Below are 144179 nucleotides of genomic sequence, written 5' to 3' on the forward strand. Positions count from 1 at the left end.
GCACTCGCCACGCAGCAAGCAAGTTGCACCACATTGTATGCGCCGTAGGTGCCGCGATTATGGACTCGCGTTATTTGCAATTTGTGCATGCTGCGAACTTTCCCTGCAAAGAAACTCATCCACCCCGCCTAGTACCTAATTAGTAAAATGCTTTCACCTAATTTTAGGCCAGTTAATGTCATAAATAAACCGGCCAAGTGCGAGTCGGACTCGCGCACCGAGGGTTCCGTACAAATCCCAGTTTCAGGTATTTTCGAAACTGCCTGACGACTTGTAACTGTCGAATTGTAACAACGACTGCTAGAGTGTAGGATTCGGGGCTGCTGGCTTTACGTTTCTAGAGCCTTGACAAAAGTGTAATTCTGTCCTTTTCGTTGTTTTATAAAGTCGGCTTTATTTTATTTTGTAGCATTTTACAAACAAATCCAACTTCAAACATATAAAAAAGCAACAAGAAAACAAAAGCAAGAAAGAAATTAAAAAGATGATTGGTGCATCGGTCTAAAAGTCGGTGTCTAGAGAATGCATCTATATTTATTTAACCACCGAGATCTAGACCGACGCATATAAACAGTTTTCTTGTTGTTTTTAGAAGTTGTTTTTTTTTTTTTGTAAAAAGTTTTTATTTTTAACTTTTGTGAAAGTTCTCGTCAATACGAATAATATAAGCCCAAACACGACGTTACTAAAACATACCGTTGAGGAGTTCTCTCGACTTTCTCACGTCTCCATCATCAGGTAAGCTCTAAACCTTCACTGTTTGATAGTATCACCAGACATACATCTGAGAATCAAGTTTTAATCCTATGCATGCCTACAATTTCTGGTAGTTGCCCTCGATTTCTCAGGATTTCCATCATCAGATCCTGACCTGATGACAATGAAAATAAACGGCGAGTATACTCTTTTACTAAAAAAAAATGTTTTCTCAAATCCGTCAAACTTGGTCGTTTAAATTCCCCATTGAGATGAGGAAAATATTTGATTTGATTTGATAATATTTTAATATTTTATGTAACTTCAAATTTATCATTTTCGCAATTTTTCCTTTATCTGTACTATATAACGGTGCTTCTTGCCGAATTTCAAGATTCTGAGTTCACGGGAAGTACCTTGTAGGTTTTGATTCCCTAGCGTGTGACGGAAATTCGTCTAAGGTGTCGGTATAAGTACTGTATCTTTTGATCGCGTTAACTTAGAAGTTTGATTTTTTCACTGCCTGAAGGGACAATAGACCTAGGTATTTGGTATAAAGAAGATGGATCAAAATTGCCCCACGTCCTATAACAATGTGACGTATCTCAAAAAAAAGATAAAAATGTTTAAAAAAATATGACATACTCTCTAATTCATTTTTTTTACACCTTCATACGAAAAAAATGCTTTAAAAATTGTTCAGGCGCTGTTATGAAAACATCGTTCATAGAACTATTTATGGACTATTTTATTACATTATTTTTTTGTTTGATAGGGTATACCTCACAGGTGGTCCCATAATCATCAGGTCAGGATCTGATGATGGAAACCCTGAGAAATCCAGGGCAACTTTTGAAAGTTGTAGGCATGCGCAGGATAAAAACTTGACTATAAGGTGTATGTCTTATAACAATATGCAACAGTGAAAGTTTGGAGCTGACCTGATGATGGAGACGAAAGAAGGTCGAGGGAACTCGACAACCGAATATGTAAACTACCTCGTGTTTGGGCTCATATTATTTGTATTGAATAGACCTTTGCAACAGTGAAGGTTTGCAGCTGACTTGATGATGGAGACCAGAGAAGGGCGAGGGAACTCGACAACTAAATATGTGAACTGCCTCGTGTTTGGGCTTATATTATTCGTATTGATAAGAACTTTCCACTTATGCGGATAGTGACAACTGTGCTTGTCACTGAAAAGCCAAAAATAAAAATAAAAACTTTTTACAATAAAAAAACTTCCAAAAACACTGAAAAGCAAAAAAAAAAAATAGTCTTAGGATCATCGGCCTAGAAGTCGGTGGGGAAATAAACTTAGGTACATCCTTTAGACACCGACTTCTGAGGTAGTTTAAATATTTTCTTGTCGAGTTCCCTCGCCCTTCTCTGGTCTCCATCATCAAGTCAGCTTCAAACCTTCACTGTTGCAAAGGTCTATTCAATACAAATAATATGAGCCCAAACACGAGGTAGTTTACATATTCGGTTGTCGAGTTCCCTCGACCTTCTTTCGTCTCCATCATCAGGTCAGCTCCAAACCTTTACTGTTGCATATTGTTGTAAGACATACACCTTATAGTCAATTTTTTTCCTGCGCATGCCTACAACTTTCAAAAGTTGCCCTGGATTTCTCAGGGTTTCCATCATGAGATCCTGGCCTGATGATTATGGGACCACCTGTGAGGTATACCCTATCAAACAAAAAAATATTTTAATAAAATAGTCCATAAATAGTCCTATGAACGATGTTTTCATAACAGCGCCTGAACAATTTTTAAAGCATTTTTTTCGTATGAAGGTGTAAAAAAAATGAATTAGAGAGTATGCCATATTTTTTTAAACATTTTCATCTTTTTTTTGAGATACGTCACATTGTTATAGGACGTGGGGCAATTTTGTATGGATTGTGATCCGTCTTCTTTCAATTTGATACCTTTATTCGTTTGTGAGAAATAAGATAGTAAGTTTCATTTTATTAAAATATTTTTTTTTTACATTATAAAACTAAAAAAATGAGATTTTCGTAATTTTTCCTATATTTGCATTATATGACAATGCTTCATGCCAAATTTCAAGACTCTGAGTTTACATGAAGTATCCTGGAGGTTTTGATTCCTTTGCGAGTATCGAAAATTTGTTGAAAACATCGACATAATCGGCTGTATCTTTTGATTGGCTTGGCTTAGAAGTTTGATATTTTCACAGCTTAAAGGGACAATAGACCTGAGTATTTCATGTGAATTTCAGCTTGATTCGTCCACGCGTTCTTGAGATAAAGGGTCTTGACAGACAGACAGACAGACAGACAGACAGACAGACAGACAGACAGACAGACAGACAGACAGACAGACGGACAACAAAGTGATCCTATAAGGGTTCCGTTTTTTTCCTTTTGAGGTACGGAACCCTAAAAATGCAGTAATGAGAATAATGTGTGGCCACAAACGTAAGCTTTTACACAAATATTTTTTTTTGTAGCACCGAGTGTGAGATGCTTGAGTGCATGGCCCTTGTAACTGCACACAAACAGAAGCTCAGCCAAGTAGGCGAGCATTCGCGCGGAGTGCGAGCGCTCGGAGCGGACGGCGCGAGCGGGGCGCTCCGCACGCGAGGGTCGAGAGGCGCCTGGCGGGATGTGCGGGATGTGCCGCCTCAAAGGAAATCACAATTGAAGCGGAGCACGCAATTACGTGGATTAAGTGCGCGGAACAATTTGAATTATCTACTTTATACAAGTCGCTGAGCAATTTTAATCACGTGTATGCGCTAGACTGCATGTCGGCTAAGTGCACTCTTTTACTTATTACTTAATCGCCCTTTAAATGACTTTCTACGGGCATAGGACTTGAGTTTAGATTTTCGTACTTAGGAAGCTTTTACTATTTAAGAAAAATATGGAGTGTGGGTTCTGAGCAAGGAATACGTCGCAATTCTGCGTAGTTGGTAATTAGATCTGGTGGTGTGTGTGACGCACTCCGGCATTCATAAAGGGCGCGTTTCACACGCGAGTGGACGCGCGACTCACAGACGCACGCTGCGGCCGCGTCAGCCGCGCGCAACAAGCGATATATATCGCAGCGAGTCGCCCGTGAGCGCAGTCTGTCGGGTGCTCCGCTATTCATAAAGGCTCATTTTGCAGACGAGACGAATTGCTCCGGATTAGTGCGCACTATCGAGCCCGTTTGTGCGATACCAAACCAAACTTCATACGTGGAAATTCCGACAAGCGTATGGCTATGTTCTAAATTCTAGGCAATCTCATATACCGACCAACGTTTCCAAACCAAACAGTGTTTTGTGGAATTGTAGGTTCATCTACGATATTGTTCATGTCGTAATTTGATATTTAGAAACTTTACCACTGATTTGGTGTTTGTCAGAAACAAGAACTATTGTTAGCGAAGTGACACACTCATTCTCAGAGCAGGTCAGTGTCATGTAGCTATGTATCCGCGGGGATCACCACGCTCTGGGCTGACAGGTTATCTGACATTTTTAGAACAATTTTTTTTTATTTTAATGTAAATAACGACCTGTAAACACAATCATACCATCTGTATGTGTAAGTAAAGAGCTCATAATCCCGAGTAGTAAAGATAACGCTTTACGAGTGCAGTTCACTTGAAGTGCTCGCGCAATATTGCACACAACTTTGTTGTTTTAGATAAAGCTACGGTCACACCGGGCAACATCGGCCCAGCGAAGCGTTCTGGAATATTCATAGAAAAGTATTATGTTGTACTATATGTAGGAATAGCCACGCTACTACGAAACTGAAACAGCCCCATCTACTTAGAAGGGATTCGGTTTCTTGTACAAAGTGAACAAGGTAAAAGTGTAATATCAAATTGGGTTCTGACAGTCTCTTTGTATTCTCAATACTGTGAGTGATAGCACTACCTCGGTGCCTGCGAAAAGGCACAGATATTTCTCTGCGCGACGTGTTTTTATTGATTCCAGTGTAAAGTTGTGGCAGCATAAATAATGCTCGAATTAATCACATGGTCCATAACATAGATATAGATAGTACAGAGGGCGCGTCTACACCATATTCGCAATAAAACAAAATGTACCTACTAACAACTACCATGCATGAAACAAAACTAGACACTGGTCTGATCATTTCTGCGCCCCTCCAGGGTCTGCGCCCTGTGCCTGGGCACCGCTGGCACCGCCCTAGTTACGGCACTGGTGGCAGCAACGCTCGCGAGACGCCAGTACACACGCCTGTCGGATCACTTCCACTTCATACTGTTAGTATATATCTTCATAAATTACGAAACGTGAGATGAGCGGTATCGATGTCGAGATCCGGCGCCGTATCAATTGTAATCCAATCTACTCGTATTTATCCTGCTCGCTCGTGTACACCTCACATCACTCATTTGAAATGCTGATCGCTAGTTCCTGTAATGAGAGTACGTTACATACATACAAATATGCCCGGAAACGCAAACATTGAAACCTGTTAACCAAATTCAATGTTTTCGTTTCTAAAATTACTATATTAATACGTCAGGGCTGCGGCAGCAGACAGTTTCATAAAAGCCATAGAGTTTTATGCAGCCCACATAAACATCTATTATACTCCGGCCGACGATTACTTTAGACATAAAATTGTCACATCTTACGATTTCGGAACACCATGGACAATTTTATTTCCGCTACAAAGTGCGGCGCTATAAATCTGCGGGACTATTTCCCGGGCAGGGACGGGCAGGGACGGGCAGGGACGATAGGGACGGGCAGGGATGACAGGGGCGGGAGCGACGGGGATAGGTAAATGTCTGTATCGAGATATTAGTTCCAGCTGGCGGGGACTGCGAGGTGAGAGATGACGACCGAGTAATGGATCTGATGTGGAGATGGATAAACCATGACTGATGCTGCGGCGGTCGGTGCTCGTAGACGTATTGAATTCGATTTTATGCGTATCGTATTCGAAGATCGTTTGCCGAATTGAATTGAAAATATTCTACCTATGTTTTTAGACCTTTGAGAGAACATTGGACCTTACGTATATTTCCGTAATGTGCTATGTGATCTATCTACCTACTTACTGCTCATTTTTAGGGTTCCGTACCTCAAAAGGAAAAAAACGGAACCCTTATAGGATCACTTTGTTGTCCGTCTGTCTGTCTGTCTGTCTGTCTGTCTGTCTGTCTGTCTGTCAAGACCCTTTATCTCAAGAAGGCGTGGACGAATCAAGCTGAAATTCACATGAAATACTCAGGTCTATTGTCCCTTTAAGCTGTGAAAATATCAAACTTCTAAGCCAAGCCAATCAAAAGATACAGCCGATTATGTCGATGTTTTCAACAAATTTTCGATACTCGCAAAGGAATCAAAACCTCCAGGATACTTCCCGTAAACTCAGAGTCTTGAAATTTGGCATGAAGCATTGTCATATAATGCAAATATAGGAAAAATTACGAAAATCTCATTTTTTTAGTTTTATAATGTAAAAAAAAAATATTTTAATAAAATGAAACTTACTACCTTATTTCTCACAAACGAATAAAGGTATCAAATTGAAATTTATACCAAATACCTAGGTCTATTGTCCCTTCAGGCAGTGAAAAAATCAAACTTCTAAGTTAACGCGATCAAAAGATACAGTACTTATACCGACACCTTAGACGAATTTCCGTCACACGCTAGGGAATCAAAACCTACAAGGTACTTCCCGTGAACTCAGAATCTTGAAATTCGGCAAGAAGCACCGTTATATAGTACAGATAAAGGAAAAATTGCGAAAATGATAAATTTGAAGTTACATAAAATATTAAAATATTATCAAATCAAATCAAATATTTTCCTCATCTCAATGGGGAATTTAAACGACCAAGTTTGACGGATTTGAGAAAACATTTTTTTTTTGTAAAAGAGTATACTCGCCGTTTATTTTCATTGTCATCAGGTCAGGATCTGATGATGGAAATCCTGAGAAATCGAGGGCAACTACCAGAAATTGTAGGCATGCATAGGATTAAAACTTGATTCTCAGATGTATGTCTGGTGATACTATCAAACAGTGAAGGTTTAGAGCTTACCTGATGATGGAGACGTGAGAAAGTCGAGAGAACTCCTCAACGGTATGTTTTAGTAACGTCGTGTTTGGGCTTATATTATTCGTATTGACGAGAACTTTCACAAAAGTTAAAAATAAAAACTTTTTACAAAAAAAAAAACAACTTCTAAAAACAACAAGAAAACTGTTTATATGCGTCGGTCTAGATCTCGGTGGTTAAATAAATATAGATGCATTCTCTAGACACCGACTTTTAGACCGATGCACCAATCATCTTTTTAATTTCTTTCTTGCTTTTGTTTTCTTGTTGCTTTTTTATATGTTTGAAGTTGGATTTGTTTGTAAAATGCTACAAAATAAAATAAAGCCGACTTTATAAAACAACGAAAAGGACAGAATTACACTTTTGTCAAGGCTCTAGAAACGTAAAGCCAGCAGCCCCGAATCCTACACTCTAGCAGTCGTTGTTACAATTCGACAGTTACAAGTCGTCAGGCAGTTTCGAAAATACCTGAAACTGGGATTTGTACGGAACCCTCGGTGCGCGAGTCCGACTCGCACTTGGCCGGTTTATTATAATCTATTTTAATTGAATCAATTTGTTTGCAAATGACAGATTGTAATGCACCAGTTGACAGTGGAGTACAGGAGGTAATAGAGAGTAAGAGGCGGCACACGTCGCGCACACGCGGGCGACGCGTCGGTGGCGCGGAGAGCTCGCCCGCTATTACTTTATGCAAATGGCCGGACGGAGGCGACGCGCCGAGGCGCCGCTAAGGAATGCTGCGGACGACCGAACCTCTCCACACTTTTCCTAATAAATTTTCCTATCGAGTTGAGCTTGCCGTTCAACACATTTTTCTTCTTTCTAAACGCATGAATACTTCTTTTTTAATTGGAAAAGATTCTACAAACTTATCGAAGTAAATTGCGTTAAAATGTGGATCTATCTACAAGTCAACTTACATAAGTACTCATATACATACCGTTCTGCTATTACTGTGTAATTTTGATTTTAGGCATAGGAGGAAGTAATTAATATAAGCTCAATTCAACATTCTACAATACTTGAAACTATGTATGTGCCTTTATCTAAGTAGCCCTGCCTTAAATCATACATAAACCATCATAAATTGGGCTCTCGTTGTGAGCTTACTAATGTTGTGTGTGTCGCGCCTTACAGCAGGCACTCGGCCGCAGCTGTGTGCGCACGAGGACCGCACGAGGGTCGCACGAGGGCACACGAGGGCCGCAGGAGGGCCGCACTAGTGTCCGCACATTTTTATGTAACGCGGCGTGACGTGCGCCTGCGTCCGATTGCTTTATGGTGACAGGTCCGGACATCGTAATCTGTGCGCATGCATTATCTCCGGCCGCGCCGCTGCTCACCGACAAACTCACTGCGACAGTTTGAAACCCAGTCCGAAGCACGCTCGCACTCATGACACTGTACACTGATTACTTTAATATTCCAGCTCAAAGAAGTCTCATTTCCATCGTATATTAGAAAATAATGTTAAAATTAAATGTTTATTTCGAAACGCGGACTGTTTGGCTGACTAAGATTGATGAGTTCTACTACAAAATACTTTTTTTTAGCTATATTACATTTTTATATTGCTTTTGTTCTAGTCTGACATGATTGAATTAAACGTTCCCGAAATATATTTAGAGGATGATCTGTCTCATTTTACTCGGCTTTTTATAGCGAGTCTTAAATCCATCACATATCTAATTACTGTCTGATTGGCTTAGCAGGGATCTACAGCTCCATTAGAATATTTTTCCACAGTAATAAAGCCATCAATTATTATTAGTATAGCATACTAACAGGATATTAGGCAGGTAATCAGGCTGGGTTGTGGTGTAGCACGTCGCTCCACCGCACCGTTACCTATCAGTTAGTGCTCAGGGTAACTGCTTATGTGTCCGTAATGACGAGCGCGATGGCGCAGGATAATTGTTACGATAGGGTTCGGTTAGGCAGGTAATCAGGCTGGGTTGTGGTGTAGCACGTCGCTCCACCGCACCGTTACCTATCAGTTAGTGCTCAGGGTAACTGCTTATGTGTCCGTAATGACGAGCGCGATGGCGCAGGATAATTGTTACGATAGGGTTCGGCTCCGCACACATCTCTCTTACATAGTAGAGCCCTTACAGTAACACTAATATTTGTACCTTGACTGTCACCTTACCGGCAAAGCATATCAAATACTCAATAGCGGATAGTAAATATTCACTAGTAATGTTTACAACAAAAAAAACCTTAAATATTTAGTCAATTACACTTAAATAAATTATTTACATCGTCGAGTCGACTGGTGGCAATATTAATTAACGTGGCACTCCACCGATAACGCGGCCCGATATGGTCACAGTTAATTGCAGTATTGAATACATTTAGACAGTCCTAGGCAAACGAGCGTGATCACAAAGCTGTTCACAGTTTAGTTACTGTGACCGCTGCGCTGTGGTCGCGGCGCGTGAATTATTTACATGAGCTATGTTCTACATGTGTACACGTCCGCAGATACTCGCAGTGGTCACCCGCCCTTATACATGTGTTACTCGTGACTAATTATAATTATCTCTGTACCGATATGTGTGCTCATTCTTTACAACCCACAAAAATTGGAGCCAGGAACATCAGGCTTGAAATAAAATATATACCAGCTATAAATGTGGATTTACCAGTCAATTGGTGTTGTTATGCATAATTGTGCGTGATACATGTTATCCTCATCAATTTGCTCTGTGAAGTATTTTCCTCGTTTCATCTGCGGATTGTAAATATTGTAAGCGATTACAGCGTCCTTGTAAACATGGCGATAATGTCTGTTGTGCCACCTTGTCGGTGTTAATGTAATTGTGTCGAGTAGTGACAGCGACGCGCGCCCCTAATGCCGTTACCATCGACCTGCTGCTTCTCGTTTGTTACAAATATTTTACAAATATACTCAATAAACCGGCCAAGTGCGAGTCGGACTCGCGCACCGAGGGTTCCGTACAAATCCCAGTTTCAGGTATTTTCGAAACTGCCTGACGACTTGTAACTGTCGAATTGTAACAACGACTGCTAGAGTGTAGGATTCGGGGCTGCTGGCTTTACGTTTCTAGAGCCTTGACAAAAGTGTAATTCTGTCCTTTTCGTTGTTTTATAAAGTCGGCTTTATTTTATTTTGTAGCATTTTACAAACAAATCCAACTTCAAACATATAAAAAAGCAACAAGAAAACAAAAGCAAGAAAGAAATTAAAAAGATGATTGGTGCATCGGTCTAAAAGTCGGTGTCTAGAGAATGCATCTATATTTATTTAACCACCGAGATCTAGACCGACGCATATAAACAGTTTTCTTGTTGTTTTTAGAAGTTGTTTTTTTTTTTGTAAAAAGTTTTTATTTTTAACTTTTGTGAAAGTTCTCGTCAATACGAATAATATAAGCCCAAACACGACGTTACTAAAACATACCGTTGAGGAGTTCTCTCGACTTTCTCACGTCTCCATCATCAGGTAAGCTCTAAACCTTCACTGTTTGATAGTATCACCAGACATACATCTGAGAATCAAGTTTTAATCCTATGCATGCCTACAATTTCTGGTAGTTGCCCTCGATTTCTCAGGATTTCCATCATCAGATCCTGACCTGATGACAATGAAAATAAACGGCGAGTATACTCTTTTACTAAAAAAAAATGTTTTCTCAAATCCGTCAAACTTGGTCGTTTAAATTCCCCATTGAGATGAGGAAAATATTTGATTTGATTTGATAATATTTTAATATTTTATGTAACTTCAAATTTATCATTTTCGCAATTTTTCCTTTATCTGTACTATATAACGGTGCTTCTTGCCGAATTTCAAGATTCTGAGTTCACGGGAAGTACCTTGTAGGTTTTGATTCCCTAGCGTGTGACGGAAATTCGTCTAAGGTGTCGGTATAAGTACTGTATCTTTTGATCGCGTTAACTTAGAAGTTTGATTTTTTCACTGCCTGAAGGGACAATAGACCTAGGTATTTGGTATAAATTTCAATTTGATACCTTTATTCGTTTGTGAGAAATAAGGTAGTAAGTTTCATTTTATTAAAATATTTTTTTTTTACATTATAAAACTAAAAAAATGAGATTTTCGTAATTTTTCCTATATTTGCATTATATGACAATGCTTCATGCCAAATTTCAAGACTCTGAGTTTACGGGAAGTATCCTGGAGGTTTTGATTCCTTTGCGAGTATCGAAAATTTGTTGAAAACATCGACATAATCGGCTGTATCTTTTGATTGGCTTGGCTTAGAAGTTTGATATTTTCACAGCTTAAAGGGACAATAGACCTGAGTATTTCATGAATTTCAGCTTGATTCGTCCACGCGTTCTTGAGATAAAGGGTCTTGACAGACAGACAGACAGACAGACAGACAGACAGACAGACAGACAGACAGACGGACAACAAAGTGATCCTATAAGGGTTCCGTTTTTTTCCTTTTGAGGTACGGAACCTTCACTCAACCTTTTTTCATTTTCATTGTCTTCAACCTAAACTCGTGTACCCTCCAGCGATCCTGCAATGTTAGGACCTGCCATTCGGTGCATAATATAGCTAAGCCGTAGTCGGTACGTGCGGCTTAAGCGGAGCCGTCGCGTCGCTCGGCCGCAAACGTGTCGCCCAGCCGATATTAATTTACGAGCGCGATAAGCGACGCCCGCCGTTCTGAACTCGCCCCAATATTAATCATATTCGGATGACTTAGACTGCCACTTGAATCGGGGTTTGCTTTTTGCCTAAGACCTTAATTTATTGACTTTTGCGATGTACTTAGGTACTTACCTACCAGCCATGTTGGCTGGATTACCCACAATTTTTTCCAGCTAGGGATATAAGTAGCTGGCAGCTATTTATTTAGTATTTCAACATAAAAGCGACCCGCTATAAATCGTTACTCTGATCAAAAGTTAATTTTTTGTTATGTAATAGGAGTTATTCCTGTCTATCCTAAGCCAATCAGACTGCGGCATGTTAGCCTAGTCCGTTCGGTAAATAAGCCAAATGTACGCTCCAGAACGCGGGGCGACCGACACGACTGACACGACCGACACGACCGGACGGCTGCACGCGGCGGTTGCATTTTACTGTTATAGCGGTGCCACCGGGAATACTACATAATTTGCACGGACGCGCACACTTGTGCGGATTTGCGGAATATTTTGCTTTCTATTATAATCATAGTCATAAAATAAACATGGCCTTAAAATTTATATAAATAAAGTGACCCTTGGCCTGGCCTTTGGCCACAGCAAAACGAGTATAGCCTACCTGAATAGCGTGAACAAATGTAAAGTGTAGTCAACACTGAGTCAGCAGTGCTCGGCGCGCGCTGGAGGGCTCCGCGCGACACTATCGCGGCGCGACACTGTTGATTTAGGCGCGTTTGTGCCGCACCTGATACATCGCCCTAAACACATCAATTGTGTTCGCCACTTTATGAGCCACCCAGCCCGCCCAGTGTGCCCAGTCCGCCTGACCGGTGCTACACGCGACCAATGAGGACGGAGGCACATTATGTATCAACATATTGTACATTGTCCTGTTATCTAGTGAAATGTTTTGTAACCCTGTCGTCGAGCCCACGCTGCTGTTTCGACAGAAACATTTTCCTCATTTCAATCGAAGTGGCTGTGCTCTTATTTTAAAACGCAACCCATGTAATCTAGAGGAAGGGTTAGAGAAAATGGCGAATCTCTCTCAAATAATAAACAAACAAGTGTGGACAACCGGAGCGCGCATACACGCGCAGTGTGCACGCGGGGCCGGTGCGCGTGGCGGACAGCATTAGGGCTGGCCCGCGCCGCCCGTGTTGCTTTATAATTTATTGTCAACAGCGCGAGCTGCCAGCCCTGCCAGATGCAAGCGATAGACGCCTTTCCTTTCCTACTGTCAAATGGAAAATTTGAATAAAAGAAAATTATTCTAAAACACCTAGTTCGAACGCGGAAGCTGCAAACTTCTTTTGATGTCGGACAAAGGACAGTAATGCCATCGTGCAATTCGCAATTCAAATGGCGCAGCTCACGAACTTATCTAATGCGATCCATTGCAAGAGCAATTCCTTTCAGAAAACGAGTAATAACTCCAACTCGATGAGATTGACTTTAAAGAGCAATTGGCGGCACGTAACAGCGGCACGGCGTGCGTGCGGCAGCGGTGCGGCGCGGCGGCACATCAGTTACTATAGTTCGGCCATTCAGAGAATGCGTTCCTGACACGTCGCGATTGAACTGACGACGTAACTTTGCAATGGCGTTGCAGTTACGATAAAAATATTTTTGCTGGTTGTTTACCGTTTTAACAATTGAGGAGCATTAAAACAACATTATTATATCAATAATCAATGAATGTTATTACGTCGTCAGTTCAATCGCGACGTGTCAGGAACGCATTCTCTGAATGGCCGAACTATACAATGAGTTAGCAAAGAATAATAAAACACTTTAAAGGTGAAAGTTTGCCGGCTAACGAGTTTCCTCTTGCCATTACCGCGGTCCTACCTGCCTCCTGCCTCTTTCGCTGAATAAATTGTGCTGCAAGTAGATACGTACCTATAGCTACTCATTTCACTAACTCCTTGCACTGTTATTCTTTCTACTTATATAGGTATTTGGAATCCAAAAGCTTTCATGAAAAAATACCATTTAACCATTCTTAACATTCTACGAACGCAAAAGCACTCTACATTTGGTCAATCACAGGTTCACTGATTAGGCACCTATCTACATAGAGTTGCATCGAGAGTTGAGATGAACATTTGGCATGCTAATGTATTCCGTTACACATCGCGAGCTAATCCTTGACGAATGCTAAATACATTAACTCGTGGCCGTGTTCAGGAGCCGGGAGAAAAACCGTGTGGGCCGGCGGGGCGGGCCGCGCGGGCGTGCCTCGCGGCAGTCGCGCGGCACTCGCCGCACCGCACGCACGCCGCCGCGCTCCCGCCGCTCCGACCGCGCGCCGTGATCGAGCACCTGTGACGTGATAGTGTTATGGTGAATGTTTGCGGAATGCTAGTGTCAAGTGAATAATAGATCGAGGCTACCTCGGAGAGCCGGCACCGCGCGAGGTGGGTCACATGTATTATTTAGGAAATCGCTCTGCTGTCACCGTTCTGCGAGTTATTAAGACAGGCTGCGACGAGTCGCGTGAATGTTTAATGTTAAGTTTATCTGCGAGTGGGACCGGGCGGCGGGGCTAGTGTATCTCCGTCAGAGGGGCAGCGATGCGTGCTGTCCGCAGGAGATAAGTGCGGCTATGTGTCCCCTCACGTCCATCACAGGCTCGCAACAGTCGGACCCGCTTGTAATCGCTTTTCAGTAAAACTTGCACTCTACTTCTTTATTTGACCAACGTACTTTTGCTCAGAGGAGAGATGCCTGAGTTCAGAAACAGTAATCATGACTTAACATCTAATTTATTTCGCACAGTATGCACAGTTTCGGAAACTAAAGTGTAAGCTCGTAACCACGGACGAGTCAAAAAGCTCTTAATTCATTAATTTACTGCGTGATCTTAATTTTTCAGTAAACACGTAAGTTCTTGATGGGAAACAGATTAGAGCATTAGCTTCAATAAATTTATTGTAACTACCTATGAGGAGTGAATTTGAGTAATTGAAAATTGTTGTAGAGTAGGTACCGAAAAATTTGGAAAATTGATTTTAGCTGTAAAAAATATATGTAATTTAGCGGTAGGAAGATTAGTTAGTGAAGTACCTGCTGGAACCGATGTAGCACAACACTGTGAGCCACACAGTCTTAAAATATTTGGCATTTGCCCAGAATGAGGGTAGTTACGTTTTTGCTTACTAAGCGCTACGCCTTCTACGTCTTACATAAACGGCAGTAAAGGATACGACCTATTTAATAGGTCGGACGCGACTCCGCGCAGTCGGTATATTGCCAGCAATTACACCGTTCTCCGACTACAGTCTCTGCTTACCCGCTTCCCAATTAACATTGGGATTAATGACGGCGAATCAGAGCAAGTAATTAATGCCAAGCCCATGTTAATTGTTATTAATTATTGTCGCACGGCATTGTTCATAGTTCATATCGGATAATAGCTTGTTGTGTAATATTAACGTCATCGCCAGCAACCACTAATGGTTGTTTGGCTCTTGATAACGTTTCACATATCATACGTGTCAGATAAGTAAGTGGAGACCGAACATTAACGACTTTAATTAGGAATGAAGAACTTGCACAGTTACCTACAGACGACAACTAATTGTTGAAGCCAACGAGCCGGTTAAACTGTCGTTAGTGCTCCGCTCAGCCGGCCGCTGCTGACATGCAGCTTCAATTACACAGCTTACGAGATCTAGCTCTAGTGCCTAAACTTTTGAGAAAATAATGCATTCACTGAGAACCACAATTGAAAGCATATTTATATTGGGATGATACTTTGAATATTCTAAATAGCAAACAACGAGCTTAACCAAGCTTTAGATATTGATTCTACAATTCCATGGGTTTACCTCGATGGACTTACAAAACTAAAGATAGCTAATAAATGTTATTGCTGAGTACTTAGGAGAGCAGAAACTTAGTAGATAGTGGAGGTCACGGAGGCAGTCGCCATCCACCAGCAGAAGGCAAGATTTGATGTTCGCAGTGATGGCACTAAACTAACTTTATGTTGTCAATAAAACTGCCGAGAGATTTCAGGCGGTGCGAGAGAAGTGCACTTACCGACACCCTTGCTAAGGAGTTTAGCTCACGGCTTCTTCTAAACTACACATTGTTGTAGGAATAGAAAATTAAGATTAACATTACCTGACGTACACACTAATGGGCCAATATGCTTAAAGTGGCAAAATTACAGTATATAATTTTTGACTGCCTGGCAATAATATTTGGCAGTCGTGTCCAGCAGTGGCTACTGTGGCTAGTGGCTCAGTAGTGCGATGGACATGCAATTTGTCGCATCATTGCATCGCAGTCTTACTCACATGACGCTGCGAGTCACGTACCGCAATTTCGCATCGGATTTAAAGATGGCCGCAAACGTGATGGCTTGTGTATCGCACGACACGACCCACTTCACAAGCTTTGATTTAACTCGTCAACGTTAGCACATTGTGCCAAAACTTTACTAGCTACCCAAATATACACAGTATTATAGTTGGCGTTGTTGTGAATACTGGGTCCACTGGGACCTACTTTTTATGTAAATAAAATCATTGTATCACTGTTTTCACGCTTTTTATTTCTACGCAGCAAGTTAATATTTGAACAGATTCTGAGCGCTGAGTAACATTGCTGGAAAACATTGCTTCTAAAGTCATTTCGTGTGCTCATGCCTTTTCCCACAGAGGTCGTCACTAACATTCATTTAATCTTTTTGCTTTTTTCATATTCAGATATAATATAATATACGACATGAGCAGTCTTATGTGTTTTATGAAATGTGTTTGAATCAATTTCTGTACTCACTGCTCCTTTAGTGTCTGCTATTATCAGAGATTTTATGTATGTGTATTTATATTCTTGTATATTATAGCTATTTACGGTATAGCTGAATTTCATACACACATAATCATACGCTTCGTAACTAAAAACTATTCGGTAATGAAGCTATAAGGCAGTAAGCCAGCGGCGGGTGTTTGCGTATGATAAACTTGTGCGCTAATGCCGTGTAGTGTGTACTGCCATAATATTATCTCGTAATTACCACACTCTTGTTGCTTTACCTCTGTTGTGTTAGGCTCTAGAGCACGCCCTTGTTAAACTCATACTTATTAATAGCCGTTTTCCCGCGGTTTCACCAGCGTCCCATGGAAACTACTGCCTGTAGCGGGATTCAATATGCCCAACGTTACTCGAGAAGAGTGTAGGTTTCCTACAGGGTAAAAATTTAAAAAGTCGGTCTAGTCGTTTTTGAGTTTATCCATTACAATAGAAAAAAAAACTAATAAAAATATTTTTACTATTTTACTTTTTTTAAACAACGTAGGTAAAGTAGTTACCTACTGCTTATTTACTTACTTAGCGAGCATAATTTCAAAGACGTATTTTAAAACGATTAATTGGACGCGGCTCGTGGCACGATATTAAAGCTGAAAGCCAGACGTATTCACCCGGGCTCCAGGGCTCCACGCGCCTTTGTCCCTCGCCCCATTCACTAGCTTCCATTCAAACTTAACGCAATAAACTTTTCATGAAAAACGAATAAAAATATTCAATTATAACTCACTTAAATACTTATACAACATTTTATTTTCATCAAATGTATGTATTTCAAGCAATCTAAGCTTGGAAGCAACATGTCAATCTGTTGTAGTCGCACTGGGATCAGAATTTTAAATCTAAAGCCATTTTGGTTTTGAAATAAACTTGTATAGAAAAAGATCAATATTATCAAAGTAATAAAACTTGAGTAAACTTGGAAGGAATTTTGAAAGGTAATCTGACATCGTAATTAGTATCCGAAGCCTGAGAGCTGACGGGTACGATAATACTTTACTTTAAGTTTATGATAAAAATGATGACTGCGTCTGTAGTACACGAGAAACGTTTCAACCAGCGAGCGCGCCAGTACCAACGCGTACCGGCTACGCAGATATACTGTCACATCTACACTGGAGAGTATTCAGGTGGAAATTATAATGGCTTCTATTATCAGCCAGTTATATTTTGCTGTTGGCATAGGCCACGTGGTTTATCTGTAGGTTTCATGTCCAATAAGATCTGCGAAATACCAAAACAAGAAACCACAGCGCATAGTATCCACGTATCTTTGTACCACTAATAGAGTGGAACTGGTGTCCGCAAGGTTCGGCGTACACAAACGCACGGTTTGCGGCATTCCTTATTCAGCGAGCTGATTGACTCGCGCGGGTCGCACTCCCGACTCACATAGTGAGCGAGTGTGCGCACAGCTTTCAACCAGCATTAATTTGTTTCACATTCGCTTACAAAAGTTGATAGTGTTACACTAGTGTGGGTTACATACACGCTATTGAAGTGTAATTTACTCATCAATATTTCTACAGGAAAATCTGCATTAGCACGCCATCTATTGAACTTGGCTAATTTCCAAGTGAAAGAGGTATAAAGATGCTAAAGTAATAAGCACTTTAAAGTCATAATTCAATAAGATTTATAAAACTTTCAAAAGTAGGTAAAATTAACGATTTGGAATTTCACGAGTAATTTTATGTGCAAAGTTTGTATTACCCGCAGGACTAGTGGTCGCGAGGAAATTGCACTAAGGATTTATTGAACGCCGAGTGCTGAAATAAATAGCTTCAGATCGAAGCTATCTGTGCAGATAAGTGCTCAATTAACGACCAAAACCCACTAAATGGATTAACTACCAACGTTAAATATAATAGTGCGGCGGAATAATGAAAAATATCGCTCGCCATTCATATTATTTGTTCTGACAAATTGGAATTGTCAGCTTATGATATGAACTGGTCGACCGTTCATTATTAGCTGCGCGAGTTTCAATGATCATATAATTTGCCCACAAACATGTTTGTAGAAAAAAGTAATAAACAACATTCACATCCAATTGATCAACAGTTTTCCTTAAGCACCAGATTACCGTGAATACGGTGTGTAACATGCATCATGATCCCAGTGTTGCGATGATAACCCGAGCAGTTGCCGACGCGCTACTACATGACGACGCAACAACTCACTCTAATAAAGTAACAAGACGAATGATGGAAATGAGAAATACGAGAAAAACTAAAGTGAATCGACCATTCCTCGCTAACAATATTACTTAGGAGAAAAACTGGAATTTTCTAGAACACCGCCCTTGATGCAAAAGGTCAATTTAGAAAAAGTGAAGAACGCTTAATCACAAAGCAAGCTGTAGTCAGGAGCGCCTTTATTTGACGAACGAATAAAGGCGAGTTCAGACCTGCGACATTATTACCACTCCTACTTACAATGAACAGAAAAATGCGTTCAACATAATGCAATGAGAGTCCTTTTCTTTGTAATAGTTTATGAAACGGTCTGACTTTCACGTAGCTGTACCTACACGTTTCGGGCGTAAACCTGCTGACATTTCGTTAAAAATTCACTCACACTCGGCAGGCTTTATTGATATTTTCACTATCTGAGCTTTATGTTACCTTAGTAGTTTTTAAAGAGCATATCTAACGCAAAATACAATGCATTTGAGATATTGACATTATACCAAGCGAGTTTTAAGCAGTACCTTTTGTAAAGTAGCGATTTTTAGGGAGAAAATCAGCCCGTATGACTTATACGTATTATCCCAAAGCTTTACAATTTGGCATGAAATTACATAAATGATATGTTTACACTTGAAAGTTACTAAGTACTTAGTATTTCCAAAAGATTTCATATATAGCGTAAACGTTGGCTACACGACGAGTTTGAAGCCACTCCTAACTTGTAGTTAAGAACACTTAAGTTTAAAGAAAACAGCGAAGTTGTAGTGCGCGACAGTTTAAATTAAAAACGTGTCAGTAACGCGCGCAATTTGAGCCAAGCTCTAACTTTCACTAACTAGTTCAGCTAACTACACTAATTATTATTTTAATGAACATTACGCCACGCTCGTCTCTACGTCACACACACACACGTGAGCATTGTGTCTGTGTGCGCGATCCGCGACTTGACAACACAAACCTCTGCTAGGTACTTGACGTTTTGTCAAATACAATGTGATACGAGTGGGTCGACTCCAATATTCTATTTTGTACGTACATGATTTGACGATGAACGTAACGACCTTAAATACATTTGTGAAATAAAACCGCCACGATCCACACAACTGTAATAACAGCAGAAAGACGATTAAGTGAAGCGTCGGAAGCAATGAATATCTTAGTTTATCTTTTATCTAACAGCCCTATTTAATTAACGTGAAATCGTTTTAGGAAGACACTGCTGCTTTAATGGCCTGCTTAAATAATCGCATAATGTTGCCATTTGAATAACTCATAAAAACTTCGTAGAATTAGGAACATTTCGCAATTAGATTGATTTTTGACGGGAGTAGGGGAATCTACTTTCATACTCTTTGTATGTACCTAGGCCAATAGACTCGCTTTCCATATTCACAAATTAAAGTCAATAAGTCACTAATGCTAATTAAATGAAGTCAGTCACTTATCGCCATCGAGGTAAATACAGAACACATATCAAAATGAAATGTAAAGTAAGCGCTACTTTCGTAGTGGTTTGTATATTTTTCTATTAATTATAATAAAAAATATATAGATTTCTAAGAAACTGGCCTGGGTATAACGGTTTACTCCTTACTGTTTTATCACAACTGGCAAGGTAAATTAGTCCTGCTGTTTGTTGCCAAAACTATCAGCTTGGAAGATACGTATATCATTACTTTGTCAAACATACGAGACATAATATTAACTGGAACATGGAATTTATTTATTCGTAGCAAATCGTAGTTCCTGAGTAACGTAGTTGACGGTATTCGTGAGATCGACGGTATATTGCTTCCTGCGCCAATATCTTCCAATAACGGCCAACTTGGAATATTTGCAACTCGTCAAACGACAGACAGCCCCAAATTCAAATATCTTCCTCACAGAGTAGGTTTTATTGCAATGGGGTGTCGGCTGCACTCGAGTGGTTCCTTACAGCGGTGAATTATTCGCATCACGCGGCAGATATGACGGCTCGCCGGCTGTAGCGCGTCCCACGCGCGGCGAGATCCCGGCGATACCGCGGCTATAAACTCGCTTTATGCGCACAATAAAACGCGATGGGCGTTCCACCGGCCGCAGCGCGCTCCGCGGCTCCGCGCGGTCCCGCGGGACGCTCTTGTTTTATGCTCTATTGTGATATTAGTGGGCGGAGTGTGCCAAGTTTAGTATTCACGAGGTGCTCCAGCTAGATACTCAAGTTTGGGCATTATGCAAACTTTAATATTGCTTACCTTGTGTGAATAATACAAGAGTTCATGTGTGCACAGCTTCACGGTGACGTGCTACCTAATATGTTATCAATATTACACTCGTTGTGGGAACTTTTAGGAAAACGGTTAACGTAACTTGTCTGAGGCTTACCAAAAATTCTGTGTTAAACTTATTCAATGCGGTACATGTGTGACTTTGTATTTTATAATAATTTCTGGCAAAACACGTGTTGTTTCAGCGAAATGCTTGTTGTATATCTGTTGTCAGATTGAGTATTGTATGACATCGCGCACTAACGCCAGTGTCAAATGATCTAATTGTGCAGTTTCATACAATTTCCCGTTTTCAATTTGTTTGCAATCTGCATGTATAGTGGGCGCGCAAGCCCGCGTTTCCATTAGACTAGTGTTGACCTGGTGCCTCCTGGCCAATTTGTGCAACAATAGCAAGCACTAGTGCTGCACTGACCACTATATTCCAATTGTGTACTCGTAACATCAACTAGGTATAACTGTTATCAGTTAACGTGTGATTCAAATTAACATTTTTGTCATTGACAGGGTAAGTAGTCAAAACTACGAAAACTTATGCGGTTTGAGCAACTACTGAAACATGATCTTGTTAATTCGTGTGATACTACTGACTTATGTTTTCTTAAAATAATTGCATCAATTGAGCTTGCATAACATTCCGGATATAACATGATCTCATATAACGTTGAAGCGATTGTGTGAGTAAAGTAATTAGGAACATTTCCCGATAAGGCCGGTTATCGAGAGGCAGGTGTCTCTGCAGTTGTGTAACGTATTGCGGTAATGAGCTTCTGAGGTCGCGCCGACACCCAGCACGAGCTGCCAACTTTACCACTGTCAAGATATAGGTACTGAATGCTACTTGCCCAGAGCTACAGGCTTTGTACCTATGTGAAGCTAACATAAGGAACGAGGATTCTAATTTCTGGGATATAATCGTTGACTGGAAAATAACTTACAAATAGCATCCATATAAACACGATTTCGATTCATTTGTGTGTTTAGGTATTGTGAGCGAGGTTTGATGTTAACTTTAGAACAGCTTTTGATACACTATCTCTACACAAACAATTAAAGTTATGTACGTAAATATATATCCCTTTGTATTCAACATTAATTAGCCGTTATGTACGAAGACAAAGGCTATGGACCTCCACGTAATGACCTCAGATAGCCAAAAATAGTGGAGCGGCCACAACATTGTTAGCGGTGCTTTTAAACACTCGTAACTGGATTGGTGGAGTGTTTGATCCTCGCTAATAAGTAGAGTGAGAGTTTGGGATCAGTTATAAGGTTTGGTGTGAGGAGGTCGCCTCTGCCTCAGTCCTCTCTGATGTATTTCGACAGATGAGCTCGAAGGCTCGGCGTGACGCGACACACATTAGCATGAAGCTACTTACTAATTATGTGTGCAGTTAATTGTGTGTTTGCTCATTTGCGGAGGTCAAAGGTTATACTGCGATATATGTCTGACGCGCTATTTACTAGTTATTACATACATAATTTATGATACTACATAATTTATTATTAATTGGAATTAATTAATTCAATATTCTCAATATTCAATGTTTTTTTTTTGTTTATTACGGAAGATTTTATATAATGTACACACTATACATATATACAAACTTGAACTACTTATCTTTATACAAAACTAAAAATAAAATACTATATACAAAATATATATAAAAATAAAACATAATATATAGCATCAAAAAATTGCTCCTCATCGCTGTCACCGGGTAATGTACCCAGAAGGCTGGCAGCATTGCCACGTTGGATGGCAATGCTCAACCTCTGTGCGAAATAAAAGCCAGCCCTTGGGTCACGAGAAGTGTCAACAAGGCGCTTAGAAATTTCCTTTGCAAGCGCGTGAGCACTCGGACCCCACGGCCCGAGAGTTTCAACCCCAAACGGCTCAAACATGTAATTCCCGATAAGGCTACTATATTTGCGCCGTTTGAGGTCTTCTGCTTGTGAAGCGGCGGAGCCGACACAACACGCAGTTCTAGGAAGATGGGATGGCGCAAGAGTGTCGACGCAGGTCGCGTCCCACACTAAAGTCCTACCCATCTTCCACGGAAATAGCGACATGCCGTCTGGTCTCTTGCCATCGTCGCGTGCCAAACCATTTGGTTCAAGTACGGCTGGCACGCCGACGGCAACAAGAGCCCGACGGATCACGTCGTTGATATTCGCATGTCGTGGTATGCGGCCCGCACTCCGGCTGCACGACAGGCCGTGGTGACCGAGGCTGTTGACAGCTTCCCCGCAGTGGCAGCGGTGAGGAGTGCAGCATGAAGCACCCAGACGCAGGCAGACAGCGAGTCTGAAAGTGGTGTCGTCAAACATGGTGCCTATGTTTGCCGACGGAAATGCGTGAAGCCAAAGACCTGACTCCCATTCACCCACAGCCAGTAGGCGTGCTCGCTCCGCAGAAGTAATTGACGTATCAATGAGATTTTTCCGTATTACTCTGCAGAGCGGCTCATCCCACTGTCTCTGGGAGGATGGGTTGGCGGGTAGATCGGTATTCGGGCATGTGACTTTCCAGGCATTAATAGCCTCCGCCAGGCATGGCACCTCAAAATTGATCAGTGTAATAGGTAGGATTTTCCTGATCAATTTGTCAGTGCCATGGACGGAGGAAATAAATGCCGGTAAACTAATACTGGAAATTTTGCGGACGCCAAGCCCTCCCATACGGATGGGAAGTGTAGCTTGAGACCAAGCTTTGTCGTCCAAGGCCACATTTAAAATTGATGAAAGTGTGTGTCGAATTATTTTATCAATTTGATCCAAAAGGTTGATGTGCTTCCATAAATGAGAAGCACGCAAGATGTAGGTTAATTTGGGGCCAAAGCAGCAGTATCGTAGGATGGTGATGGCTGAATGTATATTAATTTTGAATAACCTTTCCGAAATATCATTGAAATTTTGAATTTTGTTCTCAATAAAATCCGAAAATGACTCTTCTAGTACTGGTGACCCCAGGAGGCAAAGAGAACTTTTGTCTATTATTTTTATGCCATCGGCTACTGCGTTAAAATTTTGGAGTGTCGTCTGTCTGTCGGTTGTGTCAGATATAAATAGTTCGCATTTGGAAATGTTTAGGTCAAGGCCAATGTTATGGAGTTTGTCTCTTAGGAAAATGAAATCATTAAGTACGGTATCTCTGTTGCCTCCCAGGGTCCCATCGTCGAGATACCAGACGTTAAATTCAGAATTTAGTTGCCGAATTATTGGGTTAATTGCCAAACTAAAGATCACAGGCCCGAGGGGATCACCTTGTTGACAGCCAACAGCGGATTCTAATAGGTTGTCCCGATAAAGTAATTTGGTTGGATGTCTGTAGCACTGCCAGAGGAAACTAAAAATTTGGGGTATTTCTTTTTTGGCTTCTGCCAGCAAGGTGTCCCTGTTCACCGAGTTGAATGCGTTCTTAATGTCAACCTTCAAGATGACATCTCCGTTCCCATAATTTAGGTAGGTCGACAGGGCGTGTACGGCAGCCTCGCAGCCCCCTTTCGAGCCATAACCTAGCTGCAGGGGCTGAAATTTTTCCGAAACGTCCTCACTATAAAATTTACAGCAGATTTTGGCTGCCATACGACGATAAGTGGTCCCCACGGCAATTGGACGAATACCGCCATCCTTCTTGCGCAAAGCACAGAGGTTTGCTCCATACAAAACGTCTATGACGGTTTCGTCCACCTTGCCGGAGAGCATAAGGTTGGTCAGGGCCGTAAGCTCCTTCAAGAGCGACTCACCTGCTTCCCCGGCGCTTGGGCAGGTGAGATCCTTCAGGTGTTGCGGACTCAAGCCGTCGAGGCCGCCTGCGGAGCCGCTCCTGAAGGAGCCTATGGCTGTGACCAGGTGTCGACCTGAAATTGTGAGGGTATGTGCGTCTGAATCAGGAGGGTCGGGAAAAGAGAGGCCATCTGCTGGGGCTGGGTGTTTACTCTCCAGAGCGGAGAGCGTGTCTGGAGAACACGGAGCCACCACATCACTGCTAAAGAGAATTCTAGCAGCCCCCCGAATGTCACCCTCGCCTAGCTTTGATTCCACTAGGCGGGGTATATTAGAAATTCTTTGGGTCGGTAATTTGGTATCGAAATCTTCTTGGCCTAAACTTACGCAGTTGTCTTTAATTTGTTTTGTCAAGGACTTTTTGTTTGCCAAATTTTTCTGAACGTGTAAAACTCTATATGGGAAGGTGAGCAATTGCTCCCAAGCACGTTGCGAGTTCTCCCGTGCAGCCAGGCGAACACAACCTGCCAAGTGTTGAGCAACCAGGGGCCTGGCTCCACGGGGAACCCGCTTTAATACCGGAGTTGAGTTTTTTAATTTAGATAATTTTTGCCAGAAAGGATCGGTGGTTGGTGTCGGGTTTGTAGCGGTCGCATTAGCCGAGCCTGCACATTGGGATTTGTGGATCTTCCCAATGTGCACGCTCAAGCCTCGCTTACCTCTGAAGAAACGAGCTTGGGGGCACAGGGGGCATCTCTCTAGGGCATCCAGTGATCCAGAAGATTGACATGCACTATAATCCATATCATTCCCGCTGCGCATCTGCGTGCTGCGGCTCGTTTTATTTACACTTATAGGCTAAAAACACTAAAAACACTAATATTACAAGAAAAATAAATCCAAAATCACACAAAAAAAGTCAAATTGACGGCGTCGCTTTGGCGCTGTCAGGGGCCGCGCCGCCGCACCGCGTCACCGCGTAACAGCGGCATCTCGGCACAGGCCTCGCCGGCCAGTATACAGCAGCTTGGAGCTGTCCAGCTCGCCGTGGAGTTTATAAAATATTTTACATCGGAAATCCAGATGTAATTTTGTTAGATTGTAAAACTATGTTACGATGTCTTCGTATTTTTTCACCAAATATTACTCATAGGTTTTCTTTCCTTTTTATATTTGTACACCAGTAATGGTAAAACATGTTGGTTCAAACCTAAATATTTTTAATTATATTATAATTATAATTTTAATTTGTTTAAAGAGACATTTGTTCTTCAATCTTTGAAATATGAGGAGCAATTTTTTGATGCTATGTATTAGTTTTAAGTTGTATATATAAGTTTATTTTTAATTTTTAAAATTAATGTAAATATTATGTAAATATTTGAATAAATTTTCTGAATAAAAAAAAAAACATAATATAAAAGAGCATCGATCAGGCGTCGAAGTATTCCTCCGCATCACTGTCCTCCGGAAACGTGGCCAGAAGACTGGCTGCATTGCCACGTTGAATGGCAATGCTAATTCTATGTCCAAAGAATAAGCCAGCCCTCTGGTCACGCGAAGCGTCGACAAGCCTTTTCGCGATGTCCTTGTAAAGTAACCGCGAACTCGGGCCCCATGGTCCGGGTCAACTCTATGGAATCATTATAATTATGTTAACTTCACAAAAAATCGGTTAACAGTTTTGATTTTCACATAAATCAACCTGTAATTGAAACTTTATGAATATTCGCATTGATAAATTATACACACCTTATGTTTCTCCGCTTGTGTACATAGACTGCATGTGAAATTCGTGTAGTTCGCGGAATCGTCACGGCGTTACAGCTGACGATAAAAGTTTAAGCAGCTGTCTCCGGCTGCTGCGAGTACAAATCGATCGCAAGTCGCTCTGAAAGCTTTGCTGTGTTCCATAAAACGATTACCGGTAAGCTAATAATGTTGTTTTGTTTATAATCCCGGAGCACTCGGATTTGTTTACTGTTTATCTGCTCACAGCTCGTGATATGTCGTTACTTTCATACAGAGGCAGAAATCTGTTTGAACTTGTTGCATCGGCATGTGGCCTAATGTACACTAATCGCTCACAAGGACGTTACCGTGCCGCTCATTTCTGTCAGGTTTCCGTTTTACATCGTCTTTGTTTCTCATTTGTGAGGACAACAGTCCGGTGCGAACAAAGTTGCTTGTTAAGTATTCCTTCGAGTTGAACAGCTAAATCTAACTGAAACAACTGTTCAACAAAGTATCAACAAATACTAGAACAGATTCAATCTCCAAGTTGCGTCCAGCCCCGTCTTGTGCGATTTTTTCAATTTTAATTGAAAACGCTTCAACTTTTTAATGAAGGGAAATAAAGAAAAGTTGTAAATTAAGCGCGGCCCCGCCAGACTTGCCTCTTGTCTTAATTAAGCCTGAAAGAGGAACTATTCAGTTGTTGTATTGTTTGTGCAAGGTTTCCGTGTAGGCGGCGCCGTGAGATATCGTCCGATAGCGCGGCGGCTGCTGGCTCCCCACTGTTGCTCATCTCACACAGATCGTATCGACGGCTCCATTTAGGCGCGCTTTACTTTTTATCTTGTAACTATATTGTCATTATTTTATTTCAATCTAGATAATAAATAAATAAATAAATATTTCACAGATAAACGCAGATGGCAGCTCTGAAGTGGAACAAAAGTGCTTTATTTTATTTTGTATTATTCGGTGTTTTAAATTAATAATAAATAAAATTGAATTGTATAACTGTAAAATAAATTAATAATAATTAAATTGTAATAGACAGCTGTGTTGCTGGGAAGTTTGTTCTTCACCGCTTCTTCTTTCCAGCCATAACACTAGGAAGTGGTGAAAGGGGGGCGTTTTGGGGGTGCTGTCATTCTTGTAAAATTTTGACGTTAAAAAGTGCTAATCGTATTAGCCTATTTTAATAAATGATTTTGACTTTGACTATAAGCTCAAGAACAGACTGAATCTATAGTGTCAACTTGTCGACGACGATTGTAATAATATTACTCCATTTATAAGTGAATTAACTTCATCAAAAGTAAATAAGCTTCCCTCGGGGACCGGGAAAGGGCAAATAAAAGTCCGAAAAGATTACTAACAATTGAGATTGAAGATATTTTTATTCAAGTATTCAAGTGACTGGTGTTTGCAATGTAGATTCCACGGAGCAGCAGGAACCACTCTTTTAAATTTAAACAAAAAACAAGGAAAAGATTTCTTTTGAGAAGTTCGTTGTATTATTCGCTATAGTAATACGTATCTCTACAGAAGTTCTGCTTAAATATTTTCATTTGTTACAAGAGATAGAGTGACTTCGTGTCTTCCTAGATAAGTTTTTGAGTTCGGAGAAGCTGCTGAAACTAATATTTCAACATTATTCTCCTACTTGTTATACTTTGAAACAATAGCTTACAGCTAGAAATACTCTTTACTATAAACGTAAAAACCAATGTGCAATGCCTAAGTAGAAAATTGTTGTTAACTATCCACGTATTAGAAGTGATATGTATGTGTGTGTGTGCACTAGGTGTCGGCGTGGGGCGGCGTGTGATTGTGTTTGCGCAACTATTAGCGCGGTGTGCTCGCCACCGCCACTACTGCGCCGCGCCACGGACACACGTGACCGACTCGCAGGGGACCCACACACACTCCTTATTTAACTTACCCGCTCATACGTGTGATCGCTAATTAATGATTCCTAAAGGACCCACTTAGATGTCACCTGCAATACCAGCTTATTCATTTAACGAAAGAAATCAAACCACAAAATCAAATTAACAATGCTAAATTACAAACTAGAAGAAAATGACTTGTCTTCCCTTGTTATCAACATGATTATTCAGTTTATCGTTATCTCGTGGCCGCGGGGATCTAGGAGGGCCGTCTCCTGATGAAAAATAAAAACAATTAACTTTATGAAAGCGTACAATGTGACCGCCGGGAGACGTGATCACAGAACAATGTCGTCGCCATGTTTAATTTAGTAGTTTGTTTATATAGATGATATATTTGTTGATACTGCGTCTTTGTGGCAATTTTATTTGTGTTTGCCTTTAATTTCCGGCCGGTCGAGCAAGCGCCCGCGCCCCCTGGTGGACGATGCGAGCACTAGCGTAACGTTACTCTGTGACTTATCGTAAACGATTTTCATGAAAGGAAGCCACAAGAATTTCCAATTATTTTCTTTGCAGAAATCTTGTATGGCGCATGACTGCGGTCCGCCACTGAACAAAGTAAAATATTTGAACATTTGTAGGGAATCGAGCTGGTTCTCATTAATGCTAATACAATTTCAATCATTAGAAGCAATACTGCGGGAGCAACAAATACTGCAGCGCAATACAATAGCATCGAGTCGATACTACTTGTGATTCTGTGCGCGAACAAACAGAACAAATATAAAAGATCCGAAACATCTCCCAGCTCGTCGTCTTAGCGTTGTTCCGGAACATTGCAGTTCCGTCCGTCTGTCTGTGTGTCTGTGTACTACAGGCGGCAATTAATACAATAGGCATGATGACAGTAATCAAAAATCATTAAAATAATATATTTATTAAATTAAACTTGAAGCTTGGAATATAAAACGCGCATTGTTTTCTTTATTAATAATGTGATTAATATGTATTTTTATAAAATAAAATTACGAAATAAGGCAATCCGCCATGATATCTTGAACACCAATCAGAGGTCGTGACGTCATTTCTCAAAACAACTCGCGCGAAAGCGCGCGAACGTCACATTTCGTTATTGTGAACTTCCACTGCGATCTTTGTTTTTAATTAATTAATTGTGTATAACACGAGTTATGGAGCCCGGATTTATCTCATAATGCAATGCTATGTATGAATTGATATCATAATGCTGGGAGAGTTTTTGGCATCAAATAAAGATTTTTGTTCAGCTGAATTTAGAAATGTTAAAACTTCCATGTAAGTATACTAGTTTAATTAAAAAAAAACTTTCATGTAAGTGTATTAGTTTAATTAAAAAAATGTTAGAATTCTTCTATGTTAGAATCTAGAGAACTATGTAATAACTTACATCAAAGTGATCTTCACAAAAATAAAGTTGTACCCTGGGCAATATTGCTTTTGAATCTCGCCTTGCAAGTTTAAGCCACTTGTTTCGTATTTTTTTATTGTGAGGAACGTACACAAATAACTTATCAGGAGTTGTTTTGGATGTGTTCTTACACTGGGGGACCCCACAACACCTATGCACTTTCGAATTCATATTTAATAACACAAAAAACTTAATTATTGCACGAGCGTTGTTTACTTGCGTCTTGTAATTTCAGTCGTGACGTCACAAGTGACGACATGACACTGACAAGCGTTTTCGCGGCGGATTCAAAGTGGACAGAGAAAAATGCAATTATTTGATAAAAAAACTTCGCATTTTCTTAAAATTATTAATTTTTCATATAAAATAGACGTATACCTACATCATACAAAGGTATTTAAAAATTTGTCATCATGCCTATTGTGAGGACATGACGGTCGCGCCACCAAGAATCGCTAAACCCTTAAGACGAGCTAACTCAATAGTTGTCTAATTGATCTGTCAAGCAATTAGCAGGGAGTGAGCGGTGCTGTATTGTTCATTATTCAACAGTCCATTACAGCGGCCCAGCCTTATTGCTGACCAGAGAATTAATTCCCGATAAGCTATGTAACGGGAACAGTTCATTTATTTAGTATCGGTTTAGGAGTGGTCGCCGCGGATTAACTCGCCGCCGACGCTAATATTCTACATCCAGTTTTAAAATACTTTTCAGTTTATTTTGAATAACGCTCCGTTTATTAGGGCTTGATGGAATAATTTATACTTTATGGATTAATTTGTAATTCTATTTGTGTTAATGTAACTACACAGAATTGATTGTAACGTGCAGGTACACAGGTAACACGGTCTGAAGCTGAATTTCATAAATGCAATTTACAGAGCATAAGCGTAGCACTTCCCGATGGAGGGATAAATTGAATGTTACCAACAATGTAGAATTTATGAGCGGTATGCGAATGGCTTCATGGATTTTGTGTTCCCGGTATATCGGCTCCCGTATATTCCCCATTCACTTATACACTTCGTAATTTAAAGTGAGATTTCTTGAGAGGTGCTTTGTTTATAGCATCTATGAATATTAATATATTATTACAAAGCTGAAGGGTTTGTAAGTTTGAACCCGCAAATCTCAGGAACTTCTAGGCAGAGGAAGGGTATAGACTCCTTTTTATCTTTGTGCTAAGTACCTCTATAGTGTACCTAGTTAGTTAAACTACTAGCTACTTAGCGACATGATATTAGTCAAGTCACGAAATATGTAAGTAGTTTTGATTTGCATCAGTTGTGCAACTAACAACAATACGTTGTCTCGTCTCCGGAGCACTCAGTCTGGCAACTTTACAATTTATAGCCGACCTGCGAGTGCATACTCGTGCAGCCGCGCGGTTCTGTCTGCGGCGGGGTGCGGGGGCTGCGGGGTGCGGGGTGCGGGTAATGGACGTGTTTTTGCCAAACTCTCATACATACTGCGGTTATGTGGTTTATTGTACGTAAGCGTTGTAATATCAAGTTAATTCGAGTTAAATATTAGCCTTTACATAAAACAAAACAGCAACAAAAACGCTTAAAAATACTTGTGACTAATAACATTACAAGAGTAGCGAAAGATTCTGAGTAAAAAGCTTTTAACAATTTCATCGTTTGGGCAATTTTGTGTAATCTTGATAAAGTATTTACACCCTTAAGTGATCATCAAAGCTGAGTTAATGCTCATAGAATTAATTTATATTGTATCCATAGTGTCGTTTGATGAAATTTCACAATTTTACCGTTGACTGGGATTCCGTTAGCGAGGAATGAATTTTCTTAAATTGTTGTTATGATCGCACTTTGAACGCTTGAGGGCTGAAATGTGCGGGGGTTGGAGTAGGTCAACAAATGTTGTTACCGTAATATTTATATGTTAAAAATGTCTTACTAGACCGCTTGTGTGGTTTGACATAGTTTCGTTACATGAGTGACAGTACTACAGTACCTGACGTTTGCATACGACTGGTATTTGTACATACATAACAAATATGTATTTTAGACGTTTCTTAAGACGTAAGACGGGGGCTGGCATAGTTTTATACGCTTATTGCCGTCGTAATAATCGCGCAGTCAGCACGCGCTTCGCGACGTGCGTCGGCCGCGTCGCATCGGTCGCACCGGGCAAGCGTCCAAGTGGCTCTCGCGGCCGCTTGGGCAATAACATGTCGCGGCTGACGCATGGCGGCCAATAAACACGCGGCTCCTTACTGCGTGCCGGGACATGTGCCACGCATTCACAACTAACTCCACTATCTAGATAAGTACCTGAATACACACAATTTGTCATTTCAATAACAAAAACAACCGTAAACATGGACTTTTGTTAGAACAGAATCTGAATAACAAAACTATTCCAAAATTAATCCCATGGTCCGTTACAACTCATTACTCGCAATATTTGTGTTCCATTGATATTAATGTGTAACATGGGAATAGCTTAGAAGGCAGTTTCGAATCAGGAACTATATGAGTATATAGGAGTATCCGTATTAATGAGTGTTTTCCGATATTAGCTCGAGTTTCAACAAACAATACTTAGCCATACATACAGAGCCTCATCTAGTCGACATTTGTACAGTCTGTTATGTGAGTGTGTGTGTGTGTGTAACGGTAGACGGCTCGTATCACTGTATTTAGGAACACATTATGTTTGACGAGGCGATCAAAGAAGAATTTCTCGACGTTTTTACATTAATATTTGGAATTGTACCTACAATAAAGTACGTAATATTTGTAAGGTATATATAAGTGTATCGGTTCGGCTTAGAAGCTGTTATATTCTTTGGGGCAGTGGGCTGGAAGCTGCGAGGTCAAGATGTCCACTTACGTTGGTCCTGTGTGGGCTTATCAGCGTGAGTTATGTCTCCTCCCGGCACATCAGTATGCTGGTCGCGCCGCCGATACATCAAGCACAGGCTTCGGCTCCTCGCGATATAATGCCCCCGAGGGGTCCACTCGCTCCCGTAATCCCTCTACTTTTAAATATACCTTTGTTCGTTGTCTGAGTTACGGTTTTTATTTTATTCTCATATAATATCTACTAAGCGACTTCAAACATAAGTTTAACTGATTTGTAAGTAAAAATAACTTTATGCTGATACGAATTCAAATTGATTGTGCTTTGACAGAAATATTTAAAAAAATATACAAGATGAAAGCAGAACCTTAAAGAAAATCGATCGCATTGCACAGAAATTGGTTATTTGCTGTAGCTCCGTAGCGCGTAGCAACCAATCGCTACAAAGGCCGCTACGGCGTAGCAACGGCGTAGTCCTATTTGAAATAGCGGAGTATTAAATTCCAAACATTACTTTCGTTTATTTGAACTTTGAACTATAAAATATAAGGATTCAATTCCGATACCTTACGATTTCTAAGAAATATGATATTATTAGTTCCAAATCTTCTTATTCCTTAACAGGGTTAAGATAAAATAAAGAATATTGCCTCCGCTAAGGGTTCTCCGAGGTATTGTTTCACAAAGAATTTATATTACCCACTGATCTTTTAGGTAACACTAGATCTATAAGAAGTATACAATTACGAGAGACACTTGGTATACAAATCACGGAGGCTTTATGTGTTAGATATTCATGCGATGTCTAGACACTATAAACTATGTGATATCGAAGAGAAAACAAACTCGGTCATGTCGCTCTGGGAGTCACGAGTTGAACACAAATAACTAGGATATATCCTCGTACGATGCACATATCCTAACTGTTACATTATTATTTCCAAATTTTTTAAATTATTTAATTAAAAACTTATATTATGTCACAATTGGCTAGTTAAGAAGATCAGCACAAGCATGTAACTTCTACTGTTAATGTTGACAAAATAGTTCGACGTAAAGTTTTAATTCTTAAACAATGAAGAAGTACAAAGTTGTGGGGATTGTTTGCGCACTGATCGCGTCTGAATGGACCGGGTCCCAGTGAGTACCGTGGGAGCTGCGCCCGCGGCGGCGCGACTGTCTGCCGACACGAGTCATTAATTCCTACTCGCCGGAACACTCGAGCCTCTTTGTTTTCTCAACTGTTCAATTATTAAACCTCTCAACAACTTATATTAACAGAAACAATAACGAGCAATAATAATTACTCATATTTTCTACTCGTATTTATTAAACGGTAATATTTCTGATTCTTGTTAGTCTGGTTTCATTTACTAGGTAAACATTATTTCTAATGCTACTGCTCCATCTGTGTTAGCGTTAAAGTTAATGTCAATGGCCAACTACACGTTACTTAGGGCATTAAAAAAGCGCGTTGGCTACACTTACGCAAAGAGTTAATCCCTCATGAAGTAACGCGTTATCACACATTAAAGAGGTTAATTTTAGACACACAAAATAATTCTAGAAACGAAAGCTTTCTCATTTGACCATTCCATTATCGTGCTCGTAAAATGCAGTTACCCCTTAAACAAAGTATCTACACTCGTCCCTGCATGCGTGCAATGAGATGGCATTAATGTAGTCAACATCACTTAGCGCGTTAAGCTACGTACTAAAACCCTTTGATGTGTCCAAAAAACCGACACCCGAGTATCGCTTAACGTTTAATGCTATTAATAATGCCATTTGTATAAAATGCCATTAAAACGTTGGCCACATCTGCGTAACGCCAAAATTTTACGCGTTAAGACGCAGGTGGAGCAGGAGCATAAGAAATACAAATGTTTATGAGTTTTCTTAACGCGTTCATGTGTAAAGCTTGTTTAGTGATGATGAAGCGTACGATTGCTTTTAGTTTAATTTGGGTGATTATCCCTTGATCCCTTCTTGTGTCGGGTGAAGACAGTCGGTATGACATTACACCAACATTGCCCTGTGAGCGCAAGGTTCAGGAGCCGCGCACAGATTTGTCCCGCGGGGGACTGCGATCAATCAGGCCGCGACCGGAGCCCCGGAGCCCCGGGCGCCGCCTCCACCTGCACCCCACTGTAACTACCACCTGTCTCACATGAATATACAACGAGCTAACCACTAGCTGTTCCAAAACGCTTTGTATTACTGATGTCTACTTATTTAATTATGTGCCACTTAAATTGAGGAAAGTTTTAATAACAGTTGATTCGTGTGGTGGGGTAGTGGGGCTGAAAGTATCAATTAGACCACCACAACGTTTAAATAATTTCGTTTTTATGTACTTACTGCGTAAGCAAGTTCTTCATATTTTTTTAAACAATAGTGTGTCCGATCCGCAATGATAACTTTACTAACTTGTACTAAGATATTCATTGCCTGGAGCTATAACATGAAAGTTAATACGAAAATACCTTCAAAAAGAAAAAGATATAATCTATGATCGCAGAATTTCGGAGTCTTTTTTTGCAGACTTTTGAAAATACATTTACTGAAACCTTTGTACAATTCTTGGGTCTTTCAAGGGATTCTCGTACATAATGTAGCTTTACACTTTGTTGGGAATGAAATACAGGCGGAGCGCGGCGCGGCGCGGCGGCTACACGATCAATTATTTGAATGACCGCTCTCGCGCCGCACCGCACCGCACCGCGCGGAGCCGAGCCGCGCCGCCCCGACATCACGGCGATTTATGTGTGCCACGCACTTGTACATGTGTAGCAGTTTTCCCTCCCGTGTGGTACACCTTTGTGCTCAAATACTGACAACTGACGACCTTATTCAGGGGAGCATTCTTTTTCTGCCGCCTTTCTTTATCTCATTTGTAAAGTCAACCTTCCTGTGGTATTATTGTAATGACTCGGCCGGGGTCACGCCGATGACCTGCTCAAACCCTCATCGGAAGGTAATAGCAGTGTGATGTTATCAGTGAGGACACCTGCCCATACATAATTCATTTTGTGTCGTTGACACTTTTATCTAAGCCCGTTTATTTAAATGGAATGCTCCGTGTGACGTGTGTTACGTGTGGCGTATTACCGCGAATGAGCGCCACTGTGACATTGAGTGATATGATCGCTCCACAAAATATAAAAGTGGGTACAAATCATTTGGTTTTCAAGGCTTCGGGGACACGTAATAAATCTGAATGAGAACGCAGTCGGATCACACAGAAGACATTTTATTTTATTAAACCAGTTCATCGAACCAGCGCCGACAGATATTCCATTCGTATTTCGCCATTTATCTCTCAGCTATTGTTTGCAATTTCATTGATTTTGGACAGTCCGTTTGTATATCTGTTAGCTATATATCACTATTCATAACACATCTATGACAGTCTGCGAAAATAAATAAAACAAAAAAATGTAACGATAAATAAACTAAAATAAGTAGATAATACTCTCAGTTTCCCACAAACGGTAAAATGCGTACGCTCACAGATGCAAAAACAACGCCATTAGTCGTCAATATTGCAGCGACGAAGTTCCTCTGCGCGACATCGGCCGATATTTGCCAGCAGCCATCAGCCGTCAGCCGCAAGTTATCGGCCGAAGAGTTGCCAGCGTTGATTTATGGCGTTTGTCCGGTAAACACAAGCCCGGCTTTGCTCGCGGGGTCACAAAAAGTTGACGAATGGCTTCGATACGAGAACTATGCAATCTGTTGTTCTTTATGATGAAATACTTCACAACTTTAGCACTTTCCGTAGCGTTTCATATTTTTCATTTTGTTTCGTGAAACTAATACCTGTCTAAAGTTTTGAATGTCTTTTTCTCTCTGAATTTCGAGATTGAATCTACGGTGATATATATTTTTTAATCTTTTGTTGTTCTGAGTAACTTTAAATTATTTAAATACAACATTTTCAAGACCTCACTTTAATGTCATGTAATTTACGACAGTGATAAAACAGTTACAAAACATGATCGAGTTAATGTTTATTCAGAGCACAAGCAGGAACAGCTCACGGCAATGTTAACAGAGTAACAAAGTCGCATCTGCTGTAATCTCAGCGGAGTGCGACTTGCGAACAAACTGCATAAATCTCAAGTTTGTTATTGTTGTCAGCCGCTGCGACCGCGCTCGTCCGAGCCGCGCCTGTCCGACTCGAGCCGTCCGCGTCACACCCCACTGAGGAACTTAGCCATGCCGACCGACTCTACAGCTTGTCAGATATTGTCAATGTAAAGATTCAATCAGGAAGAAAAATGTCAATACATAAACAGATTCGCATGTGAATCCGACCAAAATAACAAATGGACTCACCAAACTACTTTTGTCCCAGAATACAGCGTAGTAAAAGGGATACTACGTTATACGCACGGCGCGCGGAACATGGTAACGTGCTCAATAAGTCATGTTCGTGAGGAGTGCGAGCGTCTGCAGGTACCGGCAGTTCATCATGATGTAACGCGACACGAACAAATCCCGCGCCATCCCGGGACGAATAGAAATTGCTTTCTCACTTGTCAGCCACTGATCAAGGTATATGTAACCCGGGAATAATATCACGTTTCGTGTGTCGCGCGATGGGAACTGTGTCAGCTATGTAACGCAGAACTCGGAGCTGATGCGTAGGCTTTGTGTGATGAGGACTTGATGCCGAGCATGTAAGTTTTTCTTATCTCGCAAATGTTCCTCGTTGATTTCTGTCGTGGCTTGACTTAACAGAGAAAAAGTTTTAAGGAAATACCTATTAATACCAGGTCTTAGAATGAATCGGTAAAAGTGCCATCAAACTTAAATGAACTGTTAAGTTAATTCAGGTTTAGCCTGCCATGTTAGTGCGCGGCGCGTTGTACGCATGGGGCGCGTGCATAAAGTAAATAACCACTAGAGAGCGCACTCGCCAATTTCTTCTAAGAACACGACTCACCACTGCGGGCCGGGGGACGCGGCATAATCCACGGCTACTATTGGTCAGTTCAAGGTCGAGTTGCATGAGTACGCTCAGCAAGGGATTGCTCTCTTTCAATTAAAAAATATCGATAAAATGTATTTCATCGTAGTAATTAATACTCAATAAAAATCGTATAAGAATATTTAATAAAAATCAGTCTATTACAAAAAAGAACTCCGTACAAGAAAATTATTGATTCTTAAAATGTATTAATTAAGTATAAGTTTTTCGAATGAATGTTTTAGGGTCCTGATTGTTTTTGGTAAAAATATTTATTTGTTGGGGACCAATTTTCCCCATTGATAGTATATATCCACTTCACTTTTATTTCTGGAATCTTCAAAAATCTTCTTTCGATTACATTAAAAGTAATTTGTGGAGGCACCAGGAACAGCGGCCTCTAACGTTGCTATGGTCAGTTAATTAACTCATTAGCCAAAATAAAACATATTTTTTAATTAATGTAAATGTACTATTATCGATATCCACTTCATCCTTAAAGGTGACAGCCCAAATTTCATCGATAGGAATACAAAGGGCAAGAAAGAGATGGACATATTAGAATTTCTTAACGAAAGAAAGGGACTTTCCCAAAAGACATCAACGAGCGTGAGCGCGGTTCACCAAACACCAATGTAAATAGACCCCTGTGGTATTTCGTAATATAATTAAATCAACGCCAAATTTTGGTATTGATACTTGCCAATGCCATCCTTTTCGTAACTAGATGTCCTGGATTGTTTCCCGCACCATTTCATCGCGCATGTAGGCATTTTTTTATTTTTTACTAAATAAAATCGGGTATAATTTAGGCGGTCACCAAAAATATTTTTAAGACTCTAAGCTGAAGCACCAAATAAAATAAACAACTCCAAAAAAAATAAATTGACTTTATTAAAAGGGCACTAAAGTATATAATATTATGATCCAAAAAAAATAAAATAACATCAGAAAAATCGCAAATCTCGCACTCATATTATTTTTGGTTCCCAAAATGGATTAATGGTCACCAAATTCTATCCAACTAAAAGATTAATATTACCACCAAAAATCAAAGTTAGTGACGAAAACGAATCGCTGCAAAACCGACTCCACGTAGTCTTGTCTGCCCTACCCCTAGAGTGCAATTCGAAACCGCGTAGGCGCGGAGGGGCGAGGCGGCCTGCGAGCTGAGGCGCAGGTAGTTTTAAGGCTCGCCACTGCGGCTGAGGCTGGCCGGCGGAGCCGGCCAGCAAGCCGAAGCTGCGGTGGTGAGCGTGAAAACCATCTGCGACGATAAGCTCGCATGGGACCGCCGGAGCCCTGCAGCGCCGGAGCCGTGACAGAAGCCATGCTTGCTGCATGTTGCGTGCTTACATTTTAAACGCACTGAGTTACACACAAATTCATATAACAATAAATAAGCGACGTACATTTGGGAACCCTAGTATATTATATAATCGGTATTTGGGAAATATTCTAGCGATCGTTAGCTTTTTTAGTCTAACAAAAATGACCAAATTAGGAGTCATGGTATTACATAATTGGTAACATCTAAGTAGTGACAATATATAATATTTGGTCTAAAGTGTATTTTAAAGGCGTCCATATATTTTTTTAGTAGTCAATAATATGAAAAAATGGTTTTATCTAATAATATTTTTGGAAACGTTATTTGGTGACCATTTATCCATTTTGGTAACCGTTTAGATTTTTTTTGGTTGTAAAATAGGTACTTTTTTGGGTGGTGTTTAAACACAAGCCAATAAAATCCTTAATAATTTAGCGTGTTCGCAGGTCATAGACTTGGTCGCTACTAAAGGATCGTACTGATCGTAGCCTTATAGTACGCGCAAAATCGCTAACGTTTGGCGAGCGTCGGGGCACTGTATGCGCAGTCAAGTGGTTTTATAGTCTTTGGGCGCGTGTGTCCGTTGTACCGTGTCGCACATACGATACATACATATGTGTTTAACGTTTGTTTTTGTAATATTCATGTAGTTTGCGGTTTGATACGAACTTGATGTAGGAAAGACACGTTTTGTTCTACCAGTATGGCAACCTTAAACTTTTGAATATGAAATCTTATATTTTCATGTCTCTGTTGTCGTCTATAACGATTTTCTTTAGCGAGCACTTTTATTGTACTTACGGAAACATCCTGTGAGAACTAATATCCAATTCTGTTATTAAAGAAGTTTCTTTATAATTCACAAAGCAATAACAGTGAGTAGTAAGTCGCTTCAACAAAATGAAGCAATTTAATAGAAGTCGCGCGTCTGGGCAAACTTCCCGCAGCTGAGTACTGCACCGACTGCACCGCGCGATGCACTCTGTTTCCTGGGATTTGTAACTTCTGTGTTAGTTGCAATACACTCCGCCAGACAATAGCACTTCTTAGAAACTCTTAACCTCTGTACTCAGCATCCAAGTGCTGCCTCGCAGTTAACAACTTGCTCTCGAATCATTATTTACGAAAACGTGGAACATTTACAAAGCTCCAACACATTGTAAGTGAACACAGAAGAGCCAATTCTTGATGATGAACCTCCCAATAAAAAAGAGTTCAATAAAGAAAAAAATAAGTATATATTGAGAAAGTTACAGAGAATGATTGATGACGCCAGAGAGGAATGACACCCGCCGAATGATATTAAAAGGAATTCTGTCAGAGAGGGCACGACGTAATGCGAATCAAATAAATTCACACAGCCATGAAATTTAATATAGACTCGTTGGAAATAAACGAAATGGTACAACAAGAGCTCAACCTTTGTGCTGAACACGAGTAAATATGACGTGATGGCGGAAATTGACGAAAATTACCGAACATTGTCGAGCCGGGCGTTTGCCGGAATGTAAACGGAACTACACATTACATATGCATGGATATTGTTCGCCGGCGTGCGCCTCGTGACGTGTCAGATTGCAATACTGTCGTGACCTGATAGCCCACCGTCACTACAGGACACAACCCACTCAACAATAAATTATTGCATGAATATAATGTGTACATGCAGGGTATACTATGTACTAGATGAAGATATCAGACTTAATTAATTCTTCAACTTTAAAACAAAATGTAAATCAAGAAATGATACATTTTTAGAACCTCAATTAATTTGAAAACCAAATTCTTTTTTTAGTCAATAAGTACCTCCGCAGCCTCGTGAAACCGATAAGAAAGCAAGCGGCTTCATCTCCATCTCTGATAGGTAAGTAAATTACCATTTTATTGATTCAGATATCGTTTCGTCAGTTGGTATTATGTTCGGAGAGGACCACTTATTATATTACACTAAAACTCTCAGACGTTATTAGATCATTTTTGTGAGCCTGGCGAAAATATTCCCTCAAATAGAATTCATAAGTACGTCAAACGCTAGGCAGTGAAAAGACCAGGAGAATAATTATAAATATCAGGCAGCATTCGCGACGGTTTGATCCCCTAAACGGAATTTTTTATCAGATCTCATTGAAACGTAGATTACGTTTGTTGCTTTGTATTAAAACTGATGGGAATTTATCTCAACATTCCGTTTTAAAGGAGAAAAGTGACGTTATCAAAAACCAATATCGTGAGGGACTCCAGCGCCGGCGAACGAGAAAAATATTTGGAGTGATCATTTATAACGCGGCTGTATTAGGCGACGCTTTGACGACGTCTCACGCTCGCACACAAACAAACGTCATTTCTGAGGTTCTGCTCGCGATGTATCAAAATCCTTTATGGAAATGAGCGTTCACTGTTTGTGTTCCTTTGTCTCGCATGCACAGATACAATCATTGCGAATAACAATTTGCTTACAATTGTTACTCAAATGTTCAACACAAATATTGTTCTGTTATGCTGAATTCTGTTTCCTTAAAAGAGATGGTGTCTATTATTTTTGTAAGGCCGGAAGGCAGCCCTGTCATGTGTCCGCCACTATCAATGCGATCCTGGTCTCGGCTCGTGAGACCACATCGCGAGCTGCTCGTATTTATGTCAACACATAAAAGTCAGACGTAAGGATATTGTGACGTCATCATTTTCCTAAATCATCATCAGTCCCTTCCGGCCCTTAATGTGGAAACGAAGAATTAAATTCGTTTTACGAGGGGACTGTTTTACGGGCCGCCGACTTCGCTGACGTGTCTCCAATACTGCCATCGTGATAGGCTTTTATTTGTGCGTCCGCCTCGAGCTTATTATGAAAATCATCTTGTTTATAGACGTCACGGTAAATACTTGTATTTGCATTTTTCTTCCCAGAAACACCGAGCAAGTAAACACAAGCCATGAATTTAATATCTTACACTATTTATCTTCATGCTCTGAATAAATCTATTCAAATCCCAGTGGTGGTGTACAACGCGCAAATGATTACCGCAGAAAATAAATTAGCTTTGCCTCGGTGTATTCGCAATTGCGGATAAAAATGTAGCGACGTCCGCGGATGATGGATGACCACCCGCCGCCGACACCCGCCATTACGCAGTCGCCTCTAGATCAACTCACCCGGCTTCACCCGCCTTCACCCGGCATACGAACAACAAACGATTACTTTATACACGGAATTACTAACGTTATTGTCTTCGACGTGATCCTGTTATTGGATTTTATTAGCAGAAACCAGATTAGAAAAATTGCCAACAGCCAGCGTCGGCCGGGGGGAGCCGACCTACGAAAATATCATAATAGCGAGCCTTATCATTAGACGACATTGTTTTTATGGAGAGGAAGTAACGTATGATATTGTTCGGAAGCGAGTAGACATAGTCGTAAAACTTGGCGAGATAAAACGATCCAATGTTGGTCAAGTCGAAGCCAAAATAAACAGACGAGACCTTCGTGTTAAAATACGAGCGGATAACAGACGGACTAGATCATTTAGATTAGCGTTTGTAATAATAAAAGAGGAGCGACCACGTCGAGGATTTAAAAGGGCGGGCCCTACTTTTACGAAGGTTTTCTCTCCAAACTCAATTTGGTTCAACGAATTACATATAACTGCGGACAGTGGTGTTTATTCGCGAGGATCCGCACTCACTTTGACCGTAACATTTTCCACACAAATGCTCCGCAACCGTCTAATGGCCTCAGTTCGATCTGGCGCTAAATTTCTATCGTTATTGCGTCTGAGGAGATGCCGAGATAAAAGGGTGTGGAGCGGTAATGTGAACACGACAGCTCTCGTAGTGTCGCGAGCGCCGCGAGGAGCGCGCGATCATACTTTAAACTGTTGACAAGCGTCGGCTCGTGCTGCGGAACTTTGCTCGACGACGCTACGAAGTATGCGCCGCAAGGTCATCGTACAGATTAAGCGAGCTCGTAAATCTTGATACTAAAAGTTTTGCACCCTGCGGTATAACTATAACCCCGCTGGCTTATTTATACGTCGCGCGAACAAAAGCCTTTGTCTCTGAACTTATCGGGAGCCTGAAAGAAGAGAAATTCATTACGACGGCTAATAACGACCAGATTTAAACAAGGCACATTTCGGGGCGGGACATCAACCTCCGCCGGAGTGCCTCCTCCAGCCACGAGCTCGTACTCATTGAATTATACTTAATTATGTTTAAACTTGTAAATCAAACTAGGCTCAAAGTTGTCATAATGACGTTTGCACAGTTGGGAGCAGTTGAGACGCGCCCCTCACTGCGGCTGCCGGGGCGCCCGGGCGGGCCGCGGCAATACCTCATAAAACTGTCACAAGAAAGTTCAAAGGCAATGGAACGATTACTGCCAATAATAATTCGTTTTTTGCAGACAGAAACGTTTCGCGTGACATCAAAGGGCGCTCGCATGTCGCGCTGTACTCCACAGCTTACTCGCGGGATGTGTATGTTAAATGGTGCGTTCTGACGCCGCGTCGTGCGCAATGCTTTGCTCAATTTATTGATTGATTGGCTGTTATATTAAAAACATACATTTGGTGATAAAAAAGATACCTACATTGAATTATTTGGATGTTATTATAATTTCTCATAATTTTCGTTTAGTATATTTTTAATACTTAACATTGACAATAAGCATGTGATCTACAAAGTGATCATTCGAAGATGTTCAAAGAAGTTTACCGTAATCGTCTGAGTGTTGTAGTGAGCGTCTCGTGCCAGCTACAATGTACAGCTTGGCTTTAATCCGGCGATCGTTAGGATATGGGTCATTCTAAGTTAAGAGGTAATTCGTTGTATGAAATGGCGGCACGAGTTTTTTTTATATATTTTTACTTAAGTATACATTTTTAAATGTAAACGGCTACGTTGAAAACGTTTACAAAGGGGCCAGTCAATTTTTTGGGTTTATCTCGTTTTATAAGTGACCAGGGGAAATACACAATACAGGGGAGAGACAAGGTGTACAGGGGAAGATACTTCATGAACAGGGAAGAGATAAAAAATATAACAAGGTTAATTTTAAGAATCATCTTTATTTATTTTAATTATGAATTATTTATAATCAGACTTTTCATTTCTTAGCAGTCTTATGTGCTAGGTACAAAACATGAAAAACAATAATAAAAAGAAACAAAAACAAAAAATTCTCTTTTGAATAACAGTAACTTGAAATATGGAGAGAAAAAGCAAAAATTCGTAGAAGACGTTTAGCACTCCAAGATATAAGTAATGCTTTTGTAACACCACCATGTTCAGATAATGAAGGCCCACCGCCTCCTCAAAATATAAACAGGCGAACGCAGGCAGCACAGCAAAAGTCAACTTTTTTTTTAACGACGTCAAAAAGCATCAAAAGTCGCAGGCCTTTTATGTGCCAGGGCCGCGGTATCTCTTTTGAACAACCCGCAGCCCTGGCAGGCCTTGGCCCTACTGGGCCCCGCTGGGGATGCTGACATCCCTTTGAGGAGCGCGTGGAACAACGCGCGCCGCCGACACGGGTCTGTTGTCTAAAAATAGACATGAGCGATGAGCCACCCGAACTCACCGCTCACAGACCTACGCCTACGGTGGCCGGGAGTCGTCTCGCGACACCCGGCGCCCGTGGTGTTTACCTGCTCCAGCGCGGCGGCCGGGATGAGAGGTGCGAAACAGTCATGCTCGAGAAGGAGGCGACGGCATCCCATTCCCTCTCGCCCCGGACCATGGCCTGAACCAGGGCCGGACGCGAGAGGTCGCCGCCGCCTAAAGCCTCGACGAGGACCCGGCGGTGCCCTTCCCACGCAGGGCACTCCTGGACTGTATGGTCCACCGTGTCCTCGGAGCTGTCCGCACAGTGGTGACACCCAGGCGCCTCCTCACGACCGATTCGATGCAGGTACCTCTCGAAACAACCGTGTCCAGTGAGGACCTGCGTCATGCGGTACGTGAGGGCGCCGTGACTCCTCCCGAGCCACTCCTCAAAGAGGGGACTTACCGCCACTATGGTGGCGTGCCCTGCACTGGGTTGCGACAGTCGTTCCCTCCAGGCCACCATGAGATCGCGCCGGAGCTCCGCCCGCTGCTCGACAACTTGCCGCGGCAACGGAGTTCCCTCCCGGCCCTCCTGAGCCTCCTCGCGCCAGTAGTACAGGCGCAAGAAGACTCTCGCCTCCAGATCCCACGGTGGCAGTCTGGCAGTAGGCCAGCTGCTTCGCGGGAGATCGTGCAGCAAAAGTCCACTCGAGCAAGAAAAGCAAGAAACCTGAAAATAAAAAAAACAAGCGGAAGAAATAGATCCACTTAAATCTGTGCAGTCCAACGCTACAAAAAAAAAATAAGTACAACGATGAAATACTTATCCGGGTCATTTTTAATTCTTTGATATCGTAATCGTTTGCTATCCTCTTCTTTTCAAGCCATTTTTCTGTAAATAAAACGTAATATTGTATTGTAAAGCTAAAATAAGCATAACGCCAAGTAAAGGATTAGAGAAAACTAGAAGTATTAATAGAAACGCGTAAAAATGTATCTCCCCTGGACATTAAGTATCTCCCCTGCCATCAAAAGAGCCAGGGGAAATACGCCAGGGGAGATACATTTTCGATAGAAATCTAAAATAGCCGTAAAAGTATTTCGCGCACGTCATTCACACACAAACATAACAATGTACACACTATTCATAGTAAATATTGAAGTATATGTTAGTATTTTAACAAAAAATTGCAATGTAAAACTTACCAGAGGCAAGACTGCATTCACATAACTCTTCTGCACCCAGCGAGTAGCGTGAACGAAATGGCCGACAATAAAGGCGGCGCAGTTGCTTATGCGCCGTTTGCTGCTAACTTCACGTTACACACTATGCATTCAAGGTCACAACTTCTACAGACTAGGAGAGCAAAACTGATTTTTGAACGAAAACAAAAGACCAGGGGACGAGACACGAAACTCGGTGGACAAATTTCGGTGTTCATATTTTTTTTAAAGAATTGAAATAAAAGCACTTTTACTTGTAAGATACTATTACTAAGTTTACTGTCCCTATAAAATTAAAGAGTTTATAATAATTATTGAATTTTAATACATTCATAATTACTGATTTACAAATAAAGTCGGTTGGGGGACAGACCAGGGGAGAGACATTTTTCATATATTAGAGCTTATTGTGACTTAATTACGTACATTTCTGCAATAAATTTGAGTGACCACATAGGAAACATTTAGTTTTAAGTGATAAATAGGTTATTTGTAAAGTTTATTGAAAAAAAAATGTATTTTTTTGTTGTTGCCGTCGAAAGTACTTCTTAACTTAGAATGACCCATATGCACTCGAGGAGAGTGGGGCCGAGTGACCATCTATCAAAGTAAGCCTCGTTAACTTAGAGAGTGCTCAGTTTTAATCGTACTCACTTCTGTTTCTGAAAATCAGCAACCCGGGATGACAAATGTGCGCCCCGGACGAGATGTTCTCCCTGAGGGTGCGCCAGAGGGCGCCATCGGTGGAGTTACAGTGAATGCGCGAAGTGAACAGATTATGTTGTGTCATGTGTCTGTATCGGGAGTATACCTGTGTCGGTACACAATCACGTGAAATATATCGCGGATACGTTCCCTCTGAACATATTGTTTAAATATTCTATTTACCTACCTGCTCCTTCACCCCGTATTTCGGTAAAAATGTTACGATGAATTAGGCAGGCGCTTATCCGTACCAAGTAGGATTATCGATGAATATTGAAATCTTAAAAGTTCGTCGATTGAAGATTGATTGAGAAAAATATTTGTCGATACGAGGATGAAAAGTAGTACGCTAGCATTTGCATTGCAGAACCTATTTGAGTAAACATAAACCGTCTTACCACAAAAACTTTTAAACGTCAGTTTATGCCTTGTCTAAAAAAATGTCAAATTATGACGTTGACATATGGTTCATTTTGCAGCCAAAATTTTATTAGACAAGTGTAAAACAGGGTTTAAAGTTTTTGTAGTAAGGCCCTAGATGTTTTAGAAATTGAAGAAGAGATGTATCTCTGATTGTAGCACGGTTTCGTCAGTGTGTCTGGGGGCGCGGGATGTGTAGATTTTTTCCAATGCGGTACAATATTGCCGTCACCGACAGATCAACCGACGGAATTTCTATTCTCGCATTCCAAGGAGCGGATGTGTGCCAGCACCCGCTCGTCAAAGGCTCGTGTGCCTCCCGCGTCCGGCACGCGTCTGCCGTGTCCGACACACGCGGCATTCTAGTCACGACATGTGTTTTATTGAATAACTCTAGGAAATAAGGTTAGCCAAATGCTTTTCGCTGCTTGTATTGTAATATGCCAAGCCACGTTGAAAGCGGGTATGCATGGCTTAGAAGCTTCTCGCTGTGTAGAATGTAGTGCTCGCGTATAATATCCGATAAGCATTCATCTAATAAGCTGACAGCTGTACGCGTCACGCCTGCAGCCCCGCCGGGGTTCACAGCAGCTCGGCCGAGTTCCCTCACTAACAGTATTGGTGCACGCAAGAGGGCGCGAACTTATCGACATTTATCGGGCACGGTTCCAACTTCGGATTTCGCCTGAGATTTTCACGGATCTAAAAACCTTAATGCACTTTGCTTATATGTAGATCGAATACTCGTGAAGAGTGCCAAAGCTTTGAAGCCGGTGGTTTCATTCCGTCATGTATGTTTCATCTATACTAATTTTGATTCTTTATAAATCATCGGGTCGGTACAAATAAAGACGATGCAGAAACAGTTGTTGTTGCACAACTAAAGATGTAAAAGAACAAAACGTGAAGTTTCGTAGCAACAGTTAAGAGTATGAGACTGGCGGAGATTGCGTTGTGTAACAGTGGCCGCGCCGGAATGTGCAACATTAACATGATGTCTGTAAAAAGGTTAGCCTTAATAGTACGGTACCAAGGCGATGCATGTTTTCGATGTAACAAATCATGAATAAGTTAACCGCACACTGACTTCAGTGTAATGAATGTCCCGACCCGCAGTAACTCCCTGTCCACCGGCGCGGTATGTGCGACTGCACACATACACACACGTACATACATGTGTGTGGAATGCTGGTGTTCGTATGGATAACAAATCTCCAAATTATGTTTTTATTTGTTTTGTGTTAAATTGATTGAGATATCGCCTAAACTTGTCGTATTTAAAGATTGACAAAGTGAAGGCGGCAGGAAGTACTTACCTAGTTGCAGAGATCTGAAACAAACACAGAATATGCATTACATATATTGTTAATATAAGTACTAATATTATAAAGAGGAACTATTTTGTTTGTTTGAAATGGATAAACTCGGAAACTACTGAACCTATTTAAAAAATTCTAAAAATTCATTAGAATGCTACATTAGATAAGATTGACGTAGGCTATACCTTATCGATCGATATATCAATAGATGATCGATGAGGGCTGAAGTTTCCACGGGACGCGGGTGAAACCGTGGGAAAACGGCTAGTTAATAATATAAAACAGGAGCCACAGAATCGAGATCCGGTGCCGATAGCAAACAAACTGTTGACGAGTATTTTCGTCGGACTGCAGGCTCCGAGGATGTGTCGCTCCGAGCAACAACTAGACGCCTGAACCAATAGCAATTATACGCAGAGCCGCCATGTTTGCCAAACGTGCTGCCCATTAACCTTATGTAGGCAACCACCAGACAATTGTCACAAGACAAGACCAGACAATTGTGACAAGGATTTATATCCTTTTTAAATGTCCTCATCTGAATTTATTTATTTGTAAAAATATGCCATTCTATCTTCAGGCAACATTTCATGGCCCGCAGTCCAAATAAAATGTAATTTTAATATAACACTGAATACATCAAATAGCAGCTGTTACAATTTATGGGCACGCCAGCGTCGCGACGAGCTCTCTGCGTTTTTTTAAGCTTTATGCAATATGGCTGCCATTAACAAACTGTTTGGAGGCAAACCATAAATTCGTGAACACGCAAAAACAAAAAACGCTCGACCTAAAATTACAAGAACACTTATTCATTGCTTGGCAGAATTTTAGCACGAAATGCCTGCCTAGGCTGGGTTTAAAGAATTTAGCGGGCTAACGAAATTATGTGAGCTAGTTCTACTGTAAAATTTTGCGACGTCGGCTGTTTTATTTTAATATACCATGCAGTCAAGAACAAAATATATGAGTGGCGTTGTGCATTCCTCACCAAATAATTCATTAAAAAGTCTGATACTTGTACACGAACCGGCCTCATAAAGTTCCAATGCTTAGAAAATAATTCTTTGTAGTGACATCTGCAACAGAAACCCTTTGCTACGCTGGGATTTTCACAACTTTATGCGTATCTTTGTTTTTCGTTTAGCAGGATTAAAGCTTAAGAGAATTCAATTAAATAAAATACGAGAGTGGAAGTTGACGGTTAATATTTAAATGGCGGAGAAGTTTAAATGACTGTCCATTATTCATATCGTCCGTTAATGAGGAAGTGGAGCGAGCCGGAGCTGGCATCAGCCGCCGGCAAACAGCCGCGGGCGAGTGCAGCGCTCATTAACAGCCGTTTTAAATATTGAATAGCGAACAGTTTTCAGTTTCGTCAATGTGATATCCATTCCTAATTGAATTAATAAACCGCCGGCTAATGGGCGCCGGGTCGCCGGGTCGCCGGTGGCCGGGCGCCGGGCCGCGTGGCTCGGTCGCCCGCGGCGCTGCGTCCGCCGCACTCGCACTTATTTGCATATTAATCTATTACTCGTTCCAAGTTTCACTCTCAGGGATTTGAAAGCGATCCCGCTCGTTCAAGTTTTGTTCCTATTCATTGTGTTTCCGAACATTCTCTTTTTTGTTTAAATTTACTTAATGGATTAACAAAAGAAACGTTTTTACGGAGCTTTTGTTTGCCGCTTGTGTGGACTTCATTTAAATATCTGAATGTCCGCGGAGGAAGCCGCTGGGGTCGCTAAGTGACAATTGTTGTCACAAAGTGCTGTGAAGGGACGCAAAAGTGGGATTAAAAACGACAAAAAAGGTCGGACCCTTTCACCAGTACATTACATAATTATTAATCTGCAGTGAGCTACAGACAGCAATCACTTCACAAAATTGATGTTTATGAAGCTGCAAGATTTTCCTAAGATCGTCGTAAAGTCCATTACGTCATAAGTTTAGCACTTCATAGACACCTAACGATATAAGTTGAGTCTAAGCTTGATAAATGACCTCCCTCCGAGGAGATGACTCTCTGCATACATATACATAGTAGGGCGATGGATGTTAAATAATGTATATTTGGAGAAGGTTATTAGATTGAAGATGTCACGGGCACTCCGGGAGTAGGGTAGCTCGAGAGGCTTAGAGGGCGCGGAGGTTGCCGGCCGGCCCTTGCCCACGGAAATGTTATATAAATTTGAATAATTTATTTGCATTATTATGCGACACAATACACCGTCAAATTGTTTGTTGTCATGTCAGAAATCACGGTCGCTCTACCTGTGGCTCCTCACAAATATTAATGTGACAACCAGTGATTTAGCTGCTTTTCATTTATGTTTGGCACAATTAACCGATAAATCAATTATTTATCGGGACAGTGGATATTATTCTGACTTCATTTCTAGGTAGGTATTTAATAAGGCTGAAGCAAGTAGGTAACGTTGTAATTAACACAAAATGTAAAGTGCCAAATATATAAATGTTAGACAAATACTAAGTAGCACACAAATACATACATATGTAGATACTATGTGCAACACACGTGCGTACTCATATTTCTGTAATCCAACACTGTCGGACGGACAGACGGACACCTGTGTATAAAAGAATACCCGCGCTGCGGACGGAGGCATGCAAATATACTGGGGAGTTGCTCCATTCATAATTTATATATGGAATAATTACATCAAGAATTTTGGCCGCGTAATAATAAAATATTTGTGTTGGACATTGTGAGTGGTATTAAAGTATTAAGTTACTCATGTCCTTTATTATGTAAAGTAATTAAACTCATTAAAGATAATGACGCTCACATGCACTTTCCTCACATCTATTTGTATACTCTGTACAGCTCTCGTACTTTTAGTACATGAAAAGTGTGTAAAATGAAGCGATGTCGTGACAGATCTGTTTGCGAGCACGCGTGTAGCGCCGGTGCCGCGGGGGGCGCTCCGCCACTAAAGTTCCTGACCGAGTCGGCTTCTCAATTTACTAGAAAGCCGTCTTGGAATATTTTATTGGGCTCCACTTCGGGGATGTGATCACGAGAGCGCTGCGGATACTCGCAATTCCTTTGCCTTCAAACTTATCTCGTATTTGAGCGCTGACAGCTCCTCTTTGCTACCGACTGTGACCACTTTACCGATACTGTTTTGATGATAATCGGTTTTACTTGGAATCGTTCGATCCCACTCCAAGCTTTGAAAGATGTAACAAGTAGCAATAGTGTGTTCCAATAAGCAACTCACTCGCGGTAGATTACATGCTTGTGATGTGCGGTTGTCTCGGGAATCCTTCGGACACACACTTATATTTCGGCAGCGGAAAGGAAAACTAGTAAAAGAATTATCTAGCTGTGTGCGCACACAGGCGGTCCCCTGTGACGTCACCCGCGAGAACATCACTCAAGCCTTTATATCAATTGGATAAGCACTTCTATCCGATAAAACTTTTCTTTGTAAAGATAACAATGTTTAGAAGCATAACTCTTGAGTACCTTCAAATTTAGCGTATAAGCCGAAAGAAGTAACGGGATAAAAGAACATGTATTTGGACTTATTCGCATTTAAGAAAATATTCTTAAACAAATAAAACGTATAGGCTACCTACTTAATTATGAATGATGTAGTTTGTGTAGTTAGTTACATTATAGTTTTTATCAACAAGCTGAAAAAAGAGAAAAATCAACCTGAAAACGCAAATAGTTCATAATTAGCGTCGGGCCCTACTTAGTTTTCTTTTTAAATCTCTCAATTCTCAAATCGAGCTGCATCGTTTATTTGGGAGCGTCGGAGGGATCGGTAGCAGCGATGTTATTTGTGCGAGCTAATGACTGGTTTATTTAGTTGCGCAGCGGGTCCGCAAGGCACCAGGCTAGCTGGCTTCCGCACCGCAGCACACCACGCCTCACCGAGTACCACTACGTGACGCTGCACTGCCAGCGGGGGTCGGATTCACACGCCTAGAAAATGCTCTCTCTAAACGAACACTGACGAAGAAAATTGTGTGATGTACAAACTTTCAAGGTATAGGTAGATCAAGCAAATTAAAGAAAAGGTGAAGGTTGTGGGTGTTAAGGTGTTATAAGGAAGTTCAGGAGTTGGCGCTAGATAGGCGTCAATGGAAGGAGCTGCACCGATGATGAGAAACGTTCACAAGAATAAAAAATACCGCAACGGTGTCGTGATTTTGGTGAATAAAATTGGCACTGTTAATTAGTGAATACAGTTTTGTATCTGTGTGGGTATGTCCGCCGTCAGTGCGCCCCGCCCCGCGCGGTGTATGCAGCGAGGTGAATAATTGAAGCCCAGCGCTGGGCAAGGCTGGGCAACGCTCGGGGCTAGTGAATGTTGCCCAGCATCTGAACATTTCCTGAATTAATAGCCGCTGTGTACGTGAGCTCAGTGCTCTACGATACTCACATCACATATAAAAGGTATACACTATGAGAGAGGTATTTGGTTTTATAAATAAGGTAAGTTAATTTTTGTTTGTAATTGGTACCGTACCGCTACCGAATGTCCAATTTTCAGAATTTCGACCTGAAATGTCTCGCTAACTCCATAAACATTGGCAAACGTAAACAAAACATTGAAAATTGGAAAAAATGCTTTGTGACATGTTAATTTGAATCCGTCGAAAAATTCGATATTGGAAAATGAAACATTTTACGCAAGTTATAATTACACGAGTGCCGCGCGGCCTCCCCCCCACCCGCCACCCCGCCTCGCATCACATTCAAACTTAATTACTAACTATGATGGTAATTTAAATTTTAAAAATACCTCCTCTAGTGCGTTGTGGAAATCACTACTTTCGGATTGTAGGATTTAATTTAACACAAATGTGTATCTGTATTATGCTTTAATCATTCATGTTACTGGTATGGTATAACACAACATTATGCTCGTGTCCAACAACGTGATAGACAAAGGTACCTTGCTATAGATTATTCACATTTTGACAGACGCGTTTGTGTAGCTTTGTGTTGCTTTAATCAACTAATAACCTGAACATTGAGGGCTCGTGACACGCCGGGGAATATTCCAGAAGCCACGAGTATGTGCCAAGACAACAGTCCCATCGGCTCAAAGAGAAGTCTTACAAACAGTGAGAAACTACTTCCTAGAAACATCGACCCAGGTGCAACAACGTTCAATAGCTGACTGTTGTTATTATTACAATGAATCCGAATGCGGGTTTTGTCTCAGCAACGGCTTACGTTACCCATCTAAACCCATAAACTATTATCAAAGTACTTTTCAATGGATTTATTAAACCACATTCACAATAACACACAATACGAGAGCACTATAATATATCGCTTACTATTTATACTACATGACTAATTCACCATTACTTAATTACTTATTAGTAACCACTTTAACATAATTACAGAGCAGATACCTACTCTGTTTAATTACCGATTAGCATAATATGTATATATACCTGTACTCTGACATAAACACGTATTATCTGTGACAAATCAAGCAGAGAGTGATCAGTAATCTGCGCATTCAATTAACTGGTGACAATGTATGGCGAGCCGCGCCGGGGCTCCGGCCTGTATTACCCTACTATTGTTCACGACAGGGTCAAGTGGGGGGCGGGGTATGTGACAAATGATGAGAGAAGTACCATCCTTAATTCGGGGAGTGATAACATGCACGAGACAAGACCAAGTTATTGTAGGAAACATTTGGGTCTTAGTGTACAGAAACCCCAGACACAGATACAATCTATTCCTGCAGCGATTGTAACCAAAAACTTGAATCTGTAAACACTAATAATGTCCAATTAAAACTTCAATGTTCATTCAGAAGCACCTCCAGGGAGACGTATTCGGTTGTAGCAATTATGTCGACTGCTCGACCATAAAAGGGTTTCCGTAATATTTATATTGGGGCATAAAGTCATATTCCATTTTTATTGCTACTCGAAGGATCAATAAAATAACATTGTAGCGTACAGTATGTCGTGATGAAGCTTCTGCGTTGTTTACTATGTGGCAGTAAGTAGGAAGCGATTAATTGCTAGATATTAATAATCGTATTGTTTCGTGCTCGTCGTAAACTGCCCCGGGTTTATGACTGCTCCGAGTTTTATTGGTAATCGCTAGCAAATGCTATGTTTGCCTTAGTTTGACCTTACTGTGTTTTCGTTACATATTTGCTCGGCAAAAAAAACTTAGCTATGAATATTTTTACTATACGCTGTTATCGTGAAATGATAAGCGTTTATGGATGTGTAATCTGATGTACTACAGTTTGGAAGCCTTCATAACTAAAATAATAACAACGTAAACTGACTTGATCAACATGAACAAGTCCGAATAACAAAAAATAAGTCGGAGTGAACATTTTATACACTGTGCAACAGGCTTAATACTAAATCTAGACTTCAACAAGGCCTGGCAAAAAAATATAGCCAAATTAAAATAATATTTCAGCAACCTTTGACGCGGGACCCCTGTGTAATAGGCTTAAATTTTATGAGGTAATGAATTAGTTCGTTGTTCCGCCACATAATAGAGGAGAGGTAATAAATCTCCGCTTTGTTCCTCCCGGTGCACGCGACTGTATATTGCATCGCAATCGATACAGCCTGTGACGCAATAACTTGGGAAGCCGCCATACCTTTGTACTGGATGTGACAAATTGCCAACCTGATAATTTATTGACTTATTTGTTTAGTTAGTTCTGTCTTGGCAAACAAGTAAACAAATTACAATTGTGAAAAATTAAGATTTACCGTGTGTGCGTATATATGTACTACGCAACATATAGACGAGCATTACTTTTATTTAGAAATCCCGCTATGTAATTCAGTTTAAATAACATCTCATTCGTTGCCGTGTTTGTTTAAAAATAAAGTGGCAAGTATATATGAGAACATCTTGTCTACATTATGTGTAATGTATGTAACAAGGGCACAGGTTCCTCCGAACTAACCCTAACTAAGTTTCGGACCCTATTAGAGGGCAAAAGTCTTCATGATTAAGTTTCGTTTTTTGTCACACCAAAACAACACTGTGGTTCGGAAATAATTGGATGTTTTACATATTATGTCCCTCGCCATGTATATGAGATACGTAAAATATTCCTGTCAGCTATTGATTTTTAGCAATGTTTTACAAAGCGAGGTTCTGCCATAATGATAATAAAATTATCAATCAGCATTTTGTGATTATAATAAGCTTGTTAGCTGCTGATTAGGTAGAGATTACAGAGACCTCATTGGGATCCAATCACAATTTACAAATCACAGTTGATACGCAGTAACAAGTGCAGAGCAGTGCGCTGTAGTGATGGCCGCAATCATTCCGCCGGACATTATCGATATCGAGTTAGCGCAATCAGCGCGCATTGAGCCAGGCCCGGCGCAGGCCAGCGCAGGCCTGCCTGTGGCCTGAATCCCTAATAGCGGGGCTCGTTACGTGGCCGCGCCAAATTGCCCTTTTTGTCCTGTTTGTCTTTATTGGCGCCGTTTGACGGCCACGGTGCCTTCTCATTTGTTGTTGTAGTTAGGAGCGGCTCGTATGTACCCGCTTCAGATAAGTTCAGCTGATTTATCTGAGCGGACGCGAGTGGACGGGGTCAGGCTCCGCGTGTAAGTAAATAGCAGTGGTTTGTACAACTTGTTAGTTTAGTCAGAGCACGGGATGTGTTGCATATCTAGCGTTCTACTGCATTTTATAAAACTGTACAAAATCACGAAATCACATTCAGTATTCATTTATTGTAGATATATTATATTGAACTGTAACAATAAGCAGGTAGAAACACAATGTAATAAAGTAAATATGTTTCAGCACCGCTGTCCACAAAACCACACAAAGAAATATAAAATAATCGTATCGCCTGGGAGATATTATATCCTAGTAACACAATGTAATATCGTGCGGAACCTATGTTTACTTATATACCGAATGGTTTTATTACTTTCGCAACTTTGTGATAGAGATTTGAACATGCTCGCGATATTGGCCCGACTGTCAGTCAAAATATAGTTTCCATTGAAAATAGCTTTCACAAAAATAACGAAAAAATATCGTGAGCGACATTGTAATCCCCCGCACTGTGCACAGACTGCGGAACATAATACGACTTCCAGAATCTATGACTGAATAACGCGGCCCCCGAAATATTCCCAAATCTTAATCAAGCTCTAATCTCTTGGAAAAAGGTATCTGCCCATGGAGAAAAATCTCGGACCGATCTCATATCGAATAGAAAAGTATTGAAGGCGGGTAACAATTGGGGGTTACCTGGACCTCCGAATATATTTTTATACGAGCTCAGACCCTTTCCCTTTTCAATGATACGTCGGGGAATATTTTGACAAACTAATATTAGCGGAGATTACCTCGACGGATAGTTATGCAAACAGCGACCCGCCCCAGAACCTATTACGGATTGCTTTTACTTAACTAGGGGAAAGGTAAAGAAGGAACACATTTGTATGCATGTGCCATTATTTATTATTCTTTAGTTATCATTGACGTCCACGTACCCGGCAGCGGGTCCTATGAAAACATCGGTGAAGCAATGTGAGTGGCGGCCGGACCCGGACGAGGTTTACGACAATACCGCATCGTTACTGGTCAATGTTAATAGCTATTTGTAGCTATGCCACTCGATATTGGAACTGCGTAATCGACTGAAAAGATTGCACACGAATGTAATCAAATTATATCGTACGAATAAATGTATCAGTTACTTAGTTTACTACGATACAAGGACTTTTTCAATACAATCATACATTTATAAAAGTAACGAACGTCCAGTAATAATGATCACTTCCAACATTTCTAGTTGTAAGCATGAATGTTTTTGTGTATCTAGTGTCGGCACTGTTTCTGTAATGTGGCTCTTGTACAAAGACTGCTATAAATAACAGTGAAAGTTGGGTTCAATAAAGTTAAACACGTCGGGTTGTATGTTCGTCTGTGGCAGGTAACTAGCGTCCTGTACAAACACCCGACTGACCCACTTGCAGTATCTAAGGCTCTTGATTCCGCGGTCGTCATCAGTTTTGGCTAAAGTGTATGTACAAAATATTTAAATAAATTAATACATAATCCTAACCAATATTATAAATATAAAAGTCACTCTGCTGCTTTTTGTCTGGCTGCCTTAAGTATCTTTCCCGGGACGCGAGTGGAACCGCAGGGAATAACTAGTCTTTTATTATTCATATAATATAAATGTTAAGCACTTAGAAAAAAATATCAGATTGTACCTATCGTTGTCGAAGGACGACTCGAAGCTCCGGAAAGCTCCTTGAAAATTATCAGCCAAGCGTAAACTTCTGTTTGAATTAACTACCTACATACAGGCTTGATAAATCTTATCAATTTGCTCAATCGAAACGGTACGGTTTGCCTGTTGCCTAGGTGGCTAGTCGCTACAAAGCAATAGATTTATTTATAAAGCTTTTGAAAAAACCGATGTGAAATGAACAAGGTTGTAGTATAATAATTCAAAAGCGTGGAGAAATATAGTGTTTTAGTGACGGAGGATGGAGTGGGCGGCCATTAATCGGCACACGCGGTCCATCCATCAAGTTTTTACGGACGCGCGGTGGCCACTCTTTGCCGTTTTATTGCTATACGACATATCGACATACATATTCTATGTTACGATGTGTGTGTTTCATCCTTTTTTTGTGTGTGGAAAACGTTGGACGAGTTAAGAATGTGTTTTGTTAGAAAGTAGTACATACAAAAATAGTTTTCAAAGCTACGATAAAAAATCGTTAACCAAATTTAATGAAATGCTCTAAAAACAACAATATTTAGGTTCTTGCTTCTTATTTCAACCGCATGAATCCTGTATACAATTACAAGCTCCCAGAGGAATTGTTCATTGTTCACCCGCTGGAGTTCCGCTTTCACTAGTGAGCATTGCCGGATATTATAACAATACAGCAATAAAAATACTACATACTCCATACATTTTCAGTATCTGATATTATTCGGGATAAGAGAAACTTGCTGACAAAGGCAGGGAAAGCCTCGGGCAGGGATAACAAATAAATAATACTGGTATTTGTATTATTCGGTGCACAGAGCACCGATGCTATCAACTTGATCGGTCACTATTATTTGTAGTTTGAGCAACTAGACAAGTCTTTGTGCGAACCTAGCGTGTGCATTCGTTTTATGAAAACTGTTTTATTTTAATTTAAAAATGTAAAATCATTTCACAAACAAATTTCTATTTTTAAGGGTTAAGAAAGGATTTTTGCGAAGTTATTGTTAAAATACAAGTACATTTCCATTTTTATAAACAACATTTACATTCATAGCTCTGTATCGAAAATTAAAAAGTTTTTTTTTTTTGCCTTAACCATTTCTCTATCTCTCGTTGTTTTTGTATACATATATTTCCCCACTTTATTGTTTAAAATCAAAAACCTGTAGTATGACCTTAGCTGTCCCGACATCACCAAAAACTAATTTTGCTCGTCTGCTGTAAGTTGTTCCCGGTTGTCTCACGACGTGATTCAGTTCTTCTTGAAAAGCAATTAGTGATCATGTCGGGGCGGCGGCGACAAGCGCGGACAGCCCCTGTTTAATTATGGACTTGTAAATGTTGATTTATTTCCACAGCACTCATACCAACTACCATTACTCGTTGGATTTTTAATTTATAGTGGACTTTACATTTTGTGCCGTAAATAACGAACTACGACCATTCATATAATAGACATTATTAACTTAAATAGAAGATATTTAAGGAGTCCGTCCATGGGTACCGTTTCTATCTCCAATCATAATCGAATGATAGGCAATCAATAGCATTGTTATCTATAACAAAACGTCCCTTCATGAATTGTGAACCGATTGTGACTCATACCAAAATGAAGGTAAAATTAATTTTCCTGAAGCAGGACCGAAGTTTAAGTACCACCTAGTTATATGGAGTATAATCGCCGAGAGGAAGCAGATATCAGCCCTCTTAACTACGTCCAAATTAATATTATTGTGTTAATTGAGAGCAGCCGAACATTCAGCGATGTCAGGGAGACATTTGATATTTGTTCAATTCTGAAATAGTATCAGTAGATCAAAGGGTGGTGTAATTTGCTTTGTTTGTCATTTATCGAATCTCGTTAATAGCAGCTTTGATTGGTTGTTAATTGTTTGTTATTATTGTTACAGATAAATGCAGACATGCACCACATCACGCTTGTGCTCCCTGACGGGGTGAGTTACTCGTCTACATTACATCTCGTCTCTCTGCAGGGTCGGTGAGTACCTGCGGAGCTACTGTTACAATAACATAAACTTCAGTACGTGAAAACTGCACAATTCTCTCGGCAGCACAATACAGTTTCCTGTGTATTGTGTTCGTGTTTCACCCGGTGTAGAAACACCTTATATTTCCCGTTTCTTTCCTCGTAAGGCTATTAATTTAGCTAGTCTCCTTATCTACCCAGTTAAACCTTTAAGCGCGGCCTATAAAACCTTCCAATTTAATTCCGTTGCTATACAAAGAGGCGATCCTATGAATTTTCATTAGAACTTATTTTTTCCATTAGTGCGTCTCAGAAAGCCTTCTTTTTATCCGTTAACGTCGTTCACTTAATTCCTGTCTTAATGATCTCTCCAGCCATCATCACGGTTTAGTGCACTTATGGAATTTATCCATGACCAGAAAGGGCAAAAAATCCAACCACATAATGTAATGTATTGAATGTTTCTAATTATGGTATCTTTTAAAAAGCATTTCCGGTCCACACAAGATCCTCATAGGTACTACTATTTCTAAATTCAGTTGACCGAAATACAAATAAATAGATAACATACCTCTGTAACAAATTGTCACTCCTCCCGTACCTCTCTCTGGGGCAGTGAGCCGCGCTCTACGTTTTTCTTTTCATTCAAAACAATTGCGGAAGATTTTAATCTGTTAAGCGATCACTTGGCGCCCTGAATCGTTCGGAAATGAAATTATATCGTGAAGTGTGCTCATAGATTAGGATTTGCCTTTACACAGGTATCAGTGGAATTAGCTCTCGATTGGATTTCTCTAATGAAACGCGTGTTAGTGTCCGAGGGAAATTCTTTGTTATATGCTAATGAAGTGGTCACGGCACCCCTAATGGAATTACAATGTTAAGTATTATCTTAGTCTACATGGGTATAGAATAATGTTAAACGCAGATTTAAGATAACTGCCAAAGTGCTGACAAGATCGTTAGAAATATACTTCTAGACCCATTATACATAGGCAGTGTTTATTGCTTCTTGAGTACAAAAATACTGAACCGCAATCAATCATATAAACGAGCATTAAATTACACAAATAAATATATTTAGAAAGTCGACAAAACTTTATGTTTTCGGAGTTGAGCTATAAGTCAGGTCCCCGCAGCAATAAGTCTGTCTGTCTGTTTATGCGGGGATGTTGGCAACAAGCACGAGGTAATCTAAAATTGAAGTGCGGCGCAAATCTGGCAAACGATCAGTTTTGAACGGTTTACGAACAAATCAACATAAAATATACGACTTAAACTCTGTATTCCGCGAAAGTTGCTTCTATGTAGTTATACTTTTATGTCATGATATATTTCATGAGAAGATTCTTCAGTTAAGTATAAAAACAAAATATGTTCCTGTAAAAACAAACAGCATCCCTTCTAAGAGAGACATAGGAGATGCGGTTTAACTATAACAGTAAATCTGAAGTCACTGAGAACCCACAAAAATGGTCTAGCGTAAATCTAGTCAGCGCCACAGAAGATGTATAGGAGTATATGGTAGGAACATGCGCGGTGTGTGATTGCGAGGCATGCATTATTGAGCCGAGCGCCATCACGAGCCCTGAATTATTCGCAGCTACCCTCTTATTTAGTGCGGCCCTGTGGAGCGCCCCTCCCGGCACCGGCAGCTCACCGCACGCCGGATGGTACTAAACATCACTAACGCGTGTTCAATCTGCGGCCGATACCACTCGCTTCCCGAAACAATGAACGAACCACGATAGCTTCGACTGTTTACTGGAGAGCCTCTATACAGTCTTGTGTCGTGCAAACACGTCTCAACCTTTACTTCAACAATTGAGTATGCTTTGACCGAGCTCTCTTTGTTCTCAATGAAGTAATTATTTCAAAGCCGAGCCTGCCGAGTTTCCGACGAAAATAATTATAAGTACGTAAGTACTGTGTATGTAAAGTTGTACAAGGAACCCGTATAATTCGAGTCTTTGGTCTGAGCCGGCACGTCTTAACCTTCATTTGAGGAACTCATTTTAATTAACACGTGAGCCCTCAAACAACTCTTCAAACAGAACTTGCGATCAATGTACTCTTACTGAGTATTCTGCAAACACAGCAGCGGATCTGTCATAAATTGCGTCATTAAAATGATTCCGGTAATTTCCATAATGGCCACAGTATTGCGGGCTTGTCGGCGGAATGACGCCCTGTAGCAATTAAGTTCCGAGACGCATCCACGAGCTCCCAATTAACTGCGGTCCTATCGATACCAAAAGACATTGATTGCTTGTGCGTCTGCCGAGATTATTTGAGAGCTCTCGAACACAAGAGGCAGTCAGGGCGCCAATAAACTCACTTAACGCTTGTGTTCCAATGAAACTCAAGCGGAAAAATGACAAACAGAATAAAGAGTTACTCATTCACGATTCTCGTTTTGTTCTATCGCACTTATTTGTCAGCTGTCGATGGGTAAACAAGAACAACAGAAGGTGGAGCGAAAAGAGTGCCTTTGTGTAAGAAAATTAAAAATAAATAGCGCGTCTGCTGAGTGGGAGTATAATAACGATAATAAATGTACAATATAAATCAGTGGGGCCTGGGTTCGATGCGCTGACGCTAATGACGTTTTCACATCAATTAAGTGAGGCTGGTGAGCGCCACTTGTCAACGTCATCGGCTGTGAGCAGACGTCGGCACGCGTTACACGGGCGGAGGTAGTGCCTTCTCTCTGGATTATATCCCGAGCGAGTTGCTGCTGTAATTAATTGTGAAGTAGAATATGTCTAAGCAGAATATGATGTAAGAGTCTGCGTCACTTGCCGGCGAAGTTGCAACTATGTCGGTAGTACTCGGGAGGCAGTTCAAGTTTACAGTAGTTTTATGGGTGTTTGTTGGAAGCAAATATGACGCGTCACTGTAAAGCTTAAAGAACTTGTTATCTGTATGGATAGTAGGCATTATGTTACCAGTATGTTTTGTAGTATATAATTTGGCTTTAGTTAAATGTCTGTATAAATAAACTATAGAATAACCTTTTTTTTTTTTTTAGCGACGTAAAATCATCAAATGACCCCTCCCGCTGTGGGTTAGCAGCGGTGAGGGAGTGTCAGACTCTTACTGACTAAAATCGTCGTGTTCCGTCATAGGCCTTTTATGTACCAGGGCCGCGGTATCTCTTTCGAACAACCCGCAGCCCCGGCAGGCCTTGGCCCTGCTGGGCCCCGCTGGGGTTGCTGACATCTCTTTGAGGAGCGCGTGGAACAACGCGCGCCGTCGACACGGGTCTGTCGTCTAGAAAGACAGAGGGACGATGAGCCACCCGAACTCACCGCCCACAGACCCACGCCTACGGTGGCCGGGAGTCATCTCGCGACACCCGGCGCCCATGGTGTCTACCTGGTCCAGCGCGGCGGCCGGGATGAGAGGTGCGAACTCTCTGGCGTTCCGCCTCCTCCTTCTCGAGCATGACCGCTTCGCAGAAGGAGGCGACGGCATCCCATTCCCTCTCGCCCCGGACCATGGCCTGAACCAGGGCCGGACGCGAGAGGTCGCCGCCGCCCAAAGCCTCGACGAGGACCCGGCGGTGCCCTTCCCATGCGGGGCACACCTGGACTGTGTGGTCCACCGTGTCCTCGGGGCTGTCCGCACAATGGTGACACCCGGGCGCCTCCTCACGACCGATGCGGTGCAGGTACCTCCTGAAACAACCGTGTCCGGTGAGGACCTGCGTCATGCGGTACGTGAGGGCGCCGTGACTCCTCCCGAGCCACTCCTCAAAGAGGGGACTTACCGCCACGATGGTGGCGTGCCCTGCACTGGGTTGCGACAGTCGCTCCCTCCAGGCCACCATGAGATCGCGCCGGAGCTCCGCCCGCTGCGCGACAACTTGCCGCGGCAACGGGGTTTCTCCCCGGCGCTGAGCCTCCTCGCGCCAGTCGTACAGGCGCAAGAAGACCCTCGCCTCCAGATCCCACGGTGGCAGTCCAGCAAGTAGGCCAGCTGCTTCGCGGGAAATCGTGCGGTACCCCCGGATTAGCCTAATGGCTATCACCCTTTGGGGCACGTTCAGGTAGTGTACAGCCCGCGGCCGTACCGAACGTGCCCATACCGGGGCCCCGTAAAGGTCCATGGACCGCATGACCCCCGCGTAGACTATAGAATAACCTGGCAATTAAAGACAAAGGACTCATTGCCACGTAGGTGTGTCTACTACCCACGTACTTCCTCACTACCAGACGTTTATTTTAGGCCTCTCTAGAATCTATAATGGTTCACCCCAAATTCGAAAGGTTGACTTATTTTTGTATCAAGTTACGAGGATTCATATTTCCTGTATAAACTAAGTCATATCACCTATCTATACAACACGTTAAAATTCTCCCGACGATAAATGACCAATGAACATAAATATGTTTGATATATTTGTTTTTAGTGCAACAGGGTTATTATTGCTACCGGTAATTACCACGCCATAATGATCAGCTGATTCTCCGGATAAATTTTTTTCTACCATCTTTTTTACGTAGGTATAAGGCGGCCAACTTTCCGAAAACTGAATGCGGGACTTAACCTTTCGTGAAAAGGGGGGGGGGCAGGGGGGCATTGAAAAATGATCGGACGGAACTGATAAAATAAAAACCGTAAGCAAAAAGCTATAATTTCATCCTCCGAGCCTTTTCCCAAACTATGTTGGGGTCGGCTTCCAGTCTAACCGGATTCAGCTGAGTACCAGTGCTTTACAAGAAGCGACTGCCTATCTGACCTCCTCAACCCAGTTACCCGGGCAACCCGATACCCCTTGGTTAGACTGGTGTCAGACTTACTGGCTTCTGACTACCCGTAACGACTGCCAAGCAAAAAGCAATAATTTAACCTATCAATATCGTGTCACAGCGTGCACTAATGTCTTCAAAATCATTAGGCCTCACGAGTTCAGTAGAAATAAAGAGAACGAGATTATATTATAGGTAATCTGTGTTCCTGCACTGTTGAGCGTGCGCGCAGGTGGGTGTTGTGTAGAAGTGTGGTAGAAAAATAGGGATGCGGGACATGCGGGACGCATACAACGTTTTGCGGGACTATTTTACTAATAATTTCAAAACGGGATTTCGTCAAGCGTTGCGGGACGGTCCCGCAGAATGCGGAACGGTTGGCCGCCTTACGTAGGTAACCTCCAAATATATCGTAACAAACTAACCAGATAAGATTGCTTATAATTTGAGGTGTCGGTTAAGCCTCCTAGGGTTCATGTGAGCGGCCGTGTCACCGCTTTATAATTCAGAACATTTTCTTAATTAGCTGCACCAACCTCCCCGCTTTGATACGGTTAGGTTTGATGTTAGCTTTCATATTAATTAGAATTTTAATTTAACTAACGAAATATATTACATGTTCAAGTTTGGGAGCGAAACATTCTTTCGTTAGGAATGCTTTCGTGAACTCGGAGAGAACGTGAAGGAGTCATTTTATATTCTAGTCTCTATAATATACCTGAATTAATCCAACATACCCGCATCGTGGGGCTTTGAAGACTTTCTTCAAAGTGAAAATGTTCTCAAAAATGCTTCTGTACCTGTGTCGCTCGAGGCGAAGCCTTTCAAATGTGTTATCGGCTGCTTAGCACATTATTCTGAACTCGTGACAAACTTTGATTTAGGGCGTTGTATAAACGCGGCGGTTTTTTCGCGAAACGGTCGGGCGTGACTGGCGCGCGCGGCTCTGCGGGCAATTTGTGTCAAACTCGCGCCAACTTGTGATAATTTATTTCACGCTCACGTTCACCTTCAATGAAAGATAGTTATTTAATTTTGAACACGGTAATGTTTAGCCTGAATAACTGTGAGCTGAATGATTACACGTACGCGAAGGAAATTGTTTATTCAAGCTGTTCGTATCAGGTAGTAGAGGAAGGACGTTCAGGGAACACGGCGGTGTATTGTCGTAATATTAAATTATAACAATGTTGGAAGACTTAGGCAAGTCTGCTGAACTCCGACATGCGTGTAAATTGACATTAAACTTCCACCATCTGTCCCCCGCCCCCGCGCCCCGCACGCCGCCCCCCCGCGCCCCGCACGGCTCACGCGCCGCAGGTTGCCAAACGTTTGCCGATTCATAATGCATGAAGTGTTAAACTTTCGGCCGCTCAACTATTCTCCCCTTTCCCTTTGAGTTACAACTTTTGCAGGCGTCAATATAATACATTCATATTATCACGGCTGAGGGAAATCTACTCAAACTGAGGAATCTTTTGCAGAAAAACAATCTGAAAAAAGAAAGAACTTTTAGAAACATTTATTATGTTTTACCGCTCAGGCACAATGACTTGATTTTGTAATCTAAATGTTATTTGATTTAAAGTTTTTTTTTTGTTATTTTGTTTACACTGTGTATAGGGGTGGTTTCAGCCCTTTAAATAGTCTGTGGGCACGTACATCACATACATTCACATTTACCTTTTAAATTCAGGTACAAGGTTGAGTGCATAGAGGCTCTATCTACAGTGCGCACTTTGCCAGATCCGCCACGGCATTAGAATAATTTCTCATATTCTCGTAAAAAAACCAAACGCAATGGCTACAATATGTCCGTAAACTATTAAATTAACATTCAGAAATGTGAAGGCTGTCGAAAGGCGCGGGAGACAGACCCTTTCTAGACTTTACGACAGCAGCCAATCAATGTGTCGGCCTTCACAGCCAGGACTCCTCGTTACCAGCCAGGAGACATTGCAGAGAAGGTTCAGTACTTCTCACGCAAAAACTGGAGCTACACGTTACTGTCCCGGCACCGACATCGATCACTTTTATGGCCCACAATTATATCTGCCATAACTCTTTTATGTGCAAATATAAAATATCAAATTACCTTTTAGATAGCGACTTCAAGCGTTTCCACTCCACTTTGATATTTTATGCTATTTTTAAATAATCCAACTAGAAAATCTGTTGAATGAGATATGAATAAAAGATAAAATGAAAATAGTAAATAAAATAATTCCATACTTGCTCGGGTTTCTACAATCATAAATATAAAACTGGATATGGAGCAGACAAGGCTTAAGAAAATATATGAAACAATCGCGGCGTACGAGCTGTGTGCGTTCCCTCTGATTCCTGGCTGAGCAGCTGTATGTAGGTCACATGCGCTATGATTTAAGACAATTGGGTCGCGATATGCCGCCCACAGGATTGTGGTGCCCGGTCTACCTAAATGAATATGTATACGGATGGGCCGGTCAGTCCCGCCGACCGCGATATGCGGCCCGGCCTCTCGTGCCCGCGGTTTGAAATAATATAGAAAACAATGGCTAAAATAACATAAAGAATAATTAATGATAATAATGGAAATGGAGTTGAGGATATACAGTTATGGTGCTGTAAAAATAACCCATTCGTGAACTAAAGCATTATTTCTGATTAGAACAGTAACATTAAAATTATACCTCAGAGACGATGGGGCACACGCGACACATATGTCGTGCGACAAATCGTGTGGCTCACAGCCGGCGCTGTGTCGCACGTTCATCACTCATATTTCATGAAACGATCAAATTCGTATCACTTTCGGTGTGAGTGATAATTTCCCCGGAGACGACACACAAGAAAACACGCCACAACTCGCTGAAAGGGATCACACAAGAATTTTGTTTATCTAGATATTTGCCAGCAAAAGGTACGCGACGATTGTTCAAATAATTGACATTTTAAATTGAACGGCAAAATGTTATCTATACTAATTAAACGAACTTGACAAATAGAATTAGAAGTTATTAATTGGAAGGACCAATTAATCGTAAATGGAATCATTTCTTTATCTAAGAAAATGATGCTCGAACAAAACTGATATTAATTACGTTTATTAGATTTATGTACACGATCCATAATTGATGACACTTTATAAAACTTGTTAAGCAAAGAAAATCTTTCCTAAAGACACTTTATTTTTTATGGTTATTTTTCGAACAATATTTTATTATGCGGGATTCTGAGGATCTTATATTAAGGTACATCTTCAATTAACTTCCGATGTTGAGAGAAAACTCGGATAATTTTGCAGCCACATCACCTTCATTTATAATGTTCGCTGGTCGGTCTCGCGTCTGTCACCGCCCCCTCCCACACCCCGCGCCCTGACACCCCATGCTTTGTTTACTGACGCCATAAACCTGTTTAATGAGTGGTGTAACGACCTCCTCTCACAAAAAATGATTACGAATAGAATAATTAAGTATAATTCATAACGAAACATAATTGTGTGTCGGACAATGAAGGGTGTTTTGTTTTCAGGTTATTATAAAGGTGTAATATGTAACACGATATGGCGATGTTTTGCGGACGGTTGTTTTTAAATATAGGAAGGTTCCAGCGTATTGTGTTCTAATGAACAGCTCTTTGATGTTGCCACAGAATAACGTGTGATTTGGACGTCATCCGATAAGGAAGTTTTTTTATAAATTCGGTAAATGTAGGTACAAAATATCCACGTTTTGAATTAAAAATAAAAATATTTAACCAACTAGAGGCATAAAAGCTAGGAATTGTTTGCATTTCTTTAACTTTTAAAAGAATCATGCAATTTTAAATGAAGAACAAAGTTGAAACAATAACTTGTTGTTTAATGTTGTATCAAGCGGCTAAAAATACGAAAGTATTCTGTAACAATTTCAAGAAAAGTAATTAAAAATATAGTCTCGCTGACGCTGCTGCGCTGTTTGGACAAGCGGAGTAAATACGAGCGCCTGTCGCGCGCTGATACCGCGCCGCGCCGTGCCGTGCTGCCCCGCGCCGCGCCGCGTCGGTGCCGCCGCCGCCGTGCTGCGTCGCCCGCTGGTTTATTGCTGCGTCATTAACTTACGCTTGTGTTAGGTTTACTAATTGGATTTGCACCTTTTTATTGCTGAGCTGTTTTTAATTATATGGTTTCAGAGTGCTCCTTTTAGTAAAGATAGATCATACAAAAGCATTTTTATTTATTGGTACTACAAAGAATTAGAACCGCTTTGAAATAATCTGAATAAAAAAGATAAAAAACATTTAAATCTATAAATACAAACTATGAGTCGAGAGTTGAGAAAAAAACAGTATGATTTATAATATCTAAGAAAAACTCTGAGTAAAACTCATTATCACCGCCTGTATGGAGATGAATAAAAGATCTTCTTCGATAGTAATAAGGCGTGTAATCAGCGATTGGTTTACAATAAAACAAAATTTTGTTATATATCGTGTGCGCAAGTGTCGAGCGAATTTGCAAGTGCATGAGGCGCGGCGCGCGGAGGAATTTGGAACTAAAATCGTAACGCCATCTAGTGGGGCTCGCAGGAATCGCAGGTACATGTTCGATTGATGACGATGCGTAGACATGCCGCCCGCCTTGGAGTGACAGCCTCCAACGCAGAAGTAGAAGTTGGGAGAAGTTAAGGTTCTTCCTCCTGTAGTAGCGGACACAATCTGGGGTATGACCGTCGTATTACTCCGTTAGCTGTTTTGATGTCAGCTACACGTGCTAGTCCATCCTTCCCAGGGAAAGTGGTTATGACTCGTCCAAGACGCCATTTTAAGGGTGGCAAATTGTCATCTTTGATGAGCACTAATGTATTGGGTGCTATTGTGCCGGTGTTGTACTGCCATTTGGTCCTTGTCTGCAGTTCCGAAACGTACTCCTGCGACCAGCGTTTCCAAAAATTTTGCCTCATTTGTTCGATGCGCTCGTAGCGGACCAGGCGTGATGTATTCGAAGCTGTGAGGTCTTCGCAGGCAGGTGCAGTGAGCGGCCGGCCAATCAGAAAATGGGCTGGTGTAAGAGGGAGTAGGTCGTTTGGGTCTGAAGACATGGGATACATAGGTCTGGAGTTGAGGAGGGCTTCAATTTGTGCTAATAATGTTGAAAATTCCTCATACGTGAGGTTAACGTTTCCTACGCGACGGAGATGATATTTAAAAGATTTGACCCCTGCCTCCCACAAACCTCCAAAATGTGGGGAGTACGGAGGTATAAAGCTAAACTTAATATTTTCATTTGCTGCAAAATTTAAAATATCATTTTCACTATGATTTAAAAAATCTGAAAATTCCTTGAGTGCGCCTACGAATGTTTTTCCGTTATCGGAAAATATATAAGCGGGTTTTCCGCGACGACATAGGAACCTTTTTAAAGCAAGTAAATACGCCTCAGAAGTTAAACTTGTGACCAATTCTAGATGTATCGCTCGAGTGGTAAAGCATATGAATAGGCACACATAACATTTTTCAAGTTTTGAACCCCTTCCCTTCCGATTCAATATAAACATAGGTCCCGCATAATCCACACCGCAGCGCAAGAAAGGATACCCCGGTTCCAATCTCTCAAAGGGTAAGTTACCCATTTTTACTGATAGTGCCTTCCCTTTCTGGCGAGTACATATAATGCACTTATGTACCGTCTGCTTAGCTAAATCACGACCCCTGAGTGGCCACCAACTCTCTCTGATAGTAGCCAAGAGAAGCTGTGGACCAGCATGGAGTAGACGTTTGTGTTCAAATTGAAAAAGTAGTCGCGTGAAGGTATGTTTTGAACATAACAATATAGGGTGTTTTTTACTGTATGGGAAGGTGCGTGAATTTACTAATCTACCTCCCACTCTTATAATGCGATCAGAATCCAAGAACACATCAAGACTAGATATGTTTCTCATCGACTTTACAGGTAAGTTATTTATCAATTGATTCAAAATGTCTGCAAATGATGCATGTTGTGCTAAGCGTACTAAAACTAACGTTGATTTATTTAATTCATCAGCCGTTAACGGACCAATGCTACGTTCCGTTTTACTTTTAATTCGTGCATTATTAATGAATCGTAACACGTAAGCGGCTGCACGTCTCATGCGATTAAAATTTGAAAAACGTTCGAAAATAAAAATACTAGTATAAGTCGACTGTGTAAATAAAACCTTTGATTTCATTTCTGGTAAATCGTTTAAATTTATAATTTCATTCTGGTTGTCATATTTAAAATTCATGTGCATATCCTTTAAAAATGCTGGCCCGTGCCACCAAATATCTGTACTTTGAAGCGCGTCGAGCGTGAGCCCGCGAGATAAGAGGTCAGCCGGGTTGTCTTTACCAGCAACATGTAACCACGGCAACTCACCAGTCAGTTCGTTGATTTGCACGACTCTGTTCTGCACGAACGTTTTTAACAAATTAGGTGACATTTTAATCCAATTTATGACAATCATTGAGTCAGACCAAAAATATATGTGGTTAAATTTCAATCTCCATGACTGAACAATTTTTTGATACAGCTTGGCACCAACTAACGCTCCGCACAGCTCAAGACGCGGTATTGTGACTGGCTTAATTGGTGCGACTTTGGTCTTGGCACAAAGTATCCTAACTGTAGCTGGTGAGTTGTCATTGTATGTACTTATAAAGGCACATGCACCATATGCATCCTGTGATGCATCCGAAAAAATGTGTAAATCTGTATAATTTGTATTTATTTCCCTGACATGACGAGGAATTTTTATGTCTTGTAAGTGTTGAAGAGTGGCAATAAAGTTTTTCCACGTAGACAGAATATCATTTGGTACTGGATCGTCCCAACTTAATTTACAAAGCCATAGTTTCTGTAAAAGTATTTTCACAATTATAATTGCGGGTGATAACAAGCCTAATGGGTCATACACCTGTGAAACAACGGACAAGATAACGCGCTTAGTCACATGAGTAAAGTTTTGATCAATTTTTGTCGTAAAATATAATAAATCTAAATAATTTAACCAACCAATACCCAGAGTTTTAGTTAAACAATTTTCTCCTAAAGATAAATCTTTTTGTTGATCTGTTGTAGATGATTCCGAATTAAACAACCATTTACGTAAATGGAAGCAACCAGATTTTAAAGTATCATTTACTTTGGTACAAATATCTAATAAACATTGTTTATCATCATTACCTGTAATTAGGTCATCGACAAACAGATCTTCGTTGATAACCTGTTTTATGACGTCATCCTTACATTCCGACGCCAGCTGTTTGATGCAACGAATGCTTAGATAAGGAGCGGACGCGGTACCGTATGTCACCGTATTAAGCTGAAATACACCGAGTTCATCGGATTTATTTTCTCGCCAAATAATTAATTGAAGATTTCTTTGATCCGGTTGTAGATTAATTTGCCGGAACATCTTCTCGACGTCGGCGCATGCAACGAATCTAAATTGACGAAATCGTAACAAGATTGAGAAAACATCATTATGTAAACTAGGGCCAATATGCTGAATATCGTTAAGCGATTTACCCGAAGTTGACTTCGCACTACCATCAAAAACAACCCTAAGTTTCGTAGTGCTACTATGAATTCTTAAAACACCGTGATGCGGTAGAAAATAATTTGGTGATGGATAAGAATTGACTCGACTCATGTGACCTAAACTCAAATATTCATTCATGAAATCACAATATAACCTTTTATATTCAGGCGTAGATTTATCTAATTTTCGTTCAAGTGCGTGAAAGCGATTAAGTGCGAGCGCATACGTATCTCCCAGTGTATCGCTGGGCTCGGCTAATGGAATGCGCACAAAAAACCGACCCGTGTTATCGCGGTACGTAGTTTGTAAAAACAAGTTTTCACACAAAGACTCGTCATTAGTTAATTTATTTTGCGGAGGTAGTTCTTCTAGCTCCCAGAATTTCCTAAGTTGAGCGTCTAATGATTGTGAGTAATTGCATTGAACTCGATTGTTGCGTGAAGTTTTTTTATTCAGCAATGGGCCAGATATTACCCATCCTAACTGAGTATTCTGAAGATATGGACCACTACTTAGGCGAATCAGTCCATCAGTTAAAAGTTCCCAGAATTTATCTGCCCCAATTAATAATTCGATTTCTGATGGCGAATAAAATTCCGAATCAGCTAACTGTACATGATCAGGGATATTTATGTTTGAAGTTGTACCTAAACATGGTAATTGAGCTGTTATTTGATTCAAAACTAAACACTTCATGCGTGTGTTATATTGTGTAGTTTTAGATCTCAAATTAATTTCACAAGATTGTGTAGAATTAGTCACCGAGTTACCTACTCCGGAGACTTGCACAGTGGACTGTATTAAATTGAGTTTAAGTCGTTTACATAATGATTCCGCTATAAAGGAATGCTGACTACCATTATCTAGTAAAGCGCGAGTAGTGTGATAGTTATTGCTTTTATCTGCAACCTCAACTAAAGCTGTAGACAGCAGGACAGTCTCTAATAATGAATGAGTAGTGCTCTGATGTGTCGTATGAGATGCAGAATGTAATGTGGCAGTATGTAAAGACTTACCACTAGTTGTATTCTGTGACGATGCCTGAGAATTATGCGCAACGACTGGCGAGGTGGATACACTCGCGCTATCGTCACATTTATCATGAAGTAGATTGTTGTGTTTTTTGTTGCATTGCTTACACGGACCAAACCAACACTCATCTGCCGAGTGATTAGCGCGTAAACAATTGCAACATAACTTCTTTTCATTAACGAATTTTATTCTATCATTAATATTTAATTTTAAGAATGACTCGCAAGAATAAAGCGGATGATTAGCTTGACACATAGCGCAAATACGAGGACGTTTGGAATTTTTATTATTAGGTTGTTTATTTTGTGTTGATGTGTAACTATGTGATTTGTTTGATTGTTGTGACTGTGACGGTTTTTTTATGTTATTATCTGTGTATGATTTACTATGTGCAAAATTAATAGTTTCCAGTACGTCAGCCCGATTTTTAAGAAACGTTATTAAATCATCAACCCTTGTACGTGAAATTGACTGATTTTGACTATTTATAATTGAACTTTTGTGAGTCTCCCATTCTCGTTCAGTAACAGAATCTAGTTTAGATGTAATTAAATAAATAATCAACGTGTCCCACGACTCAGTTGGTTCGCCGAGGTTTTTGAGGGAACGTAGATTTTTGAGAACGGTATCAATGAGTTTACGAATTTGATTAGGTGATTCCTTATTAAGCGACGTCATAGAGAATAAAGCTTTAACATGGGTTTGCACAAGTAAACGGTTGTTATTGAATCTGTTTTCTAATAACTCCCATGCTACATTGTAATTCTCTGAGGAGAATTCTAAGGATTTAATAACCAATAATGCACTGCCAGAAAGAGAAGATCGTAGGTAATGGAATTTTTGCACATTATCTATTTCTTTAGAGTTATGTACTAGAGAAAGGTAAGTATCGCGGTACTCCAACCAATGATCATAAGATCCGTCAAAGGATGGAAGTGAAATTGTAGGCAATTTAACTTTACTAAAAATTTTTGAACTGTTTTGAACATCATCTGCGTTAATAATACACTTAGCTTTGGTCACATAAGCGTAGTAATTGGTTTCAAAAGATTCCCTCTCAGATAGTTCTTTTTCTACTTGACTATCAGGTATTTTTAAGTCTATTTCATCCTGAATTTCTGTAAATTGCTCTAGTAGTAAGTCTACTTTTTGTAAACGAGTTTGTAATTCTGATTTTATGGTTTCAGTCGTAGTCATTACTTCTACCGAGTCCACATATTTCATGAATAGTCTAAATTTACCGCGAACAACACCTCTTCTTTTGTTTAAATCTTTAATTAACTCTTCACTACTGCTACGACTTTCCTTTGATGGAGTTCTAGTCATTTTGTAGTTTGTGGAAGGCAGTGGAAACCGTTATTTTGTACTTAAGATTAACAAAGGATATTTTTATATTTTTAAGTTGAGGGTAGCGACGAGACGAAAGAAACTTACGCGTTTTTAATTATTTAAGTATCAACACAACACAACACAATACAACACTATCAACACAAATGAAGCACACAATAAAGAAAAGGGCTAAGGATTGATAAGGATGATTGGCCTGACCTTTTTATGCTGGTACCATGGGTCCGTAGATGTTCTTGCTGGTGACGTCGTTCGTGCGTCCGATTTATGCTGGTCGCAACGATTTCTTCCGCTGCACCCGGCGCTGAAGGTCCAACTTCTGTATGGAGATGAATAAAAGATCTTCTTCGATAGTAATAAGGCGTGTAATCAGCGATTGGTTTACAATAAAACAAAATTTTGTTATATATCGTGTGCGCAAGTGTCGAGCGAATTTGCAAGTGCATGAGGCGCGGCGCGCGGAGGAATTTGGAACTAAAATCGTAACGCCATCTAGTGGGGCTCGCAGGAATCGCAGGTACATGTTCGATTGATGACGATGCGTAGACACCGCCATTAACAAATAAAACAACAAAACATTAAGAACTTTGAACACGACGTAAAATGAATTACCTTTTTATCAAAAGAAGGCTAATTTGCGCGTTGTCATTAATCACAGGACAAAGCTTCGATAAAACACTGTTTTTTACAAATAAAACAAAAAACCGGAAGATAAATCTTATCAAAGAATTTGGCTTTGTTTCCAAAAATAGTAGTAAACAATTGTTTATGGGCCATGTTGGCGCAGTAACCGCGGGTCTGCCGAGACGAGCAGGAACAGACAATAATGCTGGGCGCACAAAGGCAGGTAATGCTGTTGAATTAATGATGTCTGAGAGAGTGAAGTGGCCACTCGTGCAGTACCGGCCGCTCACAGATTGCCGGGACTTCGTTACGACCCCCTGTTATCCAATCAAATGTTCTCCCATTTTTTGGGACAGAATATTAAATAAATTCGAGACGCTCCTATTATTCTCATAGAGGACTCCACTTCTGACTCTCGTCGTGTACGGACGTGTCGCTCTGCGCTCGCCCGTTTACGACTTTTGTCTTTGTTACGCCCGACGTAACGCTCACCGTAGTCGCTCTGCCGACTACAAATTATATCAATCTAAAGCTGCTTTTTTCAAAGCGGCGGACGATTATCCTGTTTCTAAAACGTTTGTGTCAAGTAAATTCAGTTGACCCCTTCTGGGTAAAAGCCACAGTTTCGTGGTTCTCGGTTGAAACCATACGGTGCCAACGAAGCCGAGAGGGTGTTGACCCAATCACACCCGCCGAACCCCTTCAGGGCAAGGCAGTCAATTGGACGGGAGCTCGGATTTCGGCCTTGGGGGATCTCCTAGTCGTGCCTTGCATCTGGTTTGCTTTCACAGCTACACACCTGGTGTCGGTTGGGTATCTCTATACCCTTCGCACTAGACTGGCTAGGGCCCGTTCGCACAATAAGACTGGCGAACGGTTTACAAGCTTAGGGCTCACCAATAGGTACTCACCTCCCTGCCTATACCCGGCAGGGAGGGTTACACATCCCCGGGCCCATCCACCCGGGGAGATAGGAAATAGGTCTTAGGTTTTTATAATTAGGCCCCCATCTCTTTTAGCTCGGTAGCCCTCTTCCCTCACGGGAAAATGACTACCGAAGTCTATAAATTCTTCTTCGAGGTCCTCCTCAAGGACCAAGACATTGTCGCCAAATATGGCGACATGATTAACAACCTTGATATCAAGGACCCGCGCCTAGCGCGCTATTGTATTATCACCGATAACGGCTCAACAAAGGAGGCCGGCGCAGCTGTGTCGCGCCCCATTGTTGAGCCTATAATCGTCTCTTCGGGGAAAACCGCCGCATTAGCGGAAACGGTAATCCCCAATACAATGGTCGATGCCCAGCTGCACTCGACCATTGTTCCTAATCCCATTGTCTCATAGACAATGGAAATAACTCAGGCGAGTGCACCTGCGTCAAACGTCGACGCCGAATGCATGGACACCTCGTCCTCCCGCTCTGCCTCACCCGTCCCAGAGGATGCTCAACCCTCCGAGCCCTCTGACTCCTCTTCCTCCGACGACGACTTCACCGTCGTACAGGGAGGTAAGAGGAAAAAGAACAAAAACAACGACAAGGCGCGCAAGACCATCGCCCTTGTCGCATCTCCTCTCCCTAGCCCGCCCGCTGTGTCTACAGCATCCCCCGCCCCGTCACCCTCGACCTCGCAGGTCGCTTCCTCCCAAGGTGCCGCTAAGCCCAAAAGCGCACCAAAAAACAAACCTCCGCCGCCTGTATACTTACAGGACAAGGCGAAATGGACCGAAGTGTCCAAGATGTGTGTTGATCGTAAGATCAACTACAGATCGGCCTCCAATACCGGCAACGGTATAAAAATCGTCCTCCCTACGTCAGACGACTATAGGGAGTTAACTAAATCGCTAAGAGCGAGGAACATTTCGTTCCACACATACTCCCTCCCTGAGGAAAAACCTCTCCGGGTCGTCATTACCCGTATTCCGAAGGAAATCCCTTCGGATGACATTTTAAGTGACCTTAAGTCACAAAACATCCCTGCGACGCAAGTCCATAGGATGCACCGCGCCCGCAGCGGCCACGCCTTCGACATGGTGCTCGTAGTATGCGAGCCGTGTCCTTCTAAAATCCACCCGATTTTTAACATCAAATCGGTGTGTAATTTAACCGGCATCTCAATCGAGAAGCCAAATAGATCTGGCATTGTATCCCAATGCCACCGTTGCCAACTGTGGGGTCACTCACAGCGCAACTGTTTCGCCCAGCCTAGGTGCGTGAAATGCCTAGGCCAACACGGCACCTCCGACTGCCCGCGACCCAAGGACCGCACTCTGTGCACCGAGCCTCCGAGCTGTGTACTCTGCGGCGCCTCAGGCCACCCCGCCAATTACCGCGGCTGCCCAAAGGCCCCAAAAACGTCTCCCAAGCTGGCCAAGCGTGCAAACGCCCGCCAGCTGAGGGAAAGCCCATCAGCGAGGCTACCTACCGCTCAACTTCCCGAGCGTCTCAGCCCACAACGGCCCTCCCCATGGAACCCTCTCAACCATCAGAGAGCCTTTCCAACCCCGAGGCCAACTCAGCCCCAGCCAACTCCCGCCCCGGTGAATAATTCCACCGCGGCGCCCGCGAGCTTACCTCGCGTCCCTCCCGTCCTTCCCTCCGCGCCCTCCGCGCCCTCCGCGGCTCCTATAGCCGCCAAGCCCGCGCAAGCGCAAGCCATCGCGCCCTCTTCTAGCCCAGTATCAGCGCTCAGTTCTATGAACGTTATACTGAGCACGTTCAGTGTATTCACGAGCGACAGAGCTCAACAACTTTCGAGGGAGATAGTCGCCAGCAATGGCGACCTTATCAAACTCTACTACGTTATGCAGGAGTATTCAGACGTCGCCCAGGCAGTTCAAAACCTGCCTCACTTTAGGAAATAGAAATGGATAATACATCCAAAATTAAACCCCATTCCCTTAGGCTTGGCTATTACAATGCCAACGGTATTCTCGGCCAACGCGACGAGATTTCCGCCTTCCTACAATCCCATAAGATAGACATTCTTCTCGTACAAGAGACCTTCCTAAAGCCGCGCGTACGCGGCCCTAATATAGCCAACTATAAGTTAATTAGAAATGACAGGATCACACGCCACAAAGGCGGCACGCTTATCTATTATAAAAGATCGCTACATTGTGTAGAGATCACTCCCCCCGACTTAAGCTGCATTGAAGCCTCGATCTGTCGACTAGCCATGTCCCATCACCAGTCGATCACTCTCGTATCGGCCTACTGCCCTCCCACGTCCTCATCCTTTCAGTCCTACGACCCGATCCTTTTCACGAACGATCTCAGAGCCTTACTAGGCCTGAGCGACTCTGTAATAATAGCAGGCGATCTAAACGCCAAACATCCCGCCTGGAATAGCAACACTACTTCTCCAAGAGGCAGGTTGCTATTCAATCAGTGTGAATCCCTCAACTTCGATGTCATCGCTCCGATGCATCCCACTCACTTTCCCAATATAGTCGACCACCTTCCCGACGTTCTCGATGTAGCGCTCCTCAAGAACGTAAACTTACGTTTACATTCGATCGAGGTACTACACGAGCTCACCTCCGACCACAGACCGGTTCTTGTGGAACTAGCCTCGCGCTCAGGCCCACTCGACCCGGATCGCCCTCCTCCCACCCAGATTGTCACGGACTGGAGAATGCTAAGCGAAAGCTTGAAATCCTCCTCCGCCCAGTTAGAATCAATTCCCGATGAAATCAACTCAGTCGCTGACATGACGGGCGCGATCGGCTCGTTCACCGAACACGTACAATCCACCGTGGACAAGTGTTCACGTAGAGTTGAAGCGACGAGCTTTCATCGCTTCAAGCTCCCGGATGACGTGCGTGCTCTGGTGACCGAGAAGAACGCGGCTGTCCGTGCCTACAGTACTTTTCCCTGCGACGCTAACAAGTCTCACATGCGTAACTTACAGCGTGCTGTAAAGGAACGCCTTGCTGAGATGCGTCAAACGCGCTGGGACAAGACGCTGAGCGAACTCGAGCCGACTCATCAAGCCTTCTGGCAGCTTCAAAGGAAACTCAAATCCGATGAAGTAGCTTCCACCCCGCCGATCAAACGCCCCGACAATTCCCTCGCCTTCGAGGACGATGAAAAAGCGGAATGTCTGGCCGACAGCCTCGAGGCTCAATGCTCGCCTAGTACCCAACCGGTCGACCCGGCTCACCTACTAAAGGTCGAAGCCGAGGTCGAGCGCAGATCCTCCCTACCACCGCAAGAAGACCCCGACGATCCCTTGCCTCCCGTCACTCCAGACGAAGTGGCAGAGATCATCAAACGTCTCAAACCCCGTAAAGCTCCGGGCCCAGATAGAATAACCAATAAAGTTTTCAAAATCCTACCCGCTTCCCTCGTAATGCTCATGACCGCGATCTTCAATTGCGCCATGACCCATAACCTGTTCCCACAGGCATGGAAAGGCAACCGTAATCGGTATTCCCAAACCCGGTAAACCAAAATCAGACCCGTCCAGCTATCGCCCTATCAGTTTACTCAATGTGTTCGGCAAGATCTACGAGATACTTATCTATAAGCGTCTCAAAGATTACGTCGAAGCAAAGAGTCTTATTCCATTAGAACAGTTTGGTTTTCGAACCCATCACTCTTGTGTCCAACAAGTCCACCGCATCGTGGAAGGTGTGAGCCACGGATTCCAACGTGGCCAACTCACCGGTACGATTCTCTTCGATATAGCAAAGGCATTCGACAAAGTCTGGCACAAAGGCTTGATTTACAAGCTTTACCAACTCGGTGTCCCAGACCGTCTCGTCGTCATCTTACGAGACTTTTTGTCGAATCGCACCTTTCGCTATCGCATAGACGGCACTCTTTCTTCGGCCCACCCTATAAAAGCTGGCGTCCCACAAGGCTCGGTACTCTCCCCCATCCTCTTCACGCTATACACTAGCGATATTCCTAAGAACAAGCATGTTCAATTAGCCCTATTCGCCGACGACACGGCAATCTACTGCTCAGGCCGCAGCCCAGCCGCCATAGTGAGACATCTCCAAGCCTATTGCAACACCCTAGGTGTCTGGACTAGGCTATGGAGAATCGAACTCCACCCCGACAAAAGCCAGGCCATACTCTTTTCGAGCCCTCGCCGTAGGCTTCCCCCCGCGCCCCCGTCAGTCACCATGTTTGGTAGGCCGATTCCTTGGAAGGAGCATGCCAAATATCTAGGTGTAATCTTAGACCAGCGCCTCTCATTCGCCGAGCACATACGTAAGGTGCGCTCTAGGGCAGCCTTTGTGTACGGCAGATTACACTTCTTGCTCAATTCAAAGAGCAAATTATCTCTTAAATGCAAGTTACGCCTCTACGTATCGTGCATACGCCCCGTCATGATGTATGCTTGCCCTGTGTTCGCACAGGCAAGCCATCGCCGCCTTCACAGAATGCAGGCCCTTCAAAACCGTGCTTTACGGAAAATCACAGGAGCTCCCTATTATGTTCGAAATGAGATTCTTCATCTCGACTTAAAAATCCCTACCATCCGCCAGTATATGAAGCGTGCCGCCATACGGTACTTCGAACGCGCTGAGAAACACGATAACTCACTTATCGTGTCAGCCAGTAATTATACTCCCTCCCGCATCAGTAGGATTCGCCGCCCTAGGCATGCCCTTCTAGAACCTGACGATGAGATAACTGTCCTCCAAGAGAGTAGTAAACTCACTAGCACCCTACACAAACACAAACCGCGTTCGTACAAACCTCGCCGCCGAGGTCCGCCGCGACGTCCCGTTCTCTGTCCTCCCGACCCTTGCTCATCGAGCCAGCCCGCGAGCTGAGCCAGTAGCTTTAAATTCCCCATTTAATAATAATGATCATATGATCCAGCCTGTCCCTTTGCTGCCTCCCCAGCGACGCCCTAAGCCGAGGTCCGACCCCACAGGGGGTACCCTTAGCGCAGTCGCTTAGTTTATAAGTTGTTTTACGCCCCTGGCTGGAGGCCTTAAATTCTAGGCATCCACAGGGAAAAGTCCGGTTAAGCAGTACACGGCCTCCTAGGCTGAACTGCGAGATGCCATACCAAAAAAAAAAAAAAAAAATTATTCTCATATTTTAAGTGTTTACTGATTCGGCTATGAATATCACGACGACATCAAACGCAAATAATGAAATAGATTTATCCTGGAAAACGTAAAGCTTCTATGTCTGATTAAGAAAAAAAGAACCGCACATATGATGTGCGGCAGGTACTACATATTAATGAAAAAAAAACCGTTATTCTTTGAAAATATTTACCTATACACTAATATTTTCAGTACCCAGTTCAATATGTTGTACAGTTTGAGTTCATGTCTATTATTTTGATGCTTAATGTTCTGTGTACTGTCTTGATGTGGGCGTTGTAACCTTTCCAAAATCAGCCTAATGACATGTTAACAGACCTTTAAAAATAAAAATATCTGAGTTAGAGACAGCGAGGCGCGCAACCAATTTAGCTGAATCTCAAAGAGTTCTTCTACATGACGTACCTCAAAGAAATGTCAATAAGTTATGACGGAGCAAACGTCTGCTGGTTACGCGTCTCGGCGCAATTTGTTTCATGTCGCGCGGCCCTTCCATCAGCCGATACTTATTGCTTCCCTCCAATTTCGCGACTAATGCCTCTGACTAGTTTCTGACCTACTTCACTCGAACGACAGTCCTTCATATTTGTTTGACATTCAACTGTATTTCTCCTGAGGCTAATTTGATTCTGCCGGGGCTGCGGGTTGTTCGAAAGAGATACCGCGGCCCTGGTACATAAAAAGCCTATGACGGAACACGACGGTTTTTAGTCAGTAAGAGTCTGACACTCCCTCACCGCTGCTAACCCACAGCGGGAGCAGTCATTTGATGATTTTTGACGTCGGAAAAAAAAAGGCTAATTTGATTGAAGTATTAAACGTCAAATCACATTTCGAGTTTACCGAACCATTTTTCCGGATTTTAGAATTAACGCTATTTTCGTTTGATGTTATAAAAAGGCGCCCGAGATAAAGACAATCTGAGAACCTTCGCAGTAATTCGGTTGGAGAAGTGGGAAATCTTAGTACAACGGTTGTTTGCGTTCTATTACACGGAGCCTCACCTGATGTTATTTACTATTCAATAGTGTATCCTAGGTAACGTTATTACAATAGTGTATCTAGGCAACGTATGTAGAATAGTGATATTGTTATCGTGTTGCTCTCAGTAGTGGTTAAGTAGTATAATAAGCGAGGCTAAGCGCTCCGGTGCGCTAACGTAGGTACTAACAGCAGGCAGCGCAACACGGCTTAAGATAGTTTGCGCTAACTAGCGCACTCGCAACGCGTTGCACGCCAACAGTATACGTACAACACATGTCCGCAATATACGAGCTAACTACAGTTTTAGCAAATATCATATTTACATTATTTTTAGATACTGAGCGTGTCCTTCGTAATGTTTTTCCACGAAGATTTACGGTAATATAAACCAGTTTAATCTAATTGTATTAGCGCTGAAAACAATTAACAACGTTCAGGATTACTATGTTAGTGTAACTGTGCGAATCCAAGTAATGTTGGCTTTTGTGAAGATTTCTTTTGAACATAGAAAAAATATCTCTGAAACATCTTTATAAAAGATTCACTAACTAAAACAAACAACGAACGCTGTAAAGTCGAACGAGCTCACTCTCACCTTTTCACGAGAAATTCTATCAAAGAAAAAACTAGAGGTCATTCGGTAACCGAGACTTTGGAAGTTGAAACATTCGTATGCAGATGACGCCCGAAACCCGTCGACGTATCGCCGGTCCCCTGCGCGCCTAACGATATGGGCCCCCGAGTACCTGGGCCCCGATACCGCGCCATATCTCCTCTCAGGGAATGCAAATGGCGTACAATGTGCCGTCTATTTCTTGGTACATGTGAGCCGTTCAAATGAAATTTAAAAGGATAAAAGAAGTTTGCTAAACAGGTTTTTCTTCGGGGACTGATAGGTACCTGCTTCAATGATTTGATTCCATAAGAAATAAAGGTATATTTACTTCAAGCGTTTTCTTCATGATAGCGCAAATATTTCTTATTTTCTCGATCAATTTCGTGTTATGTATAGCCAGAGTGATTCATGACGTAAAGTAGGCAATAATCTCTCATCCACACAGATTCCTAACGTAAAAATCCATCTTTCTCACGCGATGTCTCGCTCGAGCTAATATCTTGAATTGAGGGGAATAGGTTATTCGTAGACGGTAAACTAGCTACTTATTTGTATTCATTACTCAATTTCAATTCAAACATTTCTCTGTGGAGTCCAAGAAATTCGCTAATATTGTTGTAGGCCCGCGTCCGACGAACAAAAGCATTCGTAATTACAAACCTAATAACATGTGAGGTAGTTGCGGGGACTTCTCGGAGCTTTAAAATAGTTCGCGAGTGATGCTTTCCCCGAACCCAATGCCGAGATCCTTGATTAAAACTGGATGAAAGGACAGGGGACCAATCAATTTGAAACATATCAACTGAACAGAATGTTTGCGAGGACAGCTCTATGTAATTGGAACGCATTGTTTACACATTACTGTTGAATATTCCGTCTGTCTACTGGACACTTGCTAACATATACAAGCTGTTGATTTGCATCCGTGCCATAGTCAAGGACGTAATTATACTAATGATTCTCAACCCAAATCAACAAAAAAATTGGCAGGAAAATTTTTGATTTTAATTTTTTTTCGGAAATCCGTCAATGTTATCTAGCCGTATTTAAACTTGGCGCGTGTGTTACTGGCCTTAAAACCGTGCTGCGCCCTCACACAAACCCAAACAGAAAGCATACGTAACGATCATTTATAAATTTCATTCATAAAATGGGATTACTTCGGAAATACTACGACATTACAATGACAAAAAAAGCAGTGCATATTAGCTATTTCCCGTCTATTGTAATTCCAATCGATTATTTACGTATTTCATGTCCTCCTCCTGACGTATGGCACAAATGCAAATCAACACCTTATATAACATTGAACACAACTATTGTAACCGAGCCCAAAAAACAATTTAAAGCTGTAAAAGTAACATTTGACGCCACTTTTCAAACGATCTGACAGTGGACTCTTAGCTTAGGACCTCCGTCTAATATTTATAATACAAAGGTTGAACATATTTGATACCCTAAAAGTGTTGGATATTGAGCGGCAATATGTCGGGGCGCGTGTCCCCAGCCCCAGGCCCCGGCTGAGAGCAAGTTTATGTATGCAGGGCTCGTCGGGACAGGTTCGCGTCTAATAGGCGACTAGGTCGACGCTTTCAATACTCCGAGCAGAGCGCCTAGCTTTTATTCGACCGCAACCCTTTCACAAAAGGTCATAAAAGAAACTTTAAGGATTCCCCAAACCGAAATCAAAGCGCCGACATAAGCGAGTCTCAAAGTCAAAGGTACACGCGTACAACACAATTATATTTTATTAAAACCGTGAGAGGTTGTCGGTGTTCAATAAGAGAAGACACATTTAGGCCGCGGGTACAGTGTCGCGTGACGGGTGCATGACTCGAGCGCCATTCAGCGCCGTCTGCCACCGACGTAAGGAGACTATTTGTCTTCCGACCGCCGCCGACAAAAACTAAACCACTTTTTCCCCAAACTTAACTTTTGTGTAGCAGAAGCCATTTGGAGGAAAACATTTCTAAAGAGTTGCCGAATTTCTGGTCGTCAAAGATACGAAAGCAAATTAATTGGGAAAGTTGTCGCGTGTGAGGTGCGTGCGCGCCTTATTGTTGTTTGTGTTCGATGATTGTTTCCTCACTTCCTTATTGTGTGATCGGCTTTTGATGTAAGCCCTTTAGAATTTCCATTCGTGTTGCTACAAAGAAAAGTTAATCAACGTGGGAGTGGATCGTGAGTTCTGATCATTTGCTACGTTTTCCTGTTTCCGAACGTTTCTTTTGTCTCACATTTATGATTAAGCTAAGTTGCGGACATTTCCAGATTTGTTACCTTTGTAAATATCTCGTCATTTCTTTTTTCGGGAAATCTCATTTTACATTAACAGCCTTTTTTGTTTTTGTACATGTCCGTTTTGTTTGAGAATCAAATGGTCAATATCACATTTTGTACGTTAGAGACAAAATATAAAATTATTTATGAGTAAAGTGACCCTCTTCACGGTTTGCAGCAGGTTGACATCAGGTGCGACAAAGCCGCCAGGAATTACATGCGTAAAGCCTTTTGCGCACGAGAGCTTTTTTGTGAGCTGTCTGTTTGAAACAATCAACCTATTGTCACGACACGTTTGTTTAATTTCATTCATTGGAGACACAGACCAAACAGACACGAATAATTAAATGAGTGGGTTAACCTTAGTCGACTTTGATTGAACAGACGGTTTGGACATTGATGTTGCAACAGTGGCTGATGGTGGTGGTTGTTGCAGGCAATCGTCGCGTGATGGCGCATGGATTGCTTGCGGACGGCGTGGTGCTGGTGCGCGGCGCTGGTGCTCGCCACGCTCGCCGCCGCCGGCCCGCGGTACAGCTCCCGCATCGTGCACACACACGCAGGTACACCACGGACTTCACTCTAACTCTACATAGAAATGATAACTTCAACATAGAACTAACCCTGATGATAAATAATACATTTCTTATGTAAAACAATAAAATCTTAACCTTGCAATTGAACAACAAAAGGCAGGCATGACTCCGAGATTTAAATACACCAGTAGAGCAATGATTAAGATTCTAAGACGTTTGGAAACCAAAACTGACATCCGAGGGATCTTTAGGAATTTCTGTGAGATGTAGAAACACGCGGCAAGGGTTTACTAATATTCCAATAGAACATCTATTTCCTACCGTGTTTCCCAAGTAATAAAGTTGTAAATTAATTCACATTTGCGTAGTAACGAACATTGAGCTGGAGGGTCGGTATAATATGCGTATTACGCAAATCATAATGCTATGCGTAAACAGCAGCACCGGCAGATTACCCCGACGTGACTAATCCACGAGTTAGGTTCCAAGCTCACGGCTACGGCAGGTACGCGCGGCCCACGACACTTTAATTCGGTCAGATCCCGGGACAATCCAATCAGGCGATCCTCGGAAGTGGGACCGTGGTGGCCAAATGATGTTGCCCGTTTTACAGACGCAGCGTAGGAATGCGGGATCAAATTAATTATTGTTTGAAGCGGATTCGGGGCGTGCCGGCAAATGGGATAAATGGCGGCTTTTCCGATACGCATGGCGGGTGATACGGCCAATTTATTTATTCACTGCTGTCTCGACTCGGTGCTAGTAATTTAGGTCCATTTTTTGTTGGCTTTCGATTCATTTGGTATGTCAAAGTGAAATACTGTTACCGATTCTATGAATTCATTTTGGTTGTGAATCTGACGCAACACTCAATTTTTCGCGAACCATTGAATGTGAAAAATCTGCGTCCCCACGTACAGATACAGTATACCTATGTTATGTTCATAGTGATGTAGATTGTAGGCATCTGGCGTCTACATGTTTAAGTAACACAATGTGGCTCAGAATAACAGACATCATTCATTAGAAATTGGAGCTTTTATCTCACAATATCATTAAATCGTATTCCATTATAAACTCGTTTTATCGGTGAACATTAGATAATTGCCAATATAGGACTTATGAATATTGATTGAACGTTGTATAAATACGCGAAAACACATTGTTGAACATTAATAACTGGATATTGGCTTTTGTTACTTAATTTACATCTCGTGTATTTGCAACTGATTAAGGCAACATGACCATAGTGTAGGTATGTAGGTACCTAATCAATATATTATGTAGTACTGTTGTCGTTAGCAAGGGTGTCCGTCCACGATGATAATTGTGATTGTAAATTCAGTGGCGAGCTATATGTAGACCTATGTTATGATGTATCCAGCCATGGCCTGAAGATGATGATGAAAGTATCCAATAATCAAGCACTGAACGCTGCAGGTTTTCTTTTATATGTAGTGACTATATCATGTTGATATGGTACAGGTGCGATCCGTGGCATCATAGTGGAGCCGCTGTCCCGGCGGCTGGAGCCGGTGGAGGTGTTCCTAGGCGTGCCGTACGCGGGCGCCCCGGAGCGCCTGGCGCCGCCGCCGCCCGCGCCTACCTGGCAGGGCACGCGCCTCGCCGACGCCTTCGCCCCCGTCTGTCCGCAGCGCTACCCCGACATATCCAACAAGTATGTTCTACACTAACGAATACGTTAGATACGTACTTTGCACAAATCAAACTGTATTTACATTTTAATCAGTCAAATTGATATCTCGTGTGCAATGTAAAATTAAATTATAGGTATTAAACTTATGAAATTGAAATGTAAAGGAGAGGTTTGCCATGTGAAACGTTGACAGTTCCTAATTAAGTTTTTAATCTCATAAAAACTTCATGATAAATAATAACCATGAGTCTATATTTTTTTCATTGAAACTCGGATTTATTTTTTTATGTAAGCAGACGAGTATTTTTGTGTCTGTGTGAGTGAGTATAAAATTTCTATTCATAGCTCTCATCTGCTTACATAAAATAATGAATGAAAAGTTGGAATTTAGAAAGTTGTTTGAGGACTACACAGTAAGTTGTATGTTATATACCAGGAGTGCAGCGCTGGCGAAGATGCCGCTGGGCACGTACAACGAGCTGAAGGCGACGCTACCGCTGCTCGCCAACCAGAGCGAAGACTGTCTCTACCTCAACATATACGTGCCCGGTAGCGGTGAGTCACTAATACACTCATTTGTTTTGAAATAGCTGCTCTTTGTCTACTTGTTGAACAGATCGTGCTCGACTTATCGTGTTATGGTTTCCCTTTATCCTGTCCATCCTGTTAGTTTGTCAAAACGAAAGCCTCTTCAAAGCTGTGAAGACTAGCATAAGGATTTATTTTTTTTATTTTTTTGTTCTATGATATTATTAAGTTATTTTAACCCTAAAAGTCACACATAGAATGAAGCCTATTGTCAACGGCAGCGTCATTTGGTGGCATGCACTTGACAGGAGATCAATGGTTTTGCTTAGACCCACAACTTTAAGAGCTTCCTTTATTATTGTAATTCCTAATCATTAAATTTTTGTTAAGCACTTATGAAAGTGTTGTTGGTGTGCAGGCGCGCGCGGCGTGGAAGCGCCGTACGCGGTGGTGGTGTGGGCGGGCGGCGCGGCGCACGAGTGGGGCGCGGCGGCGGCGCACGACGGCGCCGTGCTCGCGGCGCGCGCGCACCTGCTCGTCGTCACCCTCAGCTATAGGCTAGGTTTGTTAGGTGAGCCAAATTCTTTAAATATTTTATCCTGGTTGAGTATTCTGCTGTCATTTGTAGAATTTTGCAAAATTGCAAGCTTCATTACAAGCAGTCTCACAACAAGAGGTATTTTTAACCCTGTAACAGTTAGTCAGACTACTCACGTTTCATATTAAACAGTTACTCAGGTTAATCCTGTTTAAATTGAATCTGACCACAAAATAATTTTGTAAAGATAAGACAGGAGCTACCCAACAAAAATCATCATGTAACCGCCATCCCGGATGTAATTTCCATGACATTATAAAGCTGTACTATCTCACAGGTTACTTAACACCGGGCACGCGGGGCCCGCTGGACGCGTCGGGCGGCGCGGCTCTGCTGGACGCGGCGGCAGCACTGAGCTGGGTGCGCCGCAACGTGGCAGCATTCGGCGGGGACCCGCGCCGCGTCACACTGGCGGGACACCGCGCTGGTGCCGCGCTCGTCAATGCGCTGCTCATGCTGCCTGAGACTAAGGGTGAGGAGAGCGCAGAGTGATGTCAGGAGTTTTAAGAAGATTGAATTTGATTTGACAATGTCATAGGGATGGGGCTTTTGTTGGGACTTCATTCATGGGGGTTGGGGGTTGAGGGTTCATCTACGTTTTCGTATCATCAAATGACTCTTTGGTCTGAAAAATAACGGGAGTTAATGGTTCTTGTCTTCCTTGCGTTCCGAATAATCACAGCTCCCGGAGAAAAAAAAACAATATCATAATACTGCCGGCGTAGGAGTCTACTTAAGAATAAAACTCTCAGGTTGAACAAACCTTACAACCGATGGCTGTACAAACATATTTTCTTAGAAACATTATCATGTCTAGACTGCACCTGACAAATAACTATCTATTTACTATCGCAGCGCATAGCAGTGCAGCACTCAGGAATATTCCCAGCGCGCTCGTTTCACTACGCTGCATAGGAAATTGCATATTGCTATACCCCACCGTGTATCAATACAAAATCAAAGTGGAAAACTGACAAAAAAGTGTGGGATATAAAATATGTTTTGAAAAAGCTGAATATTTTGCATGGGCGTTTATACCTATATTTATGGAGTTTTATTTATGGCTGTGGGGACTATCACCCTCCTGATCAGAGACAGTCCTAACAGCTACCTTAAAGTTGGTTTGGAGGCCCTGAATTAGGAAAAGATATTCAATTGTATCAGTTCCTAAACATAAAATTACTTATTTATGTAACTAACCAAACTTACCTACTTAAAAAAATATTAGGTACCAAAAATTAATGTTTTTTTTTTTAATATTGACTTGGTTCAGGCCTGGTCTCCCGCGTGCTGCTGCTGAGCGGCTCCGCGCTGAGCCCGACGGCCCTGGCGCCCGACGCCGCGCTCACCCGCGAGCACACGGCGCAAGCACTGCGCTGCACGCCGGAGACCAGCAATGATGATAACTGGTAAGACTCAACTTACAATGCCCTTTGGTCCTTGGGCAATGGTCTGCCAATATTGCTTGTGCTCCCCAGTTTGAAAAAATAAAATCTCGTAGATGTCAATGATGAATAGAGAATTCTCAAACATATTTAAACTCGTCCAGGTTTGTGGAGTGTATCCGCAGCCGTCCCTTAGCGGCACTCCTGGCAGTGGAGCCCCCGCGAGCCCGGTTCTTAGCAGGCTGGGCCCCAGCAGTCCCCCGGGACCCAGGAGCCCCCGGCCTGGCACCCACGCGGGCCCTGCACGCCAGCGACGCCTTCCTCGACTGTGCCCTGGCTGTGGTAGTGGCCACTACTGAGAGCTACCAGTTTTTTAGTGAAGAGGATATTAGACATGGATTTGAAGAGGAACATAGGTAATTTTCTTACTCGCAAGCCATGAAACTGTAGAGCTTTTCTTACATATAGGTTTTTGTTTAATTTTGTACGATTTCTCCCCGCTAAGAAACCGCATCCTCCGCACGTACGTGCGCAACGTGTACCGGTACCACCGCAACGAGATCTTCGCGGCCATCCGCAACGAGTACACGGACTGGGAGAAGCCCATCCAGCACCCCATCAACATCCGCGACGCGACGCTGGAGTCGCTCTCCGACGCCGCGCACATCGCGCCCGCGCTCAAGCTGGCGCAGCTACATGCGCGCCGCGGCGCTAAGACATACTTCGCGCATTTCGCGCATCAGAGCAAGGATGCCGATTATCCTCAAGTGAGTATTCGTTGGGAATTGATTTTATTTCAATCTGGGTTTAAAAAGTTACCTCGGTATTCGGGTGAAATCGTGAGAATTTGCTAGTTCATTATTATCGAAAGAGTTCACAAGTATAGCGTATCAGAAATTCCGAACCTTTTGTTCCAAATTAGTCACAATTTGTTCATTCTCATATCAAAAGTAATTAATCGTAATAAATGTGGGCCCAATTACTCCAGTAGTGACAAGCTCATTATAATACGCGAACGCATAAGGGAGGTGTGAGGTCATTAATTAAGGCACAATCTACATGATCGCGCAATTTGTCAAAACTTCCTTTGATGAATATTAACTAATTTGCATTCTCACTAACGTCATAATATTGAAATGAATAATTTAGTGGTAATTTATTGCTGTACACGATTATTAATTCACACGTCGTCCGTTTTATCGTTCATACAGGTTGGTATTGTTAACATGCTTTAAAAGCCGAGTGGCTTCTAATAGTTTCAGGAAATTACAATAAGCGCTGTAACGTACATAAGACTCGCTTGGTTTGTAGTTACCTAAAGTTCATAAAGCCTACTATCATCAAAAACTGACCCCACTTTATCCCCCGCAGCGACTAGGAAGCGTATCAAGTGAGACGCTGGCGTACTTCCTGGGCCTGCCTCTCGTAGGGGGTCCGCAAGGAGCCTCGCGCAACTACTCGCGGGGTGACGCCGCCGTGGCGGAGAGCGCGGTGGCACTGCTGGCCGCCTTCGCCAAGACCGGAGATCCCACGCCCAGAGCTGATGACAGGCACCACGAGGGAGCCCCCAACTGGCCAAGATATGAGATGAACACGCAACAGTACTTGAGTATAGGTAAGCTGTTACACGTTATTCAAAAGCAATGTATTAAAAGAGGTAGCGTATTTACAGAGTGTACATAGCCAAAACGCATCCATAGGAAACTGCTCGCTGATACTTTGTAATGCTGTTTTTTAATTTGTGATTTCAAAGTATACTTGAATTTTGCGTACTGCTCGCGTATAATTCGTAGCTTAGACGTGCACATGCATCTTTCCAATTTATACACGGTCAAATTTAACTATACAAAATTAATATTAGGTAAAGCATTAAATAAAAATGGCTTTGAATCTCAGTTTGTTTATTAAAAATGCTAATTAAACAGGCTTCTTTTTAATATCATTATTCGCCCCCAAAAATGTATGTTGCCTTCTAAATTATTAAGTCAGCCACAATTAACGAGCATCTTAATAATACTATCTTAGCCACAAGTAATCTTCTAAGTAAACTACTCTAAATTCAGGAACCAACTCAGCATGATGGTTATTTTTTAGCATCTTTTGTAGCAGGCATTCTAACAGTAAACTTCTAAAATACTATTAAATGACATCATAAAATATATTTGATTAGCTTCTAACCGTCTTACCACAAAAACTTTTAAACGTCAGTTTAAGACTTGTCTAAAAAAATGTCAAATTATGACGTTGACATATGGTTCATTTTGCAGCCAAAATTTTTTTAGACAAGTGTAAAACAGGGGTTAAAGTTTTTGTAGTAAGGCCATAATTGTTTAACTCAGTACGTTTAAAATGTAAGCAAGCAACATGCAGCAAGCATCGCTTCTGTCACGGCTCCGGTGCTGCGAGGCTCCGGCGATCCCATGCGAGCTTATAATCGCAGATGGTTTTCACGCTCACCACCGCGTCGGCGGGCGTTAAAACTACCTGCGCTTCAGCTCGCAGGCCGCCTCGCCCCTCCGCGCCTACGCGGTTTTGAATTGCACTCTAGGGGTAGGGCAGACAAGACTACGTGGAGTCGGTTTTGCAGCGATTCGTTTTCGTCACTAACTTCAATTTTTAATACAATGTTTTTTAATTGAACGAGCATTATTAATATTTAAATTAACATTAAATGCTAGGTCGTGTTTTAATCAAAATGGCGAGTATGCAACTGCTCGCGAATGTATACACGATTAGTTTGCATGCGGACTAGCACTGTATATTATGGAACAAAGCAAGTTACTTTGGCCACTACAAAATATATGCGAGTATTTGCGTACTGCTGCTGTATACATCGGAAGACTTTGTATAAAAAGTGAATTCCAATCTATTCGCGACTAGTTTCACACGCTTGCGTACTAGCCATGTACATACTGTAAATACGCAACGAGGTACTCTCTAAAAGTCGCCGTAACGAGCTCACGTTGAAAAGGTCTACAATAGCAACATTATTCATCCTTCAGTCAACAATCTGACTCTAACAATATTTTAGTCTAAAAATGTAATATCAAATGTTAATGTATGCAAAACGTGAATGGCAAAAGCCAAGAAAATAAGAGTCGATCCCCGCGTTAGAATAAAAACTCCCCGTCCTATGAAAACACGGTTCTATATTTTGACGGCAACTTAACTCACTTATACGCCAAAAACAGCTTCATAAATAGGGTAATGAAATTCATCGCAATGAGAGAGCTTCGTGTGCCTACAAAACAACACTGAACTGAATAACACAAGGATTTTTCATGAAAACTGACGTGAAAAATAAAATTTCGCGACAAGTTAATCAGATGAAGCTGTATTCAAAGTTGGGGCGCCATATTGTGTCGAAACTCGTTATGTTTACGATCAGCGCCGACGAATGTGTGCTGTCTTCGCTCACACAACTCTGAGGGTTAACAAGTTTTTTAATCCGTGCTTAGGGTGGGTCTTTGAATGCGAGTTCCTTCCCAAAGTTATTTTGTTAAATTATATCGTTGCGAATTGTGAAATTATATTATGTTTGTTTAATTGATTACTTTCAAATTATTTACCTGATAATAATTGAGTAATTTCACTTGATTCCAGCACGAATTAATGAGATGTCTTTCATGTTCAATCAAGATCCATTTTGATTTGTTACGTACTTATGCTCTCTCGTAAGTTATAACAAAACTTTCATAGATTCTTTACTCTCATTTTTGGAAGCAACTACTTTCACAGGTGTTCTACAAACATACATATCTACTCTGAGTACAAGTTTTCCCTTTGTCAGGCTGATGAGTTTTGTTCGTTTATTTGGTCTGATTTAGCAAAGTTATATGACATGAACTTCCTCGTAGGTACGAAGCTCCGTGTGAAGAGTCACTACCGCGGGCACAAGATGGCGCTGTGGCTGCACCTCATCCCTCAGCTGCACCGGCCGGGAGCCGCGCCCAGGCATCACCAGTTCCGGTCCATACATCCTGACATGTTCGCAGGTCAGTTGCGACAGCTCTTTACATAATCACAATTATTTATAATGTTTTGGAATCAAAGAAAAGAATAGCAAGTAACTAAATATTTTCTCGCTGGTACGTAAACATTTTCAGCGCAGCAGAAAGCAAAATATATCTCACCCTATTGTTATGGAAGAATGTGCTTTCACTCCGCAACCTTTTAACAGCGCAAACTTTCAATGTTAATGGATAAATCAAAACATAATACCTTTTAACGCAAAAGCCGGCTGGCTAAAATCTTTCTCTAATTTGTAGTGAATAGCCGGCGAAATTCGGCCAATCACAGGCGCAGCTTTAATGGAAAGCAAATTGGTAACGTCTACCGCTGCTTAAATTGAGCATGCCTTATTATCCGGCGCCATTAGCAGCGTTTCCTGCCGGCGTCGGAACGCGCTCATTACCCGCGCCGCTCACTATCGCGCGTGAGCCGCATCACCCGCCGCGCTCGCCACGCACTGATTATACTCAGGAAAGATACGTCACTTTAAGGATTCCAGTTTGGAAGCTTCACCCTTTGAATATTAATAGTCCACAGCCAAACACAAAATTATTCTCGAAATTCGGTGGAGCGCCTAAACTTGATTCCGCGTTAAGACACACGTAACTATTTGTTGAGCCAGCCGCCGCTTTGTACAACGTTTTGCAGACATTACTCAGTATAATGGGTACTTAGGCCGCCGGGCCATTAGGAGAATGAGGTCTCTCTAGAATTCATAAAAAAAAAAATTGTCGCCAAAATATTTGGTGGTGAAGTGATTAATGTGGAAAAGCGTCACGAATGAAAATAGATCGATCAGAGAGTGTTTCGGGGACCGGAGCTATTATTAATTGTCCCGCGAATGGCTGGAATTCCTCCATAATGAGCGGTATGTGAAGAATGGCGCGGTCTGGTGGCGAACAATGTGGCCCTTTGTCACGGAGAACTTGACTCCGACGCGTACTAGCATCAGATCGTATATTGTTGCGTGTGAGAGCGTTATGTTCGCGTGTCCCGAATTGTTTTCTGAAGGATATTTACGAGCTCCCGGTTTTGAGAGATTTTTATGGCCGCCATTTACTTTGTTAGACAGCTCACTCACTTGTTTCATACGAGCCTCAGTTGGAAATGTGAACAAGCTTTTATTTTTGCTCAACAATTTACCACTCTAAAGAGAGACTAATACGACCTGACAAAATACTGAACAGTGTAATACTTTATCTGTCACTTGACGTGTCGCTGGCCACCAATTAAAGGACAAACCAATTAACCTGATGAAAAGTTGTCGTTTTAAAACAAAGGACAATATTTTTCAATGGAGAGCGTGATTTCCGTGAAGCGCTCCGGGAGCTAATTAATCCGTGATTGTGTGAGTGGGCGGCGGTCGCGATCGCCTTTTGTTTGTAAGCAATCGTTCGCGAGCAAATAGCCGCGCGTGCGCACCACGTCACAATGGACGCCAGGCGGGTTTTCAATTTCAGACGCCTTTTCAAACTGGATAATATGGCTTCAGTTTCAGAAATTGTTTTATTCATAAAACAGGAGCTAATTGAGGTGGCTAAAGTTTTGCTGTATAAATAAATCCAACATAAAATAATGTGATAGTTCAACATCATTACAGACAGATCACAAATTCTATTAGTCATTAATTAGAGATAAACTATCATACTTAATTGAAAAGTTCTTTAAAACGACTCGAAACCCTTAACTAAATCAATTAAACATTGATTGAAGCAATTCCCTATAAAAGTCAAGATCTAAATCGTAAAACCATTAAGTAGTTAGAAAAACTTGGGGCTATAAAAACAGTATCTTGGCGCGAATAAAGTAGCAAACGAGAACGGTAAGTGTCGATAACTGAACTAAGATTCCGACGGTTTCCCGCGCTTTGTTCCACCACCGCCGACTCTAGGGTTGCCAGCAAATAAACCTGCACTATACTCAGCTGCAAAAATGTTATCAACCCTTAATAAATTCATAGAAATTCAAACTAAAACCTGATATATAGGATTTAGAATACCGCCCATGTACACTATATTTTTGGAACTTTAATAAACCTGCGTATAAAACTGCATCTAGTTTTATGTTTCAGTATTGGATTACAGATTTAGCTTTGAAAAACATTTTTTTCAATAGACTTTCCATGAAATACTTTTATATATTCTGTGTTTTGGTGTATCAGAGTTCTTGTAGGGTTTTAGTGTAAACATGTGGTAGTGAGGCGCTAGTTCACCCCTAGCGCAACAAAGGCGTCGGTGGTGCGGCGCCAACAATCGCGCTTTGTGCGCCACAAGTTGGGCTGGCATTGTTGCCGCGCGGACCATTCATTACCAGCCTTTGATAACTTCAGGGATCGGTTTCTTGTTCAGATATGTGCTATATCGGACCTGTTTACTTCGCCTTTCACTCCACAATGTATTCAATTTCATGCGGATATCATATCTCGCGTGAGATTCGATCGACCGATTCGATTCCTATAACTTTATCAATATGTATGTCAGGCAACAATTCTAAATACTTTATGTAAAAGTAAGGAGCTAGTAGTTAGAAAGTGCAATTTGAAAACAAAATCCATGATGAAGTAAAATAAAACTAAATGAAGTGAAACGCTCCAGCAAACAATGAGAGTAAGTCGGCTACAACTAAATAGAACAGCTTTACTTAAACAATGTGCGCTTATTAAAATTCCACGAAAACTTCAGCTTCCTACTGGGAGCACTTAATTCAATTAATTCGTTATTACAAGACCTAAGAAATGGAATTACCTTATCACGGCCTAATCTTACGTCTTAATTACGTTAGTAAATTGTTAGAAAAGAAATAGACCAAGTAATTAAAATCTAGTTGATCGAAGATTTTGGCACGCAAACTTAGACTTTCAAGGTATTATAATAATAACAACTAGACTAGTATGCCGCCAGCCTCAAATATTTAGAATATGTGACAAGAGCCGGCAACTCAAAGCCTTACTTACATACTATCAGGTCAAGTGATGGCTTTCAAATAACTTCGCAGAGACAAACACTGTTGTTCAATTACTGTTTGGTATTTCATGTTCGTAACTACTGATGATTTATATTACCCTTATCCTTTCAAAATGAGGTCAGTAAAAGAGCATGTGACGGTGAAGTAAATAGATTCTTGAAAAAGAGTTTTTTTTTAACAAAATCAGCCTAGGTCAGATAAAGTTTTAGTTCCACTTGTAAGGAACACCAGATATGATGGTGAATTTTGTGGCATCTAGGCGAGATATTTCCGGAGCTGTACACGAGCACGTCGACGCTGGAGGACGCGGAGGACAGCACGGAGGCGGAGGAGGAGGCTCCGGCAGAGGAGTGCGAGCCCTCCCCCTCCCCGCGCCCCGCGCTCTCCGCGCCGCAGCCCCAGCCCAAGGAGGAGGAGCTCACCAACCTCGACTCGCAGTACTACAGGTAAGGGTTTCTGTCACTCCATGTATGTATGATTTAATACAACTGTACTAAGTTGCCTAGGGATACCAGATATTTCAGCCTTCGTTTTTAGCTCTGCGCTGATCGATCTGTCAACCAGTAGGTACACTTACTTTATATGTAGATTCCAGGAAAATGGTGATGACTATTATCTCGGGACAACTACATTAAAATTTTTCTTTTTTACAACTATGAATAATGGATAAGTGTAAGCTTACCTGAAATTCAGTTCGCAAAGTTTTTCAATATTTATTTTAAAAAATATCGAGCTTGGCTAAAAATAAACGAACTTCACAGTGCCAGGGATCAACAGTATCGCACGCCGCAAGGCACATCATGCCTATGACGAAAAATTCCCGTCCAATTAACAGACAACGTTCTGTATTCCTGTACAGCTTTTTATACGAGACTAGCGGCATTGAGGGAATACTGAACGCTGCATAAAAACGTACGTAACGATGTTTCCCGTAATAAGATAAACAAGTGACAAAAAAGAATTTCTTGAACTGGAGCGAGCGATCTCTGGGGTGATGTCGCAAACAAAACAACCCCCAACGCGTGACGTGGAGCATATTGTACCAATAGATACCGCAACGTGAGTTCTGTTATGAAATGTTCGCCGTCATTAAGATGTTGATCCATTCTAAGCTAGCATCGCTAGTTCTGATCTAAAGTTTTTCTTCAGACTCCAAACTTGGAACAACACTCGAACTTTCTCAAAGTTCTACAGAGACATTCTGCTTTTCGAATACATGTTTTTATCATCGCACAAGTTAGTTGGAAAACAGCAGCCATTTTCATCGGATGTTTTGAAAAAGTTTGCTCTACTGACCAAACTTATATTAGTCTGTCTGGGAGATACCATCATTATAGGCGTTTAGGTTATTACGCCTATGTAACGGTTTGTTATTGCAACTCATAAGTTATTCATTAAACGAGTCAAGAGGCTCCGTTATCAGCTACCTTCCAATCAATTTGGTAAACAGAACAACAAAACGGAACAAGACAAGGATCAATATACACAAAGTGTTTCTCACGAAGGTTGTTAAATTTTCATGGATGTAGATTCCCTGGGCGATCAGGCGGCGTCACCTGAACCTCAGCCGGCGCGCGCTAAACAAGATTGATCGGCCGTTTGTAGCGAGACTCGTAATCTCACTAATGTGTTTACTTACCTGTTTACCTTCCTGAGTTCTGTTGCTTTTGTCTCGCATATAATGTCTTAATGCCGCGCCATTTCTCAAGGGGAGCGTTTTTTCCTCCAGACAACTGGATACTGCTGATAATGGTAATGGATGGCGCCGAACTTCGGACTGAATTAACTGGACTTCGCGTCACTCTCAAAATAATGATAGTAATATTTCAGGCGGATGCGACGAGATATTCATATTTTCTGGCACAGTTGACGTTTTACGTTGATGTAACCAAATTTATGCATCACCCTTGAGGTCCTCAAGGACTATTTGATATTCTGAAGCACCCTCAATGTTACCTCTCAGTTTTTTGAAAACAAGAGTGACATAATTGCTCCCTCTCCTAAAAGCTGACATAATAATGCATCCTACTCAGTTATTATTTTTTTTATACATTTTAATTATTTTGTGACGTTAGCTACACGGTAGCGCTAGGCGTGACGGTCGGCGCAGGCTGCTTTCTGCTGGCGCTGAACGTGCTGGTGTTCGCCGGCATCTACCTGCAGCGCGGCCGCCGCAGGACTGCGCACCGCCGCCCCCGGAGAGAAGGTCAGGACAACAACCTTTCAACGTAATTGCATGCTCGAATCAACATTACTCAATGTTCCATCATCTAAATGTCTCAAATTGTTCTCTAAAAGCATGAAAAACTCCAATATAACGTGGAGTCAACGCTTATCTTTCCAACTCAATGAAACGAGTCAACTGTAGGAAGCGGTTTTTTCTTAAGATTTGTAAACGATTTTCACCAACATAATCATCTTTATGTTCATCGTATTTACTTCATGAAACATTTTGACTATGAATATCGTGGGGGAGCCGAGCAAACACATTTTTATCGACACAAAAAAGACGTCATATCTAAAACCCATTTTTTATGAGCGACCACTCGGGAACAGGACCCGACTATAAACTACAAACGCGGTTCTCACTTAACCGCTGCCGGCATACTTGTAAATTACACGAGTTATGTTGATTCGACGGAGAGACTTTGTTATTCATTGTCCTCTGATAACTCACCCAGTTGAACTGCTGCCAGAAAGGTGCTCATAGGAAAAACGAGCGACCTTAGCAGTTCTCATTCTATTTCTGTAACTGTTTTAGTCGTTAGTGCCACTCTGTCTGGACGCTACGTTAAGCTTTGCTTTTCTTTCCAAGATTTTATTTACCAGACTAATGGGAAAATTTTGTTCCCCTATAATGTTTCTTAATTTTGAAAAGCAGTTCACATTTATTTAGTGGCGGCCGCAGCAGGATGTCTGCACTCGGAGACAACTATAAAATTTATTAGAGACGTTCGCGTTGTGGCGATTTATCTGAAGCACACGATGTGAGGTCGCATTCATGTGCGGTCTCACTGCACTTCCCATTCAAAAGCTTACAGCCCGAACATTTTGTGCAGTTCAAATATTAAAATTCGGAAAGTTATTTCTTTTCAAAAGATCACGTATTCCCTGTCTGTCTTTTGATACTGTATTCTGGCTTTACGTTTCTTTACTGCGCGTTATTTTTACATTCGCAGTTCATATTTTCATTCTAGGAATTTTTGTGGGTAACTTGTGCAGGTGAAATATGAATTGAATTCCTTTGACTTTACCCAGTGTGAATATTTTTTTATTCGACAATGGTATGAGTGTCTTTGGCCGCACAATTACGAATTATTCTGTATTTTTACATATATATTTCCAACACCAATTTTTTACATTGAAATTCGAGCAGTTAGGCTACGTAATATATAGCTGAGTTCATAGACGTAGTTTTATGGAGATATAATGTTAGTTGTCGGTACAGGCAGCTGCAGCAGCCGCGGCGGCGCGTCGCTGAGCGGCGAGCCGGCGGCCATCACGTCGCCGCGGAAGAGCACGCTCAAGGTAACCATATCGTTTTGAATATAAACACTTTGCTGTTGTAAACATGTTCTACCCAGTACTGTGGGTTAGGGGCCATTTTCAATGATTTTATAAAATTGAGAATATTTTTCTTTTACTTTGGCTTTTGTTTTCTGACCATAAATTTTACTTCATCAATTTGCCGGATTGTATTGTATTTTTTTTAACGGCTCTTTGGAGATTTCAATAAAATGAAGCCACATGTATTGGAGTAGCCATTTATTGGTCCATCATCTAACATATCTATCGGTTTCCACAGCGCAGCAGCGAGTCAGAACTCAAAGAGAGGCCGACCAGCGCCGGCGTCGCGCCGCCAAAAAAACGCGTCCAGATCCAAGAGATATCTGTATAGACGACTTCTAAACAACACATCACAACCAGTTACCTAAAAAATAAAACAAATAATATTATTGCGTCCACTGATAAAGGCATCGGTGTAAAATTATAAGACGGAAAAATCACCGTAAATATTATATTATCTTGGGTTGTTGTGACGAGAAGTGTAAAACTAATAGCGTGATGCTGAACTATACGTGAACTGTGTTGTGTTTATCTGAAGCGAGCGAGTCTGCACGATTGAGATAAATTGTGATTGATGTTCTGAATGGGCGAGGCTGTAGCCGTGGTTATTGTGCACGTAAGATTGTTCCTGCGCAGCGCAGCGCAAGGGCCGGCCAAGCGTGACACCTGTGTGTATAGTTACGTACCGTGTGCACGCGCCTCAGAGGGTTCTCTATTCACTGCTGCTGTGGGGTAGTTGCCTGGTTGTTACAGTAGAATATTTTATACAAAACCATAAAAATATATTATAATCCTAAAATCAGCATCAAATCGATTAAGACATTCCAGATTCAAAATGAACTTTATAGTTGGTTGTGTATGTTAACTGGACAACTACCCTTTGCAGTTATAGTTGTGTCGCGCGCGCAAGCGGCCCGGTAGCGATAAGAGCCGTGTATTCTGGATTCGTGTATCTACCTCCTGACCAATTTACTGGTTTAGTGCAATTTCCATTCTGTTACGTTTGTTATTGTTCATCTTGATTCATATAGTCTACTTGAGTGTTTAGAGTCTCTGTTATTACTGTTTCTGTATTATGTGATAGTTGAATATTTAATGGAATCGATATTTGAGTTGTGAACTCTGTACGCTTAGATTTTTTTGTAAAGACTTGTTACTGATCTGTACATACTAACATAGACCGATAGATATCTTGAATCAATTTGTGGAAGCGAAGCGGTATGATTAACTTGTATATATAACTACTATTAGTTTCTATAACATTGTAAATATTAGATTGTCGTAAATATCTGTGAACTCTGATGATTTATCATCTATGAAAAGAGGTTTTAATAAAGACCATTTTTTCCTGAATTTTGTTATTCTTTCAAATCCATATCACGTCTCCTTGAAACCTAAAATAATGTGAACCTGACAAGAGAAACAAGATTATTTCAAATGATACCTTTCTACCACGATAACAGATCTGAGAACGTTTATGTAAAATAAAAGCAATTAAAAATAATAATTTCCTTTTACACGGCTGATGGCGGCGATAATTTACGAGTTAATTAAAATTATTTAAAAGCGCGGCGTTATCGTGCCATCGCCGACCTGCGGTGACTGCGCACAACCATGGACTCGCGCTAAGGGAAAGTTTTAATGCTTCGCCACAACTTACAAAAAACGAACTTCCACCATCTACAAAATTATATTGATCTTTATTGTAGAGTATTTCTGAAACGCGCACCTTTTTGTATCCTTTATTATCAGAGCCTAAAGTTTCGCGAGGATAAGAAACAACCTTTAGATTTTGATAAATCGCCCGAAAGGTCGCGATAAAATTGGGCTTAAAATGACGAGGTCATGTTACAAAACTTGGCAATCTTGACGGTGGAGCTCGGGAATTATTGTTCAAAATAAGGAAAAAAAGTTTGAATAAAACTGCCATAAGCAGCGCAAAAAGAAAAAGATTTGATTCAGCATACAAATTGCAAAATCTGTGTTTTAAATTTTGACGGAAACTGTAAGAAAATACTTTTAGAGAGACTCCAGAAGTTAGGATTGTTGCGGACAGCGAAAATATGGAAGTTTCGAGACGAAGTTAGTGATTCAACGACCTAGAACAGTTTGGAGCTCAGGATCAAGATATGAATCTCCGCCACCGATAAACTTTGTAAGCTTTCTTTTTTGAAAGAGCACCTAATCTATGGAGCTCTGATCCTTTTGAATAATTTTCTTAACACGTCTTCTTTGGGATCTTTCTTTATACTTGCCGTATTCATTCAGCGCTTATGTCTCGGAGTAAATGTTTTTTAAGGATTTTTATGTTGTTGGTACTGGCGAAGCTAATGGAAGTTCCACTAATGGAACGAGAAAATAATTGTGGGTCGCAGATACAGGTTAAACAAACATTTCTATTTTATGAACCTTTTTAAACATTAGGATTTTGGGTTTATTTTAATTCTGTACACGTTAATGTTTTTAATTTTAGCTGTCTATTTTAGCAAGCCTAGTGTTTAATAAAGTGTAAACAAGCAACAGATAATAGCAGAGGTCTAACATGAACACGCAAAACACGTGAAACACAAACACAAGCAAAAAAATTGGTTAAAACTTTGATTACCGGCGCCATACAAACCGAACAAATGGCCAGGTTTATTAAATTCGCGCACAAAAAGCGGGGGAGGGCTCGCTCGGCCTCCCTAGAACAATTGCTATTGAACTCCCAATCGTTTATTGTACGGCCAAATGAGAGTGCACTTAATTTATGATCCCGCGATGAATGCTGAGGATCCCGGGAGGGCCGGAGGATCATCAATCACGTGGCGCGATGCCTTCCATGGAAATGAGATATCTTACAGTCATTTGAATGTGCCAAATGGAGATTTTGATGTGAATTTTAGTATTGTTAAGATGAATGTGCAACAATTCCGCTCAATGAATTGTAATGTGCCGTTGATTCGGCTGGCTGTGCCGACTGTGTGCACTCTCACGGTTTATCTACATTCGTGAATAAATTGCGGCTCTCGTCGATTGTCACACGTTGACACAGCAAATTTTACAAATGCACCTGCAATTTTGTGCACACAAAGTTTTTGCAATGCATACTGAAATACAGAAGCACATATGCGTGTTGTTAAACTTGAGTTTATAGGAATATCAGCTTGCCACTTCAGTACATAAAGTAGCCTATTATGTTGACATACGTATAACTGTATTATTACCATGAAACATCAAAATCCATTTGTCAGTTATTGCGTGAAAGAGGGGCAAATATCCACATACTCAAACTTTCGCATTTATAACATTAGTGGGATTTACATAGTCTATCTAGTAACAATATCACATTCATGACAGGTGGCTACACAACAATGTTACAGTAACGGTATTCCTCGGATACAAAGGCGTGCAGTGCATGTCCCTCGGCCATCCCCCGAGTGGTGCCTACCATGCGATAACGTGTGTCTTTGTGTGTCACGTGTCGCGACTCACTTTGTGTCTCACACGACACGCCGTGTCTAAGACGCGACACATCCACAATATAAATTGGACCGGGTTTGTTGCTTTGCTCGACAGTGTGATACCGAGTTTAGGTAAATCGGATTTGTTTTGTTCACCGTTATCATTGTGTAGTATAGTTTAATTTCTACTTGTGTGTTAGTTTACAGCTTCGACGTTTCCCGGTAAAACATTAATATTAATATAAAATATTCATAGCTGGAGCCTCGATAATAAACATTTTAATTATTCTTACCATTGATGTAAAATGTAATTGCGAATATTAAAAGGTTATTTTATTAAAAGAGCAATATGCTCATGATGTTAATTATCATATAGAATTGAGTAATTAATAAAACTTATTGCTTGAAAATTACCTAGAATTATATCAGGAAACTGCTAGTATTTAACCAGCCATATTATCTCAGACTAAGATATACTTGCACGTAGGTACTTATGCTTACACCACATACGAACATAGGTAATTTCCTATTGATTTCCCTTAACTAAGTATATAGCAATACATCAAACACATAATGTTTAATGCATGTAATCCTTGGTTTTGGGAGCGTTATGCACGTATTAATGTAATTACTCAGCGCACTCGCCGTGTTCGCTTTGTGCCTAGTTCTGAAAGCTGTCTGATCGCCTATCATACGTATAGTTATCTATGCTTAGCTGACTGACAGCTGACTTTGGAGTGATTGTCAACTGTTTCTAAACGATGTCTAAAGGAATGATCAATGCAATAATTAATTATAAGGTTATTTTGTATTGATGTAACGCTTGGCATAGTATTCTCAATGAATTCAGTTTGCTTTTAGTCTATAGCCATCCTCGATAAACGGGCTATTCAGCACTGAAATAACTTTTCAAATCCATCCAAAAGTTGTTGTCAAGTTTGTCTACTAATGAACTACACACACCTAAGTACATAGTTTTAACGAAGGTAAGACATTAAATGATGATGTAAATAAAATAAAGTGTTCACTTGAGACGTGCATCGGCGTGATCTCCCGAGAGATACATTTTTAATTACGTGTCGAAGCACGAAGCGGCCTCAAGTGGAGGGAGGGGCTGATTACTTCGTAATACCCACTTATTCGTAACTGCTTTAATTGGAAATTCTTTACGAAACCGTATTTACGTCTTTGGACAACTTAATTTTGCTATACTTAACTGTGAAGGCTGATCGTAAACTTTGTCCATTTACAGCTACATTTTAATGGGATCAAAGGCTGTGTTTTGAAATAAGAATGGATCTTGCCGAATGTTCTTTACAATATTTGCAAAATAATAAATGTAGTTTATTCAGCAGTAGTTTCAGCTATGATCTCGTGCTTCATACGTATAATACATCAGACAAAGCTGGTTTATCCGGAGCGCCACGGCGACGTTATCGCGCGACAAGCGACACAAATAATTGTGTCGCACTAACTTACCCAACTTTAAGTTATAAATATGCATACAACATAGAGGCCGGGTTGGTAACTCTTTGAAAACTGACTAAGTTATGCATAGCTTTTTACTTATGCTTGACTTTCAGGTAACGTTTTGTCACGAATGCTAACTCGTGCTCGCGTTTTTTATAGCATTTTATCCTTTTCTTTTTATTTAGTGAATAAGCATAGTTCTTTCCAAACTAAGTTATGCTAATACTAGTGTTTTCAATAAACCATCTTCGTTTGTCGGGTAACATTTAAGAATAGGTAAGTTTAATTTTTTTAACTTTTCATTTATCAATTGCCCTTAAAATTATCATACCAACACTGTTTGCGCCATGGCAGAGTACTTATTAAAGTTTTTTAATTTAAAAATATTTTGTTACTTTCGATAACAGATTTATGTAACTTGGTTCCGTAAAATCCGACATTTTACTCTTTTAACGTTCGCCACATAGGCATACAAAAAGTTTTTAGTGCTAAACTACGGTCAAAAATAGTCATATTACAAAGGTACAATATTGCAAAAAGTTGGTTGTTTGACAAAAAACAAATTGTACGCCAGCGTCATAGGAACCGGAACACGGCGCATGGAATGTTTGTCAAAGTAAAACCGTTATTTCACTGGAGCCTCGCACTGAAACTCTGTAGTTTACTGACGTTGCCAACGCTACCTTGAATCTACGGATACAGAGACTAACATTATCGTCTTTTGTTTTGAAGATAATACTGAATACTCAGATACTCCTGGGAAAGGTAGCACTTTGAAAAGCTATAGTAACAGTGCGCATCAAAATAACATATTTTTGTTCGTAGTTAAAAATATAATATCACATATCTGCCCAAGAGAAGCAGATATTTTCATATTATTAAAACGTCTGAAGTCAACTCCTAGCTTAGGGCGGCTGCACACTGCGTCACGGAAACCGTGCCACGTTTCCAGTCCGGCGGGCAGCATTGTGTGCGAGTGTGTCGCCGGCTGAATAATGCTCCGCCGAGGAACTCGCAGATGCGTATGTGACGTCACACTGAAGGGTAAGTAGCTTGAGTATTAAAGTGACAACGTACCTAAGTAAATCTAAAATAAACAGAATGGGAAATCGAGCCCCAATACAGTTATATTTTTCTGAAAGGTCTACTCAATTAATAGCAAAATACCTACGCTATCGGGAACAGTTGACGTCAGAATTCGCCATAATTATGTAGTATAATTAAAAACTTCCGCTTTCATATTCTCTTTTGAGGTTTCCCCAAAATTGTACCTACCTATGTGGTATATAAATTCTTGTTCATACAAAAGCAGCGTAGTAAATAATGTGTTTTGCGGAGGCGCGGAAAGATTCGCCCGAATTCATTCAGGAATACCTTTATGAGCGCAGTATGCGGTGGCAAGCTCCAAGCAAGAACGTCGCCTTAACGCTTTCCACATGCGCTGCTTGCGCGCGATACTCGGTGTCACTTGGAAGGACAGGGTGACTAACGAAGCTGTCCTAAGCAAGACCAACTGCAACAGCATCCTAGCAATTCTGAAACAGAGAAGACTTCGCTGGCTGGGACACGTTCATCGTATGGACACCGAAAGATTGCCACGTGAAGTCATGCTCGGGCAGATTGCTGATGCAAAAAGACGAGTGGGTCGTCCAAACTTACGTTTCAAGGATTGTTGCAAACGTGACATGGACAGCTTCAACATCAACGCTAATTCTTGGGAAGCACGCGCCAATGAGAGGCTCTTATGGAGACGCGACCTGCGCACCGGAACTGCAATATATGACGAAGCCTGGCTCGACAACATTAAGCAGAAAAGGCTTCGCATTAAGAACGCTGCACCCGTGGTCGACCCGCGCTTCACCTGCGACAAATGCGGCAAGAAGTGTCGTGCAGCTATTGGCTTATTTAGTCATAAAAGAAAGTGCTTGCGGCACTAATAACCGCATAGACAAGCACTGCCACAATCATCTGTCCGAGATGCTCTGTGGCCAATGATGATGCGGTGGCAACATGGTGGCTACGTGGCTTCATTTAGCTAGGTATCTCATTACTAGGGTCTAATAGTCCATTGTGTTTGCTAAATAAGATCAATGGATACATTAACATTTTTAAACCCCACAATACTATATCATGAGTGAACAAGTTCCCCTTCGTTACCCGTAACCACCATGCTCCGAGCATTTTATTAAATCTGCGCCGAGATCGTAAAATGTAACGACTTAACAAACATTAGGCCTTCACGTCTATGTACCTACCTGCTATAGCTGTGTGCGTGTGTTGGTTTAAATACCGTTTGAAATAGGGTGAACCACAAATAGAGTTGTTCCTTGTTTGAGAACTACGAGTACGGTACAGTAGCACATCATAAATGCGTACTTAGCCTACGTTTGAGCAATCACTCTAGATGGCAAAGTTTGTACCTATACTTGTAGATAAAGTTGCACAAAATAAACTGGTAAACTAGATAATTTATCAAGTGCTTCTACATAAAAATAACTTGAGAAGGTTCTGAGCAGTGGATCAGCAATAGTTTTCTCATTTTCGATCGGCTTGTGAGGATTGCGCAGACAAACGAGCGAGTGTCGGGCGGCGCGAACTTGTTATGAAATGCTAACGAGGCGCGCTGCGTGTCAGCCGAGCAAAGCCGGGGCTCCGGAGTTTTGTCATAACGCCGGGAAAAATCTCCGCCTTTGAACATTGTTTTACAAGATGTAAGGGTCCCAGCTGTTCCTATATTTTTTGTACTTTTGATGCAATTTTCTTGATTGTGTTTATGTTAAAAGCTTATTTTAGACAGATAGCGCCATTTATCAAACCAAATAAAACATTTCTTGACCTGCTAGCCCGTATTCGTAAGACTAAAATATCCTCTGTCCCGGTAAGTCCGTCCATCTTTGAAGATTTGTCAAACACAACGTAGTGTCCAAGTTATGAAGAAAAACAAGAATGTTCACATATTTATGGCAGGGGGTTCCGGCCGGGATGAGAAATGGCCCACTTACACCCGGCCTGTATCAATAATGTAAAGAGTTCGCTTTTGTCTAACAGCCTCGGATGTTGCCTACACAATCCATTTATGTCTATCGCTTTTATTTGTCAGAAATAGAAACTAAATTGTATTTGAGCTAGCCTACTTTATCGGTTAGTAGAAACGAATAAACAACAAAATATAAAGCCCAAGATTTGTTTATTTATGTTTGCTTTTAGTAGTCTTTATATTCAAGCCATGTGTTATGTACTGAATGTAGTTTGCGCCTTTTGTCCCTTTCATCGGGACGTATTTTAATCGCGTTTCCTCTAATTCTTTGTCCCAAATGCATGTACTTAAAAATGCAACGTTCTGAGTGCTCCCTGCCTCGATGTAGGTCATCAACGCTCTTTTCGAATGAAGTTAAGTTGAAAAAAGACAAAATCTAGAAAAGAACTGAATAAAATGGATAAATTGGTGCAAAGCTTAGTATCCAAAATGTTTCTTAGAGTTATGCATAAGCTTCTCCTAAGTCGCCAAAGAAATGTATACGCTTCAAAAGTTTTCCTCAAAGCGTCGGTAGGAGCTTTCCACTTTATGCACCCCAGTAACTTACCCAAAAGTTAGCAAACAATGCTACACTCAGGCGCACTGGACTCTCAGGTATTCCAGCTCAGAACGTGGAAGCGCTTTATTTCAGATTTCAATTTGGGAGCAATAGTTTTCCATACACATTCCATTCGAGCATCGATTTTTGCTCCGTACGTGTTCAGTTAATAAGTTTAGACGCCTGGGGCTTGTACGCGAGTTGAATCCAACTGAGCACAAACTTAGGAGCACTGGAAGACTCTTGAAAGTATTCCTTATTCGTGTGCGCATAAGGTCGGTGGCGAGTGAAGAGTTGACGTGGCACGCGAGCTGCACATCGCGGTGGACGTGACCCGTCGCCGGCGACTGCCGATATATTAGCGTGTCAGCTCGAAGAGTTTCTGATGTGCTATGAACTACGAGATGAATAGGGGACAAAAGGGCACCAAATCACGACCCGTCACGAGCGTGCCTGGACTATGGAAATACTTATGTGTGTCATTACTTACGATTTAGGACGTTTGAACATCTTTTCCGATGTATTCAATGAAAAGTCTTACATTTTCCTTGAGAAACTTGTGATTCGGCGTAGATTTTGTTTAAAAACTTTTTTTTGTTCAGACTAAATTACATAACAGTCCATAATAGTATTTAGGTGAATACAAATTTTAAAATTCTTCTGACAAAAGAAACCATTCCAGGCTCAATAGAATTGGTTCATTCCATTCGCTCTATACTTTGCTAATATAAAAATAAAGTGCAATAATAATAAACCTAGCATTACAATCGCTGGCAGCTAATCGAGGAGTTTCCGAATACCGCAAATTTCCACCAGCTCTATCACATCCTGTCGCAGGATAAGCGACCTTATTCATAGGAGTAAATGGGCGATAGTGGCGTGTGGGAAGGCTGGCTGCCTGCCAAATATTGTCGATTGATGGCAGTGTATGAGGCGCGTGGTAGCGACAGCACTGAGCTCTGCCGCGGAAGCCTCCTAGGCGGCTTTAACCTAAATAAGTTGTTCGGAAACCGATGATTTTGCATGAAAAATAACACATGAAACGCCGTTTGGCAAAGTGCTACACTATGTACATATGTAACCTATTTCTACTCCGAACGTGCCTCGGTATACCGTTTCAAGATATGTTGCACTAAAAGCAACGCATTCAAACTTGATGGTATCGCCAATGCCTTTAAAATACATGCATTTAGTTCAGCATATTGTAATACCTACTAGCAAAGACTACCTAACACACAATCAATTAGCAGAAAACTATTATCTTAATGCATGAAATATTATAGGATGCCTAGCTAAGCAAGATACAATCACGTCAGCATTTATACCCGCACCGTGTCTCACCACAGTCCACCGCACCGTGTCTCACGCGTGTTGTTCTGGAAGGCTCTGGAACAGTCCCCCGGCTGCTCCGTATCTATAGGAGCGAGTGAGGCGCGGCGTGACGGGGGCCCGCCAGGGACTACAACCATGTCATTATTGTTCCATTGCAGCCGGCTAACACGAGAGGATTAACAAACTAGGTGTAGATAACGAACAATTCTTTGACAATGTATTTAAAAGTCTATAATAGTTATGGAAGATACAATATAGCAGTTATCTCCTAAATATTATTTGTGATGTTTTAGGAATTCAAATGAATGTTTGAAAAAATCATCTTCACAAACAATACATGAGGATAAATAAGACCCAAACCTACTACACTATTGGTCAAATTCAAGAACATTCCCCATATCTTCAGTTTCCCGTAAAAAAAGCATTGCAGCAAACGCACGTGAAGTGTCGTGCACCAGGTGTCAGGTGTCGAGCGTGAAGTGTCGAGTGTCGCCTTCAGCACCTCTAATGACCCGCGGTCCTCTCCGTCCATTATACTGTACACCGACGTAACGAACAATTTATCTCTTTGTTTGTGCGGATGCGGGGAACATTCACATGCTCGTATTATTATAATAAAGTATCTGGATGATCTCTGGAAATGGACGAAACTTTTACTTGTTTTAAGAAAATTACGAAGAGAAATTCAAACTAAATTAAAATGTTGGCCAAAAATATTTGATGATTGTTTTCTGAAAAAGTTTATAAAACTTTTCAAATTGTAAAGCTTCTTCGTGTCCGGATTTTCCTCCTAAGGTGGCAAGTGCTCAAAGATAATAGGAATCTTATTCAATAGGCAGAAGGCAAACGGAGCGCCATACCGCGCGTCCCTCGGCAGCTGTCGCAGCTAAGCGAGCGTGTCATTCCCTACGCCTCCTCATTACATACAAACTGATACCTTTTGGAATCGAAAACGCAACTATCACACACAAATGAAAGCGTACAAAAATCATGCAAATAAAATGTAACATTCTCGCATGTTTTATTTAAGAGACGGATGGAACCATTATGTCTACACACCCACATGAGTTTTCAGCATTACAAAAGACGTTTTTTGGGTGGCGGTAAACAGATAATATTTTATATGGCGGAGGCGCGGACGTGGCGGAGGCGCGGACGTGGCGGGTCGCGGTTACCGCGCCTCATTTAAGACGCCTCCATGACATCCTCGGGGTATGTGTCTTAAAGCTCATGGCACCGTCCATCGCTGTGTATCTGTGACAGCAACACGCGATGCTCTCAAATAGCCGGCAATGGTGCGTAAAGTGAACATCGAGACGATTGTCGCGAGGCTGCAAGCGACGCGTCGAACACGCCGGCCCCGGCGCCAAGTCATGCGGAAAACTGAACACAGTAAATATTTCGCGAGACAACTATCTCGCTAAATAAAATTTCTCTAACGTTATACGAAAAATATTGTTTTGAGACTCCCTGAACTATGTATATCCAGAAAGAGATTATTTCAACGCGTTCTACAGTCCATATAACAGAACGGTGTCAACATACGAGTAAAACTATGTATTTGTTGATGTGATAACAGATATGGATTTGATGTTTTGATCTTAATAATGAAGGACACAATAACCAGAGTATGTACTGACTGTAAAAAGGGAACCGAGCCAAGACAAAAGGCGTAGATAATATAGCATGAAATCAGTCATAGTAAAGAGAATATGTTTCGCCGGGGATACATCGCGATATTTATCTAATAAGCCGAGCTGAGCGAGCGCTGTGTTGGCGACACTAGACGTCGCACGTGTCTGCTGCCCGACTGTATTCATCAAGATTTATTGTTTACGAGCATCTACATCTCGCAAATATTCCAGGCTTCAAACAAACTACACTGAATAAAATGAATGAATTGTAGGGTAGGTAAATGTCGTTTGAATGATTCCCAAGTAGCAGGTGCCACGTTAATACAGGTACTGTTATGATAGGAGAACGGAATCCTGTAATTAATTTAACATTAAAAATCCACGAAGCCGTCTCACTTCATAACGCTAATGACTAGCGAAGCCATGCAATAATTCATCTCTCGTGTAGACCTGTTAAAAAACTAAGGAGCTCGTGTAATTTCGCCGGATCCTGTAATTAAGTGGAATCCCGCATAATCCCGGGTAATTCTAATATAACACCGGGAATTCCCGCCACTCGGTGTATAATGCGCGCGGAACTTTTTTATTAATGAATTCTATTTTTTGACGGGAATTTAATTAATTAGAGGATGCCGGGGAGAAGTGAAAAGCTCCCGGGAATAGTGACGATTTTTTTAGATATTATTGAAAAAGCTATGAGTGTGCACGCCATGAGAATGTACAGGTGCGGTTTGTCCCAGTTTCCAGTTTGTGTCAAACGTGAAATAAAAATTCCGTTTGAAAAGTTTGCCGAGTTAGTTTCAAAAGATATACTGTTTAAATCTAAATTGATGGATTACGATATTGGACAGCGATAAAGTGTACAAACTGCTTTAAAATATTTTACTACAAAATAAGAGTATGAAAAATAATGTCAAGATTAGCTGCGGTTTCTTTGAAAATATTTTATAATGCAGCCAGCTTGCGGCGAGTGGATCTCTTCTGTTAGTTTATCGTTAGTTGGGTTTAAACGCTTACACCTTTATACTTTAGACAGAGAAGTTTGCGCTTTGAACTAATTAATCAGTAGTACGAGTCCGGGCGAGCCTCCCGTCACACAGATTACTTCATTATAACGAATCTTGTGTCTTAATTGATAACTTTTTTACATGCCATAAGTTTATTACAAAATACTTACGTAAGTATTTAATTAATGGGTAACACAAACACATATAGTACAGCAACATAGTAAAATTACGGCATCAATTTAAATGTAAACGTTAAATTTATTTCTTCACGGCTCACTAAATTCAGCAAAATTGTTTAATAAAATCGACAAAAATCCGAGCAAACATTTACGAATCTATTTCCACGTTTTATTTGCGTGTGAAATTGCTCACAACTAATACAGTGATAAAGGTATCGACACATAATGTTCATGTCGGCAAATGTTATTCATAGTGGAGTGTTACGGCGGGCGGGCGGTGCGCCGCGTGAGGCCGCGTCGCGTGACAAACTATGTTTGTCGCCGGCACAAAGTGTTGTCGCGAGGCAACATCGTTTGCGGCCGGCTTTATTAAAATTTTAGTAAAAGCTAACGGTTCCCGAACGCTTTGGGGAGTTGACACACTTTCCCAGAATTACGTGGAAATTGCTTGAGCGTCGGTCTTTTGCTAAAGTGGACGTTTTAGCGTGTTTAAAACGAGATCTTATTTCGAGGTTTATTAAAATGTTAGTAGCTGTTTCTGGCGGTTTCACTAGAGGCCTGAGGTAACTAAGTACTTCAAAACACAGATAAAAATCAGGTTCTTTCATATATTTTAATTTATATTTATATCGCATTCACGCTCATTCAGTCTATTACCATATCATGCAGTCATACCTACAAATTGTACTTGAAATGAAATGAAATTTATTTATTTGTCAGAATATAGGTACAATATGATGGTCGATACAATAAAAAATATGGTCTCACTATATTCGACTCATAATTTAGTCATGCAAATATTTATCTTAAGTTCTATTATCTAATAGCTAAAAAAGTACCTACAATCATTTTGCATTATAACAATTTCTCCTCTAGGTACTCTTTGACTGTATAAGAACATTTATCAATAAGCCAATTTCTGAGGCACCTATTAAATCTACTCGTTGGTAGGTCTTTAATGCGAGATGGTAGCTTATTGTATATTCGAATGCACATTGGGTAACAATTTATTTCTACGGTACAATTCGGTTCTCATAAATGGTAAATTTAATTTCTTTGGGAATCTTTACTTTATGATATTAACATTCGAGTAACACAACAAGTATGGTAACTTAGGTAGACAATCTATTTTCCAAAACACACGTTTCACTTTTATTTGTAGCTAGGCTGTGAGCTAGGTTAGTCCAGCGATCGTCACTTATTAATGCACAGCTCGAGCGATATACTTCGCGTCAATAATAGTAGGTATCGGCTGGGAGAGCTCAGGCATCGATAGGTATATTTCTATTCCAGTAATAAATAGATCAACTGGATATTTCAGTCTATATCTGTTTAAGTGTTGCTATTAGTCTACAATTCTTATCTAGACACACGGCAGTGTGTCCGCCAAGTTCGAGCAAAAAAAGCGACACACCGGCCGTGGGTTATATTACACGAACCATTTCGGGCTAAATTTGACCCCCCTATAACTCAAAATCAATTTTATTTACGCATATCAAATTTCTAGTGTCTGTTGAGACCCCCTCACTTATCTAAAATACAAAATTTCATTAATATACCTATTGTAGGTCTTGAGATATTGACGTCTGAAAATCGCTATTTTTACTATACACTCACTAACTGACTGACTCATCAAAAACCTAGACCACTTCCAATGGTCGTATTGACTTGAAATTTGGCATGGAGGTAGGTCTTTACGTCAAGGTAAAGGGAAAAGTCTGAAAATGGCCAAGTGTGAGTCAGTTTCAAAATAATGAAGGTGTAAATTTATACCCCTAAGGAACTAAAACGAACTAAATTTATCTAAATTTATTATATAATACCTATATCTTTGAATGGTCGTACCGATCTGAAATTCGTTACAAAGATTTGTATTTAGTCAAAGTAAAGTAAAAATCTGAAAATGGCCAAGTGTGAGTCCCTTTTGAAAATAACGAATGTGTTACTTTGATCCACGAACATAATATATGATAACATGTCATGTCAGTCAGTTGATAAATCCAGTCCATTTAGTTAATCTAGTTCATTTCTTTGTAAGAAGCATAGTGCATATTCAAAAATCTGAAAGATAGTATAAATGAGACATTTCCTTAACTAACTTAATCATAAGAAAAAAATAAAATAAACAACCTTACAAAAATAAATGAAATCCCACCCAAAACAAAAATGTGAAAGGCTGCCAAGTTCGATAATATGGGAATGCTTCGCCTATAAAAGAAGTGAGATCTGAATAAGTACCAAGTTCCATACACATACCTCAGTTAAAAATAGTTACTTTTTAATGACGTTACTTGGCAAGTTTTAATAGAAAATTATATACTTGATTCATTGCGTTTAGTAGGTTTATAACAAGGTGTGTGAAAACTTGCTAAGTAACATCATTAAAAAGTAACTATTTTTAAAAGCCTGATTTGTCCATGTCGTGCTCAATAATTTCCAGAAATATCGATAAAGCTATTTGATACCTAGTCTTCGAACTTATATTTAATTACATGCATCATCTATAACAAAATATGGCACCATTAAGATTGACAAACAAGCGTAATAAACTATTGATCAATTGTTAGTAAACCGACAAGTCGGCACTCTCGGAATAAGCCTAAACATGTAGCGATGAATAAACAGCGTCAGTTATTTATTACAGTTATTTATAACACCATACATAACCCCTGTGTACTGTCAGTTATTCTTACTGATATTTGTCTAAGAAAGCGCGTCTTCCTTATATCATTCCTTTCCCTAAATGTCCACTGCATTGTTCTGACGATGTGTAATCGTATATGATATTTCGCGTGACATCGATTTAAAAGACGTTCAAGATCAATGCTTAATCTTTTTTGAAATAACTCCACTTATTTTGGCTACGCAAAAACGTAATGAACTAAACAAAAGCCTTCACAACCATTTAAAATTATATTAAACGCCAACAACGAAGGCAAACTAACTCTCATTTTTCTTGAATACCGAACCAGCAAAAATAAACAGCGGTATTGCCAGCCTTTTAAATGCAAATGTACTTACACTTTTTGTAACAAAATTCTCATTGTGAAGCGAACAAAAAGTTGTCCATTCGCACTAGCACTGAATAAGTGAATAACTGTTGAACCGCTGGAAAAAACCGCAAACTGCTTCAATTAAACGTAACGAGGGCGAAAACTTGCGGGGGCGCATATTAAAAACAATCGACGCGCTATGAATTGAGTGGATTTCATTAAACGCCGCGCGGCCGCACGCCAGCCGCCAGAAGGACCACTTGTAACTCCCAGCGATCGACAACTTCTCCTAACTGGAAACTTTTCACGCTCCACTTTACGTTCAAATTCTTACCAATATTGTTTAATGCGAAAATAATTGTCTTTGTTAAAATTTCAGGGTTAAACCCCCGAACTGGTTAATGTGAAAGAGGGAGACGTTAACATTGTTAGATTCAATCTGGGAGAGGATAAAATTTTAAAGCGCGACGAAATTCCCTAAGTAGCTATTCAAATCCTCGAAAACAACACTTGAATACTCACAGAGTACTGCGTCCTTATCTTCTTTTATCGAAACAATTATATCCTAGAAATTATATAAGTTTTAAATATAAACATCGTTAGAATTAAACCTTTTGTCGGGCAATCCGAGGCGGCAGGGTCGCCGGGCGAGGTTGGCGGCGCGCCAGCGGGCTCGGTGCTCGGCACCGCAGACACCAGCCAAAGGGTCTCACACCTCTATTGATGTTTCTAAAAGAACGATTTATAGCGCTTAAATCCCGAAGGACAGGTAGGTGGCAGACAGTTTTAAAAAGCATATTGATCGGTTAAACCGACGAGATTATTGAACTTAGTACCTATAACGTTAAATTGTGAGTTTGTGTAGCTATCCTATTTTTCGTTAATTGTCAAGTAAACGATTAACATTTCTTTAAAAATAGGTTGCCCTATCTTTATCTTTTAAAGAATGTGACGTAAGCCCTGAGTCATAAGTAATCCAAGATAAATACCGCACAGTTTACATTTAAGATTTATTTCAAAAGGTCGGCTATGACAGCAAAGCTGTCACACAATTGGCTTGTTAAATGAAAACTAAAGCTATCATAAAAGTCGCAACTAATACTCACAGGAGTCCACTTGTGCATCGTTTGGCGTCCTCCCAAAATCTGAAGACAAAAATCTCGAGTGACAATCGTGAGAAGCGGCTACTTGCAGCATCATGTACTTGTATCAGTCGCAGCAACAACGCTGATGTTATATTCATGTTGCGAAGCTCACAGCTTTGTTCCACACTAATATTTTTCACTATAAACTCGTCAACTTTAACCTTTACTACTTAACTTTGTGTACAGAGTAAAGTCTGCCGATCATGTCTACTGGTGTAATTTCAAATTAAATAGATGTTTCAATAATTTGATAATAGTTTTGAAATTAATTTAGTTTAACATTGTTTGTTTGATTGATAAAGTTTTTCAATAGTTTATTGATAGTAACCCAATAGTATCTATTGTTACCGTAGTTTTGACTTTGACCTTTACCTGGTACTTTATGTAGTGTTGTGAATGCATATTTAGGTTCAAGAGCAGCTCAAACATGTTACTTTTAGCATTTTTTTGTATTTAAGCCTAAAACGACCAACTTTTTTTATCACAACTGCTTACAATTTGCCTATGGTTGTAGCAATATTATGTTTCACAATACCTTATGGCTACCAGGACCTCAGAGACCGCAAGATTGTGTGAGCATCTCGCCGATAGATAATCCCGGTCGGTCGACGCGTCGGAAATAATATGGCCGCCGCGGTGAACTGACAGATGACAACTGACATGTCAAGCGTACGCGTAATGGAACGGAATTAAGTTATTGTTTTGTCAAGATATATAAATAGACTGGTTTGATATTGTCAAGTATCTAGGTAATTTGTAATGTTATTGCTGAATATCGAAATTATGCTATTTCCTATCACAATGTAATATTTACGCCTAAGTTTTTGGATGTATGTGTGTGTGTGACGGATATACGGAATGTGATGGGGCTTGGCAGTAATATAGTTTGTACATCGGAGTATCAAATAGGCCATTTTTTTAATATGTAAATGCAGTATTTTCTTCAGGAAATGGGTGAAACCGTTGGTGTAATTTAAGCATGAAATACACGTTAATCAAAATATCATAACGCTATAACTTTGTAACCACAATGTAATACACAACTACACAGAAAGGAAAATGCAACGACAATTACTAGCCGACAACAAAACAAGTTATTATTAAAGTGAAATTGTATGAAAACATGCGCCGCGCTGACCGTCCATTAGTTGCATACTGTGCTGCAGCTAAGTTTAATGGCTGCCGAGTGCCATGGATCATCCCACACCTTCTATACAATAGCAGAAACTCGCCCGAGATACTCGATTGTACCTACATTCTAAACAAAATCTTTTATAGAAAGGATTCTTTCAGCAAATTACGCAAAAACACGTTCAAGAGGTTAAAAGGTTACCTTTAGTTATTGTGTTCCTTTAAAGATTAAGTGGGGTTTATTATAAAAATCCCTTTTTTATCCGAAAAGATTTCTTATCTCTCTTTATTATTTTTATTCAAGTTCATAGTTTTGGATTGAAGAGAATTGAAGAATGTAAAACTTTTTAATTACCGATAAAAGCTATACTTATTAATCAGTCCAAGACCAACTTAGACAAATTGGGTTCCAGAATAATTTTCTTTGTACTTTGTCCTGGGGCGGATACTTATTCTTTTAAATAATTTCAGAAGCAGTGTTTGGCTATATTTCTTACTGACTTTGCCCTCGGTTTCGCTTACAGTGGATGCCTACATAACCAGTGGATAGTGTAGCTTCCCAACGCTGAATGAGTTTTCAAATAGGTTCAGCAGTTCTTTAGGGTACAAACAAATGAACAAAAATACCTCTTTCTAATATCAGTATAGATAATACTGAGTGTTTTGACACGAATAACATGTGAAGCCAGGCGTAATACTAAACTCGGAGACAAAGCGACGACCATGCTATTGTTTCACTGATGTTCAACAAGACTGGGGGTAGCACTACAATTGTTACTACTACTACTATTGATTGAAGTTATTGTACTAAGTATTGTTTGTGTCAATAACTAACTATCGGTAATAATGACTAGTAGACTGACTGCCTCTTTGTGTTTTACCCAAATCATTGCCTTTGGTCCTTCTTTATTGACACTTTTTATCTAATATGATATGAATGTTTGTTTAAGTAGTTCAAGAAACGTACTACTTAAGCTCTATAACAGCATAATTATTTATTTCTAAAGGACGTCGTTACAGATTTTCCCAACGCTTTAACTTATAAATAATCGCTTTAGTATTTTATGTCAAGCATTAACAATCACGGGAAAAATGAAAATAAATTAACTATCTAATATAATTTATACACATTTTTGCAACACGATTATGACTACTCCAAAATAGCTAAAATCCATATTAATATGCAATCGGCAGTCGATAATTATAAACAGTTTAAAATTAACGCAGAACTAATTTAGTTGTCAGCCATTTGTAATTACGCGGAGACCAGTCAATTTATGTTAAATACTGCGATAATGTGTCGCCAATAAAATTCAATGTTATTTCCACTGCATTGAGTTATCTGTCACTAGGTATTTCACGTGGGCTCACACGCGTTCTGATAGGTAGAGATAACTCTCTCATCGGCAATAAAAGTAGCATTTTTTTCAGAGGTCTCTGAATTCAAGAACCAAAGAAAATTGAGATATGAATGTTTTATTGGTAATGTTCAATTAAAAAAAAAAGTACTTCGAGACAATTAAAAAAGTTACCTCGACAAAATAATAGAAGGATTTCTAATTACGTAACTGAAAGCGTTTAACTTTGATTCATTGGTTTTATAAAATTTATTATAAAGAAAATCTAAGATAAGTAATGAGTAAGTATATCTATTTTTAGTATAGGCTATGATCGCTTAAGTATTTTGTTAACTATATAAGTACACGTTTTTCTTTTGTCAGTATGATTTTATTATTATTCATGAATACATTCAAAGTATCATTTAATAAAACAAAACCTATAAAGTTATGGTCGAGTTAACCTTTGATTAATAATTCAGGTTGCTTTGTTCAATTGTGCGATATTTTATTTCACTGTTATATTTTCTACGCAATAAAAATATTATTGTTATTACATGAGAGATTATTACCTATAGTCAGATATACAATATTTACTTAGAATATATTTGTTTTCCCTGTATGTTGTAACCTGATCAGTAACACTACGTGTTAGGTCAAGTGATATCATTCATGTTGACAATGACAAATAATATTCGTATTTATATCTCAGTAAAAATATAGAACTAGTCGACCGCGCTATTATGTTTTGTGTGTAACTAAGACATACTAAGTAAATAAATAGTTGAGGAAAGTAATTAGCGCAAACATGTTTTTTTTTTTTTGGAAACCAAAACGAATCTTTCAAAAGTTCCTTATCCTATATCCTTATCCTCTAGTCAATAATCGAATATAATTTAAAACTGGGCTCGTTTATAAACTGTGACATAATATTTACCGGCACGAACTGTTGATAACGAGTTCAAAGAATGCGATAACGACCGAAAATTATCTCTCCTTACCTACACAAATACAGTAGTGTTATTTAAACAAATAAGGCACATTGATAAAACTGCTTACTTCACAAGTAAACACAGCGGAGAGCACACATGGAGCCAGTTGCTGTCGTCACCGGGTCCAACAAGGGCATCGGCTTCGCTATCGTCAAGGGTCTCCTGCAGAGATTCCAAGGAGTCGTGTACTTGACCTCAAGAGACGAAGGCAGGGGGAAGGATGCAGTCGCCAAGCTGAACGAACTCGGTCTCCACCCACAGTATCACCAGCTCGACGTGACCGACAGACTCAGCATCACCAGGTTCAGAGACCACATCAAACAGAAACATGGAGGAATTGATATCCTTGTGAACAACGCGGCAGTGGCGAACAGCACAGCTTTATACAACTCCTACGAAGAATGCAAAACTATTGTGGATATAAACTACTTCAGCATCCTGACTATCCAAGAGCTGCTGTTCCCACTGGTGAGAGATAACGGACGTATCCTGAACATCTCGAGCGACTGCGGACATTTGTCTAACGTACGCAACAAGTACTGGATAGACAGACTGTCGAAGAAAGACTTGACATTACAAGATATCAATGAGTTCGTCAACTGGTTCTTGGACGGCGTTAAGAATAATACGTTTAATTACGACGATATAGCTGATGACGGGAAGATAGCTGCGTACAGAGTGGCGAAGGTTGCTCTCAGCGCGAACACGAGACTGCAGCAGAAGGCGTTGGAAGGCAGGAACATCTCCGTGAACTCCATGCACCCTGGCCTGGTGCAGACTGACATGACGCGAGGAGTTGGCTTCTACAGCGCAGACCAGGCAGCCGAAACTCCTCTGTATCTGGTGCTAGAAGCTCCTGCTACGCTCAAAGGAGAATACATTTGGTACGACAGAAGAGTTCTAGACTGGTATGACCACAAAGCTGATTATTATTTCAAAACAATAAACTTAAAACAGTAGAATGATAAATGAGAGCAGAATAAAAACAAGGACTTTAATAAAATTGAATGAAATAGATTTTCTTTGTTCTATTATTGTATAAACTTTACTGCGGAATATTTTTTGCAATCAGCTTCAAATTAGAATGGCTTTGTTTGTGCAAATGAAAAACTTGGTAATATTTAAAACTAAAATTGTATTTGCTTAGTGCTAAAAAGGTTTGTTATTGTGTGGTGCTTTTTAAATATTTGTATTTTAATTAATACCCTTTATAATTAATTACCTAATACCTAATATAAAACAGTGTGTTTACTAATATAAAAAACACGTATTTTGCATAAAAAATCTTTTTCACAATGTTTGTAGTTCTTATTGAAGCATTATGTTAATTGCCAAACACAAATCGATATTATCTTTTAATTCGATTCAATAATCAAAGCTAATTGATAAAAATAAACGTCAGTAATGACTGTTAATAACTGTCACATCTGCATAATTAATTTAATTAGCATACAGTAAATGAATATAGGACTAGTTGATATTGTTTTATACATTTTACAAAATATTCAAACGCTACATATTTATTTGTTTCTGCATTTATTTGTAAAATAAATGTAACTGCAAATATTTTATTTATGAAAATGTTGAGTCTAATAGTTATGCAAAAACACGATCGTTTTAATTACCTATAATGTATTTAAAAATTGAAAAATTAAAATGTACCAGATTTGTACATCAGCCTCTAATAACGGTACTTTTGCCACCGAACTACCGAATGTCTCCACATTCCGGCCTGTGACGACACATCGCCGGTCGACCGCGGCCACGCTCCACGCTTGTCTCACAAACTTTTGATTAAATACAAACGAAATACAACTTGACGTGAAACTGTAATCAAATAAAATGTTTTATTGTGTTTATTTATCTTTTGACTTTGAGTCAAGTTAGCCGTACAACTTTGTAATATATTGGCTGGAGCCAGACTTCAGTAAGTCGACTTTTATTCATGTTTCGAGCCCCCAGGAGTAATTATAACTTCGGCGTCTAGACTCACAAGAGCACCCGAACGTCTTCATATCATTCAAATTGTGCTCATTTTGTTCTTAAGACTACTTAGTGACTACTTACTGTTCATGTAACAATCGTGGAGTATGTAAAAGATAATCAAAATTGAGAGCAATATTATTCTCTAGTGCTCAACTAAAATCTGTTAAAGCTAAGACTAGTACTTAAGTACATAATATAAAGTGCAACAGATCAAGTGATATAGATCGTGTCATGACGTCATACATTGCACGCGGGGTCAAGGCAATCACCTTATCTCTACTATTGTTATCTGCAATTACAGTTTACAGCAAAATTAATAGGAGTCTTGTGATAAAACTTAAAAACAATGACATGAGAAAGGTATAGGTATGTTAAATATTAAATTATGCCAGTGTTAAATGGTACGTTTGTTGATATATTCCAGTCTCAAAAGCAGTTTAAAATAAAGGCCGTTACACAGAAAATCACGTCACTTATAAGTTAAACATACACGCTCGCTACATAAACTAGTTCATACAAACAAATTACATAATTTACGTTTATAATACCCACTTGTCTGGCTCTATTCAGAATTTAGCGTGTCGGAGCTGAGCGCGTTTATCTAGCGAAGTTTTGATTAAATCCTACCGAAACAATAGTCATGTACTCCAATAACATAAATTGGAGCTTGTTAGTTTGTTTTTTGACTTTCTCGAGTGCTGTGAGGATGAGGGCTGCAATTAGACAGGTATCAGGGTTGCTGGGGTAGTTCGCGGTATATTGCTCTGCTGACAGTGCGAATGTTAGTTTTATTTTTGTGCTGTAACTGAAATTCTTTAATGTATTAATCTTGTATTCAATGTAAGTATATAGAGTATACGTTTATTATATACATACTTACGTTGCTTTTTGTTCAATTGATTTCGTGTGAATTGTAACAAAATAATTTGATTATGTAATGTTTGGCAATCCACGTACATCAAAACGTTTTGATCAACGATCAAATGAATTAATCAATGTCGAGTCCCACACAAATGTATTGAATCAACATTGTTAATACGTACAAATAGTGCGCACATCACACAGAAGTCCTACACGTTCCATGGTGAAACACTCAGAGATTACAATTCGCGGATAATGCACTCAATCACATTCAATAACCGAGTGCAGCCATTATGGAGCACTCGCGTAAAATACCGCTCTTAGATAACGCACGAAGCGATCAAATTCATCCCATAACGATCCATTGCGCGCTTACTATGAATAATTCATGACACGCCGCACCGAATCCCATTAACGCAGCCCCATGTAAGTGCTGTATGTTTTGTATGTCGTTTTTAGAAAGATTGTTTCAGCCGGGATATGTAAACATTGAATATCAAGGAGTTTGTGTTCGCTGCATTATTTATCTATGAGGGTTGATACCGGTACTTTGTATCGCATTTCTTTGCTAAGCAAATTCACGGAATACGAGTTAAGGGTATTTTACATGCGGGAGTAGCAGTTTTTGTTACCTTGGGAAATCGTACGTAAATATTTATATACGAGATTATACGATTTGGCCCGACAGAATATTTCAAATGTATCAGAAATGTAAGAAGGAATAACATAACTGCAATGCTAATGCATAAAACAAACGAGTGCATTAATGACCTGCAACTGCTTGAATGTAAGGAAAACACATTAATTATGTGTTCGCGAGAGCTGCACGTAGCCGGCTGTACTCCAATAAATCGAATCACTGCTGGCAATTTGGCGCGAAGCCTATTTCTACGTTTTATGAGAATTTATAAATAACTGCACCGCATTGCAATGAAGATATTCCAGATTTATAACATAAAATAATGTCACGTTTTGTACAAACGCGTTTATTTTATGACAAAGCCGATTGTGTTGGAACCATTATTATGTTGCAAGAGTGCAACGAAATATAGAATGAGCCTTCTGCTTTATTACTAACTGTAGACTGGTAATAGTCTTATCTCGAATAACTTCAGCTTATCAGAGGAAACACATACAAAGAGTTCATTATGTTACTGCATAAGATCGAGTGTGGTCATTTAGTGCGCACAATAGTATCATCTGAACACAATCATGTTGAAAGTGGCCGTAGTGACCGGCTCCAACAAGGGGATCGGCTTCTCCATCGTGAAGGGACTGCTGAAGAGGTTCCAAGGAGTAGTGTTCCTCACGTCCAGAGACGATGCCCGAGGGAAGGCTGCGGTCGCCAAGCTGAACGAGCTCGGCTTCTACCCCGATTATCATCAGCTCGACGTCACAGATACAGACAGTGTTGCCACATTCGCGAGTTACGTCAAAGCGAAGTATGGAGGCATTGACATCTTAATCAACAATGCTGCAGTCTGCAACTGCTCTGAACTGTACCTCTCCTACGAGGAAACCAAGTACATCATCGACGTCAACTACTACAGCTTCTTCATCATCCAAGAGCACTTGTATCCACTGATCAGAAACAACGGGCGTATTCTCAACATTTCCAGTGATTGTGGCCATTTATCTAACGTGAGGAATGAATATTGGATTAAGAGGCTCTCCAGCAAAGATCTCACGGTAAAGGATATTAATGAGTTCGTGGAATGGCATTTGGATGCTGTGAAGAATGGAACCTTCAACAAGTCTGATTTCGCTGATGATGGAACTATAGCTGCGTACAGAGTGGCCAAGGTGGGGGTGAGTGCGTTGACGATCATCGAGCAGAGAGAACTGGACGCGAGGAATATTGCCGTGAACTCCATGCACCCAGGGTTAGTGCGCACGGACATGACGAAGGGCGTCGGCTTCTATGATGCAGACCAGGCTGCCGAAACTCCTCTGTATCTAGTTCTAGAAGCTCCAGCCAGCATCAGAGGTGCATACATCTGGCATGACAGACAAGTGTTGGACTGGTATGATCCTAAAGCCGATTGGTATTTTAAGTCAATAACTTTTTCGCAGTAGCGTTGAAAATCATAACTTTAAAATAGTTGATATTTCTTTGAAAAAAAGGCAATTACTTAATTAAAAATAGCTTTTTTTAAAATCGTAAGAGGAAAAGGTCGTTACTGCAATATTTAACTTTTAAAAAATATTTGTAGAAATGTGATCTTGTTTAATATTAATAAAAGCCGGCGATGTTAACAAAAACTGTGTTGAACATTAAACGGACCCCAGGCAAACTAGTACTCGGCCCAATAAAGAGGAATGGCTTTCCTTATAAATGTAGTTGAGTCAAAAGAGTTAATTTAGCGAAGCAATCACCATCAAGCTTGGTGTCTCGTGACAAACATCGCACGACGACGACGCAATGTCAAGTTCACTACATTCGGACACCGGCGCGACAATATGGACGCCATACTTATGTTCATGGTTATGAGCTTTCTTCCCGAAATTAAATAAATATTATTTTATACTGTTCCTGCTGTTTTTTCATTATATGAACAGAGCTAGTAGAAATACATTTTCCTCCTTGTTTGTTTTCATAGTAGCAACCGAAGAATATTTTTAAGTAAAATATTTACTTTGAACTGATATACCTAGAGGTATCTTTGTTTGTTTCAACAAATTATTTTGACATGTTCCACGAGTGTGATACACAGCAGATAAGTGATACAACGATTAAACTAACATTACTTACAACACATAACTTGTACAATAACAATAATTCAAACTTTTCCTTCTTCACAACCAATTTCCCGAATTCACGTGTCTTCAAAACAGATACGAGGTTACTGAAAATGGACCTCATGCTAAAGAGATAGAGATTAAATCTGTTTACATGTGTGATGTAAAATGATAATACCCAAGTGAATATTAACGCGACTGCTAATGGAGTAATGGCACTCGTACATATGAATAATTCACGTATCGAATTAAAGCGAGCCAACTTTTGTTCTGTTTACACTGGAATTAAAAAGTTTCCCGGCGCGGGTGACGGCGCAGGGAACCGGGGTGCGGTGGAGGGGAGGCGGGGGGGGGGAGCTAGCATTGAATTCGCAAAAGCGGCAATTTCCGTAGAAAGTGTGATGACATACGGGAAGTGCGGCGGCGACCGAACAGCTGCTACTTTACACCGAAAAGAAACTGAAAATACTCCAGAATATTGTCCAATCTATTCCCAACTCCATTTTAACGTGCCGTTCAGAAATAAGTTGATACAAGAGACAAGTAGGATCTAAATATGCATATTTGTAGTATTAGGTTATTACAGCGATCACTGTTGAACTACATAAATATTATTTACAATGTGTCTAATAAATAATGACAATAACATTATTTATAATAATATAAAATAAGCGTGAAATTAAATTAGATTATCGCTAATTTATGCATTAGCTTATCGCCCACCGGCTGGGCTATAAATCAGCCTAGCTGTAATACTAATTAATGCCTAATGCACCTACTTACTGTACTAAGCTACACGCAAGTATGTACGTGAATACATTTTAACAGGAATTCTATTAGGCTTTCACTCAAATAATGGATAATAATGTATTTTGGTTGCTATTATTACCTACCTATTATTTCTTAGCGGAAAACAGTTTTTGAGGTATGTACCTATTTGATTTTCGATGTAAAAGAGTCGACATTTATATGGGTTGCTTTCTCAACCAACTTTTTTAGTATGCTATAGTTTTTTTTCTTGTAGTAAATGAGTGATAAATCTCAGCAGTCGTGTTCAACATACAAAGCCGTATATTTGTTAACGTAATGTGATGTGGTTATGTCGGCGTCTCCACGAAATTAGATGCGAGTCGAGAGGCTCACATGTTTTGTGATAGCGGTGCATTGTACCCGGCTGTACCCGGGTAACCTTGCCCCGGTTAAACCGGTGAAGCCAAGCCATCACCCTCAATACGCTCAAACTACTCCGAGGGGGAAATATGGAGGAAAAATACCTTATTCCAGGTAAATCATATAAATATGTATGGATATAAGTTGTGTTGTTAACATCTTATTTCGGTAATAAAAGGTTTGAGGACCGCAGTTGCGGGATTAGCACTCGAGTTTGTTTATTTAGAATTTATTTTCCCTTACCGCGACTACAGCCTTACGTTAAAAATAACGTCACCATTGATCATAAATACGATACCAACTATTCTTCATGTTCTTAAGAAGTGTTATAGCCTTATCTAAGAAACTAGCATGTTCTTGTTGTACACAATATAGTACCCACTTCATTTCGCAGACGGGTCTCTTGAACATCGCAGACTAAAGTACTCACAAGTACCTTCGCTTGAACATTACAATACAACTGACATAACTGAGTGTTTTATCATTTTCTAAGAAGTGCACTATCTTTGATAAATAGCCATTATACTCGCTGAACAAAGCAGTCTATTATATCGTATTATATTAATAAATGAGTGTGTATTGTGTCGGAGGAAGCGGCTTGATTGATCACCCAGTAACGATCGCCGGCGATCGGTAACTGAGAGTTTGTTGTTTAACTTTATCGCTTATTGCACTCGCCGATACTGTGCTTTAGATGACGAACTGTACATCAAGTTATTTACTGTAGAATATCATGATTACAGTTATGATTGTTGTGACAGTATTGAAAGAAGAAAGTTTAGAATATGATAGCATATATTTACTGTAACTAATTGCCTCACCTCTAGAGGATTTTATAGGGAAATTTGTATGTAATTTTTGGAGCCATTACTATCCAGACTCATGTTTAAATTATGTTGTCTGTGTGTCTGGCAAAAGTTAATCAGATTTCGTGACGCAGTCACAAAGATGTGTGAAAAAAGTTAATTAACTCATTAGCCTCTCGGCAAAGAAGTGCTAATTAGTAACAGTTCAAAGTTCGTAACTCAACATGAATACTTGCTATTTTTATATTATGCTATTTTTTATATTTTCTTGAGATGCCAATAAATTGGTGCAATAGCATAAATTCAAATTGTTCCAGTTAACTAATTATTAACTCTTATCGCTCAAAGTCGCCAGTGTGTAGTACCTAAGAACAAAAACAAATCTAAATAACTAAAGTACCTATGTATTTTCAAGTACTACAAGTTTATCTAAATCTATAAAAACATGGTTCATTTGGCATTAAATTAAGTGAGAACCCTTATCAAGGTACATGAAAAACTGTAAAACAGGAAATGCTCATAAATTGAGTAAAACAACCGCGTGGTGGTCGCGACTGCACTTTACTCACCGCTGTATAAAAATGTAGATTTTAACACAAAAATGTGCATAATTATGCAGATATTTGCATAAGCAGCCGACGCTTTTTAGTGAATATACTGACCGGGCAGCGGCGAGGGACAGGCGGGTGCGGAACAAAATACTGTCAAAATAACTGTCCCAGGAGATCCCTGGTATAACTGATTTAATGAATAAAAGGCAAACATTTCAGGCTTATTTAATTTAAATCAAAGAATCTTTCATCCTTATTGTAGTAAGCTAATTTTATAGTTTACAATAACTTCCCTAAAGAGTGGGCTATCGCCTAGTTCTCAGACTGCCTTCTAAAATAAACTACTATTTATTTAAGACGATATTTCTCCCCACCCTCTGGGAAAGTTGTAGCAAACAGCAGCCCAATCGATAGAGATTTTCTATCCGCTGAGATGAAAATACTGAGAACTGCTGGACTATTAATAGAACTATATTTGTTAGGTCATATAGCTATCATATTTGTTATTGCTGCTGAAATGGCTCTGTAGAAAGATTAAATAACAGTCATTCAGACAAATAAAACTGCATTTCATTTTTTCAGGTTCATTAATAACGTCTTTACTTATTACATGAAAGATAAGAAAACTTCAAGGTGTATAATTTTTACTTCAGTTTTAGAACTATGTGGGGTAAAATATGGGTTGGGTTAGTGAACCGCTGTGTCTGCCTAATTTACAGTCCATAAACTATTACCTATATTTTAGCTGAAAAATATTTAAACCATTATGTATAAAACCTACTCTAAAACTCTAGCAGTTTGTGTCTCAACTCGTATTTACGGAGCGCCCGCAAATATACGACTGACGGCTTATGCACGCGTGACGACCGGCGACCGGGGGAAAGGGACAGGGGAACGAGGTGACTTTGTTTATAATCTTTTTTTAAAAACAGAATATAGGTTTTACTCGAAATTCGGACTTAGGATTAGGTCACCGCAGGTTTTGGCAGCAGAAAAACTATTTTCTGACTATATTCGAGCGTGAGGTGTAATTTAACTGACATTTCATGGTAGTTCTTGTTTCTTAACATTCTTTAATTAAGGTATTGATGTCTCTTTGTTTCGAATTAAGTACCAGTCGACTATCCAAAATTGGATATTTTTATATTTTAGATATATATTTTAGTGTTTCTACAACTGCTTCTGTGTATAAACATGAAAGCTAGTAATTATTCTTTGCAGTTCGCAGTGCACCGCGCCATAGCGGGGTCTGAGCCGACTTGCTCACATTAAAAGTATTTGCGAGACAAACAGCGCTGTTAATGATGTTGTGAGACTATACAGCCTTTATAAAGGATAGCTGCAGAGCTCTGTGCTTTAAATACATTCAGAAAATACTGATGTTTTACCACGATATAAAACTAAAACGTGCTACAGCGAGTCAGACTTTTTGAACTTAAAAAACGACGTGTAACGAAAGACTATATCATTACTGTTTTTAAACATGTACCTACTGCCCGAAGAGACGTGGAAATTATAAGTTATAGATTTTATTTTCAATTACTTTTCCGAACAGTTGATGTTCGATGGTCAAAAAAATCTATTAATATATGTAGGTACTTGTCGTCCACCATTTTCATCTGCAACTTATTTTTCCTTTTCTAAGCACATAAGGCGGAAACATATCTATCAAGGGAAAGCGAGGAGCCTTCTCACATCTGAAACTATTAGCATTGCATTCACTAGGGTAATAGATACAAAATAAAACATACTCTGATCATAAATCTCTCGTGGCGTCGACATGACGTGCCCCGCATCTGTCTTGCACCGCTGGGAGGGGGGCGGGCGGGGGTATATAGGGTGTATGATGGTGGGCAGCAGAAGCAGTGGGGCGCAGTAATAACTTGTATGTTCCGCGTCGGCTATCTGTGATTGACGTTCGATTAACAATCACATACTTCACTGCCGCTGCAGCATCCATTATAAGAGAAGAAAACATAAAGTGTGTTTTCTTTTTAAAGAGGCTAAGGTCCGCTCTTCAGTAGGGACGTTGCAAAATTCTAGATCTTTTGAAAGTTTAAGATCCCTCAAAATAATACAGGCAGGCATTGATTCCGCCATCCTACTTATTTTGCGAAAGCACCCTAAATTAGAATGGCAATCAGTAGATTCCAGTAACATTTTACAAAGACAGCTATAGATAGAATAACAATTAATTACATTACAAATAATTACATTTTAATATTCCTCAAGCCTGCAACAATAAAAATCACAACAAAATTCAGCGTAGATTGCCATTTCGTTTGACTTTTTCCTTCCATAATGGAAAATGCGAGAAGTGTGGCGCGGCCGCCATTTTTGCATAATTTGCAATCCCGCGCCGTATTGACGGCAATCTAATCGCCGAATTATTTCCCGCCACGCAATGGACTTACACAAGTTAATGTCGAAATCAACTGCGCCGCTATACGTGTATATTGTGATGGAAAATATTTATACTTTCTACAATATGGAACGTTTATGTAGCTCTGAGAATACTATGAAGAGAACTGTTATCATTTTATATATTGTTTTTAGCTTTAGAGCAAGTTGATGATACGTTTACGTACTACGCCGTATTGAAGATAGTTTATGCTGTAATATGAAAAGTTTTAAATCTACTTATCTATTTAATCGTAACATTAGAAAGAGAGCTGAAAATGGCGAAATAGAAAACTTATTTTATCTCCGCTATACCTCACGGTAGGGTAGAAAACATCGGGTAAAGTAACATTTTTTACGCAAACAGCAGAAATGTTATCTTCGAAGGGTTTACCGAAGTGCTGACAAACAAGCTCCGTACCTCCGTACACTCCAGCATCTGACACGAATTCCCGGCACTCCCCGGAGCGACACCTTCCCGGTGTTATTACCCCAATTCCCGACTATCACGTTAGACGACCACATATTATTCCATGGGAACGCCATTTCGTGGTCGGCAGTAGTAACGCGCGCCGTTTGTCGGCTCGGCAGCTTGAGCTGTCACGCGCCGAGATAAACATGATAACACAGTTAACGTCCGCGTGACGTCACTCCAACTCGATATTATTTGATTTGGGAGGGTGTTTCAAAGTATTGAATGAGTTAATGATTCCGATGGCTTGTTTTGTTGAGCTAAGGCGGTAGTGTGTACAAAGCATACTCTGCTGTGTGCTAAAAGATACACTTATAGGTTTACCATACACTACAGAGAGGCAAAGGAAACCTAAGTAAGTTTACTAAAGCCAGGTTTTACACAAAGCAGTTTACTTACCCAACAACTGCAAACACCGATACTGTTGAAGTTTCAGAGTTCCTCAATCCATAACTACTGTTACATAAATTTTGTTGGAGAATCCTTTGTGTGATCGTTGTGAGGCATGTCTTAATGGGACGATGTTAAGCTAGTTTGTCAAAGAAGGTGGCTCCAGTAATTACTGCAGACTACCCCTTTGTCTCAACTTTGTTTCTCGAAATAAACAGCAATATTACTTTGTTGCTGGCGCGCGACAAAAAGTATATTGCTTCAGCAGTAGACACTTTGATGCAAGTATTCTGTAAGTGCACATTTTATGGGAAAATCGAAAAATGCAATTTCATAAAATTTGTCTTTGAAAGTCATTAATGAATTGATGGCAAGTTATTAATTTTGCAAGGAAGCAGAATCTCAGCTTTTCGATATCAATCAATTCCTACTAATAAAATATAACGTCCTTAATACGAGTACATGTCCGATTTTCGTATTCAGTAATTTAAATTCTCAGAACGTATTATCCAATAACAACACCCCAGTGGAAAATACTGGTCGAGGTGAACGTCCGGACCGGTGGAGGTAGCTGAGCGTATAAACAAATATTTCTTACGAATATTAATGATTAACAAACCTCTAATTAGCGGCACGAGTGGCCAACAAAACGGCCTCTTGCTTATATATTTGTTGTTATTCTGCGGCTATTGAAGCAAGGCCCGTTTAATTGGGCCCGCCGGACGGCTGATAGCCAAGCACGCTTAATTAATAACGAACATTAAAGGCCTTTTAAAATTCGCTGATGGAGAATGCTCTTTTAAAGCTTAAGCACAAATGTTATGCTCTAGAATGTCGAGTGAACTGGAATTGATTGCTAAGCAGCTGTTAACTAAAGTCACTGGTTTATCAGCCTTTCATGACATTGGAAGATTTCTAACGGCCAGTTTCTTCATCAAAAGTTAAAGTTAAAGTAATGTCTAAAGTAAAAGTAACGGTCAAATACGTTTTTTCAAGGCTAAAGTGACAGCAAAACTAATAGAAAAATTAAATTTGACCGTTACTTTTACTTTAGACGTTACTTTGACTTTTACTTTGGCTTTAACTTTTGATGAAGAAACTGGCTGTAAAAGAGTCATATTATTATTAAGCTAAAGCAGCCATATAACAAATAAACTGCGGGTTAAATTAGTCATTCAGGTATCAGGAGAAAATCTAGAACAATGGTGAACTGTATTAAAACAATAAGCACTTATTTTCAAAAGTAGAAAGTGATGTCAGTCATTTGTTTCTCTTTGTGTTTCTATTCAGCCAAGTTTCTCTTTGGATGTTAAAAAGTTTTGACGTTTGCATTCAAAATGGACACTAATAAATTCCAGAAAGTAATTAAGATTCACAAGTTTTATTTTTCTTCGCATTTTATTGCGGCTGTTGATTAAAATATTATAATTTGTAGCAAATTTTTATGTTTTCTTTAAGTTTAAGTAATTTTATTTAGTCTTGATGTGACTGAATGCGATATGTCTACATTTAATGATGACGAATGTTCTAAATGGGTCTAGACATAGACTTATTTAGTAATTGTCAAGATGGATTTGGTTTCTAGTTTTCTTAATTTAGTTCATTAGTCTGAGAAAAGGTTGTGGTGACATTGAACACATTTGAAGTACAATGAAGAACTGAATCAAGACCAAGTAAGCAACAGAAATAAGAATAGTCTTTATTTGATAACTTGAGAAATTGTTGCGTTCAAATTCTTCAAGTATATAATATTGAGTATAGATTCTCAACTCACCAATTTACTCAGACAACTGTTAACTAGATATCAGTAGATATACAATATTACTAATACCAGCAACAATTACTGGACCGTGATATACAATAATCAATAGCAAACCGCCATATTATCGGCTGAGCGCACCGCGGTTACTGCCGACATCTCAGAGGCCACTGCTCGGCAAATCAATCAGGGCAGTTGCAACACTGCAGCTTGTGTCGCACTTGTCGCGTGTCGTACCTGTCGTGTCGCACGCGTCGGTATGTAATCAAGCGCTCGGATTGGTGGACGCGATAATTCCGATACATTAGTGAATACAGTTGCGGTGCATTCTGTTGAGAGATGCTTGAGGTTGAAACGCTTGGCGTTGATTATGTGGTTCATGCTTGTAGACAAGAATGATCACTGACAAGATAACAACCCTTACGTAGGTTATGGCATTTGTTCTCAGGGTCTTCAAACTACCGATATAGGCATTCCCAAAATAATTTTAATGACCAACTTGCAAAATAACTTATTCTATTTTAGTAAAAATTATTAAGCAGGCTAGTTGTGTACTGGAAAAAAAAAACTAAATATTTGGATGTAATATACCCGTGGCATGCGCTATTTTGCAGAAAATGCTTGCCATCTGCTGTCATAATCACACCCTGCAACGAGCAATCTTGCCATGAAATATCGTATGACGTCATGAATCGTCACTAAGTACCCCGTGAGGCGCGAATGACGGTGTTCACGCTAATACAGCGAGCAACGCCGCGGCGCGGAGCTAGTGCGCTTATTAAATTAATACTAGCGAGATATTAAGCACTAAGAGCTTCCCTCGGGCTACTCGCAGTAGGTGGGTATGTGCAGAAGAATTGTTACAAACAATGAAATAAATATATAACATACCGGTACTAGTGTAGGTGACACTTGAAATAGATAAACGCAATCAACGTTATTTTACATACTACCCAATACCTATAAAGTATGCATCACAATTTCGATTGTTTCATTTGAAATAATATAAGAGAACTCTTTCTGTTTATAATCTACCGATGGTATTTGTGAATGACACGATATCATCGTGTGTCATATTATTTAGTCAGGACATTGTGGAGTTATCTTACTGCATTACCTTGCAATGCTACGGAATCGTAGGGGATCTAGTAAGACTGTAGTAACCAAATGTTCTGTAATGAGGAAGTTGTGCCGTGTACCCGGGAACCCGGGTACACCCGGCTATGGGTGTACCAGGGTATACCCGGTCGGGATTACTCCTAGCTCCGAATTTCGACCTCACTAGCAGCAATTGGTTAGAATAAACATTCTAGATGTGTTGGTGTAGGTAATAAGGATATATCAGGAATTATGTAAATCGGCAAATTAATAATTTTCAAACAGAAATTCTGAAAGTGGTATACATTTGAAGTAAGAGTGCGAAGGGTGGGCGTTTTGGGGGCTGTCTTTTGTATTTTTTTTTTTTTGACGTTCGAAAAGTGCTGTTTTGCAGCCAAGTTTGGATAAATGAGTTTTGATTTTGATTTTGAAGAGTTTATTATATTTGCGTTGTAACCTTCTAGTACTATGGCTTACCTTTTTCATATCTTGCCTCTCCTGTATCCTGAATGACATAAAAAATTAAGTTACATTGCTATTAGCTAACAACATTAAAATTTCTACCAATTGAGAACCCATTAGGCATGGCCTAACTGTTTGCAATAACACGCATCGATTATTTTCACGGATTATTCTAAACAAAGAAACAGCACATTACACACAACATACTACACTGTTGCCGGCACTGGGCGCCGCTCGTCTCCTGTGAATAATACACGTGACGTCATCGTGACGTCACAGCGCCCCGACAGCCGCCGCCATATATTATTCACTGCGAGACGGGACACGTTAAATACGAGAAGGTTAAGGATTACTTTACGACAAACATATTTAGAAACATAAATAAACATACCGTCTAAATATAGAATTGTATGTAAAGTATCTTAGAATGATCCAGATACCAATAGTTAGAATATTAATTAATTATGGCAACTACATCGATTCATCGTCCAAGGCGGCTACACTCTCTAAGGAGATCAGCCAGCTGCGCAGGACATATTACCTATAGTGCACAAGCATTTGCTTGTACACAGGCGACTCACTATTCCTTCACTCTCATAGCCCGATGGAATGGCAATCCGACACGACCGGAGAGAGATCACAGGCAGGACTGACATTTACGTGCTCGCCGATGCACAGGTGTCTCAATCACCAACATCCAGACTCCGACTGGACTGTGAAAGTTTCTTAAAACGCACAATACGATTTTGGCCCTACCCGGGATTCGAACCAGTGACGCTGTAAAAAGTCTTTCTTTGCGCGTAAGTACTCTAAGTTCTGGTAAGTTATTGACTTACCTTTGGGGTAGTGACAGGTCAAAGTGAAGGTCACTATTACTTATCCTACTACTTGACAACAAAAATCCTACTTATATCCGGATGTCTTCCGAGAAAACTCTATTTGTTATGTCTTCAACATCCTCAGAATACAAATATTGTTGTATAACTCGGAAAAATAATATTTTTTTGATCCAAGCTTTTTTCAATACATACCTGTTTCTCTAGAATTTTGGTACGTTTATTTATTTCTGAAATGTCGGGTTTTACCGTACCGTGAGAAATACTTCCCGGACCCAGACAAATAGTAACATAATAGCCTTCTAACACAAGTGGGTATCTAACACTGATTTTTTTCGAATTGGATCATTTGCTAATAAGATAGACGCGTTCAATAAAGGTGTAGACTATAAAACACTTTTTACAAAAAATAAAACCGACTCCCAAAAACACTGAAAAGCAAAAAGAAGTCAGTGTCTAATGGATGTACCCGAGTTTATACGCCACCGACTTCTAGGCCGATGCACCTAAGAATAGTTTTTTTTTGCTTTTCAGTGTTTTTGGGAGTCGGTTTTATTTTTATGTAAATAGTTTTTTTATTTTAAGCTTTTCAGTGACAAGCATAGTTGTCACTATCCGCATAAATGGGAGGTTCTCATCAACACGAATAATATAAGCCCAAACACGAGGCAGTTTACACATTCAGTTGTCGAGTTCCATCGACCTTCTCTGGTCTCCATCATCAGGTCAGCTTCAAACCTTCACCATTGCATAGTATTATCAAACACACGCCTTAGTGTCAAGTTTTAACCCTACGTATGCCTAAAATTTTCGAAAGTTGCCCTCGATTTCTCAGAGTTTCCATCATCAGATCCTGACCTGATGATTATGGGATTACCTGGGAGGTAAACCCTATCGAACAAAAAAAAATTTGCAAATCGGTCCATGCGTCTTCGAGTAATCGGTGAACATACATAAATAATTTAAAAAAAAATATCCCGACGAATTGAGAACCTCCTCCTTTTTGGGAAGTCGGTTAAAAATACCAAATTCCATTATTCAAAATATAGGAAAATATGAGACACACGCAAATATTAACCATACAATTTAATACTGGCGTGTTAAGGTTTAACAAGTAATTTCAATACAGTTTCGCAGTTTAACCAACAGTTAATATGTGCAGTTACTGCTTATGTCGATGTTAACCGCTTTACTAGTTTGTATGTTCTTAGCCATTGCTGTGACAAAATATTCTGTTGAGTAGTACTTACATACATATGTGTATGTATATGTATGGAAAGTCTGGAGATACCCTCTGAAGACGTTTGAGCTTCTCGTTTATATTTTTACTATTTTACAAAGCCAAGTTGATTTTTCTAGTCTGCATTTAAACAAGCAACTTTAATAACTTCATCTTGTTACCACTCTCGGTATTAATTAGCCTCATCGCTGTAAAAATAACAACTCCGGGTTATACTCGTAGCCCGTAGCCCGTAGCAACGTAGCGGCGTAGCGGCGTAGACTCGGCGTAGACGCTCACGTAGCACACAAATCAGGGCAGCACAAATCTGTTCGGAATACACTCCGCTTATAAGGATTAACGCTCACTGTACGCCACCGAGAATATATTTTTTCACTTTCTTCTTTATAAAACTGAATATTTATTTAGTGTTGTCGATGAAAACGTTATTGAAGTATTAATATGTAATTGAAAAATGCACTTCGGTTTTTGCAGTACACTTTTAAGTTACATTTATTTAACGTATATTCCTAATTTAAAATAGATGATTATCTTCCCAAAAGGGGATGGAAGGCACAAACCCACATTTTGCCACGGACATGAAAGTCATATGAAAAAATCCTCCTTATTACATTATTTTGTGTCCAATTGCGAAAATAAACTGTAAACTATTAGTCAAGTCCCGACTCAGTAACGTTACTAACGTCCCTGTTACCGTCACGTACTCAAGTTTTATTTGATACGTAATTTACTTTTGAAATATTTGAAAAGATTATTATACGTTTTTGTTGTAACGTTTGTACTGTTTCAATATTTACTGAGCTCGGCCTCTGTTGTAAGAAATAAAATGTTCGTGAGGATTTGTGGACCACTTGATTTATGGATTTAATATTATATTTTTTATATGTGAGCGTGCCTGAAATATTGGAAAAGGAAGGGAAGGGTGGAGGTATTCTCATCATACCCTTAACTTGAGCTACGGTCTCATAAATGTCATTAATATGATTGTATATCAAAACTCTTCACAATAGTTCAGTAATAATGTTGATAGTCAACAGTTTAACAATAGACTTGATCCTAGGCCGTGGGTAAAGCCGAAGATACGGCGTTTATGTAAATATGGATTACGGAAACATCTTTTGTGTAAGCTAAATGTTAAATCGGATTAGCTAACAAGAAAAATGGGGTTTCTGTTTGTAATTTTATTTGTTGAGTACTTGCAAAATAAACAGTTATTTTATATTATGGGCAACTAATGTTAGCATTTGAACTGCTGCATGCAAAACAAATAAAGAGATTTATTAGACTGCAGAAAACTAAAATAAAGCCACCTAAACAATAAAATAAAAACAACACACAAAGCAGTGGCTTTGTTCCTCCCCCCTGCTTACCCCCTATTTAGCTAAAAGTCCACAACTCCCCGCATCGCAGCAACGCGCCTCACTTTACTGCCCTCCGCAGGTAAACTCTTTTATACCCACTTACCCACTAACGTCTTTACAGTTCTAAATCGGATCAATAAAACTAAATCCGACTTAGATTTGGAAAATTATTCGGAAAACAATTCCAGATGACGTAATCCGCTTACACTTGACAAAGGAAATTGCCAATAGCGTGCGGACGTGTTGCCTGTCTGTGCGTACCTTTATGTATATATTGTTACCTTCCGCTTTAGATTTGTGTGTACATTCAAATCATTTGGCTATGCTTAGTTGTGCAGACACATTTTAATAGTGAATGCTGGTCTAGATATGTCAAAAGAGGAGTATAAGAGTGCATTTGTATAAAAAAGAAGTCTATGAAAGTGTTTCTTTTTTAGCAAGTTGACGCCGGTTTTTTATTTACTCGATATGAGACCTGTTCATCAACAATAACAATTTATCTATTTAAACCGTCGTGTGCCATTAGCGGTGTGCCTCACGGCGGCTCATAGGCTGTGACAGCAATCTCATTAAAATCCTTTCAGAATTACTTTCCCAAAAAAACATTCACACGAACCAAGTGAGACCTGTTTAGCTAAAACGTCCCGTCATCATTTAAACGTAATGAAGATACTGCTCAAAAATGTTCCTTCATAAAACGAATTTAATTTCACCGCGCTCATATTAATTGTGCGCCAACACTCAGCTAATATTCGCTCATTACTATTTACCTAATAGCTAGGAAACCGGGCTTTTGGTCTGTAAACCCATTTATGGTGGTAGACATCCGACAGGCGAAATAGTGCTGTCATAGCATTATCATAAATCGGACGTAATTGTCGGTCGGCTGGTCGGATAGTCGAACATCGCATCAGATATTCAGCTATTCACAAACGGTAAACACTTACTGCTTCCTTATTGTTGACGCCGTAGCCGCATGAATTATTCATCAATATCACTTGCGAAGGTTTTTCTCCTCAAGCAGATACCTACTGGGTGTTATAATGCGTGTTTAGTAGTGACGCGCTCCGCTCGTGAGTAATGACTATCCGGCTCTCGGCGAGGAATCTGTCGGCGCTTGTTATGAATATAATAACTGAACGTGCATGCCAGAGATAGATTATGTGTGGTTATTAAAGAGTTGTGGCCCCGAGTTGGGAACTGCATTTAAGTTAGCGCACGCTTTTATTATGAGAAAACAGCTTTGCGCGCTGCAGTTTTAGTTCGCTGTGTTTTGTTCGTGTGATTTTTATTTAAAGTTATGCAGAAATTTATTAGACATACCAAAGTTCGGTCTCCCTTAATAACGCTCCGAAAGTAATCGTTTTCTGCAATGTGGGAAATGAGAAAAACGATTTTTCTGTAAAGATTTTATAATTAGCATACAAAGTGTATGAACTAAATTGTGCTTTGCAAGAAAAGAGCTCACAGGTTGGCAGATTTTACTTACCATTCAATTTCAGTTAAACGAAACACAACACAATCCACAGCCTAATACGATTACAGGGAATTGTTCGCGCTTTTTATCCAATAAACCAGATTACCAAACAACACACACTACGATATCCGATTAACTTGAGCCGGATAGTTTTCGGCTTTCGGCGAACATTCGGCGGTTGCGCATCCCTACGCGTACATATTTAAAACGGCGTATCGCTTGCGTGACGTTTTGTACGACAAATCCAGATGTATCGGGAGTGGCACTTTGTCGTGAGTACGCTGGAGATCCGGCCAAACCCGGGTGATTCCCATGTCTTATGTTATGGTGGAAGATGTGTGGATGTTAGCAATCAATCACCAGTCGGCGTCGCGACGCTGTAATTCTATATAGGTTCTATGAATATAAGCCATGGTTTCTGCGCATTGTTTGAGGAAAAATAACATCGTATATTACGTGTTTCCTGAAAATACCGATATTCCTATTTATGCTGGTTGTAGTTTTTGCTGAGTTCAATCAATAGTTTATAAGTTGGAGACCATAACAAGCCTCAATTCGTACTGAGTACCAAGTAAAACTCGTATATTTTTAAGCTCTCTTTTATGAATTTCAGCGGCCTTTTTGATAGCTTTTGCGACTTTATTCTCAGGTGGCATGTTTATTAACTGGCCGTAATTTTATTCATTAATATGGATATGGGCGAACTATATGCGTTACTGATACATGATACCTTTGTGAATCTCACGAGATATTTATAACCAAATATATTCAAACGATACTTAGGAATATAGGTCATCGAAGATATGTGTAGAAATAATAGACGTCAGTTTCTGCCTCTTTTCTAGTGTACGAAAAAATACGAAAAAAATAATCTTCTTTTCATCTCTTCTCACTAATCTTATCTATAAACATCAAACCAACAACTAACAAGCAAAAAAGATAAAAACTATAATTTAAACCTCTGTTAGTGTTGACCAAACAAGGCGAGTAAATATGAGCGGGTGAAGCCAATGAATTTCAGTAACAACCTGCGAGCGACGCCGGCTGTTTGCCTTGTATCGGAGCGCGTGTAATTGCCACACAAGTGTTGGGCTTGTAATCACGGCGCCACGTATTACAATGTTTGTATTGCGAACACTTTGGAAGCGTTCTTATTGTTATTTGATACAGGATTGGGTTTGTATCGATGCGGTAAAGTATCTTAATGCTGTAGTCAAAGTCAAAATTATTTATTGCATTGTAGCAGTGGTGCATTACTAGATTTCAATTTGATGATTCTATATGGTGGTTATGTTTAAGATAATTGATAGGGTGGAATTGACACTCTGATCGCTGATAAGATGTTGACAAGAAAATATTCAATGATAACTTGGTTATGGTGATAGGCAGTACCAGTAGTTCTAAATGCTGGTTTTCGGAATCTTTTTGAGTAGTCACGAAATTCTGAGCAAATTATGGTTTTCGGTATATAGTTATACATATTTCGTTAATCTAAGTGAATGTAAAATGTATTAGAAGTCCCTGTAATCCAGCCGACAAGTTAAAGCCGGGTCGGCTCATTTTTATTCGATTACATTTTAATTGAATGTTGTATAAACCTGACCAAAGCGGCTTACACAGCCGTAATCAAACTAAGGCAAAATATATTACAACGTCAATCCTCATATTACGTAATACTCCATTTTATTACGTTGAAGAATTAAATATAATTATTCACGAGTTTTTAATTAAATAATTAGTTAAGAGGGATTTTCTGCATGAGTGGCCCGAGCCCTCAAATGTGGCTTATTTTGCGAAATAATGCTGGCTGATCTCCTCTGAAATTATTTATTAAGAGAAACAAGCAGATATATCATGAAAGGGTTATCCATATCTGCCGCGGCTGCGGGATTGTTTGAAAGAGTTACCGCGGCCCTGGTACATAAAGATCTTAAGAAGGAACACGATCGGTTTTAGTCAGTAAGAGTCGGACACTCCCTCACGCCGCTAACACGTCATTTAGGAGGGGTGATTTGATGATTTCTCATAAACATCTATCATGAAAAAAACAATTCAAGTCTATAAAACTTAAATCATAAGCCAAAATAATATCTATTAAGGAAACAACATAATCAAACTTCACTGCTCGCTAAGTAGTTGAAAATTACGTGAAAATAAGACTTAAAGGTTACTTAGATGTCTGTCAAGTTGCGGAGTTTGGGCCCCTGACCTTAGGGACTTAACTAAGTGGAGTTCATTTACATACACGCAGACCTATCGCGTTTGAATTTACTCGACCGTTTTTAAATTGGGACTTATTTACTTTTGTACCCATTTTATTGTTTGAGATAGAACAGAATAAATTGCTCACTTTCACGCAGCCAGACGAATAAATGTAAGCTTAATAGGTACTTGATTAATTAATTTAATCTTCATAACAAATTGTATTATATTCTTAGTTCGCGACGGGCCAAATAAAAATAGTTTTGTAGTAAACTTTTGGGTTACTTTTGGTACCTACTTGGTTTCGGCCCCCGTATCCCGAAGGAATTACTTCCGGGACATGGATAAATAGTGGCTTACAGCTATATTCTCCTAATATCAAGTTTAGTAAAAATCCAATCCAGATGTTCTCGCGTCAGTTACAAACACACATACATCCTTACAAACTTAAACATTCCACTATCAGGTAATGTGCTGCTCACCACACCCCCCCTGCTCCCCTACCCCCCTCGTCCCGGCATCGCCCCGTATCCACCACAATGGGCGATTGTCTCCCAAACTGAACCCGTAATGATGGCGCTTTAAATGCAAACAGACCTCCTCCGCTAATGAGCTCAAGCGAATAAAAATACCCAATTATACAACGTTATTTGTCAATTACTTTAAATAGTAGGTTATTTTGAATTTGAGATTTAATTACTTTAATTAGGGGCTAATAAATATTTCTTCATATTTCAGAAAATTGGTAACCCTGGGAAAAATGTGTTTACCATCATGCTTAACAAACGAGGAAATATGCTGAAAGCGCCGCAGCACCTGGCATGCATGCATACCCATGCATAGCCCTATGGCACGGCAATAAAATGCAAACGCTATTTTAATTCTATTTTCACAAATAATATTGTTTGCCTCACGGCGATATATTCTCGTGGAAATAAACGCGTGGCACCGTCTGTCGCAAATTTTCGCAGATTTTTATCAGTTGTTTATTCAATGGAACGATGCACTTGTGTTGTGTGTTATCGATGCAGTGATAGTGTTTATTGCATGTTGTTTCGGTAGTTTGTTTTATTTGTGTTGATAGCAAGTAGAGTCAGCCTACACCGAATTCACATATATACTGTGTTCAGATACGGTTTTCGTGAATATGTTATCTACACATGGGAAAAAGCTTATAGTGCATATAAAAATCACTTTTTTATTATTCAAACCTAAAACAAATCACATTAAAATCCTACTAATATTTTCTTCATAATCAGATTTCTACCAACATGGTGTTCAACATAATACGACAAAGAAAGAAGACAATTTGACTTGTAAAACTCTTCCTCATCAATATAAAGTCGCGATGATTCCACTTCACTCGGCAAAGTGTCGAGTAAGTCGCAAATCGAACGCGCGTAATCTGTGCGGCAAACTTGCGCGGATTACGACAACTCGCTCCTTGTTCGACAACTTTAATGTACTCACTCGACACGCTTAAATATTCTGAATATTGTACTAGTTGGCCAACTTGCCGGATCTGAAGCCGCTCAGAGGTGACAACCTATTGTCATGTCTTACAACAAGGTTTGCTAACTTCGACATACTTCGACAGTTGAGTAGCGACGTGTTTGGAACAACATCAACGTATTCAGCTGCGTTGGCCGAAACTAATCGGCCGAACGAGATATTTAATTGAATTAGTCTAGTCTAGTATCGACCTTCGTTGGAACTTCGTTAGTACGTAACTGAGTTAGGCTTGTCGCACGATTGTACATTACAGAAAATCTTTCATTTGAACTATACGCAAGGCTGCAGAATCTTCAAGGTATCTTAGAGGACGTAATTTATAAAAACTGGTACCCTAAATCTTATTAAAAAACGGGATCACATAGAACATGAAGTAAAAGGAGTGTAATGAGGAAAGTTCTGTGAGTGTAGAAGTATGCAACAAACGACTTTCGCGTCTGATGGCAATAGTTCACAACTAAGGGAGACGCGACCGTCCTTTGATCCCTTACTCGTTGGGGAGATTCCGCGGATATCTGCTCGCCTCAGTATTGTTCGCGGTATCAGAGACAACAAACTGTTTGTATTTTACAATTGTAATTGGGAATGTATCACAGTTTGTCAAGCAGTAGGTATATTGTTTATGTAAAAAGTGAAACTTTTTTTACAGTGATAGTAAAAACATTTTACCTCCCCTTTAGTTTTTTATCTTCTCCAACAATTTGAGAATACACTGTGACTTTATGATAATCAGCATTTTATACTTACTCTTAGAAAAGTTACATAGAACTTACACACTTGTACCAACATGCGTGTATATTGTAGGAATAATACGAAAAAGTAGCATTACCACACACGCAAATAATCACTCGGAGCTTACCTAACCGCAACGATAAAAGTTAATACCACAATAATTAGACATAACTGCCGTGGGAATATCCAGGTGTGGATACCCTACATCAGATTCCTACTTACTTAGATTAATAAGTTTAGCAGACAGTTAGCAGGCTTCAGAAACAGGGCGTAAATAATTTAAAGCATTTTAGTGGCGAAGTGTTCGCAGTACAAAG

General features: G+C 40.5%; 4 protein-coding genes across 4 annotated transcripts; 3 read left to right on the forward strand and 1 right to left on the reverse strand.

Annotated features, from left to right (window-relative positions):
* Nucleotides 1-13692: 13692 nt before the first annotated feature.
* LOC124645951 (neuroligin-4, X-linked-like) lies at nucleotides 13693-100923 on the forward strand. Its single transcript, XM_047185939.1, has 16 exons — nucleotides 13693-13843; nucleotides 59007-59051; nucleotides 84761-84887; nucleotides 86346-86538; nucleotides 86954-87072; nucleotides 87464-87616; nucleotides 87921-88115; nucleotides 88917-89052; nucleotides 89193-89444; nucleotides 89534-89795; nucleotides 90400-90643; nucleotides 92886-93023; nucleotides 96263-96449; nucleotides 98079-98209; nucleotides 99452-99531; nucleotides 99809-100923. Exons 3-16 carry the CDS (start codon nucleotides 84782-84784, stop codon nucleotides 99899-99901), a joined length of 2289 nt encoding a protein of 762 aa, XP_047041895.1. The 5' UTR covers nucleotides 13693-13843; nucleotides 59007-59051; nucleotides 84761-84781; the 3' UTR covers nucleotides 99902-100923.
* LOC124645950 lies at nucleotides 68227-74285 on the reverse strand. Its single transcript, XM_047185938.1, has one exon. It carries the CDS (start codon nucleotides 73719-73721, stop codon nucleotides 68484-68486), a length of 5238 nt encoding a protein of 1745 aa, XP_047041894.1. The 5' UTR covers nucleotides 73722-74285; the 3' UTR covers nucleotides 68227-68483.
* Nucleotides 100924-119857: 18934 nt separating the features above from the next.
* LOC124646320 (carbonyl reductase [NADPH] 1-like) lies at nucleotides 119858-121667 on the forward strand. Its single transcript, XM_047186447.1, has one exon. The coding sequence runs from the start codon at nucleotides 119905-119907 to the stop codon at nucleotides 120766-120768; it is 864 nt and encodes a 287-aa protein (XP_047042403.1). The 5' UTR covers nucleotides 119858-119904; the 3' UTR covers nucleotides 120769-121667.
* Nucleotides 121668-123786: 2119 nt separating this feature from the next.
* LOC124646346 (carbonyl reductase [NADPH] 3-like) lies at nucleotides 123787-125187 on the forward strand. The gene has a single exon (XM_047186470.1). The coding sequence runs from the start codon at nucleotides 123868-123870 to the stop codon at nucleotides 124729-124731; it is 864 nt and encodes a 287-aa protein (XP_047042426.1). The 5' UTR covers nucleotides 123787-123867; the 3' UTR covers nucleotides 124732-125187.
* The last annotated feature ends 18992 nt before the right edge of the window (nucleotides 125188-144179 follow it).

This window comes from Helicoverpa zea, chromosome 3, assembly GCF_022581195.2.
Source record: "Helicoverpa zea isolate HzStark_Cry1AcR chromosome 3, ilHelZeax1.1, whole genome shotgun sequence".
Classification (NCBI taxonomy): domain Eukaryota; kingdom Metazoa; phylum Arthropoda; class Insecta; order Lepidoptera; family Noctuidae; genus Helicoverpa; species Helicoverpa zea.

Coding starts and splice junctions, on each gene's coding strand:
- LOC124645950 (XM_047185938.1), bottom strand. CDS start 73,721: ATGACTAGAACTCCATCAAAGGAAAGTCGTAGCAGTAGTGAAGAGTTA.
- LOC124645951 (XM_047185939.1), top strand. CDS start 84,782: ATGGATTGCTTGCGGACGGCGTGGTGCTGGTGCGCGGCGCTGGTGCTC. Junction 89,445..89,533: donor GGATTTGAAGAGGAACATAG/GTAATTTTCTTA, acceptor CTCCCCGCTAAG/AAACCGCATCCTCCGCACGT. Junction 96,450..98,078: donor CTCGACTCGCAGTACTACAG/GTAAGGGTTTCT, acceptor TTGTGACGTTAG/CTACACGGTAGCGCTAGGCG.
- LOC124646320 (XM_047186447.1), top strand. CDS start 119,905: ATGGAGCCAGTTGCTGTCGTCACCGGGTCCAACAAGGGCATCGGCTTC.
- LOC124646346 (XM_047186470.1), top strand. CDS start 123,868: ATGTTGAAAGTGGCCGTAGTGACCGGCTCCAACAAGGGGATCGGCTTC.